Source organism: Corella eumyota, chromosome 1 (genome assembly GCF_963082875.1).
Source record: "Corella eumyota chromosome 1, kaCorEumy4.1, whole genome shotgun sequence".
NCBI lineage: Eukaryota > Metazoa > Chordata > Ascidiacea > Phlebobranchia > Corellidae > Corella > Corella eumyota.
Window position 1 is genome coordinate 2,971,947 of NC_137490.1, and position 139,034 is coordinate 3,110,980.

At 29.1% G+C, this 139,034-nt stretch overlaps 20 protein-coding genes and 1 long non-coding RNA gene across 27 annotated transcripts in view; 11 read left to right on the forward strand and 10 right to left on the reverse strand.

Annotated features, from left to right (window-relative positions):
• Positions 1-567: 567 nt before the first annotated feature.
• Positions 568-9,334, reverse strand: LOC145751103 (uncharacterized). Of its 4 annotated transcripts, none has more exons than XM_082567197.1 (26): positions 9,228-9,334; positions 8,511-8,674; positions 8,239-8,441; positions 7,963-8,094; positions 7,710-7,854; positions 7,484-7,610; positions 6,984-7,189; positions 6,254-6,368; positions 5,966-6,117; positions 5,731-5,893; positions 5,513-5,642; positions 5,228-5,411; positions 4,974-5,114; positions 4,752-4,856; positions 4,514-4,615; positions 3,976-4,308; positions 3,670-3,802; positions 3,098-3,340; positions 2,852-3,040; positions 2,645-2,718; positions 2,355-2,509; positions 2,088-2,277; positions 1,797-1,956; positions 1,502-1,647; positions 1,215-1,401; positions 568-1,139 (listed from the first exon to the last, which is right to left on the reverse strand). In XM_082567197.1, exons 1-26 carry the CDS (start codon positions 9,241-9,243, stop codon positions 865-867), a joined length of 4,170 nt encoding a protein of 1,389 aa, XP_082423323.1. In that variant the 5' UTR covers positions 9,244-9,334; the 3' UTR covers positions 568-864. The 4 variants fall into 4 exon arrangements, with proteins under 4 accessions (XP_082423323.1, XP_082423331.1, XP_082423339.1 ...); XM_082567205.1 differs by having other exon boundaries at positions 3,691-3,802; positions 7,963-8,112; XM_082567213.1 differs by having other exon boundaries at positions 1,502-1,566; positions 7,963-8,112.
• Positions 9,335-10,465: 1,131 nt separating this feature from the next.
• LOC145761261 (uncharacterized) lies at positions 10,466-12,182 on the forward strand. Its single transcript, XM_082574571.1, has 2 exons — positions 10,466-10,993; positions 11,407-12,182. Exons 1-2 carry the CDS (start codon positions 10,675-10,677, stop codon positions 11,985-11,987), a joined length of 900 nt encoding a protein of 299 aa, XP_082430697.1. The 5' UTR covers positions 10,466-10,674; the 3' UTR covers positions 11,988-12,182.
• A 134-nt stretch (positions 12,183-12,316) lies between these two features.
• LOC145764041 (uncharacterized) lies at positions 12,317-18,246 on the forward strand. Its single transcript, XM_082575610.1, has 16 exons — positions 12,317-12,320; positions 12,853-12,937; positions 13,368-13,616; positions 13,906-14,035; positions 14,100-14,229; positions 14,309-14,437; positions 14,696-14,859; positions 15,213-15,342; positions 15,619-15,766; positions 15,906-16,087; positions 16,195-16,387; positions 16,481-16,619; positions 16,691-16,827; positions 17,019-17,184; positions 17,682-17,817; positions 18,077-18,246. The coding sequence occupies exons 1-16, from the start codon at positions 12,317-12,319 to the stop codon at positions 18,244-18,246; spliced, it is 2,292 nt and encodes a 763-aa protein (XP_082431736.1).
• A 946-nt stretch (positions 18,247-19,192) lies between these two features.
• On the forward strand, positions 19,193-27,124 carry LOC145749398 (vascular endothelial growth factor receptor 1-like). Its single transcript, XM_082565160.1, has 20 exons — positions 19,193-19,406; positions 19,510-19,794; positions 20,017-20,153; positions 20,348-20,477; positions 20,722-20,891; positions 21,075-21,276; positions 21,441-21,752; positions 21,886-22,026; positions 22,164-22,280; positions 22,362-22,471; positions 22,584-22,827; positions 23,354-23,467; positions 23,762-24,059; positions 24,278-24,446; positions 25,312-25,505; positions 25,580-25,720; positions 25,860-25,965; positions 26,208-26,378; positions 26,536-26,650; positions 26,758-27,124. The coding sequence occupies exons 1-20, from the start codon at positions 19,346-19,348 to the stop codon at positions 26,916-26,918; spliced, it is 3,378 nt and encodes a 1,125-aa protein (XP_082421286.1). The 5' UTR covers positions 19,193-19,345; the 3' UTR covers positions 26,919-27,124.
• Positions 27,125-27,250: 126 nt separating this feature from the next.
• On the reverse strand, positions 27,251-30,655 carry LOC145751432 (protein DDI1 homolog 2-like). The gene is made up of 6 exons (XM_082567575.1): positions 30,276-30,655; positions 29,975-30,156; positions 29,594-29,802; positions 28,676-28,916; positions 28,242-28,416; positions 27,251-27,754 (listed from the first exon to the last, which is right to left on the reverse strand). The coding sequence occupies exons 1-6, from the start codon at positions 30,582-30,584 to the stop codon at positions 27,521-27,523; spliced, it is 1,350 nt and encodes a 449-aa protein (XP_082423701.1). The 5' UTR covers positions 30,585-30,655; the 3' UTR covers positions 27,251-27,520.
• A 961-nt stretch (positions 30,656-31,616) lies between these two features.
• On the forward strand, positions 31,617-34,722 carry LOC145752788 (translocating chain-associated membrane protein 1-like). The gene is made up of 10 exons (XM_082569128.1): positions 31,617-31,814; positions 31,910-32,000; positions 32,127-32,236; positions 32,351-32,467; positions 32,546-32,635; positions 32,832-32,956; positions 33,206-33,316; positions 33,408-33,551; positions 33,739-33,887; positions 34,034-34,722. The coding sequence occupies exons 1-10, from the start codon at positions 31,692-31,694 to the stop codon at positions 34,108-34,110; spliced, it is 1,137 nt and encodes a 378-aa protein (XP_082425254.1). The 5' UTR covers positions 31,617-31,691; the 3' UTR covers positions 34,111-34,722.
• A 2,768-nt stretch (positions 34,723-37,490) lies between these two features.
• Positions 37,491-40,519, reverse strand: LOC145763217 (uncharacterized). Its single transcript, XM_082574739.1, has 4 exons — positions 40,370-40,519; positions 38,825-39,199; positions 37,888-38,689; positions 37,491-37,703 (listed from the first exon to the last, which is right to left on the reverse strand). The coding sequence occupies exons 2-4, from the start codon at positions 39,197-39,199 to the stop codon at positions 37,573-37,575; spliced, it is 1,308 nt and encodes a 435-aa protein (XP_082430865.1). The 5' UTR covers positions 40,370-40,519; the 3' UTR covers positions 37,491-37,572.
• A 2,683-nt stretch (positions 40,520-43,202) lies between these two features.
• On the forward strand, positions 43,203-45,104 carry LOC145764042 (uncharacterized). Its single transcript, XM_082575611.1, has 5 exons — positions 43,203-43,261; positions 43,453-43,620; positions 43,783-43,946; positions 44,159-44,316; positions 44,676-45,104. Exons 1-5 carry the CDS (start codon positions 43,203-43,205, stop codon positions 45,102-45,104), a joined length of 978 nt encoding a protein of 325 aa, XP_082431737.1.
• Positions 45,105-45,258: 154 nt separating this feature from the next.
• LOC145759614 (glucose-induced degradation protein 8 homolog) lies at positions 45,259-47,786 on the reverse strand. Its single transcript, XM_082573464.1, has 4 exons — positions 47,585-47,786; positions 46,617-46,799; positions 46,060-46,257; positions 45,259-45,813 (listed from the first exon to the last, which is right to left on the reverse strand). Exons 1-4 carry the CDS (start codon positions 47,723-47,725, stop codon positions 45,649-45,651), a joined length of 687 nt encoding a protein of 228 aa, XP_082429590.1. The 5' UTR covers positions 47,726-47,786; the 3' UTR covers positions 45,259-45,648.
• Positions 47,787-48,565: 779 nt separating this feature from the next.
• Positions 48,566-51,618, forward strand: LOC145756447 (NXPE family member 4-like). Its single transcript, XM_082572368.1, has 2 exons — positions 48,566-49,673; positions 49,949-51,618. Exons 1-2 carry the CDS (start codon positions 48,757-48,759, stop codon positions 50,925-50,927), a joined length of 1,896 nt encoding a protein of 631 aa, XP_082428494.1. The 5' UTR covers positions 48,566-48,756; the 3' UTR covers positions 50,928-51,618.
• A 5,365-nt stretch (positions 51,619-56,983) lies between these two features.
• Positions 56,984-65,408, reverse strand: LOC145742850 (protein DD3-3-like). The gene is made up of 16 exons (XM_082560679.1): positions 65,310-65,408; positions 65,002-65,142; positions 64,445-64,679; positions 64,142-64,255; positions 62,809-62,919; positions 62,535-62,624; positions 62,205-62,374; positions 61,870-61,985; positions 61,423-61,555; positions 61,078-61,177; positions 60,618-60,782; positions 59,552-59,690; positions 59,147-59,369; positions 58,400-58,547; positions 57,872-58,085; positions 56,984-57,539 (listed from the first exon to the last, which is right to left on the reverse strand). The coding sequence occupies exons 1-16, from the start codon at positions 65,384-65,386 to the stop codon at positions 57,436-57,438; spliced, it is 2,280 nt and encodes a 759-aa protein (XP_082416805.1). The 5' UTR covers positions 65,387-65,408; the 3' UTR covers positions 56,984-57,435.
• Positions 65,409-66,603: 1,195 nt separating this feature from the next.
• LOC145763541 (uncharacterized) lies at positions 66,604-68,736 on the reverse strand. 2 transcript variants are annotated; one of them, XR_014288431.1, is made up of 5 exons: positions 68,517-68,736; positions 67,655-67,724; positions 67,139-67,236; positions 66,922-66,982; positions 66,604-66,732 (listed from the first exon to the last, which is right to left on the reverse strand). It is a non-coding gene; the product is annotated as an uncharacterized LOC145763541 (long non-coding RNA). The 2 variants fall into 2 exon arrangements; XR_014288432.1 differs by lacking the exon at positions 67,139-67,236.
• A 1,057-nt stretch (positions 68,737-69,793) lies between these two features.
• LOC145742965 (protein DD3-3-like) lies at positions 69,794-76,570 on the forward strand. Its single transcript, XM_082560815.1, has 14 exons — positions 69,794-69,980; positions 70,076-70,153; positions 70,442-70,598; positions 70,804-70,989; positions 71,621-71,810; positions 72,096-72,279; positions 72,841-72,972; positions 73,167-73,288; positions 73,483-73,545; positions 73,953-74,113; positions 74,714-74,881; positions 75,188-75,322; positions 75,571-75,670; positions 76,082-76,570. Exons 1-14 carry the CDS (start codon positions 69,834-69,836, stop codon positions 76,281-76,283), a joined length of 2,025 nt encoding a protein of 674 aa, XP_082416941.1. The 5' UTR covers positions 69,794-69,833; the 3' UTR covers positions 76,284-76,570.
• Positions 76,571-77,852: 1,282 nt separating this feature from the next.
• Positions 77,853-89,674, reverse strand: LOC145742642 (glucagon-like peptide 1 receptor). The gene is made up of 11 exons (XM_082560422.1): positions 89,574-89,674; positions 86,440-86,600; positions 83,955-84,060; positions 83,762-83,866; positions 83,027-83,172; positions 82,001-82,098; positions 81,535-81,724; positions 80,610-80,760; positions 79,963-80,093; positions 79,549-79,779; positions 77,853-78,796 (listed from the first exon to the last, which is right to left on the reverse strand). The coding sequence occupies exons 1-11, from the start codon at positions 89,575-89,577 to the stop codon at positions 78,440-78,442; spliced, it is 1,680 nt and encodes a 559-aa protein (XP_082416548.1). The 5' UTR covers positions 89,578-89,674; the 3' UTR covers positions 77,853-78,439.
• Positions 89,675-98,207: 8,533 nt separating this feature from the next.
• LOC145756373 (patatin-like phospholipase domain-containing protein 7) lies at positions 98,208-117,245 on the forward strand. Its single transcript, XM_082572363.1, has 33 exons — positions 98,208-98,447; positions 98,676-98,738; positions 99,356-99,443; positions 99,910-100,001; positions 100,248-100,510; positions 101,277-101,442; positions 101,977-102,107; positions 102,896-103,043; positions 103,284-103,366; positions 104,334-104,529; positions 104,953-105,035; positions 105,380-105,467; positions 105,932-105,991; positions 106,115-106,225; positions 106,744-106,866; positions 107,212-107,477; positions 108,011-108,134; positions 108,338-108,436; positions 108,881-109,019; positions 109,388-109,583; positions 110,311-110,479; positions 110,863-111,045; positions 111,232-111,394; positions 111,645-111,874; positions 112,102-112,171; positions 113,671-113,787; positions 114,244-114,395; positions 114,714-114,850; positions 115,068-115,197; positions 115,415-115,496; positions 115,718-115,818; positions 116,142-116,289; positions 116,429-117,245. The coding sequence occupies exons 2-33, from the start codon at positions 98,679-98,681 to the stop codon at positions 116,509-116,511; spliced, it is 4,281 nt and encodes a 1,426-aa protein (XP_082428489.1). The 5' UTR covers positions 98,208-98,447; positions 98,676-98,678; the 3' UTR covers positions 116,512-117,245.
• On the reverse strand, positions 117,023-120,536 carry LOC145756415 (ferry endosomal RAB5 effector complex subunit 4-like). The gene is made up of 7 exons (XM_082572366.1): positions 120,331-120,536; positions 119,446-119,559; positions 119,054-119,187; positions 118,569-118,770; positions 118,203-118,318; positions 117,975-118,126; positions 117,023-117,610 (listed from the first exon to the last, which is right to left on the reverse strand). Exons 1-7 carry the CDS (start codon positions 120,473-120,475, stop codon positions 117,526-117,528), a joined length of 948 nt encoding a protein of 315 aa, XP_082428492.1. The 5' UTR covers positions 120,476-120,536; the 3' UTR covers positions 117,023-117,525.
• On the forward strand, positions 119,985-124,357 carry LOC145756389 (deoxycytidine kinase 2-like). 2 transcript variants are annotated; one of them, XM_082572364.1, is made up of 7 exons: positions 119,985-121,267; positions 121,697-121,803; positions 122,225-122,424; positions 122,886-123,030; positions 123,245-123,360; positions 123,439-123,535; positions 123,785-124,357. In XM_082572364.1, exons 1-7 carry the CDS (start codon positions 121,027-121,029, stop codon positions 123,893-123,895), a joined length of 1,017 nt encoding a protein of 338 aa, XP_082428490.1. In that variant the 5' UTR covers positions 119,985-121,026; the 3' UTR covers positions 123,896-124,357. The 2 variants fall into 2 exon arrangements, with proteins under 2 accessions (XP_082428490.1, XP_082428491.1); XM_082572365.1 differs by lacking the exon at positions 122,225-122,424 and adding an exon at positions 122,611-122,789.
• LOC145756431 (dolichyl-diphosphooligosaccharide--protein glycosyltransferase subunit KCP2-like) lies at positions 124,197-124,932 on the reverse strand. The gene has a single exon (XM_082572367.1). It carries the CDS (start codon positions 124,898-124,900, stop codon positions 124,493-124,495), a length of 408 nt encoding a protein of 135 aa, XP_082428493.1. The 5' UTR covers positions 124,901-124,932; the 3' UTR covers positions 124,197-124,492.
• Positions 124,933-125,738: 806 nt separating this feature from the next.
• Positions 125,739-135,580, forward strand: LOC145751725 (cilia- and flagella-associated protein 70-like). Of its 2 annotated transcripts, none has more exons than XM_082567888.1 (24): positions 125,739-125,799; positions 125,957-126,131; positions 126,385-126,496; positions 126,655-126,833; positions 127,003-127,179; positions 127,373-127,491; positions 127,941-128,090; positions 128,248-128,327; positions 128,537-128,706; positions 128,884-129,075; positions 129,475-129,704; positions 129,922-130,042; positions 130,424-130,555; positions 130,654-130,779; positions 130,978-131,114; positions 131,526-131,615; positions 131,792-131,973; positions 132,462-132,614; positions 132,999-133,159; positions 133,683-133,835; positions 134,104-134,265; positions 134,810-134,899; positions 135,150-135,251; positions 135,331-135,580. In XM_082567888.1, exons 2-24 carry the CDS (start codon positions 125,982-125,984, stop codon positions 135,457-135,459), a joined length of 3,297 nt encoding a protein of 1,098 aa, XP_082424014.1. In that variant the 5' UTR covers positions 125,739-125,799; positions 125,957-125,981; the 3' UTR covers positions 135,460-135,580. The 2 variants fall into 2 exon arrangements, with proteins under 2 accessions (XP_082424014.1, XP_082424013.1); XM_082567887.1 differs by having other exon boundaries at positions 125,753-125,816.
• Positions 135,581-136,127: 547 nt separating this feature from the next.
• Positions 136,128-137,477, reverse strand: LOC145764049 (uncharacterized). Its single transcript, XM_082575616.1, has 2 exons — positions 137,071-137,477; positions 136,128-136,832 (listed from the first exon to the last, which is right to left on the reverse strand). The coding sequence occupies exons 1-2, from the start codon at positions 137,380-137,382 to the stop codon at positions 136,128-136,130; spliced, it is 1,017 nt and encodes a 338-aa protein (XP_082431742.1). The 5' UTR covers positions 137,383-137,477.
• A 645-nt stretch (positions 137,478-138,122) lies between these two features.
• LOC145747343 (rab-like protein 2A) overlaps positions 138,123-139,034 on the forward strand; it is a 2,215-nt gene continuing 1,303 nt past the window's right edge. Inside the window, exons 1-3 of the mRNA XM_082564876.1 lie at positions 138,123-138,340; positions 138,530-138,559; positions 138,728-138,807. Of these exons, the coding sequence (XP_082421002.1) occupies positions 138,264-138,340; positions 138,530-138,559; positions 138,728-138,807 (187 nt within the window). The 5' untranslated portion in view covers positions 138,123-138,263. The remainder of the gene's footprint in view (positions 138,341-138,529; positions 138,560-138,727; positions 138,808-139,034) is intronic.

Genomic DNA, 139,034 nt, shown 5'->3' on the forward strand with positions numbered 1-139,034 from the left:
TAACTAAGGTAATAGGTTCAGCATTAAAAATATGTTTAATATATCATCTATATATATGCTTATTTTATGATGCTTATAAAACTTTTTTTACGACAACATAACTTTATTTTTAACTAAACAAGGCAATACAAACATAATTCTTACCGTAAATAAAGTGTTAGCAATACCCTAATTAACATCTGTCAGTTAGTTGCAGCTTAGAGCAAAATTTACTTGTTTTCAATTTTAAAATAAGGAAATTAATCTTGCAAGCAATCGGTTCTTGGCAAGTTTCGAGCTATTTTTTTTAGACGTTGATAGTTCCGCTGATAATTAGTACTCAACCGGAAAGGTATTTAGGTCTATGGCAACTGTTAGTTCAATCACGAATAGTACATTACATTAGTGCAATGTTATGTTTATGGTTCAATGAGTACACTACCTTGCTGTTTGTTCCTAAAAATACTTTTTTTTTACCTAACATAGTAATATCTGTTTAAATTTATACAAAGCTTATTTATATCCAGCTTTTTGCATTAGCCTACTCAGTATTTAGACTAAAATATAACAATACAATACTAATGACCATTACAATCTTGATATTTCAAGTACAATAAATATAATATTGTCCTAAACTAAAATTACAGATTGCCAAAAGTTAGGATTAAATTAATGACAATTTAACCGCTATATGATATATACTTTGATTATATTCTTATTAATGTTGATTAGGCAAAACTGCGAAAACAGTTTTAAATCACCAGTGTCTTTTGTCATGTATAAAAATTTTTTGAATAAAAAGACATATGAATAAAAGACAATTATAAATAGCAATGATATTACAAATTTAAGTTTTTAAACATAAATTAAAACAAAAAAAACAAATTATTTATAAGTAAGTAGATAATGGGTATACACACTATAGTCTCTAAAAATGACAAATATCGAGGGATTTTTATTATCATCTACCACACTGTCATATTCATTGTGGCTGTTAGGTTTTTTTGGTACCACTATCGTCCCTGAAGTACCCAAGGTATATTCACCACAAATTACTTCACTCAAAAACATCTTTCTTTCCCCATTGTCGTTCGCTTGTGCATAGCGATGAGAGTATTCAGCAGAAGATGAAAAGTAGACACCACGGCCATAATACGTAGCTAAAAAATGTGAAAACCACATTAACACAAAAGCTATGTAGTTTTTTTGAATTTATTTAGGATATTTTAACCCACCATTTTTGCCAGCATAATTTCGATCAAAACCATTCTTACAAATTGTTGAACAAACATTTTCAGTAGTTCCATGAAATAATTCCCGAGTTACCGGTTGATTTATATTGTCTCGTGACATTCGTTTTTCAACCTTTCGTTTATGGGCATCAAATTGAATATACAATGTTGGATTTTCAATTCTTTCTAGCTAAAAAAAGAAATAAACTTAGTTTGCCAGTTTTTTAATTTTAAACTTTATCATTTGAATTTAAACATCAAATTTGCAAAATTTTTGCAAATTTATTTACCTTCGAAATTGAACCTGGAGAGAGGTTAGCATCTTTAAAAGTTTTTATAACATTTTTAAACTCATCTGTGGATTCATCAATAGAAAATAATTTAAAAGAATCCGTTTCATTAACATCCAAAATACTCCAATGTGATGGAAGATTATCTAACAGTTTTTATTATTTATAAAACAGAATCTGTTGTAGTCAGCACTTTTAAATTAAGTAATCAACCTTTTTTGTGCCAAAAAAACACTTATATATATTACATTTGGAAAAAAAAAACTTATATAAAGAAAAAAAAACATTAACATACTTGACTGCTTTGCTAATCGATGAATAATAAAGGATTTATTGGAAACCACACATTTAGCTGAAAATTTATTCGATGTGTTTTGAAATATTTCTGCTTCAAATTTTTTAATTTTTTGACATTCATTAAAGTTTAACATAAAATTGGTTTGATCATTCTCATCCTGGTAAATGTTGGTTTATAACAATAAAAAAAATTAAAAAAAATCAAACTGCATTCTTTTACCCATTTAAAATTTAACAATCTTTATGAAAATTTCAACAATTTAACATTTACTCATTTAAATTAACCTACATATTTTCTTTCCAACTCTAAGCAACAAAGTGGTGGAAAATTTTGAAACAAGTTTAAAGAATTTTCTTCTTTGTATCTCCACTGAACAAACTTAGATAACTGAATTGCTTTGTCATAATTTTTTAGATATTGACTCAATTCTTCCCTTGCTAAGCTTATATTTGACTCCAGTCCGTTAAACGTAACTTTGCTAAAATTTAACAATTTAAAGATTTATGTCATTATTTAAATTTTTTAGTATTTTAAATAAAAAAAAACATTACTGACATGCCACTTATTTTAATTGTCAAGTTGTATTTTTTCTTCAAAATCTTTGCTTCTTCTTTCAGGTCAATTTCAATTTCTTTGTTTTTCAGTAATTGATTTTCCATTGTTTCAATTACAAATTTTTTGTTTACAAACTCTGTTAAGTCAGTGAATGCCTGTAATGTATGTTTATATATATAAAAGATATTGAACTCCATTTTTAAAACAAATGTCAGTGTGTTTTGCAGTTTAATATGGAATAAAATCACATATTTTTTATTAATATAAAATAGACATTTTTTTGTACTTACATTAGCTATGTAATTTTCAAATAATGCAGAAATTTTTACAAGAACTTTATTTGAGTATACTTTATCGAAGAAATCTAAAAATAAATCATTTATTTAAACATCATGACAAATTTTTACTGTGGAAATATTTAGTTTGGTTAAAATTAAAAAGATCATGTTAGGATATAAAATATGGTACCGAACACCAAAATGCAAATACTAAATTACCAGTGTTTTTTTTCTGGGATAAAGTATCATCGGTAAATGGCAAAATTTTAGCTTTAAAATTCTCAAGCATTGAAGTTTGGTATATTACGATCTGAATTTTTTTTAGGTTTTTTGGATTTTCTTTTGAAAAATCTTTTATTGCTAAAAATATTCGTTCACCAACTTTCAAACTCTCTAGTTTCAACTCACCTACAACAAAAGTTTTTATTATTACAGTAAAAATTCACAAAAATTTTGTGAAATTACCTGTTCCAATTGCTGGTAAAGCAATTGATTTTAAATCCAATTGATCTGCCTTCCTAAATATGGATATCAATACATTTATCATTTCTTTTTTAGCTTTAGGAACAGGGAGATGAAATAAATATTTGCACAAATTTCCCCCAGTTGTTAGTTTGTAATCAGAAGTTGATTCAATTGGACTTTCTTGACATTCTTTTTCAGTATCAGTACCAGTACAAGCCAATAAAGCTTTTGAGTAAGCAGTGCCTTGTAAGAAAAATACAGGAAAGCACAATTATTAAACATAATAAGATAAAATAATACCTGAGTAGTACTGCTATATAAATTGCATTTGCACTGTAAGGACAAATCAAAAGAAAACTAAACTAAATTGCTTTTTTTTTTAAACCAGTATTTTGGTATTAAACTTAATTAGAAGATTGCCTGGCATAGGGCTGCATTTCATGTTGTAGTGTTATTACAACAACCATTGGTCACATTGAATTACCCGCACTCCACAAAAATTAAATTATTACATTTTGATTTAATTTAAAACTATTTTTCTTAGTATTACATTTTGTTTTAAATTTATTTACTTGATAAATTGTAATTTGTACCAGTTGTGTTAACAATAGCATCGGTGACTGTGTTTGTTATATCACCTTGATCTACTTTTACCTTCATACAACCTATTTCAGTCGAAGTTACATTAAATTCTTTCAGAAAAGCCTGCATTTAAAACAATTAATTAAGTTAACATAAATATTGGACTTCATATTATTTTTCCTGCTATAAATTTTAATTACTGAAGTATCTTTAAGATTGTACACAATTTTTAACTTTGTTTAATTATTAAACCCACCAAATTCTACTTAACATTTACCCCACACACATTTACATACTTTTATAGATTGGATATCTCCTGGTAATACGACAACATTGACAAATTTAAGATTAGTTCCCCTAAACAAGTCAATTCCTTTCTGTAAACTAGTTGCTACGATATTAGTAGGGTATTTAAATCTACCAGCACCCAAACAAGAAAATGATATCGACTCATACCCATCTAAATCGGCTGTTTCTAAACTTGTGTGGATAGCTTTTTGAAGCAAGTCTTGACTTTTTGAGGAATATTTATCCAAAAAAACATGATAAATTTTTTTACAACTTAGGTTATAACCCCTTGTTTCTACCATATCTCCTTCAACATATTTATCTACTGTTAAATGTGCATTCTGCAAAAAAATAAAAAGTGTGTAGGATACATAAAGACAGTACTACCTAAAGTTGAATTTACGGGACTGTTATGTAATAAAAAATACATTTTAACTAACTATATTACAAACGACTATAATAACTTAGTAAAATCATAAATGTATTGCTTAAAATGTGCTAGACTAAACTATAGATTGACTAAAATAAAAAAAAATTAGAACCAACCTGTAACTGATCACCTGCCATCAATAAAATTTCTCTTTCAATATCAGTATCTTGACCAGGATTAAATTTCCCAACTTTTGTTGAAATAACAATCACATCAGTCTAGAAATTGTAACACTAATAAAAAATCTTTTTAACTAGGGGTGAAATATTTTTAAAAGTTAAAAGTTGTTTTAAAAGGCAGGATATTTGTTTTGTATTAAACAAAAAACTAAAACATAATAAATGTTGAACTAACCTTTTGTACAGCAATATTTCCCACTATTATTCTAATCAATATCTGGGTATTTGTTTTTAAAGCTTTATTCTTAGTTTCATCTGGAGTAACAACTATTATGTCATTCTGAAGTAACAAAATTTAAAAAGTCAACAGTTGCAATTTCACAAAAATACTGATACTATCACTCTTATTGACAAATATAAAACAGTGACTCTGTTTAAGATTGGTTGCATTACTTACATTGGCTGTTAAAAGTTTGCGAAGTAGAATAGAATGTATACCACTGTTAGGTGATAAAAAAGGAGATTGATTGACAAAACCTTCCAAGACTGTAACATATTGAGCAATTAAATTGTCATTGCATGGTTCTGTAATATTTACCTGTATTGAAAAAAATACATTATTTATTATAAGGACTACTTTTAGTGAAAAAATCAATTTAAAAAATTTAATTTTCTTGATATATACTGCAAAAAGATTTAAATGAGTCATACTTGTAAATCTTGAATGTTTTGTACAAGGATGTCAACAAGTGAGCTAATTATAAAGTTGTTATTATGTTTTTCAACACCCCAGTATCCAGGAATTGCAACAGAATTAAACTCTTCTGTCAGCATTAGAAGTGCTTTGATACAGGTTTGCAAGTTGTCACATACTGATCTTCTTGATCTTTTCAAGCTAAATAAATGTTTAAATTTTAAAATTTTAAGTTAAAAGTCAATAAAAACATATACAGAACTCAGTCTATAAGAGCAAGTTAATTAAAAAAAATAACCTACCTTGGTCCTATCACAAATAATATTTTTTTAAAGTTCAAATCGCAAAACTCAGAGCATTTGATTTCATAAAATTTCACATTTTTGAATGAAGTTTCTTTGAATAAACTGGTGTCTAGCGAAGATTGACTCCCTTGAAAAAGTTTAAATATATATACAAAATAAGTATATAGACAATATTAAATTTTAATGTATATAACTGTTTGTTTTGACTTACTCACCTAAAACTGATGAAATTTTTAAAAGAGCATCACTCGATGGATCAAGTTCCGTTAGGTCGTCTGTCAAAGGAATTACCAATACATCACATTTCAAATTGGTAATAAAGTTTTTCAAAACTCTGATTGTTGAATTTTTTTTCACTAGGTTAATTTCAATTTTTGTCTATATAAATGTAGGATGCAAAATATGTTTATTTATATGTTCTCCCTGCTTATCGATTTAGATTAATATTACCATTAAATTTAATTCAATCCTTATGTCTTCTTGCAGTTGTATAGAGCATAAATGCTTCTTTTCCAATTTCCGCAAAACATTATTGCTTTCTGGATGGTTTCGAAAGTATTTTCGAATTCCAATTCCTTCTAGATTTCTGCTTTCTGTTATTGCTGAATAATAGATAAAGTGTTAAAATTTTGAAAGTTTAATAAAACTTACATTTAAAAATAATAAAATTTTTCTTTTCTTATTTAAACAAAGGTTAAAGATTTTAAAACCTTAATTTTAAATTTACATAATACTTACAAGAAGATAGGTCTAAAGAAATAAAAGGAGTTGTAAAACTCTTAAAGTACTTTTCAAATTCGTCTGTGATTTCATCTAAGTGAACTGATAAACAAACAACGGTTATGGAGGTTTTCTAAAAATATGTAAAAAGTTATTAACACAATGGTACAACAAAAGGTGAAAAAAAACTTAAACAAAAATGGATCAACTTGTTGCACAATAAATACTGCAACGTGGTGTAGTAGCAAGAACCCTTGCTACACTACATGAGGTTGTGGGTTTGATCCCTTTTGCTCTCATGCTGCTGCGCCGTTAAGTAAGGGGCTATAAATGGTATAAACTCGCTGAAACAGCTGAACCAGCACTTAATTATTGGAAAATTAAAGTCGATATTTCCACATCAAGAATAAAGATATATATATATTTTTTTTTTGTATATATCTGATATATATATATATATATTTTGTATATATGAGTAACATAAGTTACTCTGACCCAGTCTCGAGTTGCCTGTGGCAGTTTGGGATATTATAGAGACTATAATTGCCCGGTAATTATGCTACTGATTAAGTGCTGGCTCAGCAGGAGTTCATACCGTTTATAGCGCCTTACTCAAGGGCGCTACAGCATGAGATCAGTGGTGATTGAACCCACAACTTCATGTGTGGTGTAGCAAGAGTTCTTATCACTACACCACGCTGCCGGTTATAAAAATAGGGTTGAGTTATAAATATGGTTAATGAAATACCTGTACTATAATACTTGCTGCTTTGGGTAAATAAATGGAATCTTTAAGTTGTTTCCAATTTTTATGGGAAGTCTTTTCTGTGACATTATGACATGGCAGAGGTTTAATTGCAATTAATTTGTTTAAGCATTCATGAGCTAATTTAAAAAAGTTGTCGCCTAACACTTGAAAAAGACTTGGTTTTTCATCATTGAGTTGAAGTGAAACTAAATATATTATTACAGAGTTAAATATTTAGCATTAACACAAAAAAAATGGTCCTAAAAAGGTTAACAACTTTGTAAACACAATAAAACTTTAATGGCTAAATTATGTGAAAAAATAGAAGTTTAATGTTATGAGCCATACTTTATAATTTCATTTTAAAATTGATATTACCTCCATTTATTGGTGTTAGTTAATGTTAAAAAAATATTTTTAATTTGGCCTAATATTTTTAAAGTATTACCTTCATTTAGGTTTTAATTTTTAAATATATTTTAATACATAAATTTTAATACCTTTAATTTTGTTTTCTCTAAATTTTGCTTGAACAATCTTTCTTAAATCCTGTCTTTTTAACAGTTCTACCAAAAAATCTATTTTTTTCGAGTCCTTTAAACGAATGTTTTCAATTTCCTTGCTTATCTAATTTAAAAGACGTCAATAGTACATGGGTTATTTAAAAAAAAACGTATAGTGTTTAAACAAAATTTTCATAATCAAAAAAATTTAGGTTACCAATACCTCATTAATTCTTATAGCGTCATCGAATGCATTAATGTTGACCAAAGTTCCTTTTAGTTGAATCTGAAAAGGTTCTGGAACGTAATTCAATTCTAAATTTAGATTGTTGCTCCAATTCTCAAATACATCACAATCCACGGCGAATCTAAAACCAAACGTATTTTTTTGGTGTTAAACTAAGTTATTATCTTAGATTTTCTAATTTACTCGTTTAATATTTTTCATTTTAAATTATTTAATAGTTTTTACTTACGTAAAAAAAGTCTTGCTATATCCCCGCGTTACTGTTATAGAATCACAATAATTTTGTAAGTAATTATTAACTTCTGTAACTGCATGTCTTTTTCCAGTTAATACTATTTGGCCTTCATCTATTGATATCCATCTGTAAAAGATTAATTTACTAGTTCTTTTACTATACTTTTACAGAGTTACTACAACAAAATATACAAAAAAATTTTTAATTTTGTCATGTTTTTTCGTTAAATTAAATGCAACCCTTATACGCGCGCAAGGCATTAAAATTTACCTTACATAAACAGAAAATTTTATATTTGGCGTCGGCTTTTTATCAACGACAAATTCGAAAAGACCCTTTTCAGCTTTCCAATCATTTTTTTGAAATAAATTAAGTAGATTTTTTGAGTTATATTGACTTGTTTTGGAGCATATGCTGCTTCTAAAGTCTTCAAAAATTGAAGTTAATTTTGTTTGATGAAAAGCTGCTGGGCACTAAAAAAAAATTAAAATTTATTTTTTTTAAATAGGAAAATGTAAATATCATATTTTTTTAATATTTACCTTAAAATCATGCATCTTCGCACACAATGTAAATTTATTTTCAATTTGGGTCATTTCTAACTTTGCTGATTCAACAAAAACCTCTCGCAGTTTTAAAGATTCATCCTGGTTTAGAATAATAAAGGTTCCAACATCATGAACCATCTCTACCTCTACTTTATAATCTAAAGAATTAAAAATAAAAAATGTCAATTTGAATATTACAAGTTTAATCCATGTATTTTTTAACTATTTTGACGTGTTTGCATTATAAATATTTTTATCAAATTATTGTAACGTAAGTGGTTGTTTGCTTTGTTGCCTATTTACAGTGTTTTGTGACGTAATCGTTCCGGTTATGCGCCCTTTTAGTCTACGTCACTACGCCTTTAGTTTTGCCGCCATTTCTCATACAAGTTGATAATGGGCTTGATAAGATAAGAGAGTTGCTTTTCACAGTTCAATTATATTATGGCATTTCTTTGTTTTATGTTTATATTAACGTGATTCTATTTGAATAAGATATTAAGTCGTTAATTAAATTGTATATACTGAAAAAGTGTGTTTATTAAATATAAAATACGCCACATTATCATGAATCTGATTTTTTTAAATGTTTGTTAGTGCTTATTGGCTTAGGTTATGTATACCTATATCATATTTCTAAAAATGTGATTTAAATAAACCATCGGCAAAAATTACTAATCATGTAAATGTAAAAATGGTTTTAAATTTTACCTGAAGAATCCTCCATTTTCAAATGATTTTTAGAACAAAACAACCCTTTTATCTTTTATCATAAACAGAAATTAACCTTCATTATTTTATCTAAATCTAAACACTTAAATTAAAAAAAAAACTACGTTTTAATATTTTAAGTTAGAATGTTTCCATTATTTAACTACTTGTTTACATACAGTTTGTTTGACTAATAAGAAAAAAGTCATTAAATTTACGATGTTAACATTTTTAAAAGCGTTATGTAAATGTTATTTAGTGACAACAAAAAGTTTAATATTTAATTTAACGTATTGTAAAAATAAAATATGGTTCGAAATCTGTTGATAATTTTTAAACATATAAAACAAAAATATTTTAGCAAAAAATTTTCAAAGTTAAATTTCAAACACAAGTCTTTATTTTTTAATATTAACATAAAAAATAAATCTTATCATATACTTTTAAAACAAACATAACGTAAGGCTAGGATTAAAGTTTTTTACAATGAAATCACGTTTTAATTTTACATGTTCCCTTTTAAATCATATAACTAAACCAAAGTTAACCTGCTGAAGTGTAGATTTATTTACGCGTAATTACCTATTGTAGATTGTTCACACACGACTATATTACAATTTTTTATATTTCTTCTCAAAAACACAAAAAATAAGTTATTTAACTATAGAGAGTAACATTCAGTCAACCTTGAAACTAGCTGTGTCTATTGAATGGTATGTTTTTTCTGTTGCGTAAGAGAAAAATTTTAATGTTTGCTTTGGGCCTATCTGCATTTGCATAACAAGTGTTGCTTCTACCGCCTATATCCAAGTATATATTTAATTTTGATTTTTTAATAAACACCGAAAACAAAAATGCGTTACCTAACTAAAAAAAATAATATAAAGTTCTAATAAGTAATGCTGATACAAAGTTTTTTTTCTTCAAAAACAAGTTAAGCATAAAACTCATTTCGAATTAGGCAATAAAAACAGTTATTGGTACGAAAAAAGCAACAGTGTTGTTTTTCTGTTGCGCAAGAAAAAAATTCTTTTACGAAAAGGAGAATATACCAATCATTTTTTAGGTTAAAGAAAACGAAATTAATTTTATTTTTAATTTATGCTTTACAAAATATAGCATGGTTACTAAATTACTACACCCTCTGATCGTTGGGGATAAACAAAATCATTAAAAAATAAATCATATTAGGTGAACCCCCAACATTTTTTCGTTTTTATTCGTTTGAGTGACAACCACCACGTGCCGTTTTGCAAATTATTAAATAATTAAAAACACCCAGTTAGTTATTTTTGTGACTATTACACCACTTCGTTTTTCTTCCTTAGTTCATTCTGTCACTAACCATTAAATATCTGACCTATTGGCGATTGGTAACACTCAAAAGATTGTAGTTTTATTACTTGTCCTAACACAAAATTCTTGGACATTCAAACACTTTCTGGCTATGTCCAGCAAAAAAACAACCGATGTTATATTTCGCCGGAGTAAGGGAGGTGATGAATGTGAAATAGAAAGCTGGGATGATAATGTTCTAATGAAAGCTTACGATGCTTCTGTATCCATGTCAAATGAAATTTTGATGTCACCAAATGAAGAAGAAAGTCCTCTATCGCAGGAAGAGGAAGGAGAAGAGTTAATGTTTTCTCCGAATCAAAATGAAGAGGTAATTTGGTCTCGAACTCCCGGTGTTGAAATACGAAATTTTTCTGAAACTTCCAAAGCAAAGAAAGCCAAAAAAGAAGACAAGTTTTGCAAAAATAAAGGTATATATACCATCAGACCATACAGATATATATATATATATAAATCATGTACATAAAACAATTTATTTTTTTATATGCATATATTTTTGTATATATTATTTGTCTTCGATGTTGGCTGTCTTTATGACCTAAACATAACATTTGTGACCCTGACCCAATTTGGGTTGATTTTTGCAATTTAGAAAAATAAATATATTCAAAAATGCCTGATTATTAACTTGCCAATTGTTTTTTGCTTAGCAGGGTTTCCTACCCTTAATAAAGACACTACTCATTAAAAGCAGTGAGGATGAAACCATGAACTTTATGTAGTAAAGCCAAGTGTTTTAAATACTACTCCATTATGCTAGTCGATTATTAAAACCAACTTTTTATTAAAGCAAAAACTTAATTAATTTTGTTTTTATTATCAGATAGTAAATGGTGTGTTGAAGACGATTGTATGGCTATATACTACGGTGACAATCTTTACTACCGTGCAACTATATTATCCATTCATGATAGTGATGGGTATGTTGTGGTGAACTTTAATGACTACAACGAAGAGAGTGAAGTTGCTTTAGAGGATATTTACCCAGTAAGCATGTTTGTGAATGATAATGCTGAAGAAATGACATTTTCTGACTATAAATTTACTGAAGAAACTGAACTTAAAAATGTTTCGAATAAAAAACAAAACAAAAAGAAATCCCATTCTAAAAAACAAAGACAATCTCATGATAATTTTAATAGGGGTGAACCCAATAATATTAACCCATCTTTATTATTTCCACCCCCTCCCCCAATTTCAGGCATGTCAACGATGCCAATGTTTGACTTCGCTGGCACAAATGGGTTACCACCCCAATTTACAAACACGACACTACCGGATTTAACAAAAGAAGCTTTATCCTCGATGCTAGTTAGTTGGTACATGGCTGGTTACCACACCGGATATTATAGAGGACTTAGTACACAAATCAAATCCAAATCCAATAAAAATTCTCAAAGCTAAATTATTGTTTTTCAAATTAGCTGCTTAATAGGTAAACAAATATATGAATCATTATCTGTACACTGCTTAAATCTGTTTGCAATAAATGTTGACATATTAAATCAAACAGGGTTCTATTACTAAACCTAAAGTCAACAAATTTCTTTTGTAAGTTTTGAGAAATTAAAAATAAAACTTATATATGTTTTTCTTTTCGATGGTAACGAAATATTATAAAAATTGAACCCTAAAAATATGAAAAAAATTTTTTGTGTGTTTTTTTGCGTTGTTTATTTCGCTTTACTTTTATTTTTTCAACACAATAAATTAATCATTAACTAAGATTTAAAATGTGTTTGTGCACCAGGCTGGTATTGTTTGAACTTCAGAGAAAAACACAGTGTTTAATTACGTAAAATATAAATCAGGTTAGGTGAAAGCGATTGCAAAACATGTTTTAGTTGTTCACAGTAATTTAAATGTAGCCTATGTTGTGAATATAGCTCGATTACGGTTACTAATTTAAAAGAATTTTAAGATTAATTGTAGTTAACAGTTTTCCAAAAAAACTTTTAAGAGTAGTGAAATGTAAAAATAACATATAATTATTATAAAAGTACAATAACATATAATAAGATGTATATTTATTATAGGTTTAGGGTATAAAAGGGTCAATATATATATTTGTGTGATGCAAAAAACATAAAATTAATTAAAAGTTTGGCAAAGACCGCCAAACTTTTTAATAAATTTTTAACCTACAAACGGCTATGCTGAAAATAACATTGCTTAAGTGTATTTTTTAATTGTAGAACCTTTAACAAAATGACTTTTACAAAGTTTTTAATATTTTTGTTATGTGTATACTTAATTCACGGATTTACAGACAAACCTGGCGAGATAACGAAACCTCTTGATAATGGATGCACAATAACTAGAAAAATTGATAACTCAACGCAATACGTGACAGTGTAAAGACTTTAAAGATATTTTTGTTAACTACATAACCCATTTAAATAGAGATTAAACAAGCCAAAATGTTATATAAAGCAATTACAACCCATAGTTAAATTTTACTATATGTTTTTAATGGTTCACAAATAATATCACGTGACAGTGTGTTTGGTGACCATGCCATAATATACTATAAAATCTTTGTATAAAGATTATTACTTTTGGCATGTTTTAAATCATTAAATTGATTTTGTCATTTTTTCCCGTCGCATTGTTGTAATATTAATTGTATATCGTATTTATTATTCACTTTTATCAATGCGTGAAAATCCAAAAAAAAGCGTAACAATTTCTTAATTTGGCAACAGTGACCTTTTAAAAATTGTTCATTTACAATTTTAAGTTAAATTGCAATCCTTAAAAAAACAAATTTTCTTTAATTTCTAGGCCTTGGTATGAAATGCCGCTTCCACACTTGAATTGTTCGGGGAGCGGTCATACAAGGTTAAACGTGGATGGAGTAAGCTCAGATATTCGAAGTATTTCTATATCCTACAACGGATTAATTGAACTTCACGTAGAAGATCTTAAAAAGTTTAAAAAGTTAGAAAAAATCGACGCGAAGACTAATGAGCTGCAAAGATTTATCGCAGATAAAAATGTCACCCTTGAATCCGTTGTTTATGTGTCCTTGAAGTAAGTAGTGATATATATATATATATAGTGTGATTTTCTATATATAATGTAATTTATTGGCAATTGTATGTTTATTATGCATGTTTAATGGATAAGTATATAATGTTAGAAAAAATCACTTTTCATGATGAGTAGGCATATTACTATTTGTTGCTTGTAACTTACGATCAAAAATGCAGTTTAGAGAGCTTGCATATAGTTGTAGGTTGCTAAGGTAATAATGTTATAATCTATATAAATTATTCTATGTTATTGTTAATATGTAACATGTTTTTTAAATTTTTTTTAGACATAATAAATTACCTTCAATTCCTAACGACGCTTTAAGTAGTTTTCCCAATCTAAAAGTATTGATTTTAGCAAGTAATCTTATTAAAACAGTGCTTCCCAACGATTTTCAATTTAATCCCAAAATCCAGGTAATACAAATACAAATATTGATCATTCGTTTAGTAAAAACTTGCTAACTCATGTTTTGAACAGTTTCTATATCTCGGAAACAATCCGATCGTAACGTTTGCCGACGATTGGATGCCTAAACTTAACCTATCAGGAATAAACATGAGAGGATCTAATTTAAAATATATTCCAATCCATTTGTCCACAATGCCAGGTAAAAATAGCTTTAATAGTCCTCTAATTCCTTCCTGTTTTAAAATGAAGCGTATTAAACCTACTGCTTATTTATTTAGATTTGTTTTATGTTGACTTATCAAGAAATCAAATCACAAATGTCCCTCAAAGAGCATTTGGGGGCAAAATTACTTACCTACAATTAACAACAAACAAAATTAAAACTATCCACCCAAAGGCATTCGAGGGTAAGTTAAGCAACCGTTATATATTTGTACAAACCATATTTTTTTAATTAATTTAAAAAATGCAACTTGTACGATATGCCAGTTATGACATAGGATTACTTACCAAGAGGTTTGGGTTTAAACCCCATGGTAGTCCTAAACTGTTTTAGCTTAAAACATGTTTCACTTTTAAAATAAAATTTAATTGCATTAAATAGGTAAGTTAATAAATTACAACCTTTTAAAATTACAAGTTACAATTTTATTTCTATTTTGCAGGAGCTTATTTGTTAAAAAACCTGGATTTATCCGAGAATCTGATAGAAACAATTAAGCCAAAAACTTTTGACCATCTTAAAACTGAAAGCCTCCAACTTGATCTGTATGAGAACCCATTAGTTTGTAATTGTTCAATGGCATGGTTTAAACGCTGGGAAGAATCAGTAAGTTAACGTTCTGTAAATTTTTTCATATTGTTATCTTAAAAAGGCATCGACGTTTTTTAACTAATTAAAATGTTATAACAAATAGGTTATTTATCTCTAGAAGACGGTTAAATAAAAAATCACGTAATTGGACGTAACGTTTTCAAAAACTAAATGTTTTTGTTTCTTGGCATACTTTAAAATTTTAATCTAGCTCACCTTAAAAATGTTCTCTTCATTTTTTTTTTATAAATGGTAGTTAGTAGTGTTATCTAAACTTTTTTGCTGTCTTGAACGTAACTTATCATAACCTTTACTGCTTGAACGTAACTTATCATAACCTTTACCATCTAAAACGGTTATATAAACAGGTTGAAGATCTCGATCTAAGTAATGAGGTCTTATATAAATGCGCACAACCTCAACGGAATCACAACAAAAAGTCTCATGAAATAACAGTGGCGGAATTTACTTGCCAAACCGACGACACACCTTGGATAGGTAACAATAAACATATATTCAGCAATAAAAAGGGAATATTTCTCAAATTTCCTAACTTATGTCTTTCATTATTTATTGATGCAGGAATATATATTTCTGGCTAATTTTCTCAAAAAGCTGATTTTTTTTTATTATATTAATGTTATAATTAAAAAAAAAAAAACTGTACTTATATTAAATTTGTTACCGATAAAGTTGCCGTATTAAATACATAAAATAATTTTTTTTGTGAACTGTAAATTATTACTCATATTTGTAATTTATTAAACAAACTAGACTGTGACCAAAGACCCCTAGTAAATACCCCCCCACGTCCACCTCAACCACCAGCTGACGCTGAAAGTTGTCCTACACAATGTACTTGCTACGACGAGTTTGGTTTTAAGTATTTCCCAAAACTTGAGCCACCTAAACCGTATTTTAGGTAAATAAAAACATTCCTTGGTTGAGATTCGTAAGTGTGTTTAGTTTCTAACGTTTTTTAGGTAATTTTAAATAAAACAAATTTATAGAATACGTTTTTTTGTCGTGAATATTATTTTTTTTTCTTAATTATTTTGAAGGCCTGGATATAACAAAGCCGTTTATCCGAGTGTCGAATGTGTTAAAACAAATTTAAGAACTGTCCCATACCAACACATTCGAGCAGATGTGAAAATGATAACAATGAGCTACAACAAATTAAATACAGTCAATCTTAACGATTTTCAAAAGTTTAAAATGTTACAAAAACTTCAATTAAAGCGTTAGTATATTGTTTTTTAAGTTTTTGTTAATTATTACAACTTTGGGACTGCTTATAAAACTATTTTAAGATAAATTGTATTAAAATATATGCATTTTTACTTGTAGATAACGATATCAAGGTTTTAAACCCTGCTTCTGCTGGCGCTGTTTGGGCAAATCTCACAAATTTTAACGTCCAAAGTAACAACATTACTTCGATTACAAAAAATCATTTTAAGTCCTTTCCAAACTTGAAAAATGTTCATCTTTACAGAAATAAAATCAAGAAATTTCCAGGCGATTTGTTTTATTTTAACAAGTAAGTTGTTAACACAGACAACTCAAATATTTAAACTTGAATACTTTACAATCTAGCCAAAGAAATTTATTAATGTTAATGTTTGTATTTAAGAAATTTGTCTCGCTTATACCTGGGACCAAATCCAGTTACAGTTTTTGATGGTCGAATCCTAAACGGACTTACAGAGGTTTATGCTCTTGGGTTGCGAAACTTGTCCTTAAAAAGAGTCCCTACTGAGATTTCTGCAATGGTGAATCATATTTACTTTACTATATAGCCTATCCCACATTAACTGTAATAATAACACATTTATATTTACAGACTAAGCTTCGGTATATTGATTTAAGCGATAACTTAATTGAAACGCTCAAAAACAGAACATTCTCTAAACACCTTGCTTTATATCGAGCTGCATTCGGTCACAATTTGCTCACTAAAGTCGAGGTTAATGCTTTCAAGTAAGTTTTTTTTTTTTTTTAAATAGTCTCTAAAATTGTTTTATTTGATATAAAATTTGAATGCTAGGGCGCAATAACAATAAAGGGTTTGTGGTGCATTGATGGGAATCAAACCCAAAACCTTTTGGCTACCAAGTCTATGAGTGGTGCATCATTTTAACATTTTTTTTAATTAATTGTGTTGTATTCAGTGGTGCGATTAATTTACGGAGCCTAGATTTAGCGGAGAATTATCTGACAACTTTGCCCAACAACTGTTTCTCCAATATTTCCAAAGAAATTTTAAACGTGGATTTGTTTCAAAATAAGTTTATTTGTGATTGCAATCTAAAGTGGTTAAAAACCTGGATTTCAACGGTGCGTTTTTATTTTTATTTTTGTAACTGTTAAAAGTATGAAATTAAAAAAAATGCCCTAGTGTAAAGTTAACTGGTTTAACTAAAAATGTCTGTTATATTTGGCTCACGTTAAAAAAATTGTTAAACTACGTACAAAATAAGCAAAAGCTGACAGCGTGGTGTAGTGGTAAGAACACTTGCTACACCGCACATAAGTTCGTAGGTTTAATCCCCACTGATCTTATGCTGTAGCGCCCTTGAAAAAGGCACCTTAAACGGCATGAACTCCTGCTGAGCCAGCACCTGCACTTAAACAGCCAACTCGAGACTGGGTCGGAGTAACTGATGTTACTCTATGTTTAAGTCGCGCATTCGACTTTCCCACATTGAGACAAAGATATATACAAAAAAAACTTGCTAAACAGGAAAACACGAACTATTAAATAAATCGTTCTTTTTAACTACTATAGGAATAATCACATGACATATTGAATAATAAATATTTAAACTGATTAGGAAGAAGATTGGGATTCCACGAATGAGGTTCGATTCAGCTGCGAGCAACCTTTGAACTTGCACGGAAAACTATCCGAAGATCTAACTCCGGAAGACTTTGTTTGTGCCTCCAATCCTGTGAACTACGACTCTTCAGGTAAATCTTTTTCTTAACTCATGACCGTAAAAGTTGTGTTATGTGAAATTTGTTTGTGTTCTTTTTCGCAAAACTGTGATCAATTTAGTAAAAAATAGCATTTTTCGCCTTTGACTTACAGCAAATATTCAGTTTTACAAATTTTATTTAAATTTTTGTTACGAAAAGTTTAAATGATAGCTTAAAATTTTGGCTACCATTTATTTTTTACAACAAATTGCTAATTTGAAAATTACAATTGCGGTTTTTATTTTTTTAGTCGTATGTCCAAACACAGGCGGTCCTATCGCTCTTGCTGTTATCGTTACTTTTTTAGTCACCGCCGTGTTAGCTTTTATACTTCATAAATGTACGTTTAAACGAAAGTATGGAGAATTATTAAATTATGCCAAACATGGGGACGATTATGGAGAGATGGGAGAAATGTAAAACCACTCGATTTGTAATTTTCAATAACAATAATTACTAACAACGCTATGCAATAAGAATTGGTTGCATGTGATTTCTAAACAATGTGTTCATGTACCTAAGCAATTGTTAGCAAACCTTTGATATAAATTGTACTAATTGCCAATAAAACAAAAGTTAAACAGTTTGTTTGAAAATCCAAATGTTTTAAAGAGAGGCTGTTTGATTAGGTCAACGAGATTTTTTGCTGCAAATTTTTGCATTCACAGAAAATGATGATTATCATTATTCATTAATAAAAACTAAATAGGAATTTATTAATAACGAGAGAGATGGTCTTAACCCGCAAAACCTCTGATTGCTTCCTGGGACCGCATATCGGGTTTAATCAGGCAGCATCTCTTAACATTTCTCTGCTTTACACCGTTTTCTCACGGAAGTTATTGAAACGGGAAACCATTGGACACAACGTATCAAGATTTTGTACAACCCTTTTGTTACCAATGTCAATTATTTGCGTTGAAATCAGAATGTATAGGGCGTCTGTGTGAGTGAAAGGGTGACTGCCAGTTTCAATCAGGTAAAACAAGCAATGGTGCGTCATCATACTTCCAAAAAAAGCTCATGCTTTGCTGATGACGTGAAAAGATACAAAAGTATTTCTGTCAGTTTTCGGCGCCATGCGTTTCGTGCATGGAGTGGGAACATTAGTTTGAAAGTTCTGGATTAATTTGTTTTGTTGCATTCCGCATAAAAAAACAAACAACGTGCTCGAAAATAAATCCTGACATTCTAGCGATTAATAAAACGTGTACAGATCAAAGTCAAATTCAGGAAAAGATAAGATCTGTGTAAATTAAAAACCTGCATAAAATCAAAAACTCACAAGAAATGTTGTAGTCTTGTATGTGTCTGGATAGTCTCTTAGTTGTAGTAGCCATTCGAAAACAAGTATTTTTAGATTTTTTAATTCCAAACCAGAAAACAATTAACGGTCAAAAGTTTTATCTTAACTGTTGACCAATTTAGAAAATTGAACCTACAGTAGGACTTGGAAAACTAAACTTATAGTAAAAATTTTGCAACAAGAAATTAAAGTTTTAGTTAGAATTTTTCTATAATGGATATAACGAAATTTGGAATACTTTTCGTCTTGCTCGGAACTTTACATCAAATAACAGGTAAATAAATTTAAGTCTCAACAAACTGTAACAAAAATTACTATTTATTAATTAATAAGGTTTAAAAAAATGATTGAAATTTTATATATATTTTCCAACATAGGTTCCAACAAACCGGGCAGAACTCGCCAAATTTTATCTGGAAAAACTCTTCGTCTAAAATGCCGTGGAAGTGCTCTAGCTGACCCTACAAAAATTGTATGGACATTCCCCCACTCTGTGGCTGATCGTCAAAATTCAATAAGTGAATCTGAGAAATCTGGAAGCGTTAGAAAGCGTTTGGTTATCACTGAGATGACCCCAGAAGATACGGGATATTATTATTGCGTTTTTAACAAATCTAATAATCACTCTGAAATACTAAGAAGAGTCTACGTTTATGTATATGGTAAGACAAAAGTTAACACCATGCTTAAACTATTTTATTTATAAGGACAAGGGAAAAGTTAACCCAAAATGCCCCAAAACGATTAAAACATTTTGCTTAAGCAACTTTACAAATCTATCCATTTTGGCAGACAAATAAAAACGTTGTCATGTAGTACTTGCTTAACTGATTACATTTTAAGGCTTAATATAAATTAATTAATGAAATATTTGTCATTTAAAGATGGTAAAAACTTGCTGCTGGAAACGGTGAAAAGAGTCGATGCTATAGATGGTGAAGACTTTGTGATTCCTTGCCGAACTACGCATGAAAATGCAGTCGTTAAAGTCGCAAAACTATCTTCAAAAATCGACAATAAGGTAAGTTATAACCAAGCAAAAAAAATATTTTAAAATATGTTTTGAAAAACTTTTTTGCAGTAAGTTGAAAGTACTTTTCAAGAAATTTATAAAGCTATTTAAAATTTAAATATCGATGTGTTTATACAATTAAAAAAAGTAATTAAGCAAAGCTGTGTTTGAATCTTAAAAGGTAAATTAATTTATACTCACAGATCTTGTATGACCAAGCGATTGGTTACACAATAGAAAAAGCAAACGAGGGAAATGAAGGGTTGTGGAAATGTGAAGCAAAACTTAACAAAACGTCATCGTTAAAACTAATATTTGTGGATGTTAACGAAGGTCAGTAAAAACGTTGTTCAATCAAAGATTTCTCATTAAAATATATCAATAGAATTTAAAAAGTGCATTTTTTCATTAATAAAACTAATATATGAGTACAGTTTTTAATAATATAGCTTATTTAACCAAAACTCTTAATAGTAGTGCTTTGTTTTTTAACATAACTCAACAAAGTTTTAACGTAACTCAAAAAAGTTTTAACATAACTTACCAAAATTTAAAGTTTATTTCCGACTCTAAACAGCTTTAAAACCTGAAGTAAGCAACATATTTAATGGAAGTGTATTCATGGATGTTACTCCAAGGGAAGCTTTGGTTGGCGAAAAGGTTCGAATTGTCTGCGAGGTTTCAATCAAAAGAGAACTGCGACCAACATTTGTATGGACCTTTCCAAAGACTTCGCAGATAGCACAGGTAGAAAATTATATTTAACTTGAAGGCAAAAAGGGAAAATGTTTAGATCAAAATGCTTTTGTGTTTAGCTTGTAAAAATGTGCGATAACCAGACTTTTTATTTTATCTTTATTAAAGCTTTTATAAAACCTAAATTTTGTTAAAGTTTCAAGATCTAAAACTCATCCTTTATTTGTTTAACAGAATTTGACCCTTCCTTCTTACAAAGACATTGATTTTAATCGGGACACAGAAGCTAAACTATTTGATTTTTCCACTAAAAAATTGGGCGATAAAGTTTGGCAAATGTTTTATTTTATCAACAATGTTTCAGTGAATGATAGCGGCATCTATCAGTGTCAAATATCAAACCAAAAAAGTTCAGCAATAAACTTAAAAATTTATGGTAAGTTTATTGGACCTATTGATCTTGAATTTTAGGAATCAATATACATTTAAAGCTGACAACTAATTGAGTTGTTAAAAAACAATACTTTAACCAACTTTATTTCAAACAAAACTTAACCAGTGGTAAAGTATTAACCCAATAACATCATTTTATTTCAACAGAAAAGTCATTTTTCGAAGTTATAAAAAGCCCAGTAAATTGTACCATAGACGACGTGTGTCTTCTAGAGGTATACAAAGGAGAAACTGTCGATCTTAGTTTTGAATTTAACGTTTTTCCGACACCGTTTTACAAATGGTTTAACGGATCTGACTTAATAAACAAAACTGACCAATCAGAAGACTCAAAAATTTACATGCTTGACTCAAAACTTGTAATTCGAAATGTGAATTTCATGGATTCAAATAATTACACATTGTTCGTGGTGTCAAATCACATTGTAAAACAAATAACTGTGAAGTTGGTGGTTATAGGTAAACGCAAATTTTCATTTTGTAGTTTAAATAAAATAACAAACTAAAAAATAAACTTGCTATTACCCAAAACCATAATAATTTTATCTTAATCGGGGCAAACTAATGAAATTTAAATTTTCATTATTTGTAGAACCATTCAAACCTCGAATTGTAAACGTCCTTCCAGAATTTACCAACACTAACTTGGATAGTGACGTCACCATAACATGCAACGTCACAGGAGGACCCATGCCACTAATTCAATGGTTCCACAATAATAATCAGTTACAAGGTAAAGAAAATAAACTAAAATATAATATTATTGTTTTTAAAACCCCCTATTTTCCAATGAAATATATTAGTGTTAATTTAATATATTTGATAATCATACAGTTTTAAATAGTCCGTAAACTAAGTTTTATGTTCCAGAAACCTCTTCAAGTCTTGTGGTTATAAACGCCAACGTAAAAGATCGCGGAAATTACACTTGCTTGGCTACAAACAAAATTGGTGCTGCAGATACCAGCACAATCTTACTGGTTCATGGTACACCATTTTTACCATACATGTTTTAATGTTATACCACTTTATTTGGTACTTTTTAGTTACGAAATTATTTTTTGTTAGATCCAAGTCAGCAAAGAAAAATCACCTACATTGTCGTTTCGGTTATTATTAGTTTTACTCTGGTTGTTTTGGTCTGGGTAATGGTGTTTAAAACTAAGAAAGTCATTAAGGTTAGTACCAGGCACTTAATTAAAAAAAAAATAACATCTTTGATGTAAAATGTTTTAGAAGAGGTTTTAGGAGGTTTAGAATAATAATCCCTTATAACTTTTAACTTTTCAGCTCAAGAAGCAACTTCATATTACTCAACAATATTTGGTGCCAATCTTAGACAAAAGTGAGATGCCAATTGACGAAAAAGCGCAGTGCCAAACTTACGATGCCAAAAAATGGGAATTTCCACGGGATAGATTAAAGTTTGGTAAAACTCTCGGCCGTGGGGCTTACGGAAAAGTAGTTCAGGCCACAGCTTTTGATATAGAAAGAACTTCGTCTTGCAAAACGGTTGCTGTTAAAATGTTGAAAGGTACTAGATCAAATGTAACATAGTGTTAAATCTGTTTTACGTGAACCTTTGTTTAATTACCCAACTAAATTGTTCCTTAACCCTTTGGAAAACCAGTTCAAAGGGTTACAATGAAACAATGCATTTTGTTTCGTATTCTTTTTCTATGGCATTCGGTAAAGGTCTTCCTGTAGAAAATTGTACGTAGTTTTGAGTGAGGCGCCACGAATCCTATGCATAAAAGGTCAAACTTCGAAACAGGATATATTTAAAGAAAGTGCTTTTCCGATATGAATCAGTAACCTGTTACGAAAGTCAAACGCTTATTTTTGTACAGCTGTAAGTGGCATACTCTGAATGGACATACACGACTTTTCTTTATATTTTTAAGTTGAGCTTACACAATCCAACGTATATCGTACAGTTATTGACCTTTTTCAAACTACGTTGTGCGGTTTATATGACGGTTAAAAAAACATTTTTGGTTGACCGAAAAGCAAAACAAAATTATTTATTTTTTGACTTAAATTTTTGTTTGTGTTTTTAGTTGGCTCACGAAGCAGTGAATATCAAGCGCTAATGTCAGAATTAAGGATTTTAATCCACCTTGGACCCCATCTTAACATAGTAAATCTGCTAGGAGCTTGCACAACTAAAGAAGGTAAAATCAAAAAATATTCAACCAACACAACACAAAATTAATTCGCCTAAATATATATAAATCTTAAGCATTTTTATAGTTATTTTTTATTGCTTTGGAGTGACGTTTTTTTTTTATTTTATCGAAAAGGGTATTATGTATTGAGACTATATTGTGAATTATTTGTAAACGACGGGCTCAAGAGCACATAGTATGGCCCCAACGGCCCGTAATCCTTCTAATTTTAAGCAAACCAAGATGTAGTTTGAAGCATCAAATGTTTGAATAAACCAATTTTTTCATTTCTTTATTCAGGACCTCTTATGATAGTCGTCGAGTATTGTCGGTTTGGAAACCTTTCGACCTATCTTCGAAGCATGCGCGACTGTTATACTGGAGCCCGCTCATCAGACAGTGGCGACAAAAACTACAACGAAATCAAAAAGAGTCGACTCATGAGCGAAGATTCTGGTGATGACGGTGCGTTTTTGTGCGGTGACGAAGCAGATAGATCAAGCTGGATGTCTGATAAAAGGGCAAGTCGTGGTTCGTGTGTTAGTGGAATTGAGTCTGTGGCATCGCAGGATTGTGAGGGCAAAAATCGTTTGTCGCTGTAAGTTTACATTTGTTGCAAAGTAGAACAAGTTTAAACTACTAAAATCTACTTACATTGTTTAATTTTACTTAAGAATGGCTGGTTAATTAACCAATTTATTAAGTAAAGTACACACATTACAGTTATATTAATTAAAAATCGATATTTAATAAACTATATGAAACTAGTTACTTTTTAAGTTTAAAATAACCATTTTCCTTGTTTATATTTTATAGAAGCAGCGGTGGATGTGAAGATAGTAGATTAAGCCTAAGAAAGGATTCTGGTAACGACGAAGACCTGAAAGACAGCAAAGACGAAGAAAAACATTCACTCAGTTTAACAGATCTTCTCTCGTATAGTTTACAAGTAGCAAGAGGCATGGAATTTTTAGCATCCAAAAAGGTAATTAATATATTTTTTTCTACACTTTTATGAAAGCTAATTAAAAATTCAATAAATTTAGAATTAAATCCGTAAATAGGGAAAAATATAAAAGAAGCAGTGCATAATTTTTTAATACTTCGTTAAGACAAAAGATATTTTTAAATGATGTAACATAATACAGTTATAATTTTACACAGACCATCTATTTTTAGGGCTGAACGTATAATACGTCAGTAACTATTATTAAAAATAGAAATCGCTATTTTAAAATTTAAGATTTGACCCGATATTTATTATTGCATAATATTCTAATTTTTCTGATTGGACAAAACAGTAGGCAAACTATAAATATTTAATTGTTATGCAATATACACTAACAGAGACACAATTGTGAAAAAATGTTACAGTAATAAAAGCATATTAGCTTTAAAATTAAGGTGGTCACATTAAAATTATGCTTGTCATTCCATTAATTTGCGTATACTTGGAAAGCATGCATACACACCTTTAACATACTTAGTACAACGCAGTTGTTGTTGTAGCCTTTCAGTCGCCTGCTAGTTCCGTATCTTACTATTCATGGAGAAGCGAAAGGTGTGGGAAAATTAAAGAATGGCGCCAATTGCATGCACAAATATAGCTAATTAGAGGCTTTAATAAGCCATTCAAAACTCAATAAAGCTCATCTAAGCCTATACTAGTTAAACGCAACTATATCTTTACATCTAGTTGGCACAAAATCCGTTGCATTTGTAAAGAAAACAATATATCCCGGGCCAAAGTTTAAGGTTGAATGTCATAATAGTTTTGTTTATCAACTTTACCACGGTTTTGCATACTTAAGTTTTCAACAACAGTGACCTATATTTTTGTTTTTTTGTAGTGTATACATCGCGACTTGGCTGCTCGGAATATTTTAGTCGCCGACTATCAAGTTGTTAAAATTTGTGACTTCGGTTTGGCTCGTGACGTATACAAAGATCCTGATTACGTCAGAAGTGGTGAAGCGAGACTGCCAATCAAATGGATGGCCCCCGAATCAATATTTGATAAAGTTTACACAGCTAAAAGCGACGTGTAAGTATTAGAATCTTTCAGATCCAAATAAATTAACTTTTTTTTAAAATAATAATTATTGCTTTTTACTGCAGTTGGTCTTACGGAGTGTTGCTTTGGGAAATTTTCACACTCGGGGCTTCCCCCTACCCCGGTCTTCAAATGGACGAAGACTTCTGCACCAAGTTGCAGAGGGGAGTTCGAATGGGAAAGCCAAAATATGCCAACGATACAGCGTAAGTTAACAAGACAACTTTTATTATAACTTAATATTAGAAAACTTTACTTAGATGCTAACGTTGTGTTCTTATAACAAAAATGACTGCAACATCCATATATATAAACAACTTGGTAATTTTTTCCTTTTTCTATCAGATATTCCACTATGCTTGCTTGCTGGGCAAACTCACCAGACGAACGACCAACTTTTACCAAGTTGTGTGAGGAAATAAGCGACGTTCTACAAGCTGAAGCGGGACATGTATGTTTACTTTTATGTATTTTAATATCATGTAAAAGGGAACCGTTTTTAATGTCAAAGTGGGGTAAATTAGTGAAACACATATAAAGTACAGTATTAGTTGATTGGCGAGTGGATACTTGAATATCTTTCCTTTTAAATAAGTTAACATGCTTACATATAATTTTGACCAACATGTAAGCCTTAAGTAACACAGTAATTTTTATCATTTAAAATATAACCAAATATTTTTAAACTTTTAGGAATACTTGGACATCCTCAAAATCTTTGAGAACAACCTTGAAGGAAAACTTCCACTAAGGGGAGTAACACCACAAGAGACGCCAAAGGAAACGTTTGAAGAGATCAAAAACTCACGTTCCGATGTGATGACGTCAGATTCCGGCTGTGTGGTGAACTACAGCTCAGTCAAGGTACCAGATTTTAACCTAACGTTATCAGCATTTAAACGTATATCTATAGGCTATAGACATTATAACATAACAGTTTATGTTTGTGCAAGTACATTATATCTTAAAGTTCAATAAGATACTGTTGCAAATTGTTTTGTATATAAATGTTTTTATTTAGGTTCCACAAGTTGAAATAAACGTTGCGGATAGGACTGAGTGCCAAGAACAAGTAGTTGAGGCTGACGTCACTAGCGAGCAACAAAATAAATATCATTCTCAAACATCTATTGAAGGTATGATATTATGTCTTTAAAACAAAGTTTATGGCCTACTATTCTAAGCCAATTGCAATTGGCAATAACTTGTGTTTGATATTGACAAAATTATTTACATTTTGCAGTTTATGAATCAGTCGACAGCGGGCTATGTGCAAGCACAAACAAAAATCTTCTTTATGTGGACGCTTCAAGTTTTCGTTCACTCGACACCTGCTCCGCAGCGTCATCTTGCGACTGTCCTCCACTCTACGACGACGTGATAGCCGCCCGAGAGCTCATGTAAATAAAATACGCAACTTCTTGCAAAAAATAAGGCACTCGGTCGGAAGACAGTAGGACAAGAGAAATGCTGATGTCCTAGCATGTAAAGATAACTATTCGAAAAGACTAAATGGAATTGTGCTAACTACCTATCTTCGTAAAATATCATTACTCAAAATGTTGAAAGTTTAATATAAAACTTACCGTATTAAGATGTAAACTACCGTTGTAAATAAATAAGACGAACAAAATGTAGTTCTTTTTTGGATCAAAAATATTTTAAAGTCGATATAGTTTTTAATTCACCAAGCAAGGTTAAGATAAAAGTTGGGTTTTGTATTTTTAAAACGCGGATAAAAGTTAAAGTTTATTTATGAAAAAACAATATTGCAAAAAAGCGAACTGTTAAATATTAGTCTTGAGGATTAGTAACTTATCCTAGTTTATTACTTATGAGTATATTGTTACACCATCGACCAGTCTGTAGTATCTTTAATGGTTACGGAATGTTAAATAAAAAATTAGCAGTACGAACTGCTATGGTGCACTTCATTTCATAGATTTAAAATTAAAAAAAACACAGACTAAAAAGTAAAGCGTCTATTTTGCATTTTCATAGTGTAATTATTTTGAAAAGTTTTTCTTCATAACTAAGCTGAGGGTAGCTCTCTGCAAATCGTTAGAACATGCTTCCAATTCGCTTTGTGCTTCAGACCGAGTGAACCCCATCTCAATAAGTTGGTTTACGTTACTTTCAGAAGCTGTTGTGATCGAGTTGTTATCTGATTTAGGTAATTTAGCAACAGGAACTTCGGTAGAGCTAGTAGAAGCATGCTTAGCAGCGTCACTGGCAGATTCCTGGAATATAAAAATTATTGGAAAGTCAAAAAAGTTTAACTATAAAAGTTGGCAAATAAATATCTTGTTTTCCAATATTTTTGGACATCCTCTTTTTTGGTGTCATGAGTTTTCTGTTTTATTAATCTTCTCCTTTTTATCTTAGTTTTTGTACTATTCTTTGGTTTACTGGGTTTATCGGTCTAAGACTGGTATACACTATATTTTTAAAACTACACTTCAATGTATAGCTATTGCTAGCTTTATAAATCATATTTCTAAGTTTTACTTTCTAACTCATGCATACGTGCTATTCTAAAGCTTATAACAAAGTTTGATAAAACAAAAAGTTAATAAAAGATAATATAAATCAGTTTGAAAATATTAAAAGTTGTCTTTAAGAGAACTAACTGTATATACAATTTCAGTCTTATAACCCATTACAGTCTAAATCATTGAATCCACAATTTAACTATATGTTTTTGTTTACTTTATATAAAAACTTTACCATTAAAGCCTGTTGTATTTGTTCTTCCTCTTCTTTCTTCTTATTTTCAGGATTCGCTTTCGGATCGTGAAGTCTTCCATGAGAGGGAAGCTCACGCTCTGGAAGAAACTTCGTCTTCGTGTTGGAGGAACCAATGGTCAGGGTTGATTCAAGTAAATCAATAACACATTGGTGTCTGGGTTTAAAAACAAGTTTTTCAAATTGTCAAGTTATTTAAATACCGAGGGTATTTTCCAGAAAAAGGGGGATGGGGTTATTAAAAAGTGTCTCATTGTCAGTATTTAGTTTTTAAACAAATAACAACATCCCAACTTAATAGTTAACAAATCATGTGTGGTGTAGCGTAGTAATTAATAAAACCATTTTTTTTCTATTAGTTTTAAATTAAATAAATACCGGTTTGGTTATTTAAGAATAAAAATAATTAAAGCAACCTTTTCAACATATCAAGACCAAGTAGTACTTCCATTGGTTGATCTTCTAATACAGAAAAAGAACACTGTAGAAACACATCCTCGATTTGAATCTGAGCGAGATGAATACGTCCAATTATTTTCTGCGTCCCGACTCCCATTGCAACTCCAGCCCAGCGTTTATCAACTAACCTCATGATATGGCAGCGCTCAGCACATTTTGTGCTCATTATAGTCATTTGCGCTCCAGAATCAACAAAAGCTAAAAATAATTTTAAAATATAATTTACATACAATTAAATTCAACAATTACGATACCAATTATCTATGTTCAAGTTTAATTAAATGTAGGTTATATTAATTTTATGTATATGTTTATATAGGGCACCTTAATTATCTTTATGTGTTACAACTTTTAATCATAAATTAATGGAATAAACTGTTTCCACAAAAGTAAATGTAGACTTTAAACTTCTATCAAAACAAAAACAAAATTTTATATAAAACACAACCATAATTTGGGTGAAAGTAATACTGATTTTCTAAAAGATTAAATGTGGTACCGGAAAAAAGATGTAGTACATAAATGTGCACTTAATAAAATAAACAAATTATATGAACAACAATGAAAATTATAGGCTATTTTTTCACCGATTAACTTATTGTATAGGCTACCATTCCACATATATACAAAAAAAATGTAAATCCTCTAAAAATAGCATATTATTACTAAAAATTACGATTTGGTGTATATAAATTACTATTACAAAAGATTAAAAAATAAGAAAAAAATATGTTTATTTTTGGTTTTTACAATTACTTGTGAGTGCCAAGGCTATAAAAAATCTAATTAAAAACTAAAAAATAAGAAAATTTTAAACTCGAAAACTAGTTTTATTTACATGTAAAATTTTATCTAGAATTTCCTTGTTTATTTACCTTTCACATGGTGGCCATTCACTCTAAGGTTAATCCACAACATCACAACCTGACCAAAACTCTCAGGTGCTTCTTCTATTGCCATGTTCATATTTTCGTCAATGTTTTTACGCTCAATTTCAGCAGCAATTTTCTTTTGTACTTCAGGATCCATTGGGTCAGCATTTAGCATTTGTATCTTCTCCATTTCAGCTTTTTCAACTGCATTTCTATAAGCAATTAGGATTTTTAAAATAAAGTGGTAAATAATAATAATTGTTAGGCAGTTGAGTTAGTAAGTAAGGAAAAGAGATTTATTTTATAGGAATATTTTTTTCCAGATATTAGTTTTTTTTTAATTGTAGGCTATTTAAGCCAAGTTTTAAGCCATGACAAAAAGACCTTATTTTTTGAAGTTCCAGAGTTATTTTTGCTACATCATTTGTCACTATGGCATCAGCTAGGTTTGGATTTCTTTCTTTAAGCAAAGCTAGATCACCGGGATTGTTAATAAAACGATTTCTTAATGTGTTTACTTCATTGCTATTACTTTGGCTCGGCAAAGAAGTAGATTGACCAGGAACCTGAAATTTATTATTATTTATAAAGTATTTTTAAAACAAAATTATTAAAAAATTTGATTTTTTTGTGTATTTATATGATTTATAAGATAGTTAGTTTAATTTGTAGGCTAAATAGTTACCTGTACTCTACTAAAATCAATATGCCTCATTCTTGGACTAGAAGCATTTGCTGTTGAATTATTTAATCTTGGGGCTTGTTGGATAACAGTTGGTTGTATAATAAACATGTCATTTTCACTAACTTTATAAGCTTGCAGTGTTTTGGTACCATCCATTAACGCTTTGTTATTTAATAATAGTTGAATGTTAGCTGAAGGTATTCCACTTTCCAGTGCACACATTGCTTTAAACTCAATTAAAGTAAGCTCTGGTCCAATGCTTAAGCTAAAACTTTTTTCATTTGATGGATTGTACACGCTAACCAACATTTTAATTTTTAAAAGACAGAAAATAGTAAAACTGAAAGTATAAACAGTTAACAGCTTATTAAATTGACATAAAAACCTATAAAACAAAGAATAATTAAATCAAAACAAGATATATTTCGACTAGCAGACTTAGTGAATTTTTAGCAGTTACATACATTTACATATTTTAAAAAAACATATTTTTTAATTTATTAAACAAAACGAACGTTAAGAAAGATATTGCAAGCAAATAAGCAATACCAAAAAGCGGAAAAGAAGGAAAAAACGAAACTTACTAAAAACCTGAAAAAATAACTGCAAAAATATATTTTTTAGTTCAACCTATTTCCCTTTTTAAAAATCAAAGTATTGTAATTTCTTACATTAAACTGTTAAATTTAAATAAAAAAATAGCGTACAAAACAAACTTAACGCAATAAGTATTATTTTTTTATTTAAATATTTAACCTAATAATTTTTTAAAGCAGTAAACACCGCCTAAAATCAATTCCTACATCGATATGCCCGAGTAAGTTATTTTCTTCACGAAAAAGGCAATTGGCTACGTGTTCGACGTGTTAAATGACGTATCTCGCTTTCAAAATTAAATTTTCGCTTCGGGTTTCTATTTGTAAATTATATTATTAAGTAGCGGCAATGTTTTAAGAAAAAATAATAAAAACAAAAATATTTGGGTTCAATTTTAATTAAACATTTCTTAGTAACATGTTAGTTTTGCTTAGGAATTTATGCTTATTTAACAGAGAAGCAAAAACGAGATATGCAAATTTGTAAATTTACGTAATGTTTTTTTAAACTTTTGTTTTAATAATTTCATACACCTGTTCGTTTCTTTGAAAGATGCGTTAAAACTGTTTGTCAATTTATAGGAAACTTTATATGCTGTAGAATTTGTAAATTTCACTGAACAGTTTAGATAATAACTAATAAAAATTATCTTTGCACTTTACATACACTTTAAGCTAAAATTAAAAAAACAAATAAATGTTTGATACTTTTACCTAAACTATCTCATGAAAAAATAACACAAATATTTTTTTAAAACCAAGGCTTTTTTTTAGCTATTTTTTGTGTAATATACTCAGGTAAAATCTTAACTTAATTAAAATGGGACTCCCAAGAAAGAAGCCTAAGAATCCCCCAATTATGAGCCATGAATTTGTGATTCAAAACCATGCTGATATTTTGGCTTGTTCTGCAATTTTTATTGCCATGGGTTTATTAGCTGAGGTATATATATTTTTAATAAACTTTTTATTCAATCTTTTTTTTTAATTTTTATTTAAAGTTGTTTCTAAACAATATCAATTTTTTTATTTATTTAGAGCACAGCAAAGTTATGCAAACCATTTATTTTCCTACAATATGGAATCACTGAAGAGGTTGCTGAAGATTCAGAAACTACAAATGAACCAGGTTTATTAGTTAAAAACAAGTTCTCTATATATTAATTTTTTTTTTAATCACAATTTTATAATTAGTCCACTTGTAATTTTTTATAAGCTTGCAAACTCAGATTTTTAGCTTTAATTTTTCTTACAGAAAAGCCCCCAACCGAATTTGGACGTGGTATTTTGGATATTTTTATTATTTCTTTCATGGCAACAATGATGATTGTAGTACAGGCTGTTATTCAGGAATATGTTGTAGATGTAAGTTGTCAAGTGTTCATATATTTTGTATAGTAATCATTTTGTACCCATAGTGTTTTGATGTGTATGTAATAAGAAGTTGTTTATGTGATAAATTTTTTTTTTAATTTTTAGAAATTGTCACGAAAACTTCATCTGTCGAAGACGAAAAATAGCAAATTTAGTGAATCTTGCCAACTGCTTGTCTGGTTCATTGTTACCATTGGTTGGACTGTTCGATTATTACTTCAGGTAATATAAAATAAACTAATTTTCATTAGAAATTTTCTGATTTTAATCCGAATAAAGCTTTTTTAAATTGAATTTTAGAATGGATTTGTTCGAAATGTATCGTTGCTGTGGGAAGATTATCCACACTCAGTTTTATCCTGGGAAACTAAACTGTATTTACTCATGCAAGTAAGTTGTAACTATGTTAATTTATAAATTTTTCTTGACCAAAAAAAATTTTTCAATGCCTGTTTTTTATGTGTAGTAGTATTTAAAGGTTTATATAATAAGTCTATTGTTGGATAATTGGAAATTAGTATCAACAATGTATATACTGTGTTAAAGAAGATTATTTCTATTTAACAAAGGGCTTTGTTTTACTTAGATTGCGTACTGGGTCCATATGTATCCTGAATTATATTTCCAAAAAGCAAGAAAAGAGGAAATCCCCAATCGAATTCAATATTATACTTTAAACCTAATCTTTATTGGCATGGCTTACATCCTACAGTAAGTAATAAGTTAAACTTAATTTATGTAAAAATGCATACGTGGCTTTTTTAATTTTTTTTCGGTATAAAATCTAAGTAATTATTAGTCTTTGTGCTACTATGCAACAAAGTATAATTATAGTTCTACACCATTGTATATAATACTATATTGTACTGTTATATAAAAAACCCTATATTTATCAAAATCTTACGTTAGGAATTATACAACTTTACATTTTTTTAATTTTATAATATTTTCAAATTATAGATTTTGGAGAATTGGAATGATGATAAGCGTAATGCATTTTGCTGCTGAGGCTATTTTTCATGCCAGCCGAATTTTTTATTTTTCAGAAAAAAATGAAATTTCTAATTCTGGGTTTGTCTGTTTTTTATAGTTTAAAGGTCCAATACCCACAGGAATATATGGACATTAATTTTTAAAAATTGAAATTTTTACCCTTTTTTAGATTTGCTGTCTGGGGTGTTTTATTTCCAGTAGTTCGACTTTTAATTCTTGCTCTTACTTTCCTTGTATTCTGGTTTGGACTTGGCCGAGCTGCCGAACAGGGAATCGATCTTTCCACTGGAAATTTTAATTCATTTTTTGTAAGGTAGGGTGAACCAGAAATCAACTAATGTTAAGCGTAATACCACTTGTAAAAAAATATATATATAATGATACAAAAAAATGCCTAAAAATCTTATAAGTTAAACAAAACCATGCCTAACAATATCAAAAATAAAATGACTAAGTATAAAAACTAGTTAAAAGTAGTGCTAACTTTATTTTTGTTTTAGAATGACTTGCATATCCAGCCTTTGTCTTCTACAAGTTTGGTTAATGTGGCCATTTATTCAACTTCGGTTGAGAAAGACGAGGGAAGAAAAACAAGAAAAAAAGAAAATCGCTGCCTTATCTACAGTTAAAACTAAACAGAAAAAATCACGTGAGTCATGTTTTATAACAAAAAATTTATAATAATCCCGGGTAAATTTTAGATCAAAAATTTATTGCTATTACCTTTGTATTAAGATGTACTTGGTATTATAAATGTTTTGTTTTCAAGTAAAATTAGCTGTTTTAATTTTTTAGAGAAAAAATCGGATGATGTTGCAGACTCAAACAACGGGGTTTCAACAAGATCCTCAGGGAAAATGAAGAAGAACTAAGGATCGAAATTCCGGAATACAACAAAATGTTGTTCCAGATAATTTTATGGTGAAGGGGTGCAAAAAACAATTGCAATCTTGTTTTAATTTAATTTTAAAATTTTCAAAGTTTTACTAAATTTGCAATACCAATATAAAAATGTTTATCATCCTTAAATTTAGAAAAAAAATTCTACAAAACTAAAGCATTTTTTTTGTTTTCGACAATCATTTTTTTAAATATATTTTACAGCTAACAAATTTCAGAATATTTTAAATTTGAGTTTTAAAGTTGATAATTTTGCCCAATAAATAATTTTTTATTTGTAGTCTTTTTTATGATGATAAATAAATAAACGCTGTAAATTAGCCATTTTTATAAAAAAAATTCACTAAAAAACACACAACTATAATAGGGGTAAACATTTTAAAAATATGAACTAAATTTTTTAAAAAGGAAACCTGGCGTTTTACTGTTTTCTTTCGTTGCCATATACCATGCTTGACTTTTTATTTGTTTATGTACAATACGTTTTGATATTTTTGTGCAGAATTTAATGCTTAAATTTGTTATGAAAAGAAATGTACATTTTGGTACAGGAGTTTTAATAAAATTAGGTGTGATGACGGGAATTTTGGTTATTTTTACTACCGTTAGATGTCAGTCTTAAGCTTCCACTAAAATTAGGTATTTTCGTAAAATAATCATGAAAAAAACGATTTAATTGAAAAAAATCAAGGATTTTGCATATAAATTACACACAAAACTAATCTAACAATCAGTATAGAATATAAGGTACATAATAACTACACCTTTATTATAAATTTTAAACCCAACTTACCGCTTACAAAATTAGGATTTAAACCCCATATCAAATTTCATTCATAGTCTTTGTTTTAAAGATACAAAATATTCAGTTGTTTTAACAAATACGATTAAAGTTTAGATCACCACATGGGCTGTCTGATCAGTTTGTTTGATTTTAGGCTTACTAAATCGTCAAAAAACTTTTTATTTTAACGATTAGTAACTGTCAAATTAAATGGCAGGAAAAAATAAGAGGCCGTTACAGTGGTCGATAATTAATTGCACTCTATTTAAAATTGTTTTAGTATTAAACTTACCTATTAGTCATCTACATTTACTTGTTTATTGTGACCACGAAATATAGCTCTCAAGCTGTCGCGTTGTGTCTATTCAAAATATTATGTATAGCATAATGCTGCAACAACAAAATTATTAGTAACGTTTTTCCAATCATAACCTGCTACTAATTGACCTAAACACGTGTTTAAAAAGATACCCGAAACAAAATGGTGCACAAGTTTTGTCAAGGCTGCTCAATTTTGTGTAGGTTGCAACTTTAGCTCTTGCGGGCAAATCAGTATTTTTATTTTATTGTCATATCAATTATGAAGTCAAAAGGCCCACGTCAATCGCATCATTACCAGTCCATCGGTTTCGTTTGCATTTTTACTCGGCCTTCTCCCATGACAGACTTACATGAAGTTCTGACCGCCGCATGTCTAGGCTTTGTTTACTAATCACTTTATACCACACTGATTCAGTCATGCCTAAAATCTTAAACGCAAAGAAAACAACAACTTATATAATCAAGTTAAACTGGCACTAAAACGTGTTACAGTTTTAAATAGAAAGTGATCGTTTCTTTGTGTTTCGGATATACAATTTTAAGAAGATAGTATCCAATAATTACTTTATTTGTGGGTAAGGTTATATTAGCTTAACCCGGATTTAAAGATTATTCTTCATTGGCATTCATTTTAATGATGAAAAATGTTATATCTGGTGTTCGTGCGTTGTTATCGTCGCTGTCAGAATCTGCTGATACTGGCCGAAGTAAATTAAGCAGCCTGACATGAACACCAAAGTGAACCCTAAAACTTGAATGTCCAAGGTGTCCACTTACACATTACAAAACACCAAGAACTTAGTTTTTACCGCAAAAATTAGCTCGCAAGTAAGCTAATTTGTCTTTTCTAAGGCTGAAGAAATCCAGTTGCCAGCTTTAACGCAATCCTATTACCTGGCCTTAGTTTAGCGTTAAGTCATTGATGGATGTCTCTTCACATTTAGATCAAGCGTGACCTTGTCTTTCGCTAACTGTTGGCCCCTACAAGCCAATAGTTGAAATTTGTAAATCACACTTTAGGCCATATTTGACCCGCGATGTCACGCAAACATAGGCTGTTTCCGAATGTCCTAATGCTGCAAACAAGTCGAAGTTAATTGCACAAATTTGACACTTGATTGATGAGGATAAATATTTCGTAAACTGACGATAAGTTTTGTTATAGTCACAAAAATAAATTCAAATTGTTAAAAAATAAAACAACAAAAATTATATAACACCTTATATGTTTACATATTATATCACAAAAAAAAGAAATGTGTATTTTTACAGCTACTTGTTTTTCGCATTTTATTTTCAAGTAACACGTCATAATTGTGTTAAAATTGCGGTAAATTAACTGCTCGGTTGCCTAATGGGATTAGATATGTTTGTAGCAACAAAGCGATGGACTTGTGCTCAGTCGGACGAAGATGTATTGTTTAAACAAAGGCTAAGCGTCAGGCTGGTATGTATGTTTAGCCCATGTTACATGTATCCTTCCGCAAATTTGCACTGTCGTTTCGTTTACGGTAGGGTATCGTTATGCAAATTTGCACTGAAAAGCAACAATCGGAAAGATTAAAATCTGCCAGACTGGCCTTAGTAAGAACATCCTTAGATTGTTATCTCAATGTCAAGGGCTAATGTTGGTGATCATACGCGTGTCCAGTCTAAAGGTCAAGTGCAAAACAAGGCCATTTTGAAAAGAAACCATAAACTGTTCGCTTATATACACATGTTTCCCACCTGTGAGCTAAATCCTGATTGATTAGTCTACCCTTTACCCACAACGTGTTGCATAAATGTAAATCTTTTAGTATCCGTTACTGTTTAATTACCAAGTATTGCATTTAAAGTAAACTGATACCAAACAAGCAAAGGTTTTGGGAAATAGCGGTTAAGGCAAAACAAACCAAAAACGCAACATTTGTAAACCATTATACTTTGTTTATGCTTTGTTGGCTTAAAAATACAACAGAATTACAAAATGCATTTACATTTATAATCCAACGTCAACAGCTTTGTTTTTTTTCACTGTTTGCATTTTGAGCAAAGACAATGACTGATAACTGACACCCCGACATGGTGGCCATCAAGAAACAGAACTCATGACCTACGTAACCTTGCAAAGATTAGTCAGTTCCTTTGCGATAACGCAAGAAAATTAAAATGGTAAAAAAAAGAAAGTAAACAGGGAAAATTTACGCTACTTTCTAATTTATAATTAATCACAATTTTTTTACCTAGAATAAAATTCAAAAGCGGTCCCTTAATTAAATTTATTCTTTAAAACAACTTTCGTTTATGAAAAACAGAAATATTAATTTATTCGGTTTATAATAAAATATTATGGTGAAGTACTGAAAGTGCTTGAGCCCGGGCTATTGTCTGATTTAAATCCGTCAGAACCACCAGTATTATGATTAAAATCGAATCCTGATGTACGAAAACCGTTTGAATATTGAGCCCTGTTTAAAGCTGTAAAACAAATAGATTAATGACAACGCGATGTTACATTTTTTACTACAATTTAATAGATATTTTAGTTTAAAAAATGTTATAAAATAATATCTCCAAAAATATTAAACAGTCATAATCATTTTTTTAGACATATCAAAAAACAGTTTTTTACAAGAATTATAAAAACTATACAACTACTTACGACTAGTTCGTTGCTGACAATATTTTAATGATTGCGTCCCCACACACGAAGGATTATTTTGAAACGAGTTAAATTGTTTTTGTCTTCCGTTTATCTGCGCTGAAGTAAAACCAGTTTTGGGATTTTCGTGACCAAATATTTCATAGCAATTGCCTGGTTCTTTTATTCCATGTTTACTTGGATATCTATGGTTAGTGTTGCAGAATTGTGTGTGAAAACTTCTGTTTAAATGTGATGTATTTCCCTTTTGTAATTCTGAAGTAAAGTTTAAATTTCTCGTCGAATTTACAACCTTTTTTGGTTGTGTTTGATACCTACAATCTGCAAAATGAGTTCTGCTTTTTAATTGATTCGAATTGGATGAGAAAAATTGGTCGTTTTTGTTGGAAAATCCCTCGTTATTTTGATATGTGTTTTCTTCCCATGCTAAAACCGATGCATTTGAGTTTAAAGTTTTAGACGAATTATCCTTACTATAATAAGTACAAGATGGGTTGTTAAAGTTTGTAGTTTTCGACATAATTTGAGACCCAATAATAGTAACTTCTCTGACAGTTGATTTATTAAAGGGTGATGTAAATTCCGATTTAACTGTATTGTTAGAATCAGATGTTTCTTTTACAAGAGTTGTAGTAATGTTGCTTGATGCAGTTTTGTTGGTTTCGTTGTTATTTTGAGTAGATTCGTGTTTTTTCGATGTGTCATCGCCACAATTTTTTGATGGATTTTTGGTTTCTTTTTCGACCCCAAGAATTCGTTGTAAATGTTTAATATATTGTATTGCGCCGCGTAATGTTTCAACCTACAGATAAAAGGTAAATGTACATTAATACGTACGCTAAAATTAGTAAAGATTACAACTAAAAAATTCAATAAAAAACAGTTTGCCAACTGAACTTTGAAAACATTTTAATATAAATTGTTTTATTTAATTGACCTTGCTTAGTCTTTTCTCAGCATATTCATCAGGCAAATGTTCCCTTAACCTCGTGTAACCTTCATTTACACATTTAACCCTTTGTCGTTCTCGCTCATTCCGTTTTCGTATAAACGCTGGTTCGAACTCGTACATTCCATAAGCAGCGTGGAATGGAAAATAGGGTAAGCGGGATGCAAACGCAGCAGGGTCTGACGCGTATTTTGGGTCTAAATAACTTTCAATTCCACTAGCAAAGACTGGGTGGATCGGGGGGAAAATAAAGGTTTCGCGGGAGTAGGGGTTAGTTTTGTACGGCGTCGCTGGGTAAGATTCGTCGGGGTGAAAAGCGGCAGCCATTTGTTGCATTTCGTTGGCGTTGTAATTATTTTCCATCTAAACAAAATAAAATAATTTTAGAATCTGTCCTAAACTTGAAGTTTTATATTGTAAAAAATAAAGTAAAAATTTAACAAGTTAAATGATATAAAACTGACTATAAAAAACGTAAATATTACGCATTTTTAAGATGCAAACAATTTTAATCGTTTTCTACTCAATTATAATAGTCTCGTATAAGAATTATTTTAGCTTTATATGTTAAAAAAAAATTGTTTTCTTTCGAAAAATTAATTAAAAAAATATGTAAAATTTAAAAACTTGCAAGTAACTTGTTTAATTTGCTTGAAATCAATAATTATAATTTTCAATTTTTTTATTTAAAATTATGACTATCTTTGTTTAAATTTAAACACTTCTGCGTTATATTAAATCTGCTAAATTACCCTTAGAATTTAAAGTAATGTTGACACGATATAACGCTTACTTGAACTTGGGAATTAAATGTTGAAACATTAAACCCTAACTCGGAAATAAAAAAAAATAATTAAAAAAAACGATTTTATATTTTTCTAAAATTAAATTTTACGGAACTTTATTAAAATGGCGATTTATAATTTTTTTCGATAATAAATATTTTAGAACATAAATCTAATACGCGTTTTAAATTTATAAAACTTTAATAATTTTGCTTATAAAATTTTCTAATAAACCCTATTTTTAATTAATTTTACATAAACATTTTGCTTAGCCCTCTTATAGCGCTGTAGACTAAATATTCATATTTCCCTTTCGGATATTTTCAGTTTAACAGAATATCTTTCGCTTGTAGCACCTGGCATTTACATTTTACTGTCAATTTAGTTTCGTATTTATTATAAGCTGTACAAACAAATAATCTTTACAAATAAATCTTGTCTTTAAAAATTAAATAGCCACAACATGTTATTCTTTCGCTTGTGTTTCGAAAATTATGATATTTACATTTTATTAATTTTTTTTAAACCTAAATTAAGAAATATTTTATTTACACAAAAAAAAATATTAACTTTTATGTCAAGTTTTAGAAATAATAAAATTTTGATAACTTTTAATTGGGTTAAAAATATTCTTGAAATTAATAGCGTATATAGTATTTATAAAAACTAAAACACAATTTTAAATATCGCAGGTATTTAAAAAAAAATACAAAATTTAAAAAAAAATACGATTTAACTTTAAACTCACCTTTTGTTATTGTTCTGTTAACATGTGTTAAATTGGTTTTAGCTCGCGGTTCGCTTTCGTCACGGTCTTTGAATTAAAAACCTTATTACGTCAGAAATATATCACCCTATGTAAAATTTTTGGGGTTGAAAAATTTAATCACAGCCTAAAAATTTGATCAGCTAAAATATTAGAATTCTCATAAGTTATGTCTTTTATATAAACATCACATATGGTTATATATAGAAACAGCTGTAAGGATATTTTCTGTTTAACTATAGTACGTTTTTTGTACCCTAACCTATTTCTTTGATGTTTAGTATCGTAAACTGACGATCTCTAAGTGGTTAGCTTACTTATTCCGACAACACTTAAGAAAAATCAAAATAAGTTCTGTAGTTTATAGAAACGCCCGCGCTTGAACAAAGCTTAAAAAAGGCAAAAATACCAGTTTAGCTTAAGTTATATATGATAAATAAAACATATTTAACTTAATACTTGATAAAGTACGAATTTTTTTAAATATAAAAGCGTTTTGCGAAGTAATCTAAAATATAAATATCGCCCACTTCACATAGCGTCTATACGTGCGCCTCTCTCAGCGTTTTATTTTATGTTTTATTCCAGTACTCGAATCATCTGAAAAATATTCTTGTTTGGGGCGATTTCAGTTGTTTTACATCGAGTGTTCTCCATTGAAGCACTGTTGACTGGCTGCGACCGTTTTTTGAGTGTCATCGGCTAGAATGCCAACGCAAATTACTAGCAAGTGACTTTTTCTTTCATATTCGCGCAAACTCTTTTAACGCCCGATTATTAATAAAAAATTAAAAAAAAAAATTATTTTATATTAATATACATAAGATTTTTACATATTAAAAAAATAAAATCGTTCATACAAATAAATTAAATTATGAATTAAACAAACATAAACATTTTTAAATCAAATAAAGATTGTTTAATATATATTGGTCATTAAACTTGCAGATTTCATATGAAAAGATTAAATATAACTTAAACTAAATTTCTACATAGAATTGTTTTACTTAATTTTGAATAGCTTTTATCACATTATTAAATAATAATTGATTTAGTTCTATACTAATTTGAAAGCTGTACTTTCTGTGGTAATATAAAACTTACAAAACAACCCATAATAAATTCTAAAATAACGTTTTATTAATTATCAAAATGTATATATTTCTTACACTCATTACCGCTAAAAAACCTAAGCATAAAAAGCTTACATAATTTTTATATATCAACAAATTATACTTCGATAATTATTTCGACTGCACTTGTTTCAAAACAGTAACAGTTTCTACCGATTAGCAACCATTTAAGCAAATCCCCATAACGTTCAACACAAGGATTAGAACAACGATAGGTTAGGTTAAGGTCATGTGCTTAAGGGGTTGTTATGGGTTACCATTTATTTAAGGCTCGTGCCAAAATCAAATAAAAGAAAATTATAAATCTCTTTAATTTTTACAGGTTGGAACAGAAATTAGTAAACAACAAATTTGTTTATTTCTACATACATTGAAAAATTAGTTCAATTTTAATGATTTAACGGTAATTTAATTATATAAATATATATAAATAGTTGTTGTAAAACATAATTAAGACAATAATTCTATATGCTTGTATTAGGGCAGTCCATATTTACCTAATGAACAATTTAATAGACAACCGTATTCAATTTAAAATACAAAAACAAAAATTCTAGTTTGTTGTGGCCAGTTGCTCGCTGACCCGTACTATTTGACCCCTAAACTAAGTAATTGACCCTTTGACCTTCAAGCATCTGGTCATTTGGCGACTACAGCTATGGACTTGCTTTTAAATATAAACTGTACCACTTGAAATTTGTGATTTTTCAAGTGCCAGTCGGATTTGCAAATAGAGGTTATCATTTTTGGTGTAGCCTTAACAAAATGCCAAAAAAAAAAATTATGTTTTTTTTAATTGTGCTTAAACACCTATTATACCTAAAACATTATGTTTTATAAAATAAGCCTTTTCATTTGTAAAACTTTTTGTTTAAAAATTTGTAAGACGCTTAGTTAGGTCACTGCAAAAAAATTCCCTTTTTTTCACCTAGCGGTTATAAAAAACCTAGGGTACCATGATTTTCCAATACTATTTTTAAGTGGCAAGTTTACTCGATTTAAGAGGTTTTTATTAAAATATTGCTGGTTGCAATATGGTTGCAACCAAAAATATAAAAATGCCAAAAAACTGATGAACAATAATAGCAAAAGCATAAAGTTGATTGATAATTAACATGTGATCTGAACGAAAAATTATCGTCTTTCTAATGTAATAAATAATTGATTAATCATAGTTGTTACGTCACAGTCCTGATGTTGCATCGTAGTTTTATACAAGAAATTGTGGTCGAGTTTTAAATGCATAATTTAAAAGTTAGTGCTGTTTGGACAGAAGAAAGAATGATATAAAAATGATAAACAACACGCCTTTTAAAAGGCAGGCATTAGTTTTAATTTTGTAAAGATTTGTGCGCACAGGAAATTAAAACTTAGTTAACGGTAAGGTAAGTAATGTTATTTCTATAAAAAAATTGACAAATGGATGAATTATTTAATTTTTTTTGGTTCTGTTTATTATTTAAATTAATTTTCTATTCTAATGATGTCATAGCTTAAAAAAACTAATTAACTTTCGTATAGCTAATCTTTACATAATAAGGAAATATGTTATATTAAATAATAAAATCATATGAAAAAGATTAGATATTTAAAATAACTTGATTTTCTACAGATTTAAAAAAAATTGCCTTTTTTATTTTAATTTGTATAAATTCAATCTAATGAAGTTGCCTTCCATAAATATGAACAGTAGTGAAAATATACCAACTACAGAACAACATACTCAGACTAATGGAACTAGGTGAGAAAAAACTAGCTTGCCTGTAAAAATCTGTATAAGGTTTATTGAAATTATATTTGAACAACAATTAAATATTTTATAAAACTGTTATCTGTGATTTCTAAGTAATAAACTATAGAAAAAAAATTAAACGGTAAAAGTCCATATAAATAATCTTTAGTTGATCTAACTATTACAAATTTTGCTAGCAGGTCTGGTCGTCAGTCTTCTTTGTCAAACGGCACAACCAGCAGAAGACAGAGGGGTGAATCCATCGCTCAAGCGGTAGCACACGCTGTTGGAAACCCAGAAGCCCCAACACGCTATACTACAATGAAAAGAGTAGCTGAAGAGCAGCGTAGACGTGTTAGAGAGCATAGGTAACTAAAATATTTCACCTTTATATTCTATCCACTTCGGCTCAATTAGTGGTGTCTTGGATATTACAAATACAATATTTATGAGCCGTAACTATCTTTAGAAAACAATATAACTTTCTTTTCTTAACTGTCACAAGTAATTCGCTTGATTAAACTTTCTAGAGAGCGGCACATTGAAGAGGAAAGAGCCATTGCAGTTACACGGCGACAGGAAGAACTTAAGACACAAATAAGGTCTGTGATGGATGGGATTTTAGTGGATGTTAGGAAAGATGTTTTACTTATTTTGCAAGAGAGAATGAACGAAGAAAAGAACGAAATAAAAGGTAATTTATCTTACTTTAGCGTTAGGCCTACAATTAATTAAGTTAACTTAAAATGTAATATTGACACTACCATTGAGTTAACCTTTAACAATAGTTTAAGTTAATTTAAAATATATCAAAGTAGGGACTTTTATTTGAATAAATTAAAATTACTTTTTTATTATAAAAAAATAAATTAAACTGACTAAATAAATATTTTTACTGATTTGTAGCTGATCTTCAAAATAAACTTGAGCAAGCTGAAACGGATTTGGCCAACAAAGTTGAAAAGAAAGTAACGAACGGTGAATCGTTTGATATCAGGGTAGCAAAAGCACAAAAAGAATTTGAAACTAGTTTTAACAAAATTCTAAAGTCGGAGCTTGGAAATGTAAGATTTTTTGTATTGTTACCTAACAAGTTTTAACGCCTAACTAGAAACAAACATAAAAAGAAAGTGGAATAAATATAATATTAATATTTAAACACCAATTATGCAATTAAAATTATATGTTTAGTTTTTTAAAAGTAGATTTTTTGTAATATTATTATGCAAAATAGATTTCTAATTCTAGTTTTTTAAAGGGGATTACAAATAAATTTTAAAGATCCCATAAAATCTTTTAGGAATATTAAATTTCTTGAAAAATAAACTATTGACGCAAGTCTTAAAATATCAATTAATTATTAATATCAATAAAAAGTCATCGAAGAACTAAGAATAAAAAAAAAAAAATTTAATTGTTTTAGGTACAAAAAGAAATAAATCACGATATCACTAAAAAACTTGAGCAAGAAAAGAAGAAATGGGAAGACAACTTCAATAAAGATGCTGACAAAAAATTACGAACAGTTGAAGAAGCCATCAGGACTGACTTCCGAGTAGGCCTCGAAGACTCGCAAAAGCAATGTTCTGATATTATCAGCAGCACACAAGAGCGCACTTTAAGTATTGAGCAAAAACTTACCAGTCAAATTGTGGCATCGGAATGTTGCGTTGTAGCGAAAATCGAAGAGTCGCAGACGACGACCCGCGAGATCATCGACGGAAAAATAGCAGAGCGAGACAAAAGCCTTCAAGACGAGTTTAAAAAGGAAACCGATGACTTACACAAGCAGATAGACGAGCTCCGAAATGAAGTTACTCATTTGCAGTCAGAATGTTGCACAATATTGTAAAGCTCTTTTGCTGTAAATATTCAAACTTATTTTTTGACCATTAAATGGCATTTGGATTTTTAATGGGCTTAAGAAAATATCACCAGGCAAAAAAAAAATTTAAAGCAAAATTCATTTAAATAACTCTAAATAAACTTTAAATCAAAAATAAATCTTTTATACCATGTATTTATATTTTTATCTTATAAAAACAATATTGCATTTAAACAAAGGCAATATATTCTTTAAACAAATCTTTTAAAAATTGTTCTTTTTAAAGCTGTACACATCCATATAATAAAGGTGGCAATAGTAAAGCAGTATATATAATTAGAAACTCAAAAAAATATTAAAATTTTTGATAAATTTGTCGGCTTATTAAACCCTTACCCAAAACTGGGATTAGTTAAAGCCCAAAGTATATTATATTTAATATAATACCACATGATAAAAAGCAATAACAATAATATAACAGTGAAAATCCAATATTAACATTAAAATGGTAATCAAGCGTAAGCAAATTTTTGTTGCATAATTTTACAAAAATATTTTAATTTAAAAATCGTCATGAATATTCTCCAGTCCCGATGTTTGTCATCTTCGAATACTTCACTTTCTTTTTATCTAAGTTGTCCTGAGACCACATCAGTAATTTAACAAGGTTTGCTATTTTTGGGACTGCAACATTGTTTTCATAATTGAGGATAGCAGTATTGACACGGCTCCAAGCCTAAAATTTAAAGGCGTTTAAATATATAAGGGTGTTTTTAGCACATAATTGTTAGTTTTTACACTTTTTCTTTATTTATTTATTTATTTTTTTTTTTTTTTTTTTTTTTTTTAACAAAACCATTATTGCTAAACTATTTAGGTGTATGGTAAAGTTAAATTAAATAAATTTTCATCATAAGGTGACTTAAATTAAAAAACAAGACCTTTTTATATTGTCAATAGGTTAAAACCGGAGCATATTTACCTTATGTCTTTGCGATGGCAGGAGAAGGTCGGAAAATGGCGATTGTTCCGGTTTGTCGAACACCAAAAGAGCCAGAGCTCGTTCTAAATCTCCTAAACATTCTGGACTCTGTTCACCACAATCAGAAAGTTGAGTTTGTGCAAATTCTAACGCTTCTTCGGTTTTTGATTCACGAATCAATTCAATTAAATGTTGGAGCTATGTCAGAGGGCAATTTAGATAATTAAAAATATAATATTGTCAATGTCAAAGTAAAATAAATGTTTAAATATTTAAAAAGTGTATAAAAAATGATTATCTTATGTAAAAGTAATCCACTTAACAAAATATGGGTTGTGTACCTATTTATTATTAATGCTTAAAGAAAATTTTACACAAACAAATTTAGTTAAATACACATTACCCTTTAGAAAAAGGGTTAATTTAAGAAAGGGTTAATATTTAAACCAGGGCCTACCTCCTTAAAAAACTGTGTTTTTAAAGCTTTTTTCATGATGCTTATAAAAAAAAATTCTGTAATTGATTTAGGACTTTAAAAACTTCACTTATTTATATACCTGTAAATAAAAGAGTAGAATTCTGTCGTTATCCAAAAGTTCAGGATGAACATCATTAATTAATGAAATTGCTTTCTGAACTGATCCTGATAAAATTGTATCTCTGATTTCAATTCTTGCATCCAAATCATCCAAACAAACTCCAGCATTGATCCCTGCCTCTTCTTCAAACTTTCCCGCAGCCTGTATTTGTATATAGTTTTTTTAAAATAATGATTTTAAAAACAAAATTAAGGTAATAAGATCTCAAAAAAAACAAGGGCAATAACAAAATAGGAATCTCTATTAGCATTGTCCGCCGGTTGAAACAAGTAGAACTAAAATAAAAACGGAAAAAGCAGAATGTACAAGAGAAGATTAGGGTAGGGTTATAAAAATTCCGACCATTCCGCATTTTTTAAACTAGGCGGACGAAGATAATAGAGCTCCCAAAACAGTTTATAAAAAGTAAAATGTCCAATTACCACTGGCTTAAATTTTTTTTTCTCGATGTGGGAAAGTCGACTTTACAATCTAAATATAGAGTAACACGTGTTACCCTGACCCAGTCTCTAGTTGTCTTTGGCAGTTTGAAATATTATATATAATAATTGCCCGATAATTAAGCTGATAATTAAGTGATGGCTCGGCAGGAGTTCGAATACTTCAAACAAATATTTTTATTAAACATCAGATCAGTTATATGCTATTCCAAACTTCTAATATGAGGATTAAATTAGAGATTTAGAAAGCAGTTTAACTATCAGGGAAATAATATCTATAATATCCCAAACTGCCAAAAGCAACTTGAGACTGGGTTGGGGTAACTGATGTTACTCTTTGTTTATTCAGCCTTCCCAAATCGAGGATAAAGAGATATACAAAAAAGTAGAGTTTATAGTTAAATTTTTCTCGAACCTTCCAAATAACATCTTTGTTTTTAATAGCTCTAAGTATTTACCAGAAAACCTAATATTTAAATAACAAACCTCTTTAAATCCTTCAGTAACTAAGTAGTTCATCACCAAACGATTCATAACAGCAGATTCAACATGAAAATTGTCAATTTCTTCACTCCAGGAATCTTTTTCATTGCTCAATGCTGATTCTTCTTCCATTGAAATATCCATATTTACTATTACGAGTTATTCTTGTCTTTTTAAATATCCAATTTGAACAAAATTTGCAACAATGAATGTTGGGTCTGTATTAAAAGGCGGAGTGCAAAATCGGAGGGCGGAAAACGGATTTTTAATACAAAGCTATTACTTTTTTTGTAGAAAAATTATCCTCGATGTGGAAAGGTCAAATGCGCGACCTTAACATGGAGTAACATCAGTTACTCCGACCCAGTCTTGAGTTGACTTTGGCAATTTGAGATATTATATCGAATATAATTGCCCGGTAATTATGCTGCTAATTAAGTGCTGGCTTAACTGGAGTTAACACCGTCTTACTTAAAGGCGCTACAGCATGGGAACAGTGTGGATTAAACCCAGGAACTTATGGTGGTGTAGCAAGTATTCTTGCCACTACACCACGCTTCCGCTACTATGGCACATTTAAATTGCCTCAATGTAAAGGTAATTTCAATTAGCATTGTACACAAAGAAAGGTATATGAGCAACTACCAACGTTTCGTATACAATTACGTTTCGTATACAATTACTCGCTTTTTTAAGTTGCTGATTTTTTGTTAAGTTTGTTGTTATGCTGTATTTTAACAAAGTCGTAATAATTAAGTTGAATTAACGAATATCGTGTACCTTAATTGCTTAACAAATATTGTAGACATTAATTGCTTGTGAAGGTTATATTTAATTAGAAAATAACAACGTTTAATTCAGTAAAATTATAAATTAGGATTTGTTATTTTAAATTGTTTATATAGGCGGTTATTTTCATTTTGAAAATAGTTTAGCCTACGTGTTTGGCTTCACTTCGTAGGTAATCTATATTCTATATAGATAATATTATTATAAGTGCTTTAAAATACCGAAAAGAGTTTTTGTTTTATAAAATCTATTCAAAAAGACATTCTTTTTGTTATTCTCGAATGTTTATTTTTAGTTGGTCGGGTTTGAATGTATAATGTCAGTAGACCGTTGAAATTGTAGATCGTCACGTTACAAGGTTAATAGAGAGCACAAAAACCTGAAAAATGACAGTAATCAAAAAGTTAGCCTATTTAGGATTTTTAACGTTATTCACGTTTTTATTTACTACTTATTTATATCAACAAACAAGCCAGAAATTCAACGTTTGGCGATATGTTAGAAATTACACAAGTAGAGGTTTTAACGTTACTGAGTACATGGTCAAGGTTAACAGATCTGTAAAACATCAGCAGTTGACAACTTTTCGTACCAATACAAATCAGGTGACTGCTAGTCAAGGGGACAAGCATAAAACAAGTACTGCTAAAACAATACCCACACCTAAGAAACAACAGATTCAATTGCCATCTTGTAGTACAAATGACATAGAAACTATAGACAACAAAATGTCGTATTACTATGGATTAAAACATATTTGGAGTAATGGAAAAGAGTGTGTTAATTGCTCAGACTTTTTTGTAAAACGAGATGATGATTGGAAGATGTTTTTTCGTAGTTTAACTTCAGGAATAAAAGATTATTACAAAAGTAACCCAAATAAGACATCAGATAGGTTTACTTCTGATAAATCTGAATGTTCTGTTCCAAAAAAAATATTTAAAGTTGGTGAACAATTTGTTGCCTACATTCAAGCTAAAGACCGACTTGGAAAAAATAAAACTTTTGGTGGTGATTACTTTAGAGCCAGGCTTATAAGCGGTTCACCAACGCAAAAGTACCCAGAGAATGGTTTCGCTTGTAAAGTTCAAGATCATTCAAATGGAACGTATATTATAAGCACGCCATTGTACTTTGCTGGTACCTTTACCTTAGATGTAAAACTTTTGACTTCTATTGAAGCTACTGAATTAATGGTTATACAATCAGAATCGAAAAATTACAAAGGAGTTTATTATATAGTAACTTTGATATCGGATGAGGATATTATTTGCTATTGGGATATTAACGAAATGATGGAAAGGTAACAAAATTTTAAGCCTAAAGTGGTAAAATCAGTTTAATATATACTAATTGGGTTAATATTTATAAACATAAGAAACAAAATAAAAATAACGTTATGTAAATATAATAAAATGTAATATTACAAATGGTATGATACTGATAAAGTACTTCTTGTTAAATAAACTACGTTTTTGCTACGATTAAGTACGCTAAAATAGTTTTGTTTAATTTTTTTTACGTTTTCTAAACCAAAAAACTTAAACCAAAATTAAAAAACTAAATTATTTTTGACAGTCATAAAAAAATGGATAAGTGTAATTACGGAAATCCCCGAAATAAGGAAGCGTGGATTTGTACCAAACCAGAGTCCGGAATTTGTCATCCGATGAAGTATGTAAACGTTGCTGGAACTAGGTTTGAGCTAGGTGAATTTGACTCAAACTTCGTAAAAAGATTCTCGATAGAGGTAGCTATCAACAAACCAGCTCATATCATCACTGTTCAAAACCCAAACCCGGAGAAATTTGATTCTCAGAATTTGTCTTCAACAAAATGTTTGACACTAAAATCGCAGGAAAGACCAAACGGCTACATTCGCAATAAAAAATGGCAGTCCTTACTATGTGGATATAACAAGACTATGGCTCAAATGTACTCCTTGTTAAACAACAAAGTTGTATATCTTATAGGGGACTCAACAACGCTGCAGTTTTTTACCTGGTTTCAACAAAGACCTGACACAAAAACAAAGATCGCACCGTTAGGACCAAGGGTTTGGCAAACCCCTGCTATCGCATTTAACGAGAAAATCAACTTTACTTTGTATTACAGGACCCATGGTCCGCCTATCCGTATACCGGGACCTCCATGCGTTCGATTTTATATCACCGACGTTTTAGACGATATTGAATTCGCGGGAGAAAATGTAACAATTATGTTTCAAATCGGACTTCACATTTACACCTCGCACCCTTCGTTGTTTCTCCATCGTCTTAATGGAATAAAAGAGGCTGCGCTGAGGCTACGAGCACGACAACCCGGCACAAAATTTATTTTTAAAGGTTTTAATGTTTTAGAAGGCGTTATAGACTGGTTTGGGTATAGGTGGAATTGTTTGGCTAGAGAAGTCTTTAAAGATATCGAGTTTATTACGTTTTTGGATTTCTGGGATCTTACAACAATCTGGTATTTAGAAAAAAGTGACTTTCATCCGGTACCTCAAATCTTAAATGAAGAAGTATCATTACTTCTGCATTACCTAACTTACAAATAAACCTCGCTTTATATAATAGATAAATTGCATTACCAGACTCGTGCCTTTATAAAATTTGCCTTTTATAAAGGTTCAACATTTTTTTTCTTGTACCATTTAAATAATGTTTTAGTATGTGAACAAGTCGCTATGTTACCCATATGATTATATAGTCGATATTAGCTAACAATATAACTAACCATAAAGTTTGTCTTGGAAGATCTTTCTAAACTAAATATTATTCTAAAACTCTTTAATTTTTTGCGAGATTCTTGTTAAATGTATATTGTATAACTTTAATCTAGTATTGCCATCCCTTAACCTGGGTAATTTAATAGTAAAAGTATGTATTAATTTAAATCTGTGTTTTTTAAAAGATTGTACTAACTTAAATCTATGTTTTTTTAAGTATGTACTAACTTAAATCTATGTTTTTTTAAAGTATATACTAACTTAAAGCTATGTTTTTTAATTAGTACAATTTTAATTTAATTTAATAGTTAAGTATGTACTAACTTAAATCTGTGTTTTTTAAGGTATGCATTATGGGTTTGGTAACCATGCGATAATATACTATAAAATCTTTGTATAAACATTATTACTTTTGGCATGTTTTAAATCATTAAATTGATTTTGTCATTTTTTCCCGTAGCGTTGTTGTGATATTAATTGTATATCGTATTTATTATTTACTTTTATCAATGCGCAAAAAACCAAAATAAAAATTTTTTTTTAATGCCAACAAAATACACAAATTAATGCTAAACTTTTTATTGCATAATGTGGTATGTTGTTTTAGGCAAACTTAACTTTAATGAAACTTGCTGGACGGTTGAAACTTTACCTATTTTTGTTAAACACTTAAAGTAATAACATCGATGCATAACTGGAAGGTTTCGAGTTCGAGTCGAAGTAATGACACGCCATAGTTGTACTACGCCCTACAGTTTTTTAATATATATCCACAACTTATAAAAATTATAAAAAAAGATGCCGGCCCCAATACCTTTTGTTTAATCTAATTTGCCGATCTAAATAGTGTTCAGAAGTTGTCCTCTAAATATTTTATGATATCTATTTTGCATTAAGGCCAATCGTAATATTATATAGAGGGCAATACGTTAAGTTAAAAAAACTTTAAGCGGGAGTCTAAGGTGGGTTTTTAATAATAAATTTTTTTTAATATTAAAAAAACGCTAGGTATTTAAATAGTTTGCAAAAAAAATTAATAATATATCGAAATTAAAATTTGTAAGTATTCGTTTATTTTATTAATTAATCAGCAGATTGCAGTTTAATGCAAAGTTGAAATAAAGCTAGTAAAATTAACGCAAATAACAATTGTGAAATTTATGAATTATTTTTAAACAATTCAAAATTATTTACAACAATTAACTAACGTGAGAAGTTCTTGTTTTTTCAAAACAAAACAATCATATAAAACAACTAGATTTACTTACCTTACATTAGGCAATTTAAGTGCATCAGTATAACTAACGACCCATGCAAATTTAAGTGCTTTTTTAAACAGTATATACCTTAAATTTTACCAAAAAAATTAAAAAAACTAAAAAAACAAAATAAAAGCCAATTCTTTAAGACAATGACCAGTTAATATCTTGTATAACTAATGCAAATGAGAGTGTTAAACTAAAACTTCGTATTACTTTAGGCTTAAGCAATACGAAAAAGAATGTGTTAACTGTTCATACATTGTTGTTGAACAAAATAAAAATTTGAAAGTGTTTTTCCTTAGAAATAAAGCAATGTTACAAAACTAGCCTAAATAAGACATCATATAGATTTACGTCTGATAAATCTAAATGCTCTGTCCCAACAATTTGCTGCCTACATTCAAGCTAAAGACCAACTTAAATATAAAAAAAATAAAAAACTTGTGATTACTCTAGAGCAGGGCTGAAAACCGGTTTACCAACGAAAAATTACCAAAACTATTTTAAACGGGTTCAAAATTTTTTTTAAATACACACTTAATCATTGAATTTATATTACGTCATATTACATAAGCTTTATTTATTTTTTGGTTAAGTGGTAGTTGAATCAACAAAATTGAGTTACAAAACAATTCTACTTCCAAACCTAAAACAATATTGTTTAACAGTCATAAAGAATGAAAAAGTGTACTCACAGAAATTTCTAAAATAAAAAAAGCGTGGATTTGTATCGAACCAGAGTCCGAAATGTGTCATCCGTCAAAATATATGAAAATTTAAATCAATCACTTTGGCGAACTGTTTGTACAACGATTTTTTAGTAATGCAACTATTCAGGCTAACACATGTTTTTACTGTCATCACCGTCACCAACTAAATCACCAAAAATTTGAACCCAAAAATAGCACAGAAATTAAATCTACCATAACAACAATATTCCATAACAAGTCGACTGCTTATACTCGTAATAATAAATGTCATCTTTGCTTAACGATTTTTTAGTAATGCAACTATTCAGGCTAACACATGTTTTTACCGTCATCACCGTCACCAACTAAATCACCAAAAATTTTAACCCAGAAATAGCACAGAAATTAAATCTACCATAACAACAATATTCCATAACAAGTCGACTGCTTTTACTCGTAATAATAAAAGTCATTCTTTGCTTCACAGCTTTAACCGATCAAGTCATTACATGTACTTATGTATCTACTACTAAAAAATTAAGTTTTTTCTTTTCTCGTTAACTCAACAATGTGAGGGTTTTTCTAAATTATTTAAAAAACAGCGAGACACAAACAAACTCAAGCCCTGCTCTACTAGGCAAAACTTGTAGTAAGGCAAACTCCTAGCGTTTTATACAACTAAAAAACAAACTTAACATTGTATTATAGACGACATGGGGTTACCGCTGCAAAACCAGGATCACTGTCTATAGTAGCCACACAAACAAACAATATTTTAGATGACAATAAATTTGAGGGTAAAAATGTGACAATTATTTTTTAAATCGGGCTTTACATTTTACTTTTTAAATCGGGCTTTACATTTACTCTTAAGAGGCTGCGCTGAGACTACGACAACGTCAGCCAGGCACGAAAAATTAAAAAAAGTTGATTTTATTTTGTTTTTGAATTTCTAAAATCTAATAACAATCTGGTGTTTTACAAAAAAAGGAGTTTCCACTTTGAAGGTGACATAAACTTTTAGAAGGAATAAATTATTTTCACATTTTTTTTATTTTCAGAATAATAAAACATTAGCAAAAAATTGAATAAATAAAATGGTTCGCACAATTTAAGCCTTTTTTATATACATTTTTTGTTGGGTAACTTCTTTGTTGAATAACATTTAAGAATTCAAGGTTTATTATAACATTTTTCGCCATTTTGATTTTACGAAGTGTGTTCAATAACATTTAAGTTTTAAATTTTAGGCTTTTTTTCGATTAATAAATTGTATTTAAAATTGCACTAAATATTTTATTACGTCTGCTGAGGGGTTACATTCATCATTAGACTGTAAGAATTCTATTTATTTTTATGGAAGAAGTTAGTTATTTCTTTACAAATATAATTATTTTAAATGCGTAGGTTTGTATATTTTGATCATTGTTAGCAAGTAAACAAAAGGGTAGTTGCTATTAGTCAGATCTTTTTATAGAGTTGTTCATATATATTTTTAAATAAACGCCAAAAGCAAACTTTATATGCTATATTCATTGTTGTGAATCGATTAGTAAACTAAAAGTTGTGGAGTGATTAATACACACTCTCATTTTAAGCTATTAAGTTTTGTTTAACGTTCTAATTACAAGTTTTAGTTATGCCTTTTTAAATAAATAAGTCATTTTTATAACTACTTTTGGTATCTTAAAAAAGGGCTTTACAATAGTTTATATTTTTCAAGAAAGATTTTATTTAATAAGCAAAAACATAAACTAAAATGCACTTTTAAATATACTAAAAAAAGCAGCTTAAAAAATATAATTAAAACTAGGTGAAGGTAAATATAAAATAGTGCATCGAAATAAAATAATTTACATAATAAAAAACATAGCGCTTAAGCCTTAAAGCAGTAAGAAATTGCATTGAAAAATAATTGTTGTTGAAGATCAGATAATAAATAAACACATTTTCTTATTTAAAGTTTTTTTCTGATTAGCTTGCAGCTTTTAACCGTAATGGTTTTGGTGCATACTGAACGCTCATCACTGCAAAAAAATTGAATTTCTTTTTTTCGATTGACGGTTTGACATTCGTATCTATTTTTTTTTTAAATAAAAATGCTTTATAAAAAATATTTTTAAAATGGCCAAAAAATTTTATTTTTTATTTTTAATACATTTTTTCTAAAAGCACTATTATTAAAAAAAATATATTTTTAAATACCTTTTGTTGTTTGTGCCACAGTTAAAGTTTGGTGGAATTTGAAATATACAAGTTCTTTCTTCCCATTGAATATAAGTAGGAAAAAACAACTCTTTATAGCTCACTATTTCAGGACATACCTAAAAAGTTTTAAATATCATTTTTTCGTAATGATATTAAAATAATAGAAACCCAAAGTAACTACTTACCAAATCCAAATTCGAGTATTGAATTTCTTCCTCCCGATTTTCGTTTACTAAATAACAAAAAATCAAAAGTTAAAAATAATAATTATTATAAAAATAAAAAAAAACTTGTTAATTATTTAAATAAATTTACTGATAATTTAGAAATAAAATTTAAACCATACCAAGTTTCGCTTGATTCTGGCTAATGCAGAAATAAAAACAAAATATAAAAAGTAGAACTTGCAACATCACTTTGCTCTGCATCGTTATAGGTTGAAACTGTTTGAATAATCATTTACTGATGCGGTATTTATATCATTTCGCCAAAGCAACTAGCCAATCAAAACTTAGGAAAAAAAAAATTTGACGCCCCCGTTTTTAAAATAAAAAAAATCCTTAGTAGTGTAACTTATAGCTAAAGTTATATTATTAAAATGATAAAGATCTATTTCATACAACTAAAAATAAATTTGGTTGTACAAAGAGCAAAAAAAAAAAGTTAAAAGGTTAATACTTAGTTCGTGGATATGTTACTGTCTGTGCCCAAAATTTAGGTAATCAACCATGATGTGTGTGAACTAGGCTCACTACAGACAGGAAATAGATATTTCCGATTAATTGTTCGAATTTTTAGTGCGTAGTGATCCGCTTACGTTAAAGTGAATCACGCAAAACGTCACTTTGCGCCCGACGTAAAAATTTTTTGATATTAAACCTTGCGTGAATATTTACATTTCGTTTATTTAAGAGGTCACCCACAAGTCTATTTATATCTGTTCAGCGGTTCTCGGTTTTGAGAAAATGTAAAACAAATTTTGGGGGTTTTACTTACTTAGAAACTTTAACCATAACAATGAATGTTTGAATCATTTTTGTTTGTAAAAATTTCCACAAACATTTTGACTTTTTACTACAAAAAATTATTAAAACACAGTTGACACCACCCCTTGCTTTCATTTTCGTTTTAAAAATCAAGAAATTTGTTGTAGAATTTTTATTTTGATATATTTACCGAATAATTTAAAAACTAAATTAGAAAATTATGGCAAAGTTTTATTAAATGTATATATATATTTTTTTTTATTTTGTTATCGTAATATCCTATTAATAATTCTTATTTTTGGTTGTTTGCCAACCTTTTAAAAAATCTTTAAAATTTTAAGGCCTCATTAAATTTAAAAGAATGTTTTATTATATTTAGGTATGCCGTAACTGTTATTAGATAGGCTACATTTGGTTTGAAGGATTTGAACAGCTTAGGCTATAACTCCGTCACAGCGCATGAAAAAATCCCCTATAGGGGATTTCAAAAACGTTAAACGTCAAATTACGCAAGACTTTTACAAACTGTTTGCTTTAGAAGAAAAATGACATAATGGACTTACAGTTTCTCGAAAAAAACATAATGGACTTACAGTTTTCTCGGAAAAAAAAGTTATTGGTACCCCTAGTCTTACTGTTTGCTCACATAACATTACACAAACAGTTCATTAACTTAATTATTTTTTCCATAATAAGGTTTAAATGCTTATAACACTTTATTATAATAATTTATTGCACGCCTTAACTAAAATAAAAAGAAGTATTATCACTAAAAAATGTATCTTCAGTACGAAGTAAAAAGTAAACAGTAGTGAAAAAAATTATAAACTAATTACTAATACATCAGAGAATATGTTACAAAATGCTGTAAATTTTGTGTTTACAGAGTAAATATAAGATTCTGGCATTGGCTTAGTAAAACAGTTTAACTGAGTTTATTTTTTAATATGGCATTTTTTAATATACCAGCTTAATAAAGTAATTTTTTTTAATTTAAGTTGTTCGTTAAATATTAATGCACTTATTTAAGCTATACTAATTGCAAACATTTTTTTGTATCGTTCTTTATAATCAAAAATATTAACATAATATAAATAAAACAAAAATTGTAAAATAATAACGATCGAGACAGTATAATGTATTGAAACAGTTGTGATATTTTGTTAGACAAAATTGTGTTAAAAATAGGACTTCAAACTTTGCTTTGATACGCTTTGAAAATCATCTTATTTTTGTGTAAAAAGAATATGATAGCCACGAGTAGAATAAAACCAATTACTGTTCCAAGGACAACACCTAAAAAAAACATTAAAAAAATTAAAAAGGTCAATAAAAAAGTTAGGCTTTCAAGATAAAAATTTGATAGTTATAATTTACAATTGAAACTTTAAGGAATGATAATTGTATGGCACTGAATTCCAGACCTAAAAACATCTGGTTCGAACCCAATTAATGTTACGTTATTCGCCCACTTACCAGACGTTTACGGATCGCTTAAACAATTTTTCGAATACTGCCCGAATAAAATAATATGAACCCTATTACATTTAAAACACAATTCTCTTTTGATTCGGGCCGCATCCAACCGTATATTTCTATTTTAATATTAGTTTAAATAATAAACTCACCGACAAGTGGGCCGGCGTTTACACTTTTTGAAACCACGTATTGTCCTCCAGTGTTTGTTTGAAAACCAACCACACCGTTCTGGTGTTTCAAAACCTCCAGTTGATTCCAAGTATTCCCGCCATCTATAGACCTGTAAACGTGCGGGACGTACAAACCGTTCACCGATTCCGTCAAGGCAATCTCAACCTCTACGTAATCCTCCGTTAGTTTCTCCTGATATAAAAATATAAATTTTTATTTTTACAATGCACAAAACTCCCCAATTTTTCACGGTATTTGCGAAGGCGGAACCTATATGTTTATCAACAACGGATGCTACCTAATACGGTGTTTACGTTTTTTGTAACGGTCGATTAAATACATATTAATACCACCTGGAATACAACATATCAATCTTACAACATGACAGTTATACGATAAATGTCAGGTTAGGTTATCTTCCATAAATAACAACACCGTATATCACGTACACAAATATTAAGTATTATTTGCGTTAAATTACGTTATCAGAAATATATATTCCCCACCTGTGGCCGAATTTCAATGTAGTTACTGACGTAGTCGTTATTTGTGGGTTCCGTCATCACCCCGCTGTCCTCATACGAAGTCTCCCATAATTCTAAATACGTCCCATCGGTGAATGCTTGTGGTGGAACAACCAAAGTAGTCGACGATCTAGTAATAACATGTTTAGGTTAGTAATATATACAAACAACTTATAAATAAACCTGTTAAAAATTCTTGCTTAACCTCTTCTAAGGTATTAGTATAACTCTGGTAACCTGCGATAATATTGTAAAAGACCTATTATGTTTTAATATAAAGTTAGAATGACTTATTTTACAAGCAATTGTGTTTTGGATGTGATAAACTGCAGAGTTTTTTTAGTCTAATATTCTTTGTGCACAATTTAAAGCTATCCACAACATTTTGCTAATAAAAACTACCCCCTTATCACCAGGTTCGATGCAACAACACCAATATAGTTTATTTTTGGCGATACTTTTATTTAAAGAAGTACAGTGCCAAAAAAAGCCAAACCCTGCTAAGCCAAATAATTGCCGAAACCCTTGCTCGTAGCCTTAAATTAAAGTTGCCAAAAGTAAAAGTCAGTTTTGCAAAGCCTTCGGTTGTTAGGTCCGAATAATTGCAAGCAAAATAATAGGTAAAGCTTATGTTTATGATTTGATTGGCACACTTAGATAACATACTTACCTTTAATATAAAAAAATTAGAATTAAATTAACATAAAAAATTAAAATGAATTAAGTCACCCAGAGTTTTCAAGCGCTAAAACGCCGCCCTGTTCGTCTATATTCTCCTCTGTAAATGCAGAATTAGTGACAACAAGCCTTCCTTTTTGACTTCTGTTGGAAAAGTTGTTATTACGTGTTGAAAAGTAATTGAATATGCCCGACATCGTAACTTTCTGAGCGCCTAGATTGTAATAAGTTCCCGCATCATCTAGTTCGTCCATGTCTCCGCCAAATTGGTTGTCTGAAAAAAAAATTTAAAAAAAATAGAAAATAAAAACAAGTTTTTTGAAAAGTGTCAAAAATTTAACAAAAACATATAAAAAAATTTCCAAAAATAATAACAATTAATTTTTTGTCTAAAAGAGTAATACATGTTTTAATAAAAAAATTAAAAATTAAAAATTAATTGTTTGAAATGTTTACTTAAGAGTATAGCCAGGTCGATCAAATTATTTCTCAATAAACCCCCAATGCTTGCATCCCCTAGTTGAGCCGGGTAACTTGCCCCTAGTTGGCCGTAAGTTGTGGTTTTATAAATCTCTGGACTTCCCTCAACGAAAGTCTGTCAAAAAATAGAAAATTAAAATTCAACATTTTTTAACTTTATTTCTGGGTTTGAATTATTGGTCCATGATTAATTTTTGGAACCAGTTGGTTTCTGTATTACTTAGTTTTCTGCAAAGCATATAAAGGTGCAGAAATTAACCGCTTTGAAGTGCTTTAGAAGATGCGCCCCTTTTCCTTAAGTATTTCAAACAAAGTTTAAAATATACTTTTAAAAAAATTGATTTATCTTTAGACAAGTTGATAACTGATGAGGTTTGGAAGCGCGACTTCCCTGTATTACAAATGCAAAATGACTCACAACTTAAAAAGCCAAATCCGTATCAACGTTTAGCATGAAATGCCAAACAATTAATCAAATTAAGAACTTGAGTGAATCTACAAGAATAAATAAGGAAGCTATGACTAATATTTAAAACTAAAGGAAATGAGCTCGCCTAAGAGTTGTTTTTTTTGCATTTTTTCCCAAACATGTCTAACATTCGCAGCGGGTGATTTCATAAGGATATTTTAAGGCAAGGTGACGTCATCAACCAATGGTTGATATTAACAAATATGGAGTTAAAGCTTCTTATAAGTTATCAATCACTCGCTACTTAACAAACTAGTACAGCTACTCATTTATTAAAAATGTGATCATTTAATTCTTTCTTTTGTTAAGTAAAAAACGGTATATGCATTTGTATGAAAATGTGACTATCCTATCACTTAAACTAAATATAATTTCGTTAACTAAAGCTTAAAAAATGTACAACTATGTGTAGGGGAAAAAAGCCTTACAAAATGATAATTTTTGTCAATGGAATAACGCTACAAAACCTTGCTTATTTAAAAATATGTTTTGAAACACACCTAAAATAACAAAACATGTTCTCCAAATGTACCTTGATCTTTATATATAAAAAACATTAAACAAATTACTTACGGGACGATGTAACATGACCACATTGCTTCTGTCTGTGCCTTGCCTACCCTGTCCATCATTATTATTCGGGTTATTATCAGAGCCAGTCCATTGGAAGTGAACGTAGTTATTAGTTTGAACCACCGCTGTGTTTGGGACAAAGTCGTACTCAGTGGCAGGATAAGTCTAGCAATTAAATTGTTAAAGTTATCCTTGATATGGGATAAGAATATATTATTAAAAGATTACATGTGGTTTTACCTGAAAAATATCACAACTTAAAGTAATACAAAGCATATCATTGTGTATTTTTTAAAATAAAGCTGTTTATTTTACCTTAGTTTTAATTTATATAATCTAATTAGATATACAAACAAATAAATAAATGCAACTTGATAAAAAATTGAAATTTAGCAAATTTTATACAAAAAAACTTATTAGGAATTACACTATAGATTTATTTTATTTAATAAATATCAACCTGAACAATATTTCCTCTTTTGCCCCGAACGTTGATATTAATAATGTCCGAATCTGCTGGGATATTTGCTGGTCGTTCTCGTATTGCAAACCGATGAGACCTACAACAAAATTTGTATAATTAAACTTTATGTCTATTTCTTCAATCAAAAGGCCAGTAATAAAAACAAAATTTTAACCTGACATTTACATTGTCAATTGTTTTGTTTAACTAAATATTTTGAACGATTTACTTAGCGATTTCTACAACGTAGAAGCAGTGGGAATTGAACCAAGAACCTTAAGTAATGATATCTTGTGATGCTTTTTATTACTATAAATTCTCTTTTTATTTTATTTAACCCACCTATCTTGAAAAGTTCTTCCATATTGAGCAGTGTCGACTGCAAGTTGAAACCCGAACTTAAGATTAAAGATGTTGACCTCTGGATTACCTTTTATTTCATATCCTCTCTCGATTCCTTCTTCTTCAGTTAACCCTGAATAAAATAAAAGTTTAAATAAGAATTTTTTAAACTAACATTTTTTGTGTATAGTTTTGTAATTTTTAAATAAAATGGTAAAACGTTTTTAGGCTGCTGAGTTTGGTTTTAAATTACCCAAAGATGGTTTAACAAAACGTAAGAAAAATTTTAAAATTTGCTTGTCTGATTTGTTTGATTGAAATACCTTTTAAAAGCTCATGAAATGTTAAATTATTTTAGCAAGATTAATTATATATTGCTTTTTAATATTTAACTAACATAACATGGTTTTAAATGACGTTTAAGGAACATATTATTTGTTTTTTTACCTTGTCTGGTCCATATATCAGGTCCATTGCTTACTCTAGTTCGTCGCCCTTTACCTCTATTATTTTGTGCCATTGTTGTATTGTCTTGGTCATAATCTCCAGTCGAAATATTGTATCTTAAACGACATTTTAATTAAATTTCGATCACGAAAAATTACCTCATATGATTAAATTTAAAAACTTAGATATATTGTATGCCAAAATAATGACAAAATTGGCAAAAATACAAATTAATTTCTTAGTAATACTAATTATAAAAAGCTCAAGAGTTAAAACAAACTAAGTACACGTATTAATTAAAATAAAAATTTATCCTCGTTTTTTTTAATTTTTACCTTATTCTTAAAGCGCATCTTTCCTCAACAAGATTCGGAATTGTCCAATTGTAATTCAAGGTTTCCCCGCCAACTCCGTTGCCAAGGTGATTGTCACGTGAGAAAGGAGCGCGTGTGCACTCAGGTGCAGCGATGCCAAAAGCTGGATATTCTGTCCAAACTCCACTTTCCTAAAAAAAAATTAATTTTTGAAGACAGCCAACCAAAAGTTTTTTCGAAATTAAAACATGATTAAGAATTTTTAAGTATCCTCAAAATCTTATAGTTTTAACAGCTCCTCAATATTTAAATAATCTCATATTAGAATCTTATATATTTTAATTAACTTACAGTTACACCATTCACAGTATACTCAAATGCTGCACAAGCGGCTTCACTAATTGGAATATAAATGTTGTTTTCAGGATTTTTGTTGGCGTACTAAATATAAAAAAAAATGAAATAAAAGGTAGAATTATCAAATTTTTAATTTCTACTTAAGCCTTTGAAAAGCTTTATTTCAATAAAAAATCGTTACAGAAAAATGTTTGTTAAACCTATTTTTAGCATGTTAAACAATGATAAAATTAAATATTTAGTTTATTTATTTATAAAATAAATTTACCTGATATAAGTAAGCATCGCTAACTTTACAAGCGAACTTAGATTTCACATTTTGACTTTCACTTGTAAACCTTTCACATCGGCTGACGTCATTCGTAAAAACAGCAATATCCTGCCAGGAAAAATAAATATTTTAAATCACTTAGAAAAATAAACATTAATATTTACTGCTAATAAAACCTTTGAACAAGCGTTTAATAAACTTGCACTTAAGAGACGTATTTACACACCAAGGTTAATGAGTCCACCATTTTTGAGTAACTTAAAACTATATTCTATGCAAGCAATTTTCTTATCAATCTACTTGAAACACAAAATTGCAAATATGCTAAGTTTGTATATTTACATAAAAAGGTTTTTGTGCCCAACATAAAATATTGCTTTCATATAAAAGCTTACGTGCAACCAAATATGTTATCAATGTACATCAAACATAAAAATACCTTTTAAAAAGAAATTGAGTATTTATTTACAGAGGTTATTGGGTCTTTTGTTTTCAAATAAAAGTTTAATAAAAATGAGCAAATTATTTGATTTTTAATAAACTCCAAAAATAGATGATGTACGCATGGTGCTTAGTTACACAAAAGTCGTTAAATAACTTTTTTAATGATTCAACAAAGACAGGTGGTCAATATTTTTCAATGACGTAATCTATTGACCCCACTCTATTACGTAATACCTTTGTTTTAAGCATGACGAATCTTATACGTCAAGAGAGTTAAATTTAATTAAAAAAACTTAAACAAAGTTCATAAGATTTTTAATAAGGATGACGCATTATCTTTGTACGTTTAAAATGTAATGACAAATTACAGTTTTATTGTTTATTGAAATACGGTGTAAAATAGCCTTTGTGTTGTAGTGCTTAACGTGTACATAACGTTTATTTATATTGATGCATCAATGCAAGATAAATATATAAATGCATTTTTGGAAAAATGTCAACTTTTTGGCCTAGCAAAAAGAAAAGTAAGTAACAAAACGTTGTAGCTATTAAAGGAATTGTAAATTAAAGTTAAACATGTAGGTCGTTATTACGAAACCAACTTATATAATTCACTATGCATAAGAAAATTCATAATTAAAAAATGTGTGACGTATTCTGATTTACCTAACCTTAAAGTAACTCTTAAAAAATGTGTTATAGAGTACTGTTCACCCTACTTCTAAACGCCAGGCTTAATAAAATGGAAAATTTTTGGGCATGGCCGCGGCTCGAACCTTATAAGCCTATCGGTTAAAATATATTAATACCAGGACATTAGTCCCACACTAGTTAAGTTAAAACACTTTGTAAAATTAAAAAAAAATGCAAATTTAAATAATTTTACCCTCCATTGTGTTGGGCCCCAGTATGGATAGTAATCTCTTTCCTCCGGACATTCATAAGCATATCTTGTTCCTTTTTGATTTTGCCGTGTGTTTATTGCAGCCTCGCCAGGATTCTGTACAAGCCAAGTAGATACTAAGTTACACTGATATATTACTGAAATACACTCAAAAAAATTATACAATTACCAAAAAAATATCAAAATATTCACAAGTTCAAAACCGTTTAAAACAGCACAAACAGAAACGCCATGAAACATTAAAATAATAGTATTATAAAGAAAAACAAAGTTATTTCTTAGTACCCTGTCTGCTGTATAGAGCCCCTTGTTTCTTGTTCTCAAACGACAATGTTGATAACTATAAAAATCTTCATGCATTCCATATTCAACATCTTCGTTACAATCAAGATTCTTGCATTCTGCCGGGTTTTCCGGGATCCTAGTAGTCGTCGTTCCATCTCGGACCAAGTTCCCGCACGTGTATTGGATAGTGATGTCGCAATTGTTATTAGCGTTACCACATGAATGTTGGTTTGTCCTAAAATGTTTATTAGCTATTTATGTATTATAAATCTACTATAAGTAAATTACTTGAGCAATTTAAACGGTAGTTTTATTACATATGCTTATAAATTGGATATACACAAATAGTAATTGCCCACCAAATTTCATAATATATAGATTTTACAGTTTATAACTGTGTTAAATATGTCAAATTGAGGTAAATATAAACACAATCATAAAAAATATTCCTACAATTAAGCTCGTTAAATGAAGCATGGTTAAAAATATTTGTAACAAAATGATCTTAATAACACAAAACATAACACTTCATAAAGCCATTATGCTATTTCATTTACCATTCGATTCTTAACTTGGACCCACTGTAGTAGAAAAGACTGCCAACGTTGTAACCACCTCTGTCGTTGTTCTGAGAGTCAAACATCCTGTTTGCATTATTTCTGTTCCTGGAATTCTCATTCCACCTGTTGTTACTTCCCCTTTAAAATAAAATATCAATAAGTACGGTATGTACAATGTTAGCGCTGTTGTAAGTTAAAACTTGTACCTTAAATTTAATATAAGACAACACAGTGTAACCAAGTATATAAAAATACAACTTTAACAAAATTACGTTATGATAACTTCAATAAATAAATTATTTTACCTCGGGTTTTGAAAGTAAATATCGGCAGAAATTGATGTAGCCAATATTGTAACCAACAGTACTTTTAAAATCAACATTTTTCTAATTTAAGTTAACTCTAAATTGGATAACACATAATTAAATTTATTGTGTTTAAAAACAAAAATCCTTGCTAGGGTAAGTGGCTTAAATAACTTAGATTTTACTTTCTCTTGTAAGGTAAATAACTATCTTTTAATCTAAATATCATGCTATTTATATTCTAATAAAGCTTATTTTACTGTGATTTAACGATGCGTACATTTAAAACAATAAAATGGCAAAGTAACGACAGTCTAATACAATACTATATCCTTTCATTGTCCTTGCTGTACTCCTACTATTTTAACCTTCACGATTCAATTCTAAGTTTAACTCAATGTCTAACTCTTTCTAATTTTTTAACATAACTCGTATAAATCTGAACACAATTTAACAATAAATCTAACTAATACTATGCTTTGGAAAGCACCATTAAAATTTAACGATATTCTAATTGTATACAGCAGGAAATAGTGACGCACGTTTTACACAGCGTAACAATCACATGATGTGCTTTAAGAATAGCATTGTATGTAGTGGCAAAGCTAACTTTTTTTAGGCTGTGTAGAAACACAATGCGCCTGAGGCATTATATAAAACAGGTGATTTAGATATATACGTACAATGACTAAAACAAGCCTACCAGTTTACCAAAATAGGATATCTTAACTTCACTTGCGCTTAATATACAGTCATATAGCATTGTCTATTTACAAAAATTATGAATTCCTACACTGTAGGCCGACACCTAAATCTGGGCAGCTAAACAAGTTAATGATTACGCAAATAATAAACTGAACGCGTGCATTAAACTGCGTACTATAGAGATTTCATTTTGTTGACAGAATAGTTTGTTACCCGGACAGACATGCAAGCTGACTTTGCACTTTCTGTTTTTTTGATAAAAATCTAACATATTTGCTACAAACATTGACTTAAACTTGGACTTTAAGTTACCTAATTCACTGTAAGTCTTAACACGGAAAATATTATCTGAATAAAACAAGCTTTAAACTAGCTGTTGTTGTTATGAATGACGTCAATCAATTATTAATAAGCGAAAGCACGTGGGCTTTGAAATAACAGCGTGATTATCACTTTGGACAAATATTTTTAATACAAAATTTCAATCTTCACAAACACAACATTTCAATAAAAAATTTTTATTTTGAAATCACAAATAAAATAAAAAAGTGAATATGAATAAAATATATGATGTAACCTAGAATTATAACTTTGCAATGTCATATTAAATTTCACAATCGTGTATACAGCTGTACCAATGTTTAATATTTGAAATTTTTACAAAGTTGTATCTGCTGTTTTATTTGTCGGTTGTGCATGTATTAAAAATGGATGTGACCTGAATGAAAAATTCAAAAATTGATTAACAAATTGTAAATTTCTTTACACAACCATACAGTTATTCAAAATTCTAATAACAAATTTTACAAAAGATGTTATACAAATATTAATTTATTTTTATATAATTTTGTATTTATTCTAAATTATCATTCAACATAAAAGTTAAAACATATTTATTTTAAACTACCGATCTTGAATAATTTGACTTTTTTCAGCAGCTTTAGATGGACGTTTGAATTTAAATAAAACTATTAAAAAAATAAATATAAAAAATTTAATTAACAATCTTTTATGTAATTATAATTCATTTGTTTAAAAAATTTACTTTTGTTAATTTTGCAAAAGTTGAATAAGTTCAATGAAATTTATTTGTTTAGTAATGTGAAATGATAAGAAAATCGTACTTTATACGTTTTATCAATAACTAAATATTTTGCAATAAACTTTACAAATTGAATTGTATTTATCTGGTTTTGGTAGCAGTGCACTTGATATATTGTATCTGTGTATAAATGATATTTCAATTACTTTTGTTCCAAGAGACGTTACGTTATTTATTTAATTTTAAAACTTTAATGAACTTTTTGCCAAATAATCACAAAATGTGGCGCAAAGTTTGTTAAGTTTCCTAGAAGTCTTTAATTTAAATAAAATGTCAAAAATAAAAGCACGAATGATTATTTAAATATTAGATTTTGATTAATTTGATTTATTCTCAGCATTTATTTTAACATAATGTTTTAAGTTTATTTTTTATTTTTTACTTTTGTGTAGAAAAGAGAACCCAACGCATCTTATTTTATAAAGTTTTTTCTTTTGCCCAATGCACAAATACATTTTTAGTAAGTTTACTGTTTGAAAATGCTGTGTAGTTAATTTAAAGGCTCATTTATTTTTAATATGTATTAAAATGAAATTACCTGATACATTTTGACTTTCACTTGTAAACCTTTCACAGCGGCTGACGTCACTTGTAAAAACAGCAATATCCTGAAAGGAAAAGTAAATACTTTAAAACACTGGGAAAAATAAACATCAACGTTTACTGCTTTATAAAACCTTTACCAAGTGTTTTATAAACGTGCCCTTGAGATTAGGGAAATGTATTTACACAAAGGGTTACTGGGTTTATCATTTTAAAACAACATCCAAATTCAAAATGTGCAAGCAATCTGTTTATCAATAAAATTCAAATATAAAAAGCACTTGTTTTCAAGATAATGTATTTGAATTAACAGGTTGATGGACTCAGCATTTTTTAACAAAATATTGTTTCAAGTATCCTACACATGCAATATTAGTTTGCATTTGAACTTCAAACATAAAATACACATAACACTGTGTTGCACAAAAATATTTTTTTAAACAAACCACAACAACAGGTAGTCAGCATTTTCACATTTACTAATCGTTATTTTTTATTTGTCTTTAATCATAAATTCGCATTACCAAAAACCAAAAAAAAAAAAAAAACATTTATCTATGTGTATCTCACGCTGGCGTCTAATTTAAAACAACCCCAAAGTTTATAGTACTACAAGCACATCAAGAGCCAAACAAAGTCTGGTGCTCATTTTAGTAAAAACAACGTTGTTGTCATGAAAATAAGGTGATACAACTTTATTCTAAAGGTGTTTAAATTAACCTTGAAAAAACATACAGTAGGGCCATTGCATGAATGTTGGTTTGTCCTAATAATACAAATTTATTTTAAAAACTTTAGCAATACGAAGAAACGGATTTTTAATTGTGATTACCATTCGATTTTTAACTTTGACTTACCATAATATAATAGGTCTCCAAAGGTTGTATCACTTCCCTTTAAATCAAAAAGCATTTAAATTTTATGGCATAAATATTTTACAACATATATTTAAACTTAAAAAAGGTTTTACGTTGATTTAGGTAGGAATATCGGCTGAAATCGACGTAAATATTGTCATTAGCAACAAGTTATTTATAGACATTACACTCATCTACCGAGCAATGCTTTAAATAGCAAAGCAATTATGTAATAAAACATTTAACTGTCTATAAAATAGCTAAAATTTGTTTAATTTATAACCGATTTTAGCTGGTTTAAAGCTACCGTCGAAACAAACATATTAATATTTAAACCACAGACCTAAGTTAGGAATGCAAAAATTGTAACAATAAATCAACAAAAAATGTTAATTTTTTACAATAAAACACCTTTACATTATCCTATATGTACTGCTATTGTTTTAACATTTACATTTATAACAATAAGGTTATACTGTTTGCGATTTAACGTTTTTATTTTAACAATAATATAACAATAATTCTAACTTATGTTTTGGAAAGCACCATTAAAATTTAACGATATTCTAATGGTATACAGCAGGAAATAGTGACGCACGTTTTACACAGCGTAACAATCACATGATGTGCTTTAAGAATAGCATTGTATGTAGTGGCAAAGCTAACTTTTTACTGTGCTGAGCCCATGTAGAAATAGACTATGCCCGGGGCATTACAGAAACAGGTGATTTAGATATATACGCACAATGACTATAACAGTCTTACTAGTTTACCAAAATAGGATATCTTAACGACGTTATACAGTCATATAGTATATTCAAGTAGCAGCAGGTAGTGTACGTATTCAAATGGTATTAATTGTACAATGCATCACAATAAGTTAATGATTACTCTAACTTTGTTTGTGTGGCTGCCAGCCTACGTGAGTTTATATTCTGTTTACAGAATAGTTTAAATCAAGACAGACATGCAAGCATGGCACTTTCAGTTTTAGCAAAGAGTAGTTTAAAATTATAAGTGTGTTTAGTTTTAGCTAACACTTAAACTTGGACTCTGTACAGCTTTATCACTCTTTAAATTGTAGGTACTATTGTTAGCGTTTTTTGCTAATAAAGAAGCTTTGAGCACTAAATAAAGTACAAAATTTATATAGCTGTTGTTATGAATGACTACATCAATTATTTATAATTGAAAGCTAATTTACAGCTACCATAACATGTAAAAATAAAACCAAAAGATCAGTTTCAAAACCCATTTTTTGTATATATTATAGAAGTACATTTTAAAGTAAGAACTGTTAATTAAGTTAACACCGACATGAAGTTGTTTGGTGTTTTAGTACTATCTTGTGTTGTAGTACTAGCCTATGGAGATGTGTATTTCCATATGATGAGAGGTTCCAATAACAGATTGCGAGGAAAATCAGCTACAAGAGAAAACAACAACAGACTCTTCGATTCACAGGTTTAAATTTAAAATTTAACTTAATTGTAACCCGTTAATCTCAGTGAAGTTATATATGCTTTTATTATAGGCAAATTTTTATTTTTTTGTTATAGAACAATAACCGTGGTGGCTATAACGTTGGAGACCAAAACAGAAACGCAGCTGGATCGGAAGAGGAACAATACAGGATGGTAATTAGTAGTTTAAATATGTTCTTACTACGCTATAAATTGTAGTGTATAATTTTGAAGAACCCGTAAAAAGAAAGCCTTTAACATACACTTATTTTCAATTTAAACAACACAAGATATCACGATTTAGATTAAAATGTTATGAATTTTTTTTTAAATCAACATCAAAAAACTATTTGTTCATAAAAATTAAAGTGAGATTACGCGGATTTATCCAAAATAAGCTACATATATACAATATATACAAAACTATATTGACCAAACTAATAGACAAATTTTGTTCTACAGAATTTTTTTCAAAGCGGAGTAGTAGGAGATTCCGAACTAACGATTGAATGGACAAACCAGCATGGCTGTGGTGGTGACGAAGATCACTCACCACAGAAGTTGAACTGTAATTTTGTTCTACAATATATGTGCCAGGATGATGTACCAACGGCTGCTCGTAAGTCCAGTTTTTAGTTAACAAAAAATAAATTTGTTAACACAGAACGAATTTAAAATACATAAACCAAAACAAAATCAAATTAGAATTTGAGGTATTTGTATTGGTGTAAATGATATTAAGACCCAACTTTAAAAACAGGTAATACCAAGGTTTAAAAATGTTTAAAGGCAAAAAATAAAATTTTCCTTTTTTTTACTTATAGCTGACGACAGCATCACGATTCGAAACGGGCAACAACCCGCTACCCAAACATATCAAAACCCAAATAACGACGGTGAGTCGAAAAGCACCGTTGAAACTAGAAGAGATAATAACGTAAGGGCTGATCGAGGTTTACACGAAACTTGGGAATGGTATGATGCTTGCTATCGACGGGAAAGAAATAAGGGTATATTAAAACATAAATTATTAAGGAAAAAGCTAGTTTATATACCAGAAATAATAAGTAAAAACCAGGTAAACGGGAACGCACTTAATTGACCTAATAAGATTTGTACTTTGGTCAAGAGGCAAGGTTTACACTACTTTAGTGAAAACCCATACTGCTTTGCTCTTTCTGAATATTTTATTTTACTTGCTTTAACCAACTAAACCTCTCCTACTAACTGCTCCACTTGCCCTTTTCTACCAACACTGTAGCATTACCCACTAACCCTACCTTACTAACCCAACCCTACTAACACTAGCCTAATGACCTTGCCTTTCGATAACCTTAACCGCTAAATTAATCTCGCAAGGTAATTAGTTTTTCTGGTAAACAAAGCTTCTTTGTTCTTTAACAATTCTGCATTGCTCTCTATTGCCTTGTGTGTTAAAAATATAGACTGTTAGTAGTCATGAAAGATTAGTTGTGACTAAAGTATTTTATGATATGTTGATTTAAACAAAGCCTTTAATTACTAAATCGTGAAGTGCTAAAGTCCTACATTTTACCAGACATGAGTGTATTCATGTTTTAACATTTCCTAACTACCTTTTAACTTTTCTTCAAATTAATATTATCAAAATTTATATACAAGGTTTGTTTACTGCTGACCAAGATCTTGATGAAAACAACCAAGAAGTTTCGTCAGCCATTTTCACCCGACAGAACCCGAACGGTGACCGAAGCGGATACGAGTGCCCGGAAGAACGAGATTATTATCCTTATTGGCATCCCACGCCGTGGAGGGACATCGCAATTCTGGCTAATAGTGAAGACCAGTGCAGGTATGTTTATAGTGTACAGCAAAATTAACACATCTCTTATCTATAGAAAGAAACACACAAAAAACACAGCGTTTTTTGTTGAAGTTTACTTGTAAATATCCTGGTATAGATTGGGCTATTAATTAGTACATCCTCTGTTTTCCTTTTTCACAGTTTAAAGTAGCACACATTTTATATCTTTTTAGTTAAGAATATAAAAAAACACCTTTTTTGACTGGTAGATCTATAATAGTTACTGAATTACTCCGGTATAGTACTTTAATTCAGTACCGCCTTTGTTTTTAGTTATTACACGGAAAACAGCTTTAACACCAAGGCATACGGGACTTGTGTTGAAGATATAGAAGGAGGTGGCAAAAAACACTGGTCTGAAACGAATAATCCTGAAGCTTGTGCAGAGAAAGGAGGAGAATGGAGAGAATATTTCAACTACTTGGAGCTAGCACCTCAGTACACCACTGAAACAACTGTAAGTGTTTTGTTCTTTCTCCTTAATAGGATAGGTTTTTATTATTTTTATCGCTTAAGGGTGTTATATTTGGACAAGGTCAAGCTATTTGTAAACGTCGGGCTCAAGGGCGAAAAGTGTGGCATTGGTGTGACTCGAATCCGAAACTTTTCGCATTGTAAGTTTCAACGCTTCAACACATTAAATAATAAAACTTAATGGAAGCTCTATTAGCGTCGTCCGTCGGTTTAAACGGGTGTAAGACTAAAAAAATTAAGAAAGGAGTGGAATTCACAAGAGAAGATTAGGGTAAGGTTATAAAAATTCCGCCCTTTCCGCATTTTAAAACTTGGCAGACGACGCTAATAGAGCTCCGCTTAGTGGACAATAAATATGCAAGTCTTATTTATAGGCCTACAAAATAAATAGAACTGAGTTATTGCAGGCAAATATTAGTTGCGAGTTGCAACCAAGTTACGACAATTAAAATGTCGACCGTTTGGTAGGCTAACGACTAGTTATAACAATGCTAATTTATAGTTAATTTCCAATATTTTATTCTATTAAAACCTTTTTATTTAGTGTTTAAATGCAAACAATATTCACGATGACGTCACTTTTAAATGGGGAGCCCCCTATGACGAAGTAAAAATAACTAATCATGACGAAATAGAGGACGTCTGTTTCGTGGTACCACCACCAGTTGACTGCAAGGTTTTTATATTTTTAATACTTCAATATTAAAAGCAAATAGTAGAAACTGGATTTAAATTGATATACTGACAAAAATATAAACCTTACTGCTCATTGCCGCCCTCACGCGGCCATATTTTTACAATTAAATATTTAAATTACTGTTTGAAAACCATCTAATTATACATTGTCTATAAACATATTTTTTTGTTTAGCCCGCTGACTGGTCACGTGTCAATCACCTAGGAAACGGGCGGGACACTACCCCTTTAAATTACACATGGAATATACCTCGATTTCCGAGCAATAATAAACAACGTTGCGTTATAAGAATAAGGTATAACAAACTCTAACTTAGGCCTATTATATTACCTTAATGTAAAGTAATTCTAATATCTACAAGGTATATTTTGAATGGTTTTAAGATATATGTGGTTATTTAATTAACAATAAGAAATATAAAATACCCAATTTTTAAATATTATTGCCTTAATTTTGAAATGTATATAAAGTTTGATATTAAATATTTAGGTATAATATCTCAACCGACGACTATGATCCATTTGACACATTTGCTGCGCAAAATGAACAAAAGTAAGTTAATCATATTAAAAAATATCCTACTTTAAATGCGTAAAAACATGATAAAAAACATTAGGTTTTTTTAAACACCATTAAGTACAACCAACATACTAATGCGAAGTTAAAAATGATAATTCAAATTTTGGTTTAAACATACATTATTTACATATTGTATTGTAGTATATTGTCCGCTTAATAATCATAATTTTTGCCATCAATTGTAACTTCACAATTAAACGGGACTTGCCTATAATCGAAAACCATTTGGTTCAAATGGACACTTGACCGAAAAACAAATTTTCATTTTCCAGATGATTTTCGATAAAATGGCATTTTTGGGCATACGGTTTTCGGCTAATTGTTAAAATGGTTTTCCATTAAATGAAAGTGTCCTTATTAAAACTACATCTTTTTTTAAGGGAAAACAATGTAGTTATACAACGATCAGTAATTGAGCAAAACCCGCTGGTTAATATTGGAGCAGACGGTCAACCTTTACAACTAGCTATTAACACCGACCAAACGGGCCGAACATTTCAAGACAGAAGCCACGCTTTCTTTATTTCACCACGACCTGCAGGTAACTTTAAAGCATGAATAATAGCTAACCTATTTCTTTATGTAGCCTGAGAAATATGTTTATACCGCATATATAAAGAAGTGCAAAAATAGTTTCTGTTTATTTTTAATTTTAGATTTTTTTTTGTATATATATTTATCCTCGATGTGGGAAAGTCGAATGCGCGACTTAAACATAAAGTAACATCAGTTACTCCGACCCAGTCTCGAGTTGCTTGTGGCAGTTTGGGATATTATAGATTATAATTGCCTGATAATTATACTGCTGAATAAGTGCTGGCTTAGCAGGAGTTCATACCATTTATAGCGTTCACTCAAGGGCGCTACAGCATGAGATCAGTGGGGATTGAACCCACGACCTCATGTGTGGTGTAGTACAAATGCAATGCATTAATTTTTAGATGTACTGTCGTATGCGAAAAACGCTAATTTACTAACAGCGAGACATTTTCCTTAAGTTTACCCAGTACTTTAAAAAATTTGACAAAAATTTTGGTAAAATTGTATATTCGAAATTCGAGTTCAAAATAAAATGTAAGCATATAATATTTTAGATATTCACTGAGGTACGTATTTAAAATAATATTTAAATGTTTTGCAGAAATTGCCGACGATAAGCGTATCGTGAATTTAAACGTGAGAGGTAAAAGAGGAAACATTGTTCAAGTTTACCCAGCTGTTGAGTACGACTTTGTGCCAAATAATTTAGAAATAACTGAAGACGATTTAGTCCATATCCAATGGACCGGGTCAAATCGACATAACAATGGTAAAAAATAATTTTTAGATGTTAAGTGTTACAAACGAGTTACTCAAATATTTTTTTGAACTTTTTTGTTTTTTTTTGGATAAAAATTAGTAACTAAAGAGTGTAATAGCGAAATTTTTTTTCGTTTTTTGTATATTTCTTGAGAAAAAGTGTAAATTTACTACGTGTTTTAAGCTATTTGTAAACGCCGGGCTCAAGGGCGAATAGTGTGACGTTGGTGCGACTTGAACCCGAAACCTTTCGGCTTTCGGCAAAGCCTTTTAGCAAACTACAACTCTAATAGCAATATTTAAATTTAATAAACAGAGCCTCCTGGTGGCGACGGACAAACCGGAGACGCGGGCGAAGGAACGGATGGAACGGATCGATCTAATATGGCGGAGACCCCGGCTGCAAATCAAAATTACCCGTTTACATACCAAGCGTCAAGTTTATATGGAAGTAAGTTCTCCAAAAAAAAACATTTTTTATTGGCTATTACAGATTAACCTAACAATGCTACAACAAATTTAAATAGAAATTATTAAACCTACGAAAAGCAAATAACATTTTAATGATCTGACAAAACTATAAGAGTTAATAAATCAAAATTTTAACGTTTATCGCGAAAAACAAAGTATTCCACAAAATCTCAATGCAATGGTAATCTAGTAATATAAACTAAATGTAATTTGCTATAACTTTACCAGATATGATCCCGATATGGAATAGTATGGAAACCTACGGAGCTGACGACGCTGAACAACAATTAAGCCTTGCATTACAACTGACTAGTTCAGGATATTATGGGTATGTTACTACTGTTAACTTATAAACTTTATTATACGTACTTAACCAAAATTTAAAAAATATTTACAAACTTTATCATACGTACTTAACCAAAATTTTTAAATCAAAAGAAGGTGGTACTGGTATATAACCATGCGATACTGTAAAATTAACAACAAAACCTATCATAAAGTTATAAGTTAAAAATATGACATTTATCAAAAAAATAATTCGAAAACTAACAATCTTAATCTACTTTTTCTGGCCTTCATCTAACCTGTTTTAAAAAACAATTATTTTGCACCATTTCCATTTTAAAGTTTTTTTTTATATTGTACATTACATGTTATTTACCTTAAAAATGTTATACAAATATACGTTGGTAACCCAAAATGTTTTACAAAACAGTTTCAACTTCACATTTATTTTTAGGTGTCGCCAAGAAGCCGATTGTGGTGAACTCTCAGTGGATGATAAAACCAAACTAGATAATCTACTTAACAACGCTCCTGCCTCCTACCCTGGCGTAGTAGTAAGTATAAGAGAAGGTGTCTACTACTACATTTGCACCCGTAATAACAACTTTACTAACCGCAGTCAAAAAGGGAAGATTACCGTTAAAACTTCAACTTAAAAAAAAAAGTATTTGAATGCTTTCAAATATGTGTACCCATTTGTTCCCTAATTACTTTGTGCAGCATTTATTTTACTAATTGCTCTTTGTCTTGCATTTGTCTTCTTAATATATATTGTTAAAAACTTTTAAAAGTTTAAAAAGTGTTATCTAATAACAACTATCTATTGCGCTTCTTCCGTTATTATAAATGTTAATATGCCTTTCTTTAATTTATATTAAGTTTTTTTTGTAATTTTGTTCTTTAAGATTGTATTAATCATTAAATAAAGTACACTGTTAATCAACATATATGTAGGTTAGTTTTAAAAGAGGAATTTTACTTTTAAGACATAGAATAAACAAATATAATCAATAATTCAATAAACAAATATTTTTTTACACATTTTAATAAAATTAAAAAAAACATTTTTTCGCATTTTAAAGTAACTGTACAATATATGTAACATAGGTTAACTTAAACTAGAGTGGATTTTTGGTTACGTAAGCCTAACAGAACACGTCATTAGCCTACAAAACAAAATCTCCAAAAAACTACAAAACCAACTACAAAGCGTCCCATACTTGCACGACTTAACTTAAAGCATATACGCGTTCAGTGGCTAGCATTAGGCTTCGTATGTCTGTATATTTTGATAGTTTTAACACACCACATTCATGTATACACTTAAACGCTTGTTTATACGAGCCACAGACGGAATGCTAGTAATACACTTAACTCATTAATCATGGTTAGTGCTTACAAAACGAACTTGCATAACTTTATATAATATGTGACATAAGCGTTCGAAATAATAACATGTTTATATTATGTCTGACATAAGGCTTAACAAACAAACCATGTAAATTAATCGTTTTTTCGTCTGAAACAATGCATTGTCTAGAACTAAAGTACTAAACATAGATCTACCACACGCTTCGTTTCACTTTTTCTTTCGCTATACCACGTGACTCCTTCGCAACCAACTTAACTAACACACAATTAATTCTAAACTGTCCTTGCCTTAACTAAACATACCCAAAAGTGTTAATATTTTAATCTTTTAAAAATACGCCTATTTGTGCAATTTCGAAAATTAAATAAAGCTTAATATTCCACGGTAAATAGGGAGTCCAAAGGGCCTTCCGTTGGTTTCAGGAAGGCCCCTTTTTCTCAAACGTAAAGTTAGCATTCCCGAATTGGGAATGTTTTTAAAACTAAAATAATCGTATTTGTGGTGACTGGTAAAATTTGAAGTTTTGTTTGTTGAACAAAATGTTCGTAAGTTTACTATTTTTCGAGTTTATATGTGGTCTTGTGGTTTAGGGTTTGAATCCCAATAGAAGCGATTTTTCGTTACAATTTATAAGTGTTTGTTGTTTTTTAAAATAATTTTTTATAACAAGTAAAAATAATTTCGATAGTAAATAGAAAAAGGTATTTTTAAGTTACTTTCGAGCAAATGACATCACAAGTTTACGACGACATTTTTGTTTAATTAAATCATACAAAAACAACTCGATTTAACTTGTTTTCGAGCGAACTTTTTTTCGTATTGTTATCAATGACAAAATGTAGTTTCACGACAATTGTATTTTCCACCGCTGCTTATTTACAAAACCAGACAAAAATTTACCTCAAAACTCAAGTTATACCCATGTGTTTTTTTCAGTAACAAAAATACGAAAAAACATATAAAAAAACAACAAAAATAAAATAAATAGAAAAAATATTATCTAAATCATATCTAACCTCATTTTACCTTAATTAAAAATAGAATATCTTAAACAAAAAACTGTTAAATCGTAAAATTATTTGATTAAAAAAATAAAAAAAATAATTTTACATCGTCACAGTTTTAATAATAAATACTTTAATAATAATATTGAACGACCTAATTAGAAATGAGTCAAAAAAACTTTTTTTGTGACAAATAAATTATTTATTTACAATTGTACGATAACAATAAATATAAAATCAACGTACAGAATTTTATATAAAAAATCATATATTACATCAGATGAAGAAAAATCCGTAGCATTAGCAAGACAATCAACAAACTACTATTAAGTTAGTCATGGGACATTTTTCACTTATCATCGGCGACGTCCGTCAACAAACTAGGCAAGGTGAGGGGCAACTATGAACTTTACTTTAAACTCAGTACGCGAAACGTTTACAACTTCTCCTCGTGGAACGAATCCAGGCCGTTTCCAGCTAAGGGAAATCCCCCCGAGCCGGTAATTAAAGGACTGTTTTTGTTTATGTCGCTTGCGTCTGTTGAGCTGCGATTCGTGTATTGCGAATCGCGCTTTCCGTTTTGTGGAAGCAATGTTAATGTAGTCTCTTGGTGCGAGTTCTCAACTTGAGAATGACAAGTCGTCAACTGTGTCCCGTTGCTATTAAAAGATGAACATTTTCTGGAAGATGCGGCCGGAAGACCGTTTTTCCACCTCCAAGCCCGCCAGACTTTTCTAATCTCAGTCTGTACTTCCCCGTTTAAAAAGCAATACATAATAGAGACCAAAGCACCCTGCGATAAAAAAAAAGAAGTTTTTTTTGTTTATATTTTTATCCTCGATGTGGGAAAGTCGAATGCGCGACCTAAACATAGAGTAACAACAGTTACTACCACCCAGTCTCGAGTTGCCTTTGGCAGTTTGGAATATCATAGATTATAATTGCCAAATAATTAAGCTGCTGATTAAGTGCTGGCTCGGCAGGAGTTCGTACCGTTTACAGCGCCTAACTCAAAGTTAAAAACCCTTAAATGTCAACTGTCGATAACGTATAAGTGCATCTCAGTTCAACCACTCACGGTTAGTGGGCGTTGGTAAAAATTTGCGCAGACATAAACACAAGTTGTTTGGCAAACACGATTAATAACTATCAGATACAAATATTTACGCTCCGAGAAATTTAGTGTGACGACAAAAGATCGCGAAATTGTTTGGTAAATAAATTGATCTATAGGCAAAAATGCAAGGAGCACCGCAAAGGTCGCCGTTGGTGCAATGCATAACGCGAAAATAATCGAATTCCCTACTTAGTTGAACCTTGATTTTATGACTCATGATATTTACGAGGAATTTTTTAAATTCCCTTATACGCCGTAAGACTTTATTATTATGTCAATCAAAAAAAAAAAAACTTATATTTTGAAGAACTAAACCAAAAACGAGACGACAAAAATTTCAACTTAATTGATATCAATCAAAAAATCCTAACCACATTATATCAACAAATAATTCATATTTCTATTGTAAAAAAATAACTATAACGTACCTGTATAGAGGTAAAAACCATCTCAAATGAGACTCGCAAATATGCAGATCTATTCCCCACAAACTTCCGATCCGAAACTGCCAGAAAAACAAAATAATGAATTCCTAAAAGTGGAATTAGGGCAAGAGTGGAGCGAGCCAGGCGATACTTGTAATCACTTTTTCTCATATTTCTTGCTCTTAATTTTGAAACGATCATCCGAACAATGTTGCTGAAGATTAGAAAATTAATCTGAAAAATCAAGAAAAAATACATTATTTAAATCCAGTGGTATGGTGGGAAATAAAACGTGGTGGACTAAACTTTAAATAAACTATATAAACACAAAAAATGGAAAAATAAATACCAATATACCAGCTTATATAAATATATTTTTAGATATAAATAATGTTTTTATTTAAGCAGTCGCCTTACCGCGATTGAAATAATAACGGGAACTTCCAGGACCCACCACAGTCGCTCATCATCCATTATAGCCCAACAACCTTCATCTCTTTCAGTTAATCTCAATGCCACCCAAACCCCTACAAATATCCAAGGTGCACCTAACAAAAAATAGAAAAATAAATAAAATATTTAAAAATCCCCCCAAAAAAGTCAAGCAATTCTTTTTTTTTCCCTGAGATATAAAACGGAAAAGTAAGAAAGGATAAATAAACAAAAAACTGATTTTCTCCTAACCGTAGGCGATTTTAAAAGATGATTATTGTTAAAGCGTAACACCTATGCACTTTAACCGAGATAGTATATGCATAAAAGGTTAGTAGAAAATGATATTTTAGTGATGGTTCAATTTATAAAAAAATTGTGATTTTTTCACAAAAACTTTAATTATTTTTTTTTTTTTTTTGGTTTTTCGCGCATTGATAAGAGTAAATAATAAATACGATATACATATTACAACAAGGCGACGGGAAAAAATAACAAAATCAATTTAATGATTTAAAACATGCCAAAAGTAATAATGTTTATACAAATATTTTATAGTACATTATAGCATGGTCACCAATAATTGTTTTATTACTTTAAACTTTTAAGTATATTTCTGATTTTTAACTTACCCCAACCAAATGCCATAAAAATGGGAAAATAGTTGACTTCTGACATCACAAAAGCTAGTAACAACTGCAGATAGACTCCTTCAGCAAGCAGCCAGAAGTAGTTTGCCATTATAGCGTAATGCATCAGAACTATGCACATTCGACAACTTATCTAAAACAAAATAAGTCAAAAGCTAAATAGTTGGAAAACTACAAAATAAAATAGAAAATAATAAATGTCATCAGATATTCAAAATGGAATTGTTTTTTTAATTAATAGAGTAAGGAATATAACCTATGACAAATTTTATAAAATTAAATTATAGCCATCTGGTAAATCTAGTTTGGTATTTACGAAAAACTAAGTTCTCAAAACTTAATAACCCCATGATTATATCAATAAAAGTGCACAATGTAACAAAATATATTATTTTTACCACTTATTTCTTAAATAAGCTAATATATTTTGATTTCAATAAAAATTTTAGGAGTTTTAATTAAAAATTAATGTAAAATCTAAAAAAATGTTTATCAAAAATCAAGTTACAAAATTTTAGATAAAAAAATTATTATTTTTACGAGTTTTTAGGCAGTTTTTTGTACTGTTTTACAATAGACAAAAGCATCTTTTGTTTGTCTTTTATAGATGACAGTAATGAGTATTTAAGCTGTAAATTCGTTATACCTCAATATGCTAAATGGGGATATTCCTATCACGATAATGGTAAACAGACTAAACAGAATGTTCATTTATACCTTAAAATGATTTTAGAAATTAAAAAATTAATCGATAATATCTTAAAAGAAAATAAATAAGCTGTCATTTATATAATGCCAAAATTTTTAGAGAAATAGTTCGGTAAAAATTCTTAAATTTTAAGTGTTTTTGTATTACATTTAACTAAGTTCGATAATATTCGAAAGCTTTTAAATATGAATTTCTCACCATTATTCCACTAACTCCATCGTACTGATCACAGTACACCATCATTTTCTCATCAGTTAGGTTCACTTCGTAGCTATCCAAACTATATTGATCGTCGATCACTTTATTTTTAACAAGGACAGCAACGTAGCGAATTATAAATGAGATCATTAAGTTCATGTGGATATAATTCCTTGTGCAATGCAACTTTCTAAAAATAATTAAAAATCTTTAAAACTATTTATTTTTTTGTCACATTTTGTTAAAATTTAAGCAATATAATTTAAAAACTTTATCAATTTTTGGTATTTTATTAACATTTTTGGCCTAAAATTTTATTTGTAAAAAACTCTTAAAAAGTTTGGAAAAAATTCTTTAAGAAGAACTACAAAAATATATATTTTATGTATTTTAATTTCTGTTTTTTATAATTTTTCATTATTTTTTTTTATTTAATTTTTAATATTTTTCGTTCTGTATAACTTACTTAAAAAATGTGAGTAGAAAAAGTGAAGCGACCAGACAAACCAACGACAACCAGTAACCGCTGGTGTATATTATTGTCAGTGTGTCCACCAGTTTAACCTGAACACAAAAAAAATTAAAAAATTAATAAAAATAAATTTATTTTGAAAGCTTCATTTAATTAAATTGTAATTCACAAATAAGTTACACCCAAAAGCGTTTAAAAATAAATTACTAATTCTGTTAAACCCGAATTGATTTCTCAATAAATTAAAAAGGGTTTAAATTGTTTTTACTAATAACATAAAAATAAATGCAACGGATTAATGCGCTATTAATTTGCATACTGGGTAGCCTAGACATAATAAAAACACTTATTATTTCAATCATTAAAACAAATATAAATAAAGCCTATACTTTAAAATGTAATTCGTTGAAAATATTAAATAAAAAATATTACAATTCATTAAAAAAAAAGTTTTTTTTCTTGAGAAATTTTGTAAAGAATAAATTTAGATTTTTTTTAGAAAAGGCAACTTAAAAACTTGTCGTAAATTTAATTACTAGACATGAGAATGTTCTTTTATAACTTTAAAGTTTTAATTGAACCGTCTTCTATTCACCACATTTAAGAAGTTTCTAAATTTTTTAAATTTTAATTTGCAATTAAAAAATATAGAATACCGGTATTTAAAAAAATATTTTTTTATATCATGTTATTTTAAACCACAATTTTTTTCTTTAAAGTCTTTAAAGTAGCAAGAGTTTTTTCGAGAACCGTAAACGTAACAAGAAGTATTTAAGTTTATTATCGGAATAATAAAATAATATATTAACCCCTTATTAGATATAAAGTAACTATTAAGAATGGGTTGGGGTAAAAACATAATATAAAAAAACGTAACGTGATTCATTTTTAAAGCGTAACTTTTGTTTAAAAAAACCGACAACATTTAAATTTTATTTCGTTGTCAGGCTATGCAAAGCATATATTTTTATCGGGGTATACAAAATATAAACTCAATATTGTTAATTACTTTTATTTTACCTCCGACTCGCTTGGCGTTTCATAGTTAGGACTATGTTGTAAAGCATTGCATTGCTTTCTATGATGCCAAATAACAGACTGGCCCTCGATTTCATTCGTTAACCACGTTCCATTTGGACCGCAATAACGATATGCGCGCAAAGAATCTAAAAATAAATTAAAAATTTAATTTATGTTGTTTGATAATTCGTTAAAAAAAAATTCCGCCCAATATAAAATAAACTTAAATATTTTCGAATTATATCTGAATTCAAATCTACGCAAATAAGTTCAAAAATAGAGTGAAGAAATCAACACAGGATAGTATATAGGCAACGTAATGCAAGAGCGTAATGTAAATTAATCTGGCCGTACTTGACACCTTAAACTGTTTATAGCCTTCAGGTTAAGTCGCTTATTAAGCATTAAGTCGAGTTCACGAGCGAATTTTTTTAACACTGCGCAGCTATTCCGAGAATTAATCCATGGAAGAAAAAAAAATTCGTAAACACAAAAACATGACACAGTCAACAGCGATCGGCATTCCTTTGGTGGTTGTAACATCAGTTTAAAATCCGAGATTTTAAGCAAAATTTTGGTTACGAAAAAGTTAGTTTACAGATGAGTTTTCTCAATTACGGTAAATATACACAAACACTTTGTTCCAGGAAAAATATAGAGACGGTTATTGAATAAAAACAGGTGTTTTTACCCCACAAACTTCGCTTAAACAATAAAGTTGCATTAAAAAATTACCGTTTTTCCAATCAATAAAATCGGGGCAGGATTCGTTGATTAACGAACGAGATTTTCCGTGCGGCCAGCAAATAAAATTATCAAAATCTCCACGACAATATGGCTCTAAAAATAAATTTTCAAAATTAAAAAAAATATTTTATTTTTTACATGAAAAAAAAAAATTTTAAATAAAAATTCCAAAAGTCTATACCGTTTAAAGCATCAAATATCTTCGCAGTTTCGTTAAGTTTTTCGTAGCATTCCTCTTTATAGCGAAGATATCGGCATAACATTTCTTGCATCTGCTTTGGTGAAGTCTAAGAAATCAAGAATAAAAAAAGGTTACTTGAGGTCATTCCATTTACAACCTCGCTCTCTTTGTTTATTTTTTTTAATATTTGGATTCTATTTTTAGCACGAAAAGGAGTTTGTTGTGTGATGCTTTTTTATTGCGAGTAAATGTTAAATTTTATAGTAAAAAAACACTTTACAGAAATTAAATTTTATGTTTGCTGTTTATAGCGTTTTTTTAATGTGAAATTATCCATATTGTATTGTTATCACTTATGACGCGCACATATCTCTTTATTGGGTCATCGTTTTTTCGAACGGCGCCTAATTAAGTGATGACGTCAAAAGCTTAACAGTATTAATTAAAATATAATTTGCACTTTACCCAAATATTTTTGCGGAATCGAAAAATTCTATTTTTGTGATTTAAATGACAAAAAAATTTTATATTTGCAAAATTTTAATTTTTTTAAAAACTTATTTTTTTTTAAATCGAAATTTTTGTTTTAGTTTGAAAAACTTGCAATTTTTTTTATAACCTACCACATCAATATTTCCAAATTCCGTTCCATTGTTTTCGTTAATAAAGCTATCTGAATATATAGAATAAAACTCGGTCGGATATTCTTCCCCCTCATATTCATAACTCGAGTTAAACTCATTTAAATATTCTCCACTCTCAATCATTTCTAATATTTAAAAATTTAACTCCGAAAAAATTATTTTTTCTGAAAAAATTATTTTTTTTATTTTTTTGGGCAAAATTTTTATCAAATATCGGTTTTGTTGTTGTTTATTTTGAGCATTAATTTTAACAAGTCCTTTGTGCGATGCGTTTAACCATCACATGATTACAGAACACGCCGCAGTTTATATATAAGTCCAGATATCAGATGATACTACGTAGCCGCCTTTTTCTCAATTTAAAACTTTCCCGTCTAACTTAAACAAAACCTAACTGACCTTACACCGTACTACTACATACTATAGTAATTAAAATAACGGGAATTCCACTATAAACAGTGAATTAACACGTATAAAACAGTGGTCAGGTTAAACAGGTTGATATTTTAAAAAAAAATTTTAATTTCCCCTAAATGAGTCTGTATTGTAAGAGATAGAATTTATGCAAGGGGGGGGGTCTGTATATCTTAATGTGGTTGAAATATGTGCATGTGCTTGCTCCGTCCCAGTTTGTACCGTACCTTGAACTTAACTGTTTACACTAAGCGCATCTAAATCCTTCTTGATCTAATGTCAAATTTTTTTTAATTTATTACAAACATGCGACGAAGATGCAAATCGAAAGGATAATCGCTCGAAAATAAACGCAAATTATCAACAAAATTTTAGAATAATCCAGGATGATTTATTAGCTACCCATATTAGTAAAATCGCGGCATTTTCCAGGCGTATGCTTGTAAAAATTGGGCGTAATTTTTTTTTGCGAAAATGAAAAAACATTATTTTTTATTTAAAATTTTTTTGCTGAAACGATTTTTTAGGATATTAAATTTATTTCTTCATCTTAGTATTACAAAAGAGTGTAATTTTTGGCGGTAAATTGAAGTTAAAAAAACATTGTTTTTGACACGTATTTGTCTATATGAACTCTTGATTTAGATTAAACTTTATAGTTTTACCACTGCAGACGTTTCAAAGTTTATTCCAGGTCAATTTTCTGTCAAAAACCTTTACGAAAATCATCAAAATTTGCACGAAGTAGCCTACAGCATCATCAATTAAAAAATACGGAATTTTTTTTATTGTTTTTTGCAAATTAAGCTTAAATTGAATGCACGATTTTTTGCCACTGAATTTTGAATACGATATTTTGTCAACTAAAATTATTTCATCAGCATCGTCTAGCTACGAAACCTTTTTTTCTAAAGTGTTTATGCTATAACTTCTGAACCAAACTGCTCCACGTGTTAACACCAGTTTTAACTTTCAAATTTAGGACAAAATGGAAAAAATAATTTTCGTGATTAAAAGATGTCGTTTTCACATACCATAGCCGGCGCCAATAATTTATTTCTTGAATAAATTTTTCAATAAACGGATAATTTAATCTGTGTGCTTAAGACACCCTTTACCCAAATAAGCGAAATGTCACCGGTTTGTGACTAAAGTTATCAAAGAACCATGTAAACAAAAATTTTATTGAAAAAAAGTTGACATCTTAACCTTAAGGTCAATAATATATTCACACCTGTAAAAAAACGCCCAGAGATATCCCCCAAAAAATAAATAACCTTTACAATTTATTATTTGACCTATTACGTTACCACGTAACTAATAATGATTATAAAATTTTTTGCTAAAAAAATAAACCAAAAAAATACAAATTTAACAGATATGTAAACTACATTTAAAGATAAGTTTTAAATTAATTTTTTTGTCACCTGTGGTATCTTCATTGTCAAGATCAGTAAAACCAACAACGGCCAAAATGAAAGTCGACTGGTGCTCAGACCCTTTCCTTTAGAATACTTCCAACAAGATCGTCGAATATTGCGATCCGAGTCCACATCGATTGAATTGTCATAATTATTTTCCTTTTTCTCTGTAAAAGAAATTCAATTAGGCCCATTGGGATATGGTATTGATATTTTAATGTTGTTTTAGCGTGTGGCAAATATGGTATATGCTATTTAACGTTCGATATTAACCTAATAATATTTTTGTAATTGTTTTATCGTTTTATTAAGGCGTTTTACTAACGTTCTACCTGTTTTATTATTTTATACAGATCTTGTATTAATAACAAAACACCTTTATTTGTCAAATATGGTATAGGGTATGGTAACAAAAATTTAATTGGCCATTAAAAATCGTCCCCAGAGGGGTAATTTATGAAGAACAATCAAAATATATTCAATACAACGATAGTAAATTGTCTTGCAAAAAATTGTTATCAGAATGCAAAAGTGCATATTTTTTTTGCAAATAGTTGTAGCTGAAAAAGGCAAATGACAAACAAAGTATATATAAGATCTATAATAAATTAATTTTCAAGTTTTAAAAACAATTAAGAAACTAAATATGTATTGGCCTTTTAAATCAATTTTAATTAATATAAAAAATATTTTATTTCTTACAAAAATCAATTTAAATCAATTATTATATATAACAGTTAACTGATTGCGTGATATAATGACGTCACAATTTGCAATAGACATCATATATAACCAGTAATTAAAATTGTTTTCCAATTTCGAAAACTGCCAGAAAAAAATTTATTTTTAAACATTTTTTTTCCGTGCAAAATATGACCAAGGGTCTCTAGGTCAAAGCGGGTCCAATTTCTCCGAAATAAAATATTTATTTTGTAAATAAAAAATAGGAGGTTGATGGCCAATATAATGTTTAGGTTAAAACCTTAAAAATCGTTTTTAAGCCCTAAGTGAATATAAATATGAAGAAAAAATTGTGTTATCGCTTGCACTTATCAATTTACGAGATCTAACTAAACCCCTTTTAACTATGAGCCTTAAACAATGATTGTGCATTAAAATAAATGATTTGTAAAAATTCCAACGAAAAACTTTAAATATTTAAGCTAGGTACTGTTTAATATAAACATGGCTTGAATAATATATAAATGCTAAAAGGTATTAGCACCTAAATACCACGATAAAAATACAACCTCAGAAAGTAAACGTTTCTGAAACTGCGTATTTAGAAAACTGGTCCAACTTGATTAACTTAATTTTTAAATGGAAAATTTTGAAGTTAAATTTGTACTGAAAACCAAGTTTAGCGATTACAAAATACTTGATTTTATCTATAAAAATATTTCTATGCAAGGACATAGAAACTCGATTCACATTTTTTTATCAACGCCAGGATCTTATTTGAATTAACATTATACAAATTATTTCTGATGGATAGTTCAGTTTGTTATCGAGTTTCGTATAAAATAAAATAATATTTTCTAACTTTGTATTTTAAAAACGCGGTTAGGATATTTTATTTTTTATTTGCCAATTTTTTTTGAAGTTCAAAAGAGGCTTAAAAAATAAAAACAACGCAGTTTGAAAATATAATCCAAATCTAAGGCGATTTAAATATAAATATAGTTTAACCTCTAACCCATATTCCATAACTGGTTTGGTAAATATCACGTTCACAGATAATGCTTGCGTATATTTTAAGCAAAAAACGTGAGTCCCCCTGTTAAGGTTATCAAAAATATCAACTATGCGTTAAAATGACGCATTTTGAGATAACTATAGTAATATTTTTAGTGAGGTAGTTCAACACGTACAAGCGCTGTGACAACTAAGAGCAGGTGATTGTGGTACATATAATTAACCTTAATACCATTTAATCTACGACGTTTTACTACCATAGTCAATAAGAACCTGCAGCGTGGTGTAGTGGTAAGAACACTTGCTACACCACACCTGAGGTCGAGGGTTCAATCCCCACTGATCTCATGCTTTAGCGTCCTTGGATAAGGCGCTATAAACGGCAAGAACTCCTGGTAAGCCAGCACTTAATCAGCAGCATAATTATAGGGCAATTATAATCTATAATATCCCAGACTGCTAAAGGCAACTCGAGACTGGGTCGAATCCCAAACTGCTAAAGGCAACTCGAGACTGGGTCTGTTTAAGTCGTGCATTCGACTTTCTCACATCAAGGATAAAGATATATACAAAAAAAAGAAGCACAAAAAATACACTGACAGAATTTGTAGACTTTTTTGCATTAACTTAAGAGTGTGATACGTTGTATATTTTTATTGAGTAAGGGTGTTGTTGTGTCGTGTTTAAGCCATCCGTAAACGCTAAAAATAAACGCTAAAACGAATAGTGTGGCTTTGGTGCGGCTCAAACCCTACACCTCTCGCTCAAACCCTACACCTCTTGGTAACGAAAGTTATTGTTTCGCTTTTAAAGTAAGTGCTCCACACTTGGAAATAAAAACAAATTTTATAATGCCGCATGGAGATGTAGAGAGCTAAATAGCGTTCTATCAAAAAGCACGAAATCGAAATATCAAAACTTCACGTTTAAAAAATTCTTTGTGTAACAAAACAACTTTGCTCAAGCGAAAAAATAACAAATTTTGTTTAAATAATAAAATGTTACAAAACAGTATACCCCTTATACGAGAAATTTAAATAAACTCTGCATTAATTTTATAAAAGGATCTAATATACTTTCGTAAAAAAGCAACGCTGCAGGTAATTTTTGTAAACATTACTGCACTTGGCTATGTTTATACAGTAATGTTTAAACTTTAATTGTAATAAACATTATTTGCATATAGGCATATTAAATATTACATTCAATTTTACAGCATTATTAAAATGTAAAAAATTTGAAAAAATTTGACCTACCTTAAATTTTCAAAATAGTTTTAAAAAAAATAAACATAATCTGCTTAGAATACGACAACAATAAGCTTAACTGTGATTTAATATAAACAATATAAAGTTTATATAAACATAATTTAAATATAACAAAAATATTTATTGAAAAATAAAACACGATTTTAGTCTACGGTTTTTCAATCAAAACAAACTTACCCATTTTAGCTTGTTTATTGATGCCTGCTAATTCTTTTTTAAGTATTAGTACGAACTATTATAAACCTAATTATCATACAAATTCCTAATTACCGTTTTCCTGAATAAATACATAAATATGGTGGTTATATTAATTTACATATAATATCTAAAAATAATAAAAATGTAAATATTTTCAATACTGATTATAAAAATGTATTCTTTTACGAATATCCATATTTAAAAACTATAACCTTATGTAAGATTTGATTTTTATTATATTGATTTAATTATTAAATACAAAAATCCAAAAGAAAAAGAAATTTTTTCTTAGAGTTTAAAAATAGATTTTTTTATCGGACTGTCTCACGTTAATTAAAGAATGATCGTAATCTCCGACAGTCACAAAATTCCAAATCTCATGAATAAATTAACGTAGTAAATCCGGTTTAGAATAAAGAGTAATGAACTAACACAAAAATAACGATTCTTGAAATAATAAAATATATAAAGTTTTAAGTTAAAGAAAGGGCAAACCTAATTTTAGGTTTAACGTATGTCTAATTAACTTCTTTAAAATTCAAAATGGCAGTTTTTAATTATTTTTAATCACTTAAATTCTAATTAGGTTAAATCTTAAGTAAAACACTTTAGCTCCATCGTGCGGACAACAATAATAAGTTTCATAATTACATGATATCAGATTGACCTTCGCGTAATTAGGTTAAAAAGAACACAAATAATTCATGACCGATCGCGGCGTGTTAGAAGGACCGCCGAGGGCGATTTTTTTTTGCCATGAATAAATTGACACTTGGTACCATTAGGTAGATCCTATAAGCTTGTTAATGGCTTAGAAATGACGCATTTCATTTTTTGTGCGTAAAAGAATTTAAAAAAAAATCTTGCAAAACGTATTTTAATAATAATTTTAACTTTTAGAGAAAATACATATACAAATTTCACTAAATGCAAATTATTGTTACCTAAATAAGTTGTTTACCAAAAATTTAAAATTACATTTATCTCCCTAGAATTTTACATCAAATGAAAGTAAACAATGTCAAAAACTTAATTATAAAACTTGCAATCTGATTGCATGTACAAAAAATCGATAATTTAAACCACGAATTATTGAATTCTAAGATACACATACAAACTTCTTATTTACATGTGTTGTTGCCTAAGTACCCAAGCACATAAAACCATGTAGTTTTTAAATGTCGAATAATTGATTAAATTTCAATGCACCTTACATGCTTTGTAAGGAGAATGTAAATTGACGTACATCTTCGTAATTGATTTAAGTTGACGTGCACTAAAAATCTAATAAGCTTGGTAAAACATACCGCTGGATTAAAAAAGGGATTTTACACAACTGAAAAAAATCTTAGCTCAACTTTCTATAACTTTTTATAGCAAAGATTTATATGCCTGCACTTAAATTTGTACTCTAATAACAAATTGCTCTTTAAAAAGTAGGTATGTAAATAAACTATAATCATTGGGTGCTGTATAAGTTAGTTATTACTAACAGTAAACTCGGCTAAATAAACAAACGGGTCTAAAAATAAACTTAAACTGTTACACTCATAAGTAAACAATACTGTCGTCTGTTTTAGAACAAAACACACAAGTTGCAATGGAAATGAATATATCTTAAAACCGCTGCCCAATTGTGACTTTTCGGAGCCTAAAATTAATCCTAAAATTGTTATTAAATTGTTACCGGTTATTTTTCCGCATGAATGAACAGCCTATAAACGCACTTTTTTTCGATAAAAATTTTCTATTTTATAAAAGCATTATTTGCAAAGTATTTTAAATGATTTTATCTTAAAAAATAAAAATAAACTAAAAACAATTTTTAAAATGTAACATTCAATGCTTTGACGTATATCTGAGTAATAATATTAACTTTAAACAAGCAAATTCAAATACATTGATTGAATAATATTTCTATTTATCCGAAAATCAAATGTACTTTATAAAAAAATAATATTAAAGCCATTTTTTAATTCGTTTAAAAAGATATGTTTAAAAAAATTCCTATTAAAATTCAGAAAATTTTTTTGTTTTTCGCGAAAAAACTTTTTTTGATTGTACATGATCTAAACAACGTTCGAATTTATGACGTAAATAGTGCGTCATCAAACAAAATAGGAGTAAATCAAGTCGCAATAAACAAGCAGACTCCTTGGCGACTTTTAAACGTTCTAACCTACTTTTCTTATTAGCAACTCCAAAAGATTGACCTTTATTTTCAGTCCTATTATTTGATTGTGTTTTATTTACTAGGATGTGATATCAATCGATATAACCTGACACAGTGGATGGTAAATATCTTTCACTTGCGATAACATGTCAGTATTTTATGATTAATACCACCTCGGTATTATTGGTATTTAGATATAACACATAATATCAAAAAAATTTTTGAATTATTAGCAAAACAACTAATAACTTCACGTAATAAACAAACTGACTCAACTATCTTAATTATTTTCTCATGTTTTTTTAAAGGCTATACTAAAGATAAGGGTACTTTAAGTAGCTAATCTGTTTATGGAATATTAATAGAGTCGGTATCTATTATCATCTGACTTATAAAAATAAATATAAACGATAAAAAGCACTTGAACGGGTAATTAAATATTCATATTAAAGTCTAAAATTTTAAAATAAAATCTAATTTATGGAAACAACAGAAAGGAATCCGAAACTTAGTTTCGAACAAAAAAATATCGACCTGTGACTAAATGGTGCTGTTCTGCTTCTTAATTTGACTAAATAAAGGTGAATTTAAGTAAGTAAATCACATTAAGGGTTGGTTGCATATCGCAGAGATTAGACTGTTTGACAAAAAACAAGGTAATTTCGTTTATAAAAATAAACTTCGCCTATCGGATATCTTTATTAAAATGACTTTTACTACTTTATCTAGGCCATTAAATTCAAGTTTAAAACCAAAAAAAAAATTTCATAAGAGGTTCTAACCTCAAAATTTTATTAATATTCATAAATCATGGCACTAAAATCACTAAAACTTTGCCTACTAAGCTCATCCTATTGCCAGTATGAACGCCTGACAACCTAAAATCACAATATATTACCATTGTGATTCTTTGCTTTTTAACTATACGTTTTATAAATACATAAAGGTTAAACGCTGCCACGGGTCCTGTGTTGTTATTATTATTTTTAAGTACATAAATACACAAGACCAGAATGTACTTTTTGTTCATAGGCAACTTTTAACCTCAAATTTCTTTCAACCCGTTTCTGTGTTACTTTATATAAAGATGCATGGAACAATACCTGGAAAAAATAACTTTTTATTTAATTCATTATTCAAGATACGCTATGAATATTAATGAGACAAGACCAATTTAGTTGTTTCAAATAGAAGCTAACTAACGACTGGCTATAAATTTGCACGTGTACAAAATTAAAAATATCTATAGCTTGTCATTTAGTAAAGAGTTATTAAGTATCACAAGAGACACTTTAAATCGGCAAATATTGAATTTGCCCGTTTTAATCAACAATAATTCTGCAAAACAAAAATCTTAAAAACAGTCATTAAACTAGTTTGACCTTCTAATATTTAGCAATAATTTTAAATGAATTATTCTTTAACTCCTTACTTAAGAAAAGTTAAACATTAAGTTCAAGCTAAAAATAGATAAAAAACAATAATTTGCGGAAACTTTTTCTAGGGATTCGCAAAGAGCGAAACAATTTCGCTTAATTGAATCTTTTTGGGCAGTAATGTGATATCATAATTTTATGTTATACAAGGTCCTTTTGCCAACGGGTTTTTATCATGGAGAACAATAATATATTATACTCAGCAAATGCCATAACCTATACTAGTTCAATGGTTTATTTTTTCGACTAAATATTCTGTTACTTTTTGCCCGTATTGTGGACAACAACAAAAATCATGTTTGTGTAGTACGTTATCATAACTGCTCACTTATCTTTATGACGTATAAATCGCTATTATACATGATCACAGTAAACTGTTTGTTATACTTAGCCTAACCGCATTTAATTAACAAATAAAAGACTCATAATTCTCGTATATCAGGGCTTAAAACGTTGTTTGTTTAAGGCATACAAGCCAGGAAAATCAAAACATTATGATTGCGTATTGGGATAATCTATTAATGATTGACTACGACTTAATAGACGTCGCTGTATGACCTGCTTCTAAACGTAAACGTGACAGTGCTTGCTAGGCCTAAATAGCCATGGAAATTTACCAAAAATTCAAAAGGTAAGCCTATGATAATGAATTATGTATTTAAATCTAACTTGTAAGCATTATTATTTAATGGTAAACGTAGTTAACTATGATTAATTAAATAATTAATTTGGAAATTTACCGAAAAATGTTCTAGTTACTGTAAAACTGAATCAATCATTTTGACCTGCTTAAAATTCCACGTATCCGCCCACTTATTTAATAATAGAAATACACAAATAACTTGTGTTTGGTAATACCGTGAAATAAAAAACTAGGTTCACATTCTTGCCCACGTTTCGGTTGGCAAATAAGTTAGCTTAAATAAATAGAAAGTGAAAATTTCAAAGGCTAAAAACTTCTATATTGCTGATACATTGTTACTAGTTTTAGCCTAAAATGTTATATTCTAAACTAACTACGACGAACAGTATACTTATAGTAAACGAAATTTACTCTAATCTAATACAACACTGGCGGTATTTCATTAAATACCTTTCATCAAGAGTCTAAATGCACAACTGATACATTTGCCAACATGGCGCTTCCCTTATACAATGATTTGGTAAACAACGCAGTGTTTGCACACTCTTAGCTCTGAACTAACCAAATAATTACACAAGAACCACACAATATTCTTTCTAAACTGCAAGAAAGTGTCAGCGGCGAGCGGCCCTGGCGAGATTAACTGACGGCGTGCTTTTTTAAAGATAACATGCCAAAGTTTACGATCAGGAATTTTATTACCATGGCGCTTGTAAGTCGTGTTTTTTAACCTTTTCGTTACTCGGCAATAAGGAAAAAAACTGTGCAAAAACTTGATATGTGTAAACAAAACTTGATATATTAGGCTTAAAATAGTTTGGAATTTGACTTTAAATATAGAAAAAAACAATATAAAATCCGTTTGTAAGTCACTCATTGTATATATAAAGCACGTGCGTTTACTTAAACGAATTTAGTAAGCCCAAAATTACAATAATACGGTTTCAGATTAAGCTTTGTGTAACTGTTTTTGTAGCGTGATCTGCCAAACTGTAATCCCGATAAAATTACTAAGTTTAGCTTCGATAAAAGGTTAAAAGCAAGCCAGATTATAAGCAGGCCCACGGTGGCCAGATTTTGAGATCGTCGCCTTATTAGGCCGGTATTAAAAGGTAACTACGGCTTGTTAATTAGGCAACGGGTTAGTTTACATACAACCGCCGTATTGTAACCGCAAAAGGCTTAGGCCGCGACCTTTCCCTAAACCTCATCTGTCTTACATTATTTACTTAGACATGCCATGCTTTCTATTTTTAAACAATCAACTTTGAAGTTGCAGTCGCACGAGTAGTTATTTTTTCTGTCAATTTATTCACAGCTCTTTGCTTTCTTCGATTTCAAATTCACGCTTTCTAACTGCAATGCCGGTTAAAACATCAGAACATGTGTAACCGAGTATTTAACTAATGCTTTATCGGCCTTACATGCAATTAACATATGTTAAAATTATTCATTTACACTATAGCCTATACTGTTATATCTAATACGTTATACCACGTGCAAAGGTCACAGAATTCAATTTAAATGAAGGGAGGTGTTTTTCGTAAGTGATTAAGAAGAAAAGTGCGGGAGTTTTATGCCTCGTTAACTTAAAATAATTAGGCCTATTTGATATTTTAAAAATAAATTTTAAAGAAAAGCTTAAGCAAACAACACGATAACTTTAAGCTGTTTAATTTGGAAGCTATATTATATAAGCACCCTAAAATTTATAATTAATTTTCTTATCTAAAACTTCAAGTGTTTATCAAGCTAAGTAATCTTTTATATTAACTTAAAAAAAAGAAAGGCAAAATTATCAAAAATAGGTAAAATTTTAAATTTTTACAGGTTGACTCCACTATAATTATTTCGTCTTTTTTAATTAAAAGGCAATAAGGCGAAAGTCATTCGCTAACATTCCATTGCCAAACGTGATAAAATTTTTAACCACATTTGTGTACTTACAGACCGAATGGAAAATTTTCCCGTAATTTTCGATGTTTTAAATCGTTTTAAATATTGTTGATCCGATAATTTTAAAACTTTATCAACTTGAATTTATAAAAAGAATACTTCAGATTAGGCTTTAAAATATCATTATTGATTGAATTTTAACAGGCCACTTCACAACTTAAATGTTCTATTTATGAACTAAACACGATTTCAAAAGCAGCACAAATGAAACTTATTTGCGGATACTTTCCTTAAAAACTACACCTTTAACAGCCTATGAATTCTAAGATATGGATTCTAAATATAAATATTAACAGCAATTTACAGATAGCGTAACATACCGTATAGGAAATGCAATTTGCAATTAAATTACTTAAACTGTTTTTCCTAACTCCCATTCCAAAAACAAAGTGATCAACAACGTAACGCTATGAAGATCACGTAGAGCATTTCTGGCTGATTAAATACGGGAAAAAAACTGAGACTACTCATCGCTAATTACACAATGGTATTTCCTCGCAACTTTAAAACAATATCGTACCAAACGCGGCTGTCCTAATAAAAAAGGTAACGCGGCACCAATGTTTATCGTTTCAATTACAAATAACTTAAAATAAGAAGAAGTTGGATTTGTAAAGCACGCGGTAAGGCGACACTTGTTTTTTAAGAGCACGGGGCAACCTGGTATTGTTCTGTCGCTTCTGTTTTACTTTCACTCGGTTTAAAAATAGCCAATCTAACAATAGAAAGCTTGATTTCACGTATAGAATAACTACATTGTCGAGAATATTGATCAGGTCCGGGTGTATGAAAAAAGCGTCCTAGTTCAAAGAATAAATACCGATTGGCCCCCACCAAACTAAACAATATGTTCCATATTATTTAATTTATTTGCCAATGTTACACATCTACCAACCACTTTTATGGTTTAATAAAAAATATAACAGTTTTAGATATTATCTACTGACTGTGTACTAAAGACTTTTTATAGTTAATATTGCTTTTTAAAAATCAAATCAAATTTTTTGAATAATATGTAAATGATTTTAATCAAAAATTATATAACACATTTTCACCACTAAAATATATTTCAGCTTTAAGCAATATTTAAAACCTTTTTCAAAGTTGATTTATTTATTTTTTGAACCGCCAAAGATCATTTAAATCGGTTTGAAATGACAGCAGGATCACAAAAAGATTATTTTAAGGCAATAAAGATATGAAATTTCGAGTAATTTTACCTTTTTTCTTTTTTGTGTCGTCCACAAATCCAAAGAGCTTAACTTTGCCAAAATATCAAGGTGTCTTTAATATGCGGTTAGGCAAGCGTTTTAAAAAATATTTTATTTTTCCAAAATAAAGTTTTTTTGCACAATTTACACTTAATTGATTGCTTAATATTGCCTAAAAAATTTGTTAATTTAGCAGAATTTTTTTTTAAATTTGAAATATTAATATTTTACAAACAATTTTCATGCAGAAAAACTTGTAAAAATGTTTTTCTAACTATTTCTCTAAAACATTTTAATTCTTTAAATAGTTGAGGTTGCATCATCCATTTTTGCTCCTAAAAAAGTTTTTAGATTAATCTAAAATTCACCGTTAAGTACCACGATGTAGTAAATATCAAAATAATAAAGGTGGTACGAAAAATATGAAGTTGTATTGATAACAAACATATTCTAAATGGATCACATTTTTGCGCCGACCACGACCTACATATTTAACTTACATATAATATAAAAATAATATGTTAATGAATATATCATTATAAAAAATAAATATGAAGTGTACAAATTGAATTTAAAAAAAAACTTTAATTAGACTTATTAGAAACGATGAGATGGCAAAATTGTTGAAAGGTTAACTGTAAGCAACCCAGTAACCGCGCTTTGTAAGCTGATCGTCGTACAATTTTCTCCAAAAACAAAGATTACATTAGTAATGCTAAAATAATGAACGAGTAATCAATCAACTGAGTGTAAAGAGTAACTTTATATGCATTCACTCATTTTGGGAATTTCTCGAAAACGTGAAAAATAGAAAATAACTGAGCAAGTGAGGTTTTGTTTTGTTTACATAACAGAAAAGGAATATGCAAATAGGAACCTCTGATAACGACTGCACTCAATCATTATTAAAGCTAACTTGTACTTAAAACGATTGAAGTTTAAAACTCTATAAACATTTAATAAGTAATAATATGTATTTAATAATCCACCTAAATAATTGGGACTTATTAATTTCGTTTAAATGACTAATAATTAAAAAAGTATAAAAATAATTTTGTTTTCAACAAAAAACTTATATTTTAAAAATTATTATTTAAAAAGTCTTTAATTTTAAATAGAAAATAATTGATAAAGTTAAATAAGCGTCGTTTTAAATATAGAGAATGAATTAATATTTTTTTGAGGATAAACTAAAAAATATAAACAACCGTCACGAAAGGTTACTTTTTTTAATTCGTTGTCCAGCTGTCAACAACTATAACAATAATAAAACAAGACAAACGAGTTTAATGCAATAAAATTACTAAGTCATTTTGTATTTGAAACGATGAACTTTTCTTACTGAACTACAAGAAAGTTGAATTAAAAATATAGAAAGAGCAGACGTCGAATAAATTGACATTTTGACACCAGCAGACCAGTAAATTAGCAAAGGTTTGTTGAATTTTTTTATGGATTTTTCGTAATTGATTTGTAAATATTTTAGAGCAGCGTTGTTTAATACTTTCGTGAGATTAATGTAAGGATTTGTATATTTAAAAAGCCTGTCATCACTAAATATTAACGTATATATGGTTTAGTAAATTAAAAATAATGACCATCAGACCATTAACTAAAAAATTTAAAAAAAAACATTTTACAATTATTTTTTTTAAATTTTAGAAAATGGATTTTATATCTAATTCTCTATCTTGGGTTTTGAACACCATTAATGCTGATAATACAGTAAGTTTGCAAATCTTTGTTTTGTTTTTTATTTTTTCAACTATATATATACATCTTAAAAAACAATAAATCAATTGCTTAAAGTGATGTCAGTACAATAAAAAAATGGGACAATGTTCATATTTTAGCATGTTCAAGTTAACTAATTTTTATTTAATTTATTGTTTTAATGCATGTTACTATGACTAGACCTAGAGAAACTAATTAGTTGCTTTTGTGACAACTTGTATCCTAATGCACCACTGTATTAACATAGTAGACTATTTACCATTAAATGACTAATAACTTTAGGAAAAAGAAACCATAAACAAATCAGCAAATTAAGTGTAGCTTAAACTGTAGTTCATATGTTGTCTCAGTGCTTAATACTTTAAACAGATATTTAAAATAAAGTTAAAATATCTTATAGGTTTAATATTAAGAAAGGATTTTTAAATTAATTGTAAAAAAAATAATAACGTGTTTTTAAATTATAGCTTTGCAGTTTGTAAATGACTAAAAAGATGTGAAAGGTGTAATTAAAACTTAGAACTATGTTTTTTCGGCTTGTAATAGCATGGAATATTCTCATTTCATTCTTGTTTTTGCTTTCAATGATTATTTTATTTCAACTTCAGGCATTTATATGGATGGGTACGATGGCAACGTTAATTGTGACCGTTTTTTCATTTGTTTATGTCATGAAGTCAAGAATACAAAACCCAAGTAAGCTTATTTTTTTATATGCACTATTATCAATATTATAATATTACAATGCTACATTGTTGATTTTAACACCTATAATACCCAGTCATTAACATTTTTATTCCAAACCTAACCTTTCTCATAATTACCTACACTCCTTTATTTCACCCCATAGCCTAGTCTTTAAACCTAACTAGCTCTTGATCCTATCACTAACTAAACTTTTCCTAGAAACCCAACCTATGTCCCCCGAAACCTAAAAACGATTTACTAATACTACTTCAAGTGTTAAAAAAATATTTCTGTTTGTGGTGACTTACCTAATTTTCATAACTTTACCCTACAAAATTTTACATACTACATATTAAAAATAATTATTTTAATTTAATAATAATGTCATCACAGAATATTCAAAGTTGTTCGAAACAAATATTGTTGATTTTTTAAAGTTTTTAGCTCAAAAAATTAAAATTTTTATTGTATATAGTTATCCATGTACCTGAGGTTCAATCCAATCGAAAATATCGATTCAGAAAAAGAGACAAAGTCCAATTTTATGCCAGAAAAGTTTTTCGAAAGGTAGTCATTATTTTTAGATTAAACTTAATAAACAAAAACAAAAATTAATTAAATTAATATTAAACCGTATAAAAAAAATATAATTAAATATGGCATATAGAAACAATGCCAGTAGTTAGATAAAATATATTTATCATTTTTTTGTTAACAATTAATTTTTTATGTTACTAAAATTTGAATTAGTAAAATCAAAAAAAAAAAAAATCTCTTTAAATGTTTCAGTTTGTTGTTTTTGTTTATATCCAGGGTCGTGATACGGCAAATAAGCTTCAAAGGCAAGTTTCAATGATCAAAGAAGGAGTGTCAGTTCCCGCTTACAGTCGATCTGGAAGAAGACTTCAAAATCGGGAAAGAATGATGATCTTAGCGAAAAAAATGTTCAGCGGCAAGCGGGCTCCATCTTTGCTTCAGAAAAAAGAGTTGCCATCCAACGTATTGGAAGCTGATCATTATGATGAACCAGCTCCCAACCTACCCGAAGAAGTTTTATATTTATTGCAAAGTGTAAAGTAAGTTGTATAGGCTATACTTTATTTTAATTTTGTATATAAACTGTAGCCCACATATTAGCCTTTGTTAAATTGACAAAGGCTCAAACTCCTCTTTAGCAGTCTTAACATTGATAGGCTCCTATAATTGTTAACCACAATATTAATTTGTTCTTAATTAAAATCATAAATTAATTATGTTGTACTGTAAAGTTCAAGTGGTATATTATTGATGATAGTTATTTTTAGGTAGGTATAAAAAGGGTTTTATTTTTTTTAAAACAATATATTTGCTTTGTATAAGGTTTTGTTTTTATTGTAATAATGACAAGCTGTTATGTTGTTGACAAGTTTTTGCATAAAACAAACATTTGACCACACAAACTCTTGTGTGACTTAAGTTTGTCAAAATATCACCCACACATGCATTGCTATTTCCTGTATGGAAAAAAAAAAACCTGTCAACAAAAATTCCAATGCCTAATAATAAAAATTTGGTAAATACGTAACAGTTTTCCCAAAATGACAATAAAAAATAACTTCCCTAAAATAGTATGAAATCTGTTGTGGTAAAAAAGTCACAATCTACATAATTTTACAATAGGTTTGATTACTATGCTGTGTAAATAATATTATTTATGGCATGTTTTAAGTTTCAAAATTAACTTTGGATTTCTGGTGCATTATTGCATTATTCATTGTATATTTTCCTATTACTGTTATCAATGCTAAAAAAACTTAAAAAATATAACTATAATAATGATATATACTTTTTCCTTTTTTCTAGAGTATTTGGTCATTTTGAGAAAGGAGTTTTCCTTCAACTATGTCGGCATATGGAAACAGTTAACTTAAATCCCGGCGAATGTTTATTTAAGGTGGGTGAGGGCGACAAGTGGCTTTACGTGGTTCAGGAAGGCCAAGTAAACCTTTACATCAACGAAGAAGTGGAGGTAAGAATTGATTTATTGCTTAACTCTGTAACAGGAAATTTTAATTATTGATTCTCGGAATCTTTGGCTTGACTAAAACTTACTATGCATATAGTGTAATTGGTAAATTTTACAGTACTTACTAATATTTACTTTTTAATTATGTTTTGAAATATGCTCTTTATTTTTTCATTTAAATGGCCACTAAAGTTGTAATTAGATATTAAACTATATCCATATAAAGTGTATGATATAGTACTTTAAACAAATTTATCTTTTAATATTTTTCGAAATATGCCCCAATTTATTTTTTATAAATATAATTCAATGAACAACTAAGTCCTGAAAAAATGTTTAACTATAAAAAAAATTTCACAAACATTTATTATCAAATCTTTAATTTTATTAATTTTTTTAATTTACCCTAATTTAAATTAAATATTCAACTAAGTTTTTAAATAGATGTTAAACTATATTAAAACAAACTTTTTTTTACCAACGTTTTATGTAAATTTGTATATTATTATATTCTCTAAAACTTAATTCTTATTTTAGGTAAAATTAAGTGAAGTAACAGCAGGAGAAAGCTTGTACAGTCTACTCAGTATTTTAGATGTTCTAACAGGTCATGAGGCTCCGTATAAAACAGTATTTGCTCGAGCCATCAAAAAATCAATTGTTTTAAGGTAAGTCTTTATTAGAAATTATTCTCACCCTAAGTGATTAACAAGTAATGCAGAATTAAAGTTTTAAATAACAGGGTATTATATTAAGTATATGTACATAAAAACTAATAACTTGTAACTTGTACGTGTTTCTTTAATGTTCTACACAACTAATCTCTTAACAAGTCTACTAAATGAATAAAGAGAGTATTTACATGTATAAGAAACTAATTGTAAGTAGGTCGCCTTAATTACTTTGCAATATAGTTAACAATACTGTTTAAATAACTTGCTAAAAATAAATTTAAATTTAAAGTTTAAATACTTATTTATCTTTAAAAACTTTATTTAACACTTTCTTGAATTAATTAAAAAAAAAAAATCTAAACCATTTTGTTTTTTTAAAAATTTTAATATTAGGAAAATGCAATTCAGCCAAAAAGCGTTAAGTCTGCATTTACTGATGCATAGCAATTCCTTGCTATGCATTTGCTGATGCATAGCAAAAGCGTGTACTGTTTAGTTTATTCTATTTATAAATTTTAAATTCAAGATTTAAAATATCACAAAATCATCAATATACCAACTAACCTGTTAGATTTAATGATTAACCAGTACATATAAATAAATTTAAACAAAAGCTAACAGTAAATTTGATACTCTATCAAAATTTCCACTACAACTTAATAAAAGCAATACGTTTTTAAAATTAAAAATGGTTACTATTAAAAATTGTTAATCTGTATATACCCCTACTGTGTCATATATTTTTGATTTCTTAAGTCTTGTTCTTTTTTATTGTCATATAGACTACCTGCAGAAGCATTTAGTGAGGCATTCAAAAATCGCAAGGAATCTTTGGTGCAAATAGTTCAGGTTATAATGACTAGAATGCAACGTGTAACTTTTTTGGCACTTCATAATTATTTGGGACTTTCACAGGAGTTACTCAGACCTGTAAGTAAACTTTACTAACATTAATTTTTAAATTTAAGTTTGCTACATTTTATTGTACTTTTATTAATTTAATTTTAAGTTATTTTAAGCAAGATTTTTAATGACTTTTTACTATAAAAAAAAATGATACTCAAATGACTTTTTTAAAAATATTTTTTTCTAAACTATTTAAATTTTTTTTAAGTGCAAAAATTCTTTAAGTAAAACATATTTATAGTTCAAAATTTGTTTATTTAACAGACTAGGCACGATGGAGATTATCGTTTATCTATAAGAAAAATATCCTCATCTAGTGTATTAGGAGGCTTAGTTGAAAAACACGAGTAAGTGAAAACATTTTAGTAATTTGATGTAAGTGTAATATGTTGTTCTGTAGTTGTTATATAATATAGAAAAGAAGTGTATCATCAATAGGGTTTATGTTATTAATTAGTTCCCTTTTTTAGTTTATTTTAGATAATTAAATTTGTCGTTTGCATTTTTTAGATCGATTTTTAAATTATCATAGTCATAAAAATATTATTTTCTGTATATACTAAGTTATTATGATAATTTGTAATTCATTAATAAATGCACGAGCCAAATTTTTTATTTGACATTATGCCATAGTCATGAATATATTAGTCATTATTTATTTTGTAATAATGATTAGTGGGAATTTTTTGGTAGTGACCTAATAGGCTTAAAGTTCAATTTAAAACAATTTGTTTATTTGATTGATGAAATTCTAGTCTGTATAATTTAATTTTTACTTAATATTATATCCCTATTATCTAAAAAAATGCATATAAATAATGTAATTAATATATTTTTCAGTATAACTTTTTAAAGCCCTCTATTAGTGATATTTTTATACTCAAATATTAATAAAGTTGGTATCACTGCACGCAAAAATGATTGTACTTTAAATAATTTCACCTACTTTTTAAGTTACACAACTTTTTATAATTATTTTTAAAAAAGGGGGAAGCCTTGTTTGTGATGAGGTAGAAAGTACTAACTTGTATACACTCACTACGCTACTTAGTACTTTCTACGTCACACAAAAAAATATGGTAACCTGTTTTTTATGTTAATCATTTTCCATTTTTTTTTGAAAATCAAATTGTAAGTTCCACAGACATTTTTTAAAGATTTTAAAGCCATTTTGTGATTCATTGTCAACCATACTAACTTGCTATATACATCACTTACAAAATTGCAAAACTCTGTAACATAACACTTTAAGTATTAAAAATACCTTTAACTAAAATTCACTTAATTAAAAATTTATTTTGTTTTTATTTACAGTTTAAGTGCAAGCCAATTAAAGAAACAACTTGATATAAACGATGAAGATTTATTAGAAAACAATAAAATTTTACCCGACGAACCCCCAAAATCAAACGAACAACTTTCTAAAACTGTTTCATTAAATGAAGTAGGTTCACCGATGAAAGAAGTAATGATGTTACCAAGAAGTGCATCTCAACCAATGTTTATAAATGTAAGTAGTGAGTTATATATAAAAACATGCCTTTTTTTCACTTTAAAAAATTTGGGTCACGTATGTTGTCCGGCTCTAGACCAAACAACGTGCCATTTACCATAGGTGATAATTCTCTCGCACCGTAATTCAGAAGAGAGAATTTAGGAGAGCCGTAGTGTAATTATGTTTTGTCTAGAACCGGACAACATACACGATTTAAAAATTTTTGTAATGAAAAATAAATAAATGTACTTTTAGGCTGTTTTTTTTTAAGTTAAAATTGTGTTAGTTTAAATATAAAACTATTTATCATTGAGAATTTACTTTAAAATCCCAGATTAAAAAAACGGAATTTTCAAACAAAAAATAAATTGTCATTAATTGTTTTAAAGTTTAATGTATGTTGCAGTATTTAACTAACTTTTATTTTATTTTTTTTAGAAACCAAGTTCTCTTAAAAAGAAAACAATTCGGTTTAATGATTTGGACACAGTTGTTGATGATAATGATAATGTTTTTCACAGGTATGTATAATAAAGCTTAGTGGACAATACACATATGTTAATGTATTTTTAATATATGTGCATTTAAAGTAAATAAAACTGCCTTTTGTGGTGTGTGGGTAAATTATCAAAGGCTTTTATTAGTTACAAGTTGCGACCATATTATGACAATTAAAATATGTGATAAAGATTTTAGTAGGTTTCATATATTTTCAATTTATAAACCTTTAAATTAAAAATTTGCTGTTTGTGGTATAAGTGTAAAACAATACCGCCAATATAATGTTTTAAAATCATTTTTTATTTTAAATTCTTATAAAAATCCAACTTTATTTGTTTTTTTAAAATTATTTTTTGGTTTTCAGACAGTCAAGCCTTCCAGCAAGTGATCGAAGACGAAAAGAATTTCAAGAAAAAGTCCGACAAGCTCAACAATCTTCAATGGATAATGTTGTAAGTTTAACTATAAAATCACCAGTTAATCATTGTATGAAAACAAAACCTAAGTAACCATCCAAAACACCAATAACTAAAACACCAGTGCCATAAAAGTTGTTAGGTATTTATTGGCTAAAGAAAGAGCACCAGTAGCCATTAAAAACACAAGTTGCCGAAAACACCAGTAAAATCAAAATTACCAGTTATTTATTTGCCATAATAAAAACACCAATAACCATAACAAACGTCAACTATAAAGGTACCAGTTTTGTCAAAATCAATATTCATTTGTTGACTTAACCTCAAAACACCAGCAGTGTAAACCATAAAAATGCCAGTCAAAATTACCAGCTACCTGTTGACCAAACCCCAAAACACCAGTAGTGTAATCCATAAAAATGCCAGTAACAATTACCAGCTACCTGTTGACCAAACCCGAAAACCAGTAGTGTAACCATAAAAAATTTTTATTTTTAAAGGCAACTTGTCAAGATCTATCTGATGATGAAAGTATTACAAAAACAGATTGTGCTACGAAGGTAAGATCTATGTTATTTGTTTAACAGCAAAAATTAACATAAGTTAGATTTAACAAAATTTTGAAAAATTACAACATTTTAAATTTTTTACTTATTCGTGTATTTATGAAAATTTTTTTTTAGATATTCGAATTAAATGAGCCAGAAGTGTTAGATTTAGTTACAGATGATTTATGTCAAGTTTTTGGTATTGATGATACAGAAACTTTACAAAACAACACCACCTTGCTAAAGGTCAGTCTTTGATTAAAAAAAATATAATTCAAATGTTAGGCAATTTTTACTTCATTTTAGGCTTAATAAAATGGTTTAGTTAAAATTGATTTTAATTTTTTTTTTGTGTATATATTTTTATCCTCGATGTGGGAAGATCGAATGAGCGACCTAAATGTGGAGTAACAACAGTTACCCGGACCCAGTCTCGAGTTGTCTGTGGCAGTTTGGGATGTTATATAGTCTATAATTGCGCGGTAATTATGCTGCTGATTAAGTGCTGGCTCAGCAGGAGTTCTCACTGTTTAAAGCGCCTTACTCAAGGGCGCTACAGCATGAGAGCAGTGGGGATTGAACCCATGACCTCATGGTGGTGTAGCAAGTGTTCTTACCACTACACCACGCTGCCGGTCAAATTTAAATTTTAGAATTAAAAATTTAAATTTACAAACTAACCACAACTTTAATCATAAGTGTATAGCTAATAATAAAAAAAACAAAGAATTGTAATATACAAGTTAACAACTTTTTATATGCAGGTATGTAAAGGTTATCAGTTAATTAAAGAAGGTGATCAAGAGGTTTCAATTTATTTTGTGGTCACCGGGAATTTAAGAGTTTCACAAAATTTACCTGAACTTGGCTTCGACGATTCGCGAGAGGTTAATAAAATTTAATTTTAAATATTTTATTAAGTTTGTCTGTAGATATGTCATTTTCCTTTTTTATCTTATTTTTGATGATATTTTTAACTAACACTAGTTGTAGACATCTATATATAATGAGGCCTTCTAAAGGAAATATAAATAAATGTCCATTTATAAACTTGCAAAAATAAAAACTGTTGTTTGTGGTGTGCAGGCAAATTATCGTAGGCAACTCTTAGCCAAAAGCTGCAACCATATTAAGACAATTAAAATTCTGATTGTAGGGTGGGCTATTGACCAGTACTTTCAATGTAATAGTTTTTTAAACATTATTTACACTCAACTTTTGTATTTTTTTAGGTGACATTGTTTATAGCAAAACCTGGTATGCTAACAGGTCAGTTGGCAGTTCTAACAGGAGAGCCTTCGTTTTTCGGGGTAACCGCTTTATCTGACTCAGTAATTGCCAAAGTAACTCGTAAAAACTTCTACAACATGATGTTATTGTACCCACACATGGTATTAAATACAGCTCATACTGTGATGTTGAGAGTTAGTCCGTTTGTGCGACAGATTGATTTTGCTTTGGACTGGGTGATGGTAGATGCAGGAAAACCACTTTACAAGTAAATGCTCTAATTTTTTTTTGTGAAATAAAAAAAATAAAAAACCGGCAGCGTGGTGTAGTGGTAAGAACACTTGCTACACCACACATGAGGTCGTGGGTTCAATCCCCACTGATATCATGCTGTACCTTGAGTAAGGCGCTATAAACAGTATAACCTCCTGCTGAGCTAACACTTAATCAGCAGTATAATTATCATAATTTATAATAACCCAAACTGCCACAGGCAACTCGAGACTGGGTCGGAGTAACTGATGTTACTCTATGTTTAAGTCGCGCATTCGACTTTCCCACATCAAGGATAAAGATATATACAAAAAAAAATAATAAAAAAATATATATTTTTAAAGTGTGAGGAATTGTAATACAATTGATCTAAATTTAAGCATTCAAATATTTTAAAGTTTGGAAAAAATTTGAGTAAAATAATAAGATTCAGTTGCATTTTTAATATTTTATATTTTAAGTATATATTAAACCAAGTTTCTGATTAATTTTTATATACTTTTTTAAATACTTTATCAATTTTAACAGACAAAGCACGTACAGTGATTGTATGTATATTGTTCTACATGGAAGATTAAGATCTGTGGTTTCAAAAGCTGATGGAAAAAAGGAATTAGTTGAAGAATTTGGTAAAGGAGAAATAGTTGGGATGGTATGTTAAAAAAAATTAAAATTTTTTTAGTGTAATAATGACTAAAAAAAGCCAACCAATTTAAAACAAACATAACAATATCATAACATGCAGTAATAAATATCAAATTTCACTAAAAACAGTATTACCGTATTTTTTAACTATTTTTTCTTATGGTTATCTGTGCTTGTAACAGTTTTTAAATTTATATTTTTTTTTTAAAGAATGAAGCGTTACGAGGTAGTGCTCGTACCTCTTCCCTTCATGCTATAAGAGACACTGAACTTGCTAAAATACCTGAAGGACTTATCAAGCATATAAGGGTAAGAATATTAATATCTTATTAATTTTTAGAAAGAAGAATATCAATAATTTGGTGGCCTTTTTTTAGAATATTATTTAATTTTAAATGAATTTATTTTTTGTGTTAATTTTATAAAAATTTTATGTCTGGTGTAATTAAATTTGTTGTTTATTAAGCTTTATTTTATATATACAAACAGTGCATTTCCTTTATTATCCATATATAATGATATTACCTATATATATATATTGGTGGTTAATGTATATAATATATATATGTCCAAATAATAAGTTTAGAAAATAAATAAAACTGCTGATTGTTATGCGCAAGTAACATATCACAGATATTTGTTGCTAGATCATTTTATGACAATTAAAACACCAACCATAGGGCGGGATATAAACTCGTCATAATTAGTATTTTTAACATTAATTTAAAATGATATAATTTGTTAAAAATTTAGAGAAGACATCCAATGGTAGTGACCAGATTGATTTCTTTAATGTCGGACAAGTTGTTAGGAAATATGTTATCACAACGCTCAACACAGAGAAACAAACCAAACGATGTTCTTGCTCATAAACAAATCATGGGAGAAGAAAGTAAGTGAAAAATGGCATTTTTTAAACAAGCACAATCTATTGTAAGGTTATTTTGTCAATGAGGTCAAACTTCTTGTTTATTTTGTCAAACTTCTTGTTTGGTTACAGATAGAAAACATATTGTCATTAGAAAAAAACTTTATATACTTAGCTTAAAAACCTTTTAGCAAATTTGTAGAAATAAAATGATTATTCAAAAGATTTTTTGAAAAATCCTAAATTTAAATTAGGTAATTAGACAAGGATTTCAAGTTAAACTATAATTACATTAGATTTTTGTGTTATCACAAAAATTTGCCCAAAAACAGTATATAATTTTTTTTTTCACTTTTGTTTTTCCTTTTTTTTTAAATTTAAATCCTTTTTAGCCACTCTTGCTTATGGTGATGTTTCAAACCATCTTGCCAACCTTTCCACTGTAGCAATATTACCAGCCTCCCATGACGTACCACTGGACAAGTTCTCAATGGAGTTACATCACTCACTTACTCATATATGTGGCCAGGTGTTAAGACTAAGCAGTGATCTAATTAAACAAAGGCTTGGAAATAACGCACTGGACAGGTAGAATTATTTATTTATTTTTTTACTCGACAGGTAGAATTATTTATTTATTTTTTTTTTCTTTATTTTTTTTTTAAACATAGAGTAACATCAGTTACTCCACCCAGTCTCGAGTTGTCTGTGGCAGTTTGGGATATTATAGATTTTAATTGCCCGATAATTATACTGCTTATTAAGTATTGGCTCAGCAGGAATTTATAGCGCCTTACTCAAAGGCGCTATAGCATGAGATCTGTGGGGCCCACGACCTTATGTGTTGTATAGCAAGTGTTCTTACCACTACACCACGCTGCCGGTGTTCTTACCACTATACCACGCTGCCATTATTAAAAATACAATTAGAAAAATAGTTATATTTTTATATTGCTGATTTGTTGCTTACTTGGATTAATATGGTACTTTTTCACATTTGAAATTACAATTTGATCTATTTATAATAGGGCTTAGTGAACAATATTTATATGTATGTCTAATTTGAAGGCTCCCAAAATAATTAAAACTGCCATTTGTGGTGCCTATGTGAATTATCACAAGCAAATATTAGTTTTGCGATCAAGTTACAACAATTAAAATCTCGATCGTAGGGCGGGCTTTCGACTATTATTAGATAATTAAGTAACTTATTTTGTTTAAAATTAATATCTAAAAAAGTTGGTAGAAAATTTTTGAATTTTTTTAATCCTATATTATTTTTTTAATATATTTTTACCCTTTTTGTATTTTCTAGCCCTCATGAATATCGGTTATCAAACTGGTTAGCCCACCACGAGGATTTACATCAGATGGTTTTATACCAAACTGATCAAACCATGACAAAATGGACGCAGAGATGTATAAGACAAGCTGATGCTATCCTTATTGTTGCACTCGGTGATGGGGAACCAAATGTTGGAGAGGTAAAAAATTAGAAATTATTACAATTTTTCTAATTCTACTATAGCCTAAACAAAAAATCATTGACTGTTATAGTTATACTGAAACAATGTCGAATTTTTTTATCTCCATACTTTTACTTATGTTTTAATTACAAAAATTAAATTTAAAACAATTATCTTTGTATAATGGAGCTAGGTTGAAGACATACATTTATGTATGCCGAATCTTTAGGCCTTAAAAAAAAACTGCCATTTGTGGTGCATGGGTAAATTGACATTAGTGAATATTGGTTTCGACTGTATAACAACTATTAAAATGAGAACTATCTACTAATATTTATAAAGATTAAAAAATTAGGCCAAAAAAACTAAATTTAAAATTATTTTTAATTATTTTTCTTTAGCTTGAAGCTCAAGTAGAAGGAATGTCGGTCAGAGCTTTAAAAATTATGGTTCTGCTTCACCGACCAGGGATTGTACGACCAACGAGGACTGTTGATTGGTTGAACATGAGGGGTGGGTTGACAGACCACACCCACATTAAAGGCCCCAAGCGGTTATTTGCTAGAACCAGAAGATCAAAAATGGTTTGTTCAAAAATAAATTTTTTAAATTTTTTTAAATTTTTTGTTTAAATTTTAAATAATTAATTTTTATATTTGGTAAGGTTACATTTTTAATGATTAAATACCTTATAACTGTTTTTTTTCAAAAATTGCGTATTTTTATTAAATAATAATTTTTATATTCAATTATTTGGAACAATTTTTAAGGATGAATATTGGAACAAATTGTCAACTAAACCCGTCGATCGCTTCACTGATTTTTCGAGGTTAGCGAGATTTCTAACCGGTACCTCGGTAGCTTTGGTGTTGGGTGGTGGTGGTGCTAGAGGGTTGTCTCAGATCGGTATAATTAAATCATTACGAGATGCAGGTAACATAGTTGTGAAATTTTAGAATAAGAATATTTTAATTTTGTGCTTTTTTTTGGGGGTTTTTAAATAGGTTTAAAAACTTTTTAATATTTAAGCTGGTTTTTGGATTAGAACATTTTATAATGTTAAAAAAGCTAAATTTTTTTTACAAATGTTTTTTAATTGCTTTAAATTTTTTTTTTAGTAAAATTCATAGTTTTTTCTATTTTTTGTTATTTTTTTTTTACAAGTTTTTTATATAATTTTCAGGTATCCCAATAGACATGGTAGGCGGGACATCAATTGGAGCTTTTATGGGAGGTTTGTGGTGTGCTCATCGTGATATTGATACAATGCGAGAGAAAACTTTAATTTTATGTGATGATATGAGCTCGATTTTAACCAAAATCATCGATTTAACTTACCCATTTACTTCTATGTTCTCTGGTGCTTCATTCAATCGAGCAATTTATTCAATTTTTAAGGATATTCAAATTGAGGTAAGTGTAAAAAATATTAAAAAACTTGATAATTTAAATAAAAAAAATTAAGATTCATGTTCAAAATTTCATTTTGTTGTAAATCTCATTAGAAACTATGCACTTTAAAATTTCCCTGAGTTACTGTTTAGGACATATTGTTAAAATATTTAGGTAAAATTGCCTTAAATAAAAAGTTTAAAAAATTCTGATGACTTTTTAAAATAAACTCATTTGTTATTTTTTAGGATTTATGGATTCCATATTTTACAATAACAACTGACATTACTTCATCAGAAATGCGAGTGCATACCGACGGTATTATAAATTATATTTCGTTAATTCTCGAAGCCTAATTTTCACAATTTTTACTTAATGTAAACAATTGAATATTATTATTTAACTTTTGCATGTTTTTTGCTTGGCTATGCAATAAGTTGTAGGTGTATAGTCTAGTATTTAAAATTGTATTTAAATAAAGGCTACAATCTTTTTTTTACAACCAAACATACACAAAAAAAAATTGGTTATGGTATTTTTTTCAGCATTAAAAAAACAATGATATTATCATATATTTACATTTACTTTAGCCAGTTTTGCCTTAAATGAATTTAACACTTTAAAAAAGCATTTTCATGTACAATAACCCAGCTAACAAAATACAAATTCACCCTTATTTCTAATAACCCATTTAACAAATACAAATTTCCCCCCATTTATGATAATTAACTTCTTACATACAAATTTACCCCCATTTTTCAGACCCCATTTCTTACATACAAATTTACCCTCATTTTTGATAACCCACCTACACTTACAAGTACACCCTCTCACTTACCCACTATAATACTGGTAAGTATGTGAGCAGGGTCGTTATGGAGATTTGAATTTACCCCCATTTTTTTGTAAAAATAGGCCCATTTTTCATAACCAACCATCACATACAAATTTACCCCCATTTTTTATAACTAACCCATCACATACAAATTTACTCCCATTTATGATAACCCACTCTTTACATATAAATTTACCCTCATTTTTGATAACCCACCTACACTTACAAGTACACCCTCTCACTTACCCACTATAATACTGGTAAGTGTGTGAGCAGGGTCGTTATGGAGATTTGTAAGAGCAAGCATGTCATTTCACCCTTACCTCCCCCCCTTATGTGACCCCAGGGATGGCCATATGCTACTTGACGGATGTTTTGTCAACAATTTACCAGGTTAAATAAGGAAAAAATGCTTCCACAAAGAAAAAACTTTAATAAAAAAAAAGTTTTTTAGCTAAGTTAGTAAGTTGGTGATACAGAAAAAAAAGAGATTTTAAAAAGGTTAATTTTTTTTGTGTCAAAACAGAAATCTCTACATCAGCGAATGGCCATCTCTGGAAAGTTGAATTTTGCATGTTTGTGTTAGTGTGTTGTTTGTACTACTTTGTCCTAACTGCTTGCTAATCAATTTTTATTTTAAAATGTGATTTTTTGGTTTTAAAGCAACACTTATTTTATTTGTGCTTTAAACTAATTTATTTAACATTTTTAAAGGCTGTTTGAATTTTTGCGTATTGAATTTTTTGCTAAACTAATTTTTGCTTTTTTTGCTTAAAAAAACTAACAAACTTACAATTTATAGTTTGATATAATATAATATTGACTATTTGTTGTAAAACATTTAAATAGGTATTTTAAACTTATATTTTTAACTTTGTTTTGATATTTTTTTAATGATCAAAATCAAACCCTAACCATTATTTGTTCCAATAGTTTTCGTCACCACAAATACGAGTTTAATTTGTGTGTATTTGGCATGTAGGTTGGTTATGGAGATATGTGAGGGCAAGCATGTCGTTGTCAGGTTACCTGCCCCCTTTATGTGACCCCAAAGATGGCCATTTGCTGATGGATGGAGGTTATATTAATAATTTGCCAGGTAGAATTTTTTTGGGGAATCTTTTGGGAAAATTTCATTTTAAAATTTTTTTTTGGATTTTAATCTTCTTTTTTGGAAGCATTTTTCTTATAATTAAATACAATAAATTTAATATTTATTTTTATATGTTATTTTATTTTTTTAATAATATGTTATAGGCTTATTTTTAATAAGAGATGTTAGTTTGTAAATTTATGTTACACTTAGCTCTTTTTATTTGTATTATTTCTTGAAATTAAAATAATAATAACTTTATTTTTTTAGCGATAATTTAATTTTTTACTTTATTATTGAGTCATGTCTATATGTAAATAAAATGGATTTTAATTTCGATAAAGAATCGTTTAAAAATTATTGCCTTATTTAACTTTTGTAAAAATGAAATTATAAACATTTTTTTGGCATTTAATTTTTTTTTTAAATTAAAACAAAAATTATTTTTAATCTTCCATCAAGGTGATGTTGCACGAACAAGAGGAGCAAGTAAAGTAATCGCTGTCGATGTTGGATCAGAAACTGAGATGGATTTTACGAATTATGGAGATTATTTATCAGGATGGTGGTTATTGTGGAAAAACTGGTCGGGAAGATGGACTGGAAGAATAAAAGTAGATTTTTTTCTAATTTTTAAATTTTTTTTCTTTTTTTTTGTTGAGAAATACAATATTTAAAATTTATACTTCATTAGAGGTAATTTTTCAAATGTTTATTTTTCAAATTTTTATTCATATTTGATCCACATTTTAATCATTTTTATTTCTTATCATCTAGCTGTTTTCATTTTTGGTATATTAATGTTTATCAGCTAACTTAAATGGTGTTATGACAGTTTATTATATTAAACACGAAATGTTAAAATATTTTCCAATTAATCTAAAAACCAAATTTCAACAATTTTTTGTTTTTAATAATTTTTTATTTTCTAGGTGCCAGATTTGAATGATATACAATCAAGGTTGTCATATATTTCATGTCACTATCTTCTAGAGAAAGTTCGACATTCAGATTATTGTTATTACATTAGACCCCCAATTATTAAATACAAAACCCTGGATTTTCATAAGTAAGTTAATTAAAAATTTAATTTAATGTTGGGTTCACAAAAATGTATAAATTTTACAAGCTTTGGGTTAATAAAATATTCGTTGAAAAACTTTCAAAAATCTGCCCCAAATAATTGTATTTAAAGTACATTAATTTTAGTGAAGTTTTTTTTATTTTATTTTCCTAAATTTACAATCGTATTTTTAACCTATCTCAAATATTTTTTTGTTTTTTAGACATTCTGAATTGTTTGATGTGGGGATCAGTCATGGAAAAAAAGTTTTCACAGACGAATGGTCCAAGAATTTCTGGATGGATTTGTTAAAAGATAATGGGAGCACAAACTTGTCAACTTCACAATCTACTGTAAGTTTTAAATTAATATAAGCAAGCTGTCAATACAGAAAAGTGTTGGCAGTTTTGATCTAAAAGTATTCTTTTTTTTATTAATTTTAATAAATATATTTTAGGTAGTTTATATTTGAATTCATTTTTTATTATGAAACAATGTTTTTACATAATTTTTTTTATTATTTTGGATTTGATAACTGCCTTTAATTTAATTCATTTTTGTTATTAATAGATAAGAGCTGATATTTCTTTCACTGATTTATCTGAAATGTTTACGAAAATGGATTCACAAACAGAACTTAAACCATATACTGGTAACTTAAACTTGAATGTTTAGAAATTCTTAATGAATTTATTGCTTTAACAGCCTTTAAATATCACCTAATTAAACTAAATTGCAATTTTATGTCTTTATTATGTAATCATATTTTCTTCTTTTTTTTTAAATGCTTTACATTTTCCATAAAAATTTTTTCATATTTTGATTATTTTTTTATATTAATTATTTATTTTTTTTAAACTTATTTATCCATAGATTCTGAATGTGAGTTGGAATATGATTCCTCTCCTGAAATTTATCACAGAAATAGAAATAAGTTAAGGAGAATGAGAAGTGAACCTTATAACATGTACCAGGTTAGTTTGCACCACAATTCATAATTTTTATAACAATTTTTTAATCTAGTAGACATCTTAGTGAATTGAAACAAAAAATTTAGAAAAAGGTCATTGGACTTCTGCATTTTAGCTTATAACTTTACCTTGATTTTACCAACCGTTTTTTGTTGTATAATCTTTTTATTCTGTAATGATTTAAAGATTTAAAAAAAAAAAAAGTTATGGCTAAATTAAGAAATAATCCCTTGGCCTATAAAAGTTAAACAACTAATATTTTATACCAACTTTTTAAACTAAATTCTTACTTACATTTTTTTTTTATAAATTTTAAAATTTTTTAGATGAAGAGTATTGACTCGTTTGAAGACAACGATCCGGTCGGATTCTACTCAGATCACACTCCCCTCCACTTGAGCAGGGACACAATGGATGAGGAGATGGATGAACATTACAGGAGCATGAATTACCTCAGAAAGGGATCACTACCAGGTAGAAAGAACAAAAGATTGTAAAAACGGCAATTTTCAGCTATTTGATTTTTTTTACATTTTTTAAGGATTTAAATAGGTTTTGCTAATAAAAAATTTTTAGTACTTTTTTGTGAAATATTTTAATATTTTTTCTTTAGTAAGTCACAGTAAGACTTTGTATTCCTCGGAGGAAGAAGACGAAGTAGATTCCTCAATGAAGTTGCTCTCCTCTTCCTTATAGAGCTTAAAATTTGTAATTATCAAATATTTATTTTTTTGATTTCAACATTTATTTAAAAAAATTTTTTAAAAAGATGAAATAATTTTTGAAATAGACTAGTTCAACAATCTGTTTATTTTTTGTTACAACAAAAACTAATAATAAATAATATATATTGCTTTATTTATTAATGGCTAAAGGTATATATATATACATATTGTCTATGTATAAATACATATTGTTTTCATGAAATTTAAATGTGATTTCATATGTTTTAGTTATTAATATTGCGGTAAAATTTATATATTTTAAAAAAGCCTGGTGTGATTCACGATATTTGTACAGTTTTTGTCCACCATACTTTTTGTTTTTCTCTGCCTAATATTATTTATCTTATTAATTCTTCAGTAATATTATTGTTCTATGTTTTTGCTTGTTTTTTTCTTCTAATATCCTCAATATATGGATACATAGTGAACATAAAAGTGGTAAAAATTCTTAAGACCCAAATTCAATATCTCAACATATTTATTCATACACAAAAATGTTTGATCAATTTTAAAAGGATATTGCTGTTGTTTGAGTTAGTTTTATATTAAAGCTTGGTGCATATTTGTTACAATTGCCTTCTTTTGTAGCACATGAGGGTAATAGGTTATGTATTATAGAATTTTATTTATATCTTGATTTTTTTCTTGTGATTTGTTTTAATTTTTTCAAATACACATCACTGTGTTTAAATCAAGTTATTTTAAATTTAAAAGGTTAAAAATTATTTTTTATAAAGAAAAATATTATAACTAATAAAATTACAGGAGAGGTTAATCAAAAAAAATTACAATTATTGCACATAAGTAAAATCACAACAAGTTTAATAAAATTCTACCAAAACCCTTCTTTAAGAAAATACCTTTTATTTCCGAAAACATTTCTCCAAATGTAGTTTTAAAATTTTGGTTATACATTCATTTAAAACAAAGGATTTTTAGTAATATAATTTCTTTAATTAAATACGTGGTTGTATTACAAATAGCGTTAAAGTTTTAAAACAATTCTGTTGTCAGAAGGAAAAAGTGAAGAACTAAATTCAGTGGCGGGCAGTACGCTCATCAAATGTGGCCTAAAAATAATTTATCTTTTAACTTTATTGATGGTACTAGTTATTTTAATATATTTATTTATCTTTGATGTGGGAAGGTCAACTTTACGACCTAAACATAGAGTAACATCAGTTATTCTGACCCAGTCTTGAGTTGCCATCAGCTTCGAGATATTAAAGCTATTGTAATTGCCTGATAATTGAACTGTTGATTTAGTGCTGGCTTAGCAGTAGTTTGTACCGCTTAAAGCACCTTACTCAAGGGCGATACAGCATTAGCGCAATGGGATCAAACCCACGACCTCATGTAGTATAGCAATTGTTCCAACTACTAGACCATGCTGCCAGTTGTAACAAATTTCCATATTGGGTCTTATTTGTTTACCTTAAAACACCACTTTCTGCCTTTCTCATAATATCAGTTAAAATATGTAATATCTGATTCTGGCGATATTTGGAAATAATTAGAGAATCTGTAAACAAATGACACAAACTTGCATTCTTCATTCGTAATATTTCTGAATCAGGGGGGTCAATCTAAATGTAAAAATTTAACGTTTTTTTTTTACATAGTCCGAGTTAATATTATATATATAATAATTGAAATTTCTACTTGTAGATCCTTTTGTGTTGTTACCCACTTTCCCATCACAGCCAAGCAAAACAGAACATCATGTTTCATTGGCCTTTTGAAATACCTTTCATCCAGTTCTTTATGATTTGATGAAACTGTTGAAAAATTAAATTACATCTCTTCAATATTCCACCCAATTTTAACTATATTTTTAAAGTCTATATCTCTATAGAAATGCTGTAACATTTATATGTGAAACTAATAAAACGATACAAATTTTATTAATTTACAATTTTTAAACCTATATCTGGTCAATATGTTAATGTTATTCCCTAAGCATATGTGTTTCAAAATGCCTTAGTTTAGGTTACCTACCTTAAAATTGAAAATATTTTTTTATCTTACCACCACCGTCAATCACACAATCCACCCCCAATCCTCCCGTTTCATCCATGATAATATTCCTCACGAATTCATGACCCGACAGCAACCTCTCTACATCCAATGACATACTTCTTAATATCTTTGCTTCATCTTCATTTGCAGAAGTTGCAAATACCTTGACTCCTCTTTCGCGAGCTAATTGTATGGTTAGGATGCCAAATGACTAAATTTAAACAATGATCATTAAAAACCCCTTTTTTATTACCATGGGGTATTAGCGTGCACTTTTTAATTATTAATCTTCCTTTAAACCCTCAAAAAAGTGAATAACATGTATGTTATTATGAGCGTGTTTTAGTTGCAAATCATTACCATATTTTGACAACTAAAAGGTAGCTCTTAGAGCGTGGTGTTATGTTTTATTTATATAAATATTTTCGAAATAGAGTTTTTTTTATATAGGCCTATATATATTTGTATCAAAAAAATATTTATTTAAAACTTACGGACACGGCATTACAAATTAGCAAAGTATCTCCGGGCCTCAACCTTCCAAGATAATGTAGTGCATTGTAAGCCTTTAATCCGTCCATTAAACATGAAGAAGATATTTCCCAAGATAGTTGTGAAGGTTTGTCAACTAGAGACACAAACAAAAAATAATTAAAGCTAGTATTGTGATGAAAAAATTTTAATTAAAAGAATATGAAATATTATACCAAAATAAATAGTAAATATTATAACAGTTAAGGCAATTTAACACAAATTCAACCCAAGCATGTAAAAAAGCTTACAACTAACTTCAAGTTATGAAAAAATGCGAAGTTACTTACACCTCTTGGGTTATCCACATTACAATAAAACGGATAACTTAAAAAACTTTAAAAAAAATAAATACCTAATAGATATTCAGGTACTTGGCAAGTCCCCACTTTAATATTAAAATATTGATTAATTGGCAAAACACCAATAACTTCATCCCCGACTTGAAATCTTGAAACTTCTGATCCAACTACAAAATATAATTTTTTAATCAATTTAATTTTTTAATCGGAAAAGTGGAGTAAAAAAGAATTAATAGCATTATCTGATAAATGGAAAACAATGACAAACAAATGACAAAGACATGTGTAATAAGTGGGATAATAAATACTAAACAAATAATTAATTTAGAATATGACTTAAGATAAGTTGACATCATTATATTTTAGATAAATTGTGTAGGCATAAAAAGTTTAGTTATTATTTAATATAATTACATTAACATATAAGTAAAAGATAATCAGCTATAAGAATAATCATATAAAGTAGATTTCATTTAGTCAGTTAGTTGATAATATTTGTATTTATTTAAATATTTAAATTGGTTTTTCGCGCATCAATGACAGTGATTTTAAAGATATACAATAAATATTACATTAATGCGACGGGAAAAAATGACAAAATTAATTTAATGATTTAAAACATGCCATAAATATTGATATTAACATAAAAATTTCAAGTATGTTATGGCATGGTCACCAAACCCAGAATATCTAGTATGTGTTTTTTTATTTTTTTTATTTTGGTTTTTCGCGCATTGATAAAAGTAAATAATAAATATGATATACAATTAATATTACAACAATGCGACGGGAAAAAATGACAAAATCCACTGTTTTACATTTATTGTAAATTTAGTTTGTTTTATTTGTAAATTTAAGTCTTATTAAATATAAATAGACAAATCCAAAGGTTAGAAGGTGAACAGCAATAAGAAATTTTTTTTATAAAGTTTTTTTACCTTCTATAACAACTCCTGCAATATCTCGAACAACAACGCCATCTTTATATTCCAAACTTGCAAATTTCTTTGCAATATCATTGTCTAATTGCTCAATGCTGCAAGTTTTTACTGCAACGGTTACCGATATAAGGTCCAAGTCCATAGCTAAATAGTTTTATAAACAAATAAGAAACACCCACGCGCAATAAAATATAAACAAACTAAAATCGTATCACGTGACTAAATGGTCATCAGCTGATTTCTAAAAACAGCTGTTTTGTCCTAAAAATATTATATAAATGAGTACAATTATAATACGCGCCTAATATTTAAAAGCTGGGACGTAATGTAGTATTTAGAATATTAAACTTCATTGCATGAGGTCCTAAGTTCGATCCTTACTTCTTTTATTACCTTTAATTAACGACTCTGGCGCATGTCAAATCAAAAATCAAGCAGGGGGTGAATTTCAGGCAAAATATTGAAAAGGATAAAAAAATTTTAAAGACAGCTTAAGCCGAGGCCTAGTTTAAAATATTTTACCAAAACATTACAATGTAAAGTTTTCTATTCTACATCGAGGATAAAAATCTACAAAAAATCAAATTTAAATTTTTGAACATGATTGCCAGTGAGGCGAAACGTTTTCTATTGCAGTATGTTTTCATACTTTAGTAAGCGGGAAAATTTTCTGTTATTTCTCGCGCGAATATTATGGTTTGCCGAAACCTCGCGCCAAATTTTAGGCAAAGAAACTCATTTTCGGCGTACGAGTTTGGTGTAAGGACTGTTTCTCAATTTTTAGCAGATTTTCCGTTTAGTTCAAGTTTTTCGATTCGTTTTCTTCAAAATTTTCATAAACTTCACTGTAAAATCATGGAGAGCCCACAACTTAAACGTCAACGAAAATCGACGACGATCCGAAGAAAAAAGATCGCGATTGAGGGAAATATCGGTAAATAATTTCTATTTTTGTGGGTATAATTATTATATACAGATATATAAGTAATGAAAAAATATATATCAACTTTTTGACATTTTTCGTTAGTATTTTTTTTTGTTACGTGTTCTGGCTGACTGTTTATTTTAAACTAATTAAAGTGTTTTATTTTTTTTAATTGTTAATATTATCAATATTTTAATTTTTTAATTTAAAACACAAAATAATTCTTATGCATTTGGCAGAGTATTTATATTGATTTTTTGACATTTGGCTTTCAAAAAATTCCCTTTTTCTTATTGATTTTTAAAGTCTAACCAGTTAATTTATCTTTTTATGGCAAAACAATATTGATTTTTGAAAGTCTAAAAGCATTAATTTAAAAAAAAAAGCAATTTTTTAATAATTTTTTATTTTAACAACTGAAACCCTTTTAATTTTTAGCCACTGGTAAATCAACTTTCATCAAAATGTTGGAAGCAGAAAATCCTGATTGGTCAGTTGTTCCTGAACCTGTTGCAAGATGGACAAATATTAACTCGGACGATCAGGTTTAAAAAAAAATAACTTGCTATGTATATAATATTAAAATTATTAGAAGTTAATTTAAAGCAGTCGGCAGCGTGATATAGCCATCAAAACACTTTACTACATCAGTACATAAGGTCCTGGGTTCAATCCCTACTGCTCACATGCTATAGCCCCCTTACTGCCTTAAGTAAGGTGCTTTATAAAAATAAACTTCTGCTGAGCCAACACTCAATCAGCAGCTTATATACTGGTCAATTATAGTTTACAATATTCGCAACTGCCTAAGGAAACTTGGGACTGGGTTAGGGTAACTAATTACCCTATGTTTGGGTCAGAAAATCGATCTTACTACATCGACGATAAACAAATAGATAAAAAAAGTAATTTAATAGTTGCAATTTTACTAGTTCATTGGTTTAAATATAAAGTTTAATTTTCAAGGCGGAGGACTTAACAATGTCCCAAAAAAGTGGTGGAAACCTTTTACAAATGTTCTACGATGACATAGCTCGTTGGTCTTATACTTTTCAATCTTACGCTCTGTTAAGTCGCATGCGATTACAAAGAAAACCACTACCTGATTATTTACTCGACACTGCTTATCCAGTGCAGTTCTTTGAGCGGTCCTTGCAGTCAGATAGGTAGTAGTTCGATTCATAAACAACAAAAAATTAACCAAGCTTACATATGCTCATTTAGTTAGCATTTTTTTAAATCTCTGCTTGTCGATATTAAAAATTCGGGCGCTCACAGAATTGCACTGGATTGGCATGTGGAACTTTGAAGTGTTAAATTCCATTTTAATAAAAAAAATTATAAAATACTAGATCACAAATTCACAAAAAACGGGCGGAAATTTACTTGATACATTTTACAACGATCCAAAGCGATGGGCATACACTTTCGAGTCTTATACTTTTATTGCTAGAATGAAAGAAGTATGTAAACCGCATCACTCCACTAAACCAGCAGTGCATTTCTTTGAGCGTTCAGTTTATAGTAGTCGGTATGTTAAAGTAGTTAAAACCAGACATTTTTTCTAACAATTAACCCAGTCAGAAGACTAAATATAAATGTTAAATTAACATGTATTTTGCTTCAGATACATTTTTGCACAAAATTGTTACGAGAATGGAGTAATGACCGAAACTGAGTGGAATATATATCAAGATTGGAGCTCTTATTTGTTGGGAGCTTTAGGGGAAATTAGACTTGATGGAATTATTTATCTACGAGCAAACCCAGATGTAAATTTTACAACAAAAACTATGTTTTTTTTAATTTAAAAATGAAATTTTTAGTACTTAACGAAGATGAAAATTTGGTACTAACAATTAACAAAAAAGGGAAATCGAAATAAATTCCTTTCTTAACTGGGATTTGTAAGATTTTAGTATGAATATTTTTTAATTTAAAAAAGCCTAAATTTTGGATTTACAAACACTACATCATATTTTCTAGGTATGTTATAACAGAATGCAGAAACGAGGTCGACCAGAAGAAAGTGGAGTTTCGCTTGATTACCTAAAACAATTGAATGAAAAACATGAAGCATGGTTGTACAGAAATGAAGTGGAGTAAGTGATCCTATTAAAAAGTCTTAAAAATTTAGTATTTCAACTTTGATATTTAAATTTTTATTATTGTTATGGTAGAGTGCACGAAACTTTAAAAGATATTCCGATTCTTATAATAAATTGTGATGATGAGTTTGTCGAAAACCCCGAAAAAAGTCAGGCAATGATGAAAGAGGTAAAACAATTTGGTTTTAAATTTAAAGACATATTTTTTGTTGTACTAGACTTGCTGTGGGGCTTTGTCAATATTTATATGCTGATTCTAAATGTACAATAACTTTGTACTACTTAAATAAAATGTTTCTTTGTTATATCACTTTATACCCTTCGCCAAAACATTGTATTTCTATTTAATTTAACAAATGGGTAAAATCTAATACAATAGGTATGTTATTACAATATAGTTAACACTTTCTCGCTTTAGGTGAAACAATTTGTTGGGGGTGCAACAGACCCTAACGACTCTGGCATTGATTCAAATAATGCATCATTAGGTAGCCCTCAAGATTCAGGCAATTCTGATATCGAGTTATAGTAAACCAATATTGAAAATTAAGAAATTATTCAAAGTTTTTAGATATTTCATTTGAATCTCAATCATTTTTTTCTTATTTCGTAGCTGATGTTTTACTAATTTTCTACTGTATTTAACATATGTTTGGTTTTGTTATTATGGTTTTAAAAAAATAAATATTAAATGTTGTTTTTAATTTTTATAAAGAAATCTGAAATGTTTTTTTTGTTACTTTTGCTTTTACACCTTTTTACTCAATGTTTTGTTTATTTTACATTTTATTTGTAGAGTACTACACCATGTTAATTAAAATGTTAATAAATTGAATTGTAGTAGATTTTAAATTTCCACAAAAACAACTGTTGTAAGACTAATAATTTTATTATTAATATAAAATGCATCATATACACTGGATTTATTGTTTAAAATGTAGTCAAAAAAATAATAATTTTTATCTTTGTTAATTGCACCAAAAGAAATTCTATTTTACCTAATTGTGAAACAAATGTATACACATTGTATACTAAAATAAAATTTTTTTTTTTTTTTTAAAATATAGTTGTAATGGCTGCTTCATTAAGTATTTTAAATGCATTAAAAATCGAGTTTGTATAAAGTTTAGTGCTTCCTCTTTTTGGATTTTGTGGCCTTAGTTGCAACAGGTCCAGCGACTGATTGATATTTCGAAGCAGAAATTCGGTTAATATAATAAAGTGCAACCAATGAAAATACAATACAAGTAGTCACACATACTCTGTGTACCATTCCCGAAGCTGCAGAAGCCAGAACTAGGCAGATAATAATTTCAGGGAACACTTTGGCTTGAAAATAATCATCAAAAAATGCACTTTCGAAATTATTGAAGCCTGTTAGCAACAATATAAACAAAATTGATCCCAAAAATCCTCCAACTATGGTTAATATCTCAGTAGACGCTAGTTGAACTTTGAAATATTGCATGACAGAGAAAAGCAAAACTGAAATAATCAGTGAGACGACTGATGATGTCTTTGCACTTAAAACCATTTTAAATATTGATGTATTAATCTCTTAATAATAAATCTAAAAACATTAAAAATTTATTTTAAATAACATGTACTCAATAATACATTAATAATTTAAGCAAACTCTTTAGTTAAAACCTCATATTTGCTACACACAATCGTAATTTTTATTTTCCAACGTAAATAAAATTCCACTGACCAGAAGCAATACTTATATGATAACGTATATAAACAATATGATGACGTATCTTCTATTAATATAAACCGTCTAACACACCCAATAACTAGACATAAAACATTTAACGAATTTACACAAATTCCATTTATTTATTGTTGATTGCATTGATGCAAATATAAAGAAAAAGGCAACTCCCGACGTGGCGACCTAATTATAATCATAAAAGCTCACGCACCTTCTAAACTTCCAAGCCGACGATTAACGAACTAACATCGATTTGTGATTTCCCACGTCAGCAGTGCTTCCAAATAGTTTTGTTTGTTTACGTGGATTTTGAGAAAAATATCTGCTTTTATTAAATACAAAAATAAGTTATTGTAAGATATGTAAAAATACAAAAATATAAAAAATGTTATTTAATTATGTGTATTTTTTACTTGTTGTTTTGCTTTTAATTATTAGCGACTTTTCAGACGTTTAACCATTTACTAGCTTTATAGGATTTGGTATATTTTCTTAGTCAGAAATTAATTTTTTACATATTTAATGTTAATTAAAAAAAATTTTAGTTTGGCTGAATTTGTTTGGTAGATTTTTTATAAAAATATTTTAATTGGCAACTCTGAATTTAGGTTTGTAAAATTATTCGGAAACTTTGCCGAATAAAAAAAATAAAACCATGGCAACAAGTAACGCACAAATTTTAAAGAATAAATTAATTTGATAACAGTTCTAGCAATTAGGTAAATGATTTTATCAGGTAAAATTAAGCATTTTTTAAAGATTAAGGTCTAAGGTTTAAGTGCATAATAACAACTATTGTGATAAGCGATTATTCAGGATGTTTAAATTAAAACTTTACAAAATTTTATTTTATTTAATAAAAAATTCTTAATTCAGTTTCAGATAGAAAAATATATGTAAAATGGCGGAGTACTCAGACTCTCTTCGTTTGTTGGAGAGCATTCACATTAACATAACTCGTGCTCGGAAACTTAAGGGATTAAAAGGAGATGTTTTAACTTCTTTCGTCAAACTTGAATTTGATGGAAAAAATTTGGGAGATTCATCAAAGGTTAGTTTTTTTTTGTATATATCTTTATTCTCGACGTAAAAAAGGCCAATGCGCGACTTAAACATAGAGTAACATCAGTTGCTCCGACCTAGTCTCGAGTTGCCTGTGGCAGTTTGGGATATTATAGATTATAATTGCCCGATAATTATGCTGCTGATTAAGTGCTGGCTCAGCAGGAGTTCATACCGTTTATAACGCCTTACGCTATAAACGGTATAAACAGTTGAAAAAAAAATTAAATTATATTTTCCAGGTTGAATCATCAAGTGAAGCTGATGCTGAATATAATTTCTCTTCAAGTTTTGATTGTTCGTTAACTGAAGGATCTCACACACTTGAAGATGTGGCTTCTAAACCTGTTTTGGGTAAAAACCTATTTATTGTAAAACAGTTAATTTAATTAATAAATCATTTTTGTTTTCTGTTAATTAATCATAAGAAAAATCCCAAAAACTTTTTATTTTTTTGCTGTTTTTAACTTTATTTTTAATGTTTTTATTTTTTTGATGTTTTTATTTCTCAGTGACTGTAATTGAGGTTTTGCCTAAAGAGAAAAAGCAAAAAGAGGAAAAATCTTCAGTTTTGGGTCAATGTGCAATTGACTTGTTACCATTACTTGTTAGCTCTGAACTACAATTCAAAACCTCATTGGAAATTCATCCAATCAGTGGCTCACCTCTTGAAAATAATGATTCGACAAAGGTACATAATTTGTATCTATTATTTGTATGTTTATTGTTTAAGTTTTACTATTACGGTATAACTCTCAACAAAGTTAAATATTGTAACATACAAAATTTCATTACTTACAATCAAAAGTTTGGATTGTTAGTCAATTTACAAAAAAATTTAAAAAAATATTAATTTTTAGGCCGAGATAGATGTTTGTATTTCTGTAAACGAACCTCTCTTGGATGGTGACCAAATATCGAAAAATAATTTATTGACTGTTCGAGTTGGATCGGCTTACTCTCTTCCTGATGTTTGGTCCTCAACTGGATCTCAATATAACTACACTGTTGCTCTTCCTATACCTGTCAACCCAGAGGTCAGTAAATTGTGATATTGATAAACAATCTTCTATTTTAAAGTTGTCGCTTCTAAATAATAACATTTTTTTAAAAAGTATGTTAACTTTAATAGTCAAACAGCAAATAATAGTGTTGGCCATGAATTGCACTTTGTCATTTAATATTCTGTGTTTAGAATATTTTTTATTTTGATCTTTTTTTATTTTACAGAAAGACATTTCTCTTATATTTTCAAATGGTTCTTTTAAACCATTTACTGAGAAAGAACACCATAAAAAACCAATTAAATGGTACAAGATCCCAAATGCCAATCTCAATTTACCAGTTGGGTAGGAACAGATTTTTCTAAACTCTAATTTTAGTAAAAAAGTAACTTAATTTTTTGTTTAAATATGTTTTTAATTGCTAGTTTTAAAGAAGCCATTCACACTGTTAATTATAATATGTGACATTTTTTTTTTTTTTTTTGTATATATCTTTATCCTCGATGTGGGAAAGTCGAAATGCGCGACTTAAACATAGAGTAACATAAGTTACTCTGACCCAGTCTCGAGTTGCCTGTTGTAGTTTGGGATTTTATAGATTATAATTGCCCGATAATTATGCTGCTGATTAAGTGCTGGCTCAGCAGGAGTTCATATCGTTTATAGCGCCTTACTCAAGGGCGCTACAGCATGAGATCAGTGGGGATTGAACCCACGACCTCATGTGTGGTGTAGCAAGAGTTCTTACCACTACACCACGCTGCTGGTATAATTTAAATTAATTTTTTTTTTAGTTGTTTTGAACGAGTCCCGATTGACAAAGAAAGGGGAGATTTTCGCACCCAAGAATTTGCTGAGTTTCGAAGTGATACCGAAACCGATAAAAATCGAATAACTTGGGATATTGAAAGAAGATGTCATTTGGAACCTGATGCTAAGACAGAGTAAGAGATGTTAGATCATGTTCTCTGTGTAAATAAAATGATGCCTATAAATATGAATTGGTCTAAAAATTATTTTTTTATCAAGAATAAACATTTCTATACTCTAAAAATTATTTTTTTATCGAGAATATTTTTAAAATTTACATTATCTTTAAAGGTTTCAAAACAAGATTGCACAAACAAGATATTGGCCGGTTGAGGTGATGAGGACAGTTCCTACTCAGGCTAAAGGAGCTGGTAACTAAATTTTTAATTTTAAGTATATTAAACTTACATTTCCAATGGTTTAAACTTAAACGGTAAATTATAATTTGTTATTTTTTTGGGGTCATAGTAAAACTGAATTTTTGAAAGAAAAAAATGTAAAATCTGCTAGAAATTTAACTAAATGAATTTATTAAGTTTTATTTTGTTATAATGTTAACAAAATATATATTTCAATTAAGTTACAGGGGGTGGAAAGAAAGATAAAAGTGTAACTATAGAAGAGGAAGGAAATGTATCCTACCATGGAGTTTGTTACGTTGATCTCGCTCCTCTTCTTTACCCTGGTGTTTGCTCGGTTGCCGGAGCTTTCTGTATCCACCCTTTCCGTGAACAAGAACTATCTGAGAAGGTTTTTTTTTAGTTTAAAATTTTTTACAATTTTGTATCAATTTGAGATTTGCAATAAATCAAAAGAAATTTTTTTAGCTAGAAATTCTGTAACAGATTTTTAAATTTCTGATGTACACATATGTTCGAATTGTTGCTTTTAAATAAACTTAGTTTTCTCAATATTTTTTCTTTTTAGACCAAACGAAAAAATCCAATTGCTCTTGAAGTAGCTAGAACACAGAGTAGCACAAGTCGTGTCACAGGTAATTCTCCTGTTCTGAAAGGCAAACTAGGTGGAGCTAAAGACCAAGGATCAACAACTATGTCGAAGAAAGGATCGGCGGTCAAACAATCCGATACAACCGCTGAATCTTTGGAAGTTCAACAGGTGATAGACAATATTTTTATGTAATAGTAACTTTTTTTTTCTGTATCTTTATCCTCGATGTGGGAAAATTGAATGCGCGACTTAAACATAGAGTAACATCAGTTACTCCGACCCAGTCTCAAGTTGCCTGTGGCAGTTTGTGTAATTTAGATTCTAATTGCCAATAATTATGCTGTTAATTAAGTGCTGGCTCAGCAGGAGTTCATACCGTTTATAGCGCCCTACTCAAGGGCGCTACAGCATAAGCTCAGTGGGGATTGAACCCACAACCTTATGTGTGGTGTAGCAAGTGAACTTTGAATGAAACAAACTTTAACAAATTAAACTAACAAGAAGTAAAATTTTAAAATATGATTTAAACATAAACTAAAAAATTATGTTTGCAATTATTTTGTGTAGAACCTTGAAGCTTGTGCTTACACTGAATCTCGAACATATTTGTATATGGATTTTACTCTTGCTCGCCCTCTAGTGCCTAGAAGAGAGCCAGAAGAACTGGCAAGTCAGGTTCGAGAATATATTCCACCAAGACCCCAGTTTAAACGAACTGTTGGAGGAGCAGAAAAGGCTGTCGAAGATTTTCATGCTCAGCTATCCTCTGTGGCTACAATGGTATTGGATGAATACAGGTAAAAAAAAATTTAAATGTTGTAAAAAAAATAAGAATTTGTAAATTTTTTTCTGAATATATTTCAGCTTCACTAGAACAGTAATAATAATAACCAACCATATTTAAAGTTAAATTGGTGAGAAAAAAGGCTTTGCAAAAATTTATGAATTAAAACTTGATTTTCTATTAAGTGCAATAATAAACATTTTTAAAAACATTTTTTTTAACTATTTTAGAGAGGTATTTGGAATGGATAGTTCGGAAAACTTCCCTGAAAAACAAAAGGAAAGAAAAAATGAGTTGATTTACATGCTTAACTCATCTGGGAAATATTTTGCATTCAAAGAACAATTAAAAGTAAGTTTCACCCAATATTTCCCAACCTATTTTTTTTACATATTTTTTATTTTTGATGTGGGAAGGTCAAATTAATGAGCTAAACATAGAGTAACGTCAGTTACCCCAACCCAGTCTCAAGTTTTCTTTGGCAGTTTGGGATATTATTGTTTATAATTACCTGATAATTGTAATCTTCTGATTAATGGTTGGCTTAACAAGAATTCATAATATTTATATTGTCTTACTTAAGTTAGCTACAGCATGGGAGTGGTGTTAATCAAACTCCGGACCTCATTAATTGATTAATAAACTCTATAGTCAAGTTTTTAAAAAAAAAATATATTTTTTATTTTATTTGTTGTTATTTTTTTTAACTGATTTTTTAACACATATTTTTAGCATGCAGTGGTTAAAATTGTACGTGAGAAATACATGAAAACTGCTTCATTTACAAACAAGGATGAATTACAAACTTTTCTGACCGAACTTTATGTTTATTTGGTTGATGAAATGCACTCAGCTTTACATAAGGTTTGTTACAAGTTTGTTTATTTTTTTTTACTTGATAAATTACGTTTTTAGTTTACCCTTTTTAAAAACAACATTTATTTTTATCTATTTTCTTTCAGGTTCTCCCAGTGGAAGAAAGTATGGAGGACCAGATGGACTCAGTTGTGGATTCTGAACAACTTAAGAGGTTTGCACAAGAAGCTGAGGTGAACGAGGAATATGATATGGCCTCCAAATATTATCAGGTATTACACAAACTTATACTGCAGTAGGAGAGTGGAGAAGACAAAAAATTTTTAGTTTTTTTTTTTAAACGCCTACTAGTGTATAATGTTAAATTATAACATATTTTGTAAAGTTAAAGTTATTTATTACAAATTACCTGTTTTCAGTAAATTTTATATTTTTGTTAAGGTTAACAAAATTTTGCCATGTTATTTTAGGATAGATTGTCAAAGAATGAGAAGGATCCAGAACATTGGCTTGATTACGGAACTTTTAATTTACTGATTGGTAATCATGGAAAAGCAAAGGAATGTTTTAAAGAAACTGTTGCATTGAAGGATGATTACGTTGAAGGGTATTTAGGATTTTTTAGTTTGTGTGACAAAATCTCTTTAAGTTACAATCCGGATCTTGACATTTAACTAACATGTTCCTTTTAAATTTATTTATCTTCGATGTGGAAAGGTCAACTACCTGATCTAAACATAGAGTAATATCAGTTACTCCAACCCAGTCTCGAGTTAATTTTAACAGTTTGGATGTTATTGAATATAATTGCCCGATAATTAAACTGCTAATTAAGTATTGGCTTAGCAGAAGTTTATATTGTTTAGCACCTCACTTAAGGGCTACAGCATAAGAGCAGTGAGGATTGAACCCATGACCTTGTGTCATGTGGTGTTGCAAGGGTTTTTACCACTACACCACGCTGTGTGTTAGTACATTTGTCACTATTATGCCTAAAACTGCAATAAATTATTATCAGATTACTGATGTATGGAATAATGTGTGCTGGGGATGAAGGAGCTGAAGCTGAAACCGTTTTCGAAAGAGCAACTTCAATTGCTGAAAAAAGGTTGGTTTGTGGGTGATTTAATTAAAAGCCAAAGTGTTATTATTACTGTAGAACTTCAAATTTACAAAACTAATGAAGTCCTATCACATGATATCACATGAAAAATTATAGTTTACTTTTATATTTTGTTAGTAAAAAATATCAACTCTTTGGTAACCTTAGCTATGTTTTTTCAGTTCATTGCCATCAAGTTTACCCTGGACAATCTTGGCCTTGTTTTATGATAGTCAGGGAAATGACATTCTGGCAGAATATTCCTTCTCTGAGGCCCACAGATTAAATGTTCTGCCAGTTGTGCCTCAACCAGCTGAAGAAGAAGCCATATCTGAAGATAACAAGGAGGCAACAGAAACAAAAAGTAATTAAATCTAAAAAAATTAAAATGTTTGGTTGTGTAAATTAGTGGGTAAAGCACTTGGCATTATAATGGAAGGTTTTGAGTTTGATTCTTATTTATAATATTGACCGGCAGCGTGGTGTAGTGGTAAGAACACATGAAGTCGTGGGTTCATTCCCACGGATCTCATGCTGTAGCGTCTATGAGTAAGGCGCTTTAAACGGTATGAACTCTTGCTGAGCCAGCACTTAATCAGCAGCATAATTACCGGACAATTATAATCTATAATATTTCGAACTGCCACAGGCAGCTCGAGACTGGGTTGGAGTAACTAATAATACTCTATGTTTAAGTCGCGCATTCGACTTTCCCACATCGAGGATAAAGATTTATACAAAGAAAAAACATGTTGTAGAATACTTAATTGGGCGGTCACAGTATATTTTTTTGGTCATAGATACTGTTTCTTTTTCTTTTGAAGTTTGATTTATTTGATTATCCTTTTTTAGCTGACTCAAATGTGGAATCAACTAATCCCAACACTGAAGATGCTTCATCCACTCTGGCACCTCCTAGTGGAAATATTCGACCACAACAACCTGGCTCGGCAAAGTCCAATTCAGTTAGAGGAAGTAAGACTGCTACAAGTACCAGTAAACGAGGTAAGTTTGACTGTTTTTAAACTGTTTTTAAGTTTAAAGTACTGCTAAATACTTGCCTATTTAAAAACAATGGGGGCCTTGTATTGATAAGCATAATAATAATATCTGTGTATCAGCCGCATGGTGTAGTGGTCAGAACACTTGGCTTCACTACATTTGTTATTGGGTGATCCCTATTGCCCCTAGTGATCCCTATTAATTAGCAGCGAAATTATTGGGCAATTATTATCTATAGGCTATAATATTTCAAACTGCTATAGGTTACTCGAGACTGGGTCAGGGTAACGGATGTTACGTTATGTCACTCTTTCTTAAATATTTTAATATAAATAACAATATATTGAATTGTAAGCCTTTAACTAGTTTACATAAATGACTTTGTAGATGGTGGTACAGCACGTGGAGGCTCGACAGTTAACAGTGCTACATCACGTGACCATGAATCAAAAGTAAAACAGGAAAAAAAAGAACCAGAAACCACTGTTCCTCCTTTCACTATTTTTCTGCAAGCCTCACAGTGGTTACTTGATAGAAAAGCTTTGAAGGTAAATTTGTTAAATTATTCTTAGCTACATTAAAAGCATTGAATTTGTTCGTTTTAAACTCTTATTTAATGTAAAATGTTTTCTTGTCATTTTTTGCATATTTGGTAAATAAATTTGTGCTTGTTTTTTTTAAATTTATATTTTTTCTCGATGTCAAAAGTCAACTTTACGACCCATACATAGAGTAAAATAAGTTAGTCTTAAGTTTTCATAGGCGGTTTGGAATAATATAAATATGGTTGCTAAACAATTAAGCCGTTGATTAAGTGTTATCTTAGCAGGGATTCCTACCGCTTATGTCGACTTACTCAAGGGCGATACAATATAAAAAGCAATGAGAATCAAACCCAAGACCTTATGTAGTGAAGCCACTTCTTCTTTAAATATAACTATTAGGTTTAATATAACCATTTTTTTTAAATCGAATAAATAAATTATTTTGGCATATGATATTCACAGCATCTTAACTATGTGACGATGTATTGCTACTTGCTATTATTTGTTGCACGTGTGTTTTTTTTAGTTTGCTGAAATCGCCCTTTCCAAGGAGTTATTGGCACCAAACGGTGGCCCAAGTGCTGAGTATTACATCGCTTTAACTCGACTGCAGATGATCAAGAAGGAATATCGATCTGGGAAAGAAAGCTTGAAGTTGGCAACTTCTATGGATAACGAGGTGATTTTTATAAATTTTATTTTGCTTTTAGTATCTTTACTAGCAGTAACTACTTTCTCATATGATTAAGTAAGTATGACTTACAGTTTATTTGTTAACTATGATTAAAATAATACTTTTATTTACCTAAATATATATTTTATATGCATAAAAAAAAAACTTTTTCTTAATAATTGTTTTGTTTTAAAACGTAGTCTATCTCTCTTTCTTAGTTTCAGTTTCAGTGTTTAAACTAACATGGTAATACTTTATTTAACTGTATATCTAGCACCCTGATGCATGGGCGATGATGGGACATTTGAATTACGTTTCTGGTGACTATGAAACAGCGAGAGATTGTTACGAACGAACTGTCGCCTTTGTGGCTGACGCTGCTGAAATGCATTCGATTTATCTTAGATTGGCTTCAATATATCTTCAGGAAGAACAGGTATATAATTTCAAGGCCTAAACGGTGGTGTAAAATTAGTGAAAGTCGTGCCTACTACTTTTAAATGAAAACTTTTTTTCCACTTATTCTCAATGTACCGGCAGCGTGGTGTAGTGGTAAGAACACTTGCTTCACCATTGATGTGGTGTAACACCACACATGAGGCCGTGGGTTTAATCCCCACTGCTCTCATGCTGTAGCGCCCTTGCGTAAGGGCCTATTACGGTATAAACTCTTGCTGAGCCAGCACTTAATCAGCAGTATAGTTATCGGGTAATTATAATCTATAATATCCCAAACTGCCACAGGCAACTCGAGACTGGGTCGGAGTTACTGATGTCACTCTATGTTTAAGTCGCACATTCGACTTTACCACATTGAGGATAAAGATATATACAAAAAAATGTTTAAATAAGGATTTAAAATTTGTAGTTAATTTAAATAAATACTCACTTAACTCTATATTACCAGTACGTTAAAGTTTGTTCACAAATGCTTGTTAAACTATGTCTGGGCACATTTTTTCAACCATTGATTTGTTTAGTTTTTGAAATCGAAACGAACTTTTTTGCTCGGCTGCAAACATTCTCCAACTTGTATTTCTTGGTTGGGTGTCGGGATTTCATGCTACAGAGTAAGTATTGCCTTTTGCTGGGGGTTGATTTTAACAATTTATAAATTTTTTTCTTAATTTGTACAAGTTCGTTTTTTACTATAGGTTATCTGGGTTAGAAATTGAAATTATCAGTTACTGTCCTAACATATAGTTATCATATTTTATTTATCTACGTCTTTAACCAATTAAAAAAATTTTATTTACATTTTTGACCTATTTTATAAAATTTTATATTTAATTTAAGTTAAAATTTTATATTTAATTTAAGTTGGGTGAGATTACAGAGGCAGAAGATGCATTGGCTGAAGCAAATATTTTAAATAACTCGAACGCCGACGTTTGGGCTTATTTGTCTCTGGTTTGTTTAAAGGTAATTCAAACATTTTTAAAATAAAAAAATTGCTAAAATGAAAAATTAAATCAAATTTTGTTTTTATTTTTTTTATTAGACCGAAAGAAAATTGGAGGCTGAGCAGTCTTACAAGTTCGCTATCAAACTCGGTTTAAAAGATGATCATCTACTTCAAGAAATTAATTCTCTACAAAAAGAATGCGGGTTTGGTGACCCTTCGTTCTAAGTAGACGCACTGTAATATATATGGACAATTTTTACTGTGATTTTTATATTTTTGTATATGTTTTAAGGACATTTATAAACGCAGATTTATGTTTATTTTTATTGTGTTTAAATAAATACATAAATTCATCAAAAATTTTTCTTGGTCATTATTTATGAGTAATCAATATCCAGTTATTTTAGTTTAATGACGTAGTAATCTAAGTGTGACAAAGTAACTTTAAAACACAAATAAACAGACCCGAGACCTGGTCAGGATCAAAAGTTATCAGGGTAAGACGTAAAAGTGATTTCACTAGATGATGGCGCCGACAAACATACCCCAGATTCTGATATGGTATGTTGTATGTCTATATCTAATACAGTTTGGCAGTCGAAAATTTGCTTTTAGGCGGTTTTAGGTCGCCATTTTGTAAAAAAAATTTACTTTTTCTTGTTAACTTTTTATATTTAACAGACTTGTTTTACGTTTATTGTTTTAAAATAGCCCTGGCATATATTGATATTTTTAAGGACACTATGTTAGTAAAATTGGAATTATAAATAACATTCCATTTACATCTTTTAACGAATTTTTTTTATTTTTTTATTGAGAACCTAATAATAACAAATAAAACTTTTAAAGCTTAGTTTAACAACAACAAACTTCTCATAAATAAAAACCTATTTTTACGATGGGGTTTGAAATATTACGGGTTGTAATTCTATCAGATCTCGTGGACTATTTTGCGCATCAGGCAAATCATTGCAAACAGGTTCGCCTTGCTTGGACAAACCGTCGTTAAAATAGGAAATTTGCTGCAAACCTATGTCCTCAGATGGCCGTAAAGGGTCTATAATAATTTTTTCACCATAACTCATAGTTGATATAGAAGGTAAGGTTTGGTAGGCATTGTTTTGTGCCATGATCTGATGTGCTTGCATGTCTGGGAACTGATCGTGCTGGTATATTATAGCCCCTGTATTTGGCTGCCTTAATCCAAATGCTTGGTTATTGTTGTTATATTCCAAAATGTCTTGATTTTCTTCATCGTAAGAATGGAGTGGTGTGTTATCAATTAACACATTAGGGTTTTGTACCATCGGGTTGTATTGGTTTAACACCACCTCAAATTCGCTTATAAACTTCGCCTTTCTTACAAGTTGTACATACGGCATTGGTTGAGCAATATTGTTGGTTGGTGCAACATAAGAAATCGAAGTATCTACAAAAGTGTTTGCTTTTTCAGTACCCCATTTTGACTTTTCCTGCTGATTGTTGTCGACTGTTTCTAAAGCTTCTGCCCATACGGCCTCTGGCCAGCCAGTTCTTCCTTTCTTTCGCTTTTTTACTGGCACACCATTATTATTCGATTTTGACTTCGACTCGTCGTCCTTATGAAAACAAAGTTTTTTATCTTACGTTACCGCTAATGTTATTAATACGATACGTGAAGAGAAAAATTTAATTGGACGAAGGGGGTCAAACGTAAGAAGTTGACTTTGTTACTTATATAAAAATATTGAGGGAGTGTTTATTTTAAATATATGGCATTTTACAAATAATAACTGGCAATATTTATTTAAAAATATAGTAACAAGTTAGTCTACGTTATATTAAGATTTCATTTACCTTGGATAAGTTGTATTTCTTTCTGTCGCGTGATCTTAAATCCTTATAATCAGCATGAAACTCTTTTCCGTTCCTTGGGTCGCCTGGCTCACTATTTTCCAATATATCGGACAGGTAACCAATATAAGACGAAGCCAAGCGCAATGTTTTTATCTTTGAAAGTTTAGTATCTGGTGGGACGTTGGGAATACATTTCCTAAGATCCGAAAACGCTTTGTTAATGCACTCTGTTCTTTTCTTTTCCTTCTGTCTTGTAGTTTTAGTATCATCAAGATGCATTCCTTCGCCAATTTGATACAATCTTGAATTCATTACTTTACAAATCCCATTTCATATTTAACCAGTTTTACCATCTATTTAAACACGCACTTATAAAACACAAAAACTATTTAGGCTTATGCACGTTTACAAAAAATGAAACCTTTTTCATACTTTCGATCATAACTTTATAATCAAATTTATGACTTCGTCGCTATATAAATTATGCCGCAAAATATGCGTTTTAGACCTTTCTTTTATTCGGGAACAATTCGTTCATCTTTATCGTCGACTCTACTCCCGTTTACTTCGCCCAGTTCTCTCGTGCTGTTTATAAACAAAGTTATCTCTGTTATACAAATGGATAAGCTACGTTTTAAGTTGGTGACCACTTGCGAAATTTAATGATTTCAATTAACCTTGATTTACTTTATCCAAAATATATTGAAAGACTTGAAATTTAGACTCTTGTAGTTTATTTAACTTTTTACTAAGGGAATTCTAATCAGATAAATATGTACTTATTCAAGATCATTTTTAAACCATTTTAAAAGTGTCTAATTTCATATAAAAACCTATTAAACAAAAAGAGGTAAAATTTACATTAAAAAATATCTTAAGCTGTTAAACTAAAAATAAGATATGAATATAATGAACAGTTTGCAATGGGATAAAATAACGATTAAAAATTGTATTTGGAATGCTTCTAGATGGAGCTAGATTTCGCAAGATGACGCTGTTTGGTGCTATGACGCTTTATTTACACTACATTCCATTCAAAAATAATTGTTAACATTTTTGTATTAGGTTTCGACTTTTCGTAAGAGTTTTTCGCTAGATATTTATAAATATAACGCCTAAAAGAAATCCATTATTAGTAAATATTGTTAGAAAAAAACTAGTGAATGTGGTGGACAAACCTAAAAGTGTAAAATATGGCGACAAAGAAAGACGAAGACGTCGAAACTTTAAAAATTATTTGTCTTGGAGATAGTGCGGTGGGAAAGTCAAAGTAAGTTAATGTCTTTTTTAAATTGTTAAAAAAACAACAAGCATTAATAAAAAAAAAACTATATAAACTAATTTTGTTTTTTTCTTGATTGTCAGGTTGTATATATAAATATATTTATATACATTAAAAATTTTAGTTCTTAAAACAGTATTTTGTACATAAAATAATTGTGTACTTTGTTATGTTTAGACTTGTTGAAAGATTCCTTGTGGACGATTAGTATCCTTTTCAAACAACTGGAGCCTTTATTATAGCTTACATCATTGACTGTTTTTTTTACTAAATAGTGGCTTATAATCTTAATTAAATTTTTTCTTTATTTTAAATTCTTATTTTTAATTTTGATAGTTGTTAAAACTATTTTTTCTTAATAACACAAAAATTTAGCAAACCACAGCAGCTTTCAACATATGCTCTTACACTTTTTCATTATCAAACCAAAATCAATGGAAAGAAAATTTCAGTTGGTCAGTATAAATCTTATTATTAAAATAATAATTTTTACAGTTATTTTTAAGTTTTATTTTAAATTGCTTTATATTTCTGTTAAAAAAACAAATTTTATGTGATTTTTTGTACAAAAGTCCAGCAATTTTATTGTTTTAAATATTTTCTGAAAAAAATTTGTGTCATTTTTAGTGTTTTAAATATTTTCTGAAAAAAAAAAAAATGTTTAAGATTAAAATTAATTTGT

Excerpts from the sequence above, each read along its gene's own strand:
- LOC145756373 (XM_082572363.1), top strand. The coding sequence starts at position 98,679 with ATGGATTTTATATCTAATTCTCTATCTTGGGTTTTGAACACCATTAAT. Across the intron at positions 100,511-101,276 it reads TATTTATTGCAAAGTGTAAA|AGTATTTGGTCATTTTGAGA; the intron begins GTAAGTTGTATA and ends CCTTTTTTCTAG. Across the intron at positions 113,788-114,243 it reads TTATATTAATAATTTGCCAG|GTGATGTTGCACGAACAAGA; the intron begins GTAGAATTTTTT and ends TCTTCCATCAAG.
- LOC145756389 (XM_082572364.1), top strand. The coding sequence starts at position 121,027 with ATGGTTTGCCGAAACCTCGCGCCAAATTTTAGGCAAAGAAACTCATTT. Across the intron at positions 121,268-121,696 it reads CGCGATTGAGGGAAATATCG|CCACTGGTAAATCAACTTTC; the intron begins GTAAATAATTTC and ends TTTAATTTTTAG. Across the intron at positions 123,536-123,784 it reads GTCAGGCAATGATGAAAGAG|GTGAAACAATTTGTTGGGGG; the intron begins GTAAAACAATTT and ends TTCTCGCTTTAG.
- LOC145764041 (XM_082575610.1), top strand. Across the intron at positions 15,767-15,905 it reads CCACCTAAACCGTATTTTAG|GCCTGGATATAACAAAGCCG; the intron begins GTAAATAAAAAC and ends ATTATTTTGAAG. Across the intron at positions 17,818-18,076 it reads TGTGAACTACGACTCTTCAG|TCGTATGTCCAAACACAGGC; the intron begins GTAAATCTTTTT and ends TTATTTTTTTAG.
- LOC145752788 (XM_082569128.1), top strand. The coding sequence starts at position 31,692 with ATGGGACTCCCAAGAAAGAAGCCTAAGAATCCCCCAATTATGAGCCAT. Across the intron at positions 32,237-32,350 it reads TTCAGGAATATGTTGTAGAT|AAATTGTCACGAAAACTTCA; the intron begins GTAAGTTGTCAA and ends TTTAATTTTTAG. Across the intron at positions 33,317-33,407 it reads AATGAAATTTCTAATTCTGG|ATTTGCTGTCTGGGGTGTTT; the intron begins GTTTGTCTGTTT and ends ACCCTTTTTTAG.
- LOC145742965 (XM_082560815.1), top strand. The coding sequence starts at position 69,834 with ATGAAGTTGTTTGGTGTTTTAGTACTATCTTGTGTTGTAGTACTAGCC. Across the intron at positions 70,990-71,620 it reads TCGACGGGAAAGAAATAAGG|GTTTGTTTACTGCTGACCAA; the intron begins GTATATTAAAAC and ends TTTATATACAAG. Across the intron at positions 74,114-74,713 it reads TATTTCACCACGACCTGCAG|AAATTGCCGACGATAAGCGT; the intron begins GTAACTTTAAAG and ends AATGTTTTGCAG.
- LOC145764042 (XM_082575611.1), top strand. The coding sequence starts at position 43,203 with ATGAACAGTAGTGAAAATATACCAACTACAGAACAACATACTCAGACT. Across the intron at positions 43,621-43,782 it reads AGACGTGTTAGAGAGCATAG|AGAGCGGCACATTGAAGAGG; the intron begins GTAACTAAAATA and ends TAAACTTTCTAG. Across the intron at positions 43,947-44,158 it reads AGAAAAGAACGAAATAAAAG|CTGATCTTCAAAATAAACTT; the intron begins GTAATTTATCTT and ends ACTGATTTGTAG.
- LOC145751432 (XM_082567575.1), bottom strand. The coding sequence starts at position 30,584 with ATGTTGGTTAGCGTGTACAATCCATCAAATGAAAAAAGTTTTAGCTTA. Across the intron at positions 29,803-29,974 it reads CTGGAACTTCAAAAAATAAG|AAATGCAGTTGAAAAAGCTG; the intron begins GTCTTTTTGTCA and ends AATTGCTTATAG. Across the intron at positions 28,417-28,675 it reads GGTCTTGATATGTTGAAAAG|ACACCAATGTGTTATTGATT; the intron begins GTTGCTTTAATT and ends TTTTAAACCCAG.
- LOC145742642 (XM_082560422.1), bottom strand. Across the intron at positions 83,867-83,954 it reads GATATTTGATGCTTTAAACG|AGCCATATTGTCGTGGAGAT; the intron begins GTATAGACTTTT and ends ATTTATTTTTAG. Across the intron at positions 80,761-81,534 it reads ATGGAGTTAGTGGAATAATG|ATAAGTTGTCGAATGTGCAT; the intron begins GTGAGAAATTCA and ends ATTTTGTTTTAG.
- LOC145763217 (XM_082574739.1), bottom strand. The coding sequence starts at position 39,199 with ATGGAAAATAATTACAACGCCAACGAAATGCAACAAATGGCTGCCGCT. Across the intron at positions 38,690-38,824 it reads CTGAGAAAAGACTAAGCAAG|GTTGAAACATTACGCGGCGC; the intron begins GTCAATTAAATA and ends TTTTATCTGTAG. Across the intron at positions 37,704-37,887 it reads TTGTCAGCAACGAACTAGTC|CTTTAAACAGGGCTCAATAT; the intron begins GTAAGTAGTTGT and ends TTTGTTTTACAG.
- LOC145764049 (XM_082575616.1), bottom strand. The coding sequence starts at position 137,382 with ATGAATTCAAGATTGTATCAAATTGGCGAAGGAATGCATCTTGATGAT. Across the intron at positions 136,833-137,070 it reads AGAAATACAACTTATCCAAG|GACGACGAGTCGAAGTCAAA; the intron begins GTAAATGAAATC and ends TGTTTTCATAAG.
- LOC145756447 (XM_082572368.1), top strand. The coding sequence starts at position 48,757 with ATGACAGTAATCAAAAAGTTAGCCTATTTAGGATTTTTAACGTTATTC. Across the intron at positions 49,674-49,948 it reads ATTAACGAAATGATGGAAAG|TCATAAAAAAATGGATAAGT; the intron begins GTAACAAAATTT and ends TATTTTTGACAG.
- LOC145756415 (XM_082572366.1), bottom strand. The coding sequence starts at position 120,475 with ATGGACTTGGACCTTATATCGGTAACCGTTGCAGTAAAAACTTGCAGC. Across the intron at positions 119,560-120,330 it reads TGCAGGAGTTGTTATAGAAG|TTGGATCAGAAGTTTCAAGA; the intron begins GTAAAAAAACTT and ends TATATTTTGTAG. Across the intron at positions 117,611-117,974 it reads GCAGAAAGTGGTGTTTTAAG|GCCACATTTGATGAGCGTAC; the intron begins GTAAACAAATAA and ends AATTATTTTTAG.
- LOC145761261 (XM_082574571.1), top strand. The coding sequence starts at position 10,675 with ATGTCCAGCAAAAAAACAACCGATGTTATATTTCGCCGGAGTAAGGGA. Across the intron at positions 10,994-11,406 it reads CAAGTTTTGCAAAAATAAAG|ATAGTAAATGGTGTGTTGAA; the intron begins GTATATATACCA and ends TTTTATTATCAG.
- LOC145759614 (XM_082573464.1), bottom strand. The coding sequence starts at position 47,725 with ATGGATATTTCAATGGAAGAAGAATCAGCATTGAGCAATGAAAAAGAT. Across the intron at positions 46,258-46,616 it reads TTCTACTCTTTTATTTACAG|CTCCAACATTTAATTGAATT; the intron begins GTATATAAATAA and ends CCTCTGACATAG. Across the intron at positions 45,814-46,059 it reads TGCCATCGCAAAGACATAAG|GCTTGGAGCCGTGTCAATAC; the intron begins GTAAATATGCTC and ends TTTAAATTTTAG.
- LOC145749398 (XM_082565160.1), top strand. The coding sequence starts at position 19,346 with ATGGATATAACGAAATTTGGAATACTTTTCGTCTTGCTCGGAACTTTA. Across the intron at positions 19,407-19,509 it reads AACTTTACATCAAATAACAG|GTTCCAACAAACCGGGCAGA; the intron begins GTAAATAAATTT and ends TTTCCAACATAG. Across the intron at positions 25,966-26,207 it reads TACAAGCTGAAGCGGGACAT|GAATACTTGGACATCCTCAA; the intron begins GTATGTTTACTT and ends TTAAACTTTTAG.
- LOC145751103 (XM_082567189.1), bottom strand. Across the intron at positions 5,115-5,227 it reads AAAACATTCAAGATTTACAA|GTAAATATTACAGAACCATG; the intron begins GTATGACTCATT and ends TTTTCAATACAG. Across the intron at positions 1,648-1,796 it reads TCGATTAGCAAAGCAGTCAA|ATAATCTTCCATCACATTGG; the intron begins GTATGTTAATGT and ends AAAAACTGTTAG.
- LOC145751725 (XM_082567888.1), top strand. The coding sequence starts at position 125,982 with ATGGCGGAGTACTCAGACTCTCTTCGTTTGTTGGAGAGCATTCACATT. Across the intron at positions 128,707-128,883 it reads AACAAGAACTATCTGAGAAG|ACCAAACGAAAAAATCCAAT; the intron begins GTTTTTTTTTAG and ends TTTTCTTTTTAG. Across the intron at positions 135,252-135,330 it reads TGTCTCTGGTTTGTTTAAAG|ACCGAAAGAAAATTGGAGGC; the intron begins GTAATTCAAACA and ends TTTTTTTATTAG.
- LOC145742850 (XM_082560679.1), bottom strand. The coding sequence starts at position 65,386 with ATGTTGATTTTAAAAGTACTGTTGGTTACAATATTGGCTACATCAATT. Across the intron at positions 62,920-64,141 it reads GGGGCCCAACACAATGGAGG|GATATTGCTGTTTTTACGAA; the intron begins GTAAAATTATTT and ends TTTTCCTGGCAG. Across the intron at positions 61,556-61,869 it reads TGATATATGGACCAGACAAG|GGTTAACTGAAGAAGAAGGA; the intron begins GTAAAAAAACAA and ends TATTTTATTCAG.
- LOC145756431 (XM_082572367.1), bottom strand. The coding sequence starts at position 124,900 with ATGGTTTTAAGTGCAAAGACATCATCAGTCGTCTCACTGATTATTTCA.